The 104,533-nt window shown below is 54.5% G+C and overlaps 4 protein-coding genes across 10 annotated transcripts; 1 reads left to right on the top strand and 3 right to left on the bottom strand.

The window, feature by feature from the left end:
- The first annotated feature begins 17,501 nt into the window (after positions 1-17,501).
- Positions 17,502-51,583, top strand: LOC144943021 (retroviral integration site protein Fli-1 homolog). Of its 4 annotated transcripts, none has more exons than XM_078870154.1 (8): positions 17,502-17,753; positions 30,575-30,867; positions 42,867-43,027; positions 44,075-44,278; positions 46,299-46,370; positions 47,157-47,210; positions 48,191-48,238; positions 49,328-51,583. In XM_078870154.1, the coding sequence occupies exons 1-8, from the start codon at positions 17,736-17,738 to the stop codon at positions 49,888-49,890; spliced, it is 1,413 nt and encodes a 470-aa protein (XP_078726280.1). In that variant the 5' UTR covers positions 17,502-17,735; the 3' UTR covers positions 49,891-51,583. The 4 variants fall into 4 exon arrangements, with proteins under 4 accessions (XP_078726280.1, XP_078726281.1, XP_078726279.1 ...); XM_078870153.1 differs by having other exon boundaries at positions 17,507-17,753; positions 47,154-47,210; XM_078870155.1 differs by lacking the exon at positions 47,157-47,210 and having other exon boundaries at positions 17,506-17,753.
- Positions 51,584-51,943: 360 nt separating this feature from the next.
- On the bottom strand, positions 51,944-69,694 carry LOC144943019 (uncharacterized). Its single transcript, XM_078870149.1, has 2 exons — positions 67,382-69,694; positions 51,944-54,804 (listed from the first exon to the last, which is right to left on the bottom strand). The coding sequence occupies exons 1-2, from the start codon at positions 68,678-68,680 to the stop codon at positions 54,790-54,792; spliced, it is 1,314 nt and encodes a 437-aa protein (XP_078726275.1). The 5' UTR covers positions 68,681-69,694; the 3' UTR covers positions 51,944-54,789.
- A 512-nt stretch (positions 69,695-70,206) lies between these two features.
- On the bottom strand, positions 70,207-83,753 carry LOC144943020 (sialidase-1-like). 2 transcript variants are annotated; one of them, XM_078870152.1, is made up of 6 exons: positions 83,679-83,752; positions 80,600-80,738; positions 78,958-79,220; positions 75,871-76,053; positions 74,265-74,484; positions 70,207-72,980 (listed from the first exon to the last, which is right to left on the bottom strand). In XM_078870152.1, exons 1-6 carry the CDS (start codon positions 83,736-83,738, stop codon positions 72,763-72,765), a joined length of 1,083 nt encoding a protein of 360 aa, XP_078726278.1. In that variant the 5' UTR covers positions 83,739-83,752; the 3' UTR covers positions 70,207-72,762. The 2 variants fall into 2 exon arrangements, with proteins under 2 accessions (XP_078726278.1, XP_078726277.1); XM_078870151.1 differs by having other exon boundaries at positions 70,294-72,980; positions 80,549-80,738; positions 83,679-83,753.
- A 1,284-nt stretch (positions 83,754-85,037) lies between these two features.
- On the bottom strand, positions 85,038-102,525 carry NFRKB (nuclear factor related to kappaB binding protein). Of its 3 annotated transcripts, none has more exons than XM_078870139.1 (2): positions 102,417-102,525; positions 85,038-91,370 (listed from the first exon to the last, which is right to left on the bottom strand). In XM_078870139.1, the coding sequence occupies exon 2, from the start codon at positions 91,273-91,275 to the stop codon at positions 86,896-86,898; it is 4,380 nt and encodes a 1,459-aa protein (XP_078726265.1). In that variant the 5' UTR covers positions 91,276-91,370; positions 102,417-102,525; the 3' UTR covers positions 85,038-86,895. The 3 variants fall into 3 exon arrangements, with proteins under 3 accessions (XP_078726265.1, XP_078726266.1, XP_078726267.1); XM_078870140.1 differs by lacking the exon at positions 102,417-102,525 and adding an exon at positions 101,880-101,948; XM_078870141.1 differs by lacking the exon at positions 102,417-102,525 and adding an exon at positions 91,462-91,518.
- Positions 102,526-104,533: the final 2,008 nt, after the last annotated feature.

The following is a 104,533-nucleotide window of genomic DNA, read 5'->3' as shown; positions in this document are numbered from 1 at the left end:
ACGCTCATGGCGAGGCGCCGTCTCTATCCCCGGAAACCCGCTACTGTAACCGGTGTTTGTAGTTTTTTCATGCGGTTACCGGTAATATTTAAAAACGGTTTTAGCAGCAACCCGACTCCTCTAACGCCGGCTTCATCACGAGACACGCGGGCATCGTCTCACGCCACCCACTGGCCAGCCGTATTATGATTCATGAATGATGATCACGAATCGCGACTCGCTACTCCAGGCGCAGGCGACTCAAGGCGCTGTCCATCATCGCCTCGGAGGAGCCGCACGGGAGATGCGCGCAGAGCGGGGCGCCTCCACGCGCACACAGAGAGAGCGGGGGAGCGGTGGCGCAGTGGTTAGCGCGCTGCGCTCTACGCCCGAATGCCGAGCGAGCACTTCCCGACGGCATTTCTGGCCGACCCTTCCTGGCCGGCCAGACGTCTTGTAAGACGCTGGGGTTACTCGCACTTTACCCCACCGCACGCGACTTGCCGTGTGGTGGTGACGAACCCATTTGTACAGCTGCTGAGTGCACAGAGGCGAAGTAAAGGGGGGGGGGGGGGGGGCAGTGGATTTAAGAATCTTGCCCCATTCTTTCAGTTGCCGCGCCGGGAGATGGAGTCGAACCAGCGACCATCTCCACTGCGAGTCCAGTGGGGCGCTGACCGTCACACCGCCGCGGCCGCTCGCACGAGCCCCCTGCTGCTGCTGCCGCATGGGGTTTGTATTTTAATGTTATCAGCCCCAATTAATAATAACGACGACTTGTGTTTATTATTCACGCGGGGAGTAAACCGGAGCGCCCGGAGTAAAGCCCCGAGGGTTGGGGGGGGGGACAGAAACACTCCGTCTCCATACAGATGGAAACGGATGGCGATTAGTCAACTTGCTGTACTGCCTTCTCCTGCAGGCGAGCGTGCTGCCGCTGCTGCTGCACGAGGCGCGAGCGGTGGCGGTCTCCGTGACGCGCAGGGAGCCCGCACCTCGTCACCAACAGCTGGGTGCGCGCGTGCAGCCGGCGATTGTAAACACAACGGGGCGCGCGCGTGGGGTGCGCCGCGTGGGGGTGCGCGCGTGGGGTGCGCGCGTGGGGTGCGCGCGTGGGGTGCGCGCGTGGGGTGCGCGCGTGGGGTGCGCGCGTGGGTGTGCGCGCGTGGGGTGCGCGCGTGGGGTGCGCGCGTGGGGTGCGCGCGTGGGGTGCGCGCGTGGGGTGCGCGCGTGGGGTGCGCGCGTGGGTGTGCGCGCGTGGGGTGCGCGCGTGGGGTGCGCGCGTGGAGCGAGTTTGGCCACTCCGCGTCACCGCCGCTCGCTGTGATTTGGACCCCACGGGCCGCGCTCTCTGGGCTCCGCGGGCCGAGCAAAAGCCGTGGGGAGCGGTGGCGCAGCGGTTAGCGCACTGCGCTACAAACCCCGCGAAAGGAGTTCGATTCCCGCTCCCCGTAGGAAGTCACACTGATGTATTTAGGATTTCGTGAGCGAAAGTGTAACCACTTCGGTGAAGTCATACTCAACCTAAATAACCTCGTCTCTACTGGCCATCTGCAAAACCTACTGGGCATGTGTGAAAACGAGCTTCACAGCTCATGGGATTCCTCCAGCATGAATAAATATTCTGATTCCGGAAATGAGCATTGTCTCTTCCCCGTATAATTCGTCTATCCAACCCATCAGCCGCATGGCCTTCTGGGAACGCCTAATTTCAGCGGCATTGGCTCAAGACAAGCAAACTGTGGACCGGTTTCGACGTTGCAGTGTCTCATCATCATCAGCAGCAGCAGAGTCAGCCGCGCGTGGGCTCTTGCTGCTGGTGACCCCCGGGCAGTACAGGCAAGAACCCCAACCCCCACCCTCTCTCGAGGCTTTGGGGGGTCCCGGTTCGACGAAATTTCCTAAAGCTGAAGCACAACTCAACAAAGTTGTTAGCGTCGTCGTGGAGTTGAACTTCTTTCGCACCGTACGTAGCCAACCGTGCTAATCGGAGGTGCGGGGGGGAGGACAGCAAACTAAACACCAAAAGCAGCTCTCAAGAAATGAGTATTCAATCGAGATGCATGCATCGCCCGGTAGCTTCCTAATATCGGAAGGGAGAGCGTTCCAGACGGTCGCAGAAGCGCACCGCCTTTGTATAACGAGCTGAGGGGATGTACTCATCCATTGTGTTAACAACGGCCTGGATCGACAAGAGCGTGTGCCTTGTCACCAGCGCGTCTCAAGTCGTCGCGGGGGAGAAGGAGAAGGGGAAGGAGGGGGAGGGGTCAGCGAACGCGCTGAGCGTGGCCGGAGTGGCGCTGGTTTGAGTTAGGGGCGCGCGGAGTCCCCCCCAGCCCCTACCCACTCTCCCGTCCTCTCTCGCCCTTCTCTCCCTTCTCTCTTTTTTATTTTTTTACGATCAGTGGAAACAAGAAGATGCTCGGTGTAGTCGGCACTTTGCTTCGTTCATCATTTCGTAATTTTCTTTTTTTACTTTGCTTTATGTAAACCCCCATTTCTCGCTCACTGTCTCGCTCACTCTCTCGCTCTCTCTCTCGTTCTGCACGCAGCCCTTCTCGCAGTCCGACGGCCTCCGACGGGTAGCTCATAACAGTATGCAGAGCTCCCCGTCATCTCTCTGCTCTCCCTTCTCTCCCTTCTCTCTCTCGCTGCAGGCTCAGTGAAGAGGATCGTGCGCTCGCCCCAAGTTGCCGAGTTGTGGCCGCTGCTTGCGTCCCGTGGCCACGCCGCGCGTGGTTCCCCGTGGCTATCGAGGGACCTTGGCTGGGGGGGGGCAGCACCCCTCGCGGGTGGTGCTCGGCGTGCTGGGCTTGCCGGCGCCGTCTCGGTTCGATCTCCCAGCGCGGCAGCTGAAACAACGGGAGAAAGTTTCTCAAATCCCACCCCTCTACCCCCCCCCCCCGCCGCCCTCCACCCAGTACACGTGCAGGGTTCACAACGCGAAGTCGGCGCGTCGCGTGCGATGCAAGATCCGACCGTGTCCGTCCGGTGCTCACCGAGCTGCGTTGGCTTCCAATTTCAGAACGAACACATTGTGAGGTCGCCCTCATTACACACAAAGTGCTTGTCACCAGTGAACAACGATACCTCGCTGATCTCGTGGAGGAGCATACACCTTCATCACGCGACCTTCGGTCATCATCGGAGCGGCCGATTTTGGCTGGCCATCGAACAAAGACGGGGGGCACTGCATCACGCGCTTTCAGATGCGCGTCTGCGGCCGTCTGGAACGCTCTTCCTACCGATATTAGGAGGCCACTGGAGTTATGCACTTTTAAATCATTTAGATTGACAACATTACTTTTAGAACTGCGTTTTGTGTTTAGTTTGTTGTCCTTCCCCCGCACCTCCGATTCGCACGGTTGGCTGCGTACGGTGCGAAAGAATTTCCACATTCGTATATGATGGTGGGTAGAGTGTCGGTATTGCCACCACTTCCAAGACGTATGGCCGGCGTAGAAGAGTAGGCCAAGTAACGTTCCGAATGCAATCGCACCGGCAGTGGCGTGGGCAAGCAGTCCCTGGGCTACGCCGTGCAGGAGGGTGGCGGGCATTCTTTTAACCTGTACCATGGACCCCATCGAGTAGGCGGGGGGGGGGTATTCATCCTGGAGAGTGGAGGCTGTATTCCCATGGTGCTGTCATCACGATGCACGGTGGCTAGGAGATGTTAACTTTCTCGCCTGGTATTCAGTGGCCTAAAATCAAATGTTTTCGTTCCGGATGACCGCTGCAATGTATGATCTTGTGTTTTGATTTAGTGTGCTGATCTTTAAAGGTGCATTTGAAAATGTTTGATACTCCTACCGATGCTCCTTCTGTTGTGGAGTGAATCATGCAGCCAGCTATGGCTACAGGGTTTGGTGGTACATGTTGTTTATGTCGTTTATTGTGAAATTCCGGTCACAGTTCCTATGAGCACGGTTACATTGCTTATGGCTTTATTTTGGTGATTTCGAAAAGTGTTTTGGTTTGGCCATGTTTGTTTGTTGTAGTACGGAGTTAGAATGATGGGTTTAATCTAAGTTGTCTTGTGGTTGTTGTTGATGTTTGACTTGCATCCCACTGGGATTTTTTGCACAGTGTTGGTGTACGGTGCTTTTTTTCTGGAAGACTTTGCAGTTTTTTTCCTGGATTTTTCAGTTTGCACATAGTCACATAGTCACTTTAAGATGTTTTTTTGTTCATGTTGTTGTTTTTTTGTTTGTTGCGGTTGCACCCGATTCAAGAGCCGAATGGCTCACAGGGATATACCTAATACATGAAACTGAAAACTGAAACTGAAGGAGGTCGTGGGTTCGATCCCGACACTGACGCTTGTGGATTTCTCTCCGAGTTTTTCCTTCACATTTAGAATCAACACGCGCTTAGAGCATTTGGCTGCTATGATTTGTGGCCAAGTCGCATCTGAAAAAGAGCTATATAGTTCAATGCGCCTTACCTGGTAAAATAAAAAAAAAATGTTTAATGCAGAGTGATTTAGAGACGGAGGAACTGCTCTCAGATGTGCTATTGTTCGGCACGGTGCCTGACGTTTCGCTGCACATGCTGGGAGCTCTCCCAGGATCTGAATGTGCATGTAGCTCGCATTAGAGCTTCTGCGTATGTATGTCTAAGGCGGCCGGGCGCCACCACCTCGTGTGCTGTGCCGTGCCGGCCTTAATAGGTGCTCGTTAACAGCACTTGCCCCAACAGTCTGTAAAGGCTACACACAGATCACGTAAACAAGAGCAATAGCCGCCGTTTACCACTAAGCCATGCTAGCAGGTAACGGGACAAGTCCCAGGTGCAACGGGTTCACTAATTGAGGTGTAGGCATGTTGAACTTCTTTCGCACAGTACGTAGTGAATCAGAGGTGCGGGAGAAGGAATACGACCTAAGGACACGAAACTAAGGGAAAGACAAGAATGACATTGGCAAATGCAATCACCTCCACGTCCTCCTGTACCGCACCAGCTCCATCTCTTTTCTAGTCAGTGCAGCTTCCGTTCAGCCTCCTCTATCCGGCCAAACAGAAGCCGCTTGGGCAGCACGCGGCGGCCGGGTTTGTGGTGGCCGGGTTTGTGGTGGCCGGGTTTGTGGTGGCCGGGCACGCGGTGGCTGGGTTTGTGGTGGCCGGGTTTGTGGTGGCCGGGTTTGTGGTGGCCGGGTTTGTGGTGGCCGGGCACGCGGTGGCCGGGCGCGCGGCGGCTCCCCGCCTCTCCCCGCCTCTCCTCTGCGCCGGGGAGAGGCAGGGAGCCGCGCGGCATGGCGCTGGCTCTCACGTAGTCGGCTGTGGAGGCGCATTCCTGTAACCCGAGTCGAGCTCATGTCAACAAAGTCGCATGGCGAGTGAGGCGGTGGCCGAGGCGGTGGCCGAGGCGGTGGGGGTGCGGGGGGGGTAAAGGTAAAATAAGCGCCCGGCGACGCAGCTCGAGCGATTTGCACCGTCCCCGTGACGCTGCCAACCTGTGGTGGTGTTCAATCTCAAGTGGTGGTGGTGTTCAATCTCGAGTGGTGGAGGTGTTCAATCTCGAGTGGTGGTGGTGGTGTTCAATCTCGAGTGGTGGTGGTGTTCAATCTCGAGTGGTGGTGGTGTTCAATCTCGAGTGGTGGTGGTGGTGGTGGTGTTCAATCTCGAGTGGTGGTGGAGTTCAATCTAATCTCGAGTGGTGGTGGTGTTCAATCTAGAGTGGTGGTGGTGGTGTTCAATCTCGAGTGGTGGTGGTGGTGTTCAATCTCGAGTGGTGGTGGTGTTGTTGAGTCTCGGAGCGATTGGCCTATGGGGAACTGTCCGCGTTAAGTTAGGTCGGGAGCGGTCCAGAACTTCGTCCCGGGGGATGATTCTGGCACAGCGCCACATCCACCTGGGGCGCTGCGGCGGCAGCGAGGCCGCCACCGCCGCTGACGCGAGGGCCACGTTTGGCTCAAACGCGTGGTCAGCAAACGCGAGCAAACATCCACGCGGCGGCCTGACACCGCCAGCACCGTCGTCGACGTCCCGAGCGACGGAGCGAACCTGACGCGGCCGCCTTCGGGTGACGGCGCCGTAGCCGCGTTGGCGAGACGTTGACTACCTCGCCCGGTGGACAGGAGCGCGTGGGTTCGATCCCAACCCCTGGCGGCCCGCTGTATATTTGGAGTTTGCGTGTCTCTCTTGCCGTGGTCGCGTGGATTTTTGTTTGGGTCCTCCAGTTTTTATCTCCAAATTTGGAATCAACATCATGCGTTTGGAGTCTATTTGGCCTCTATAAATGTCCACGTGATTATGATGAGCTATGATGTGTGACCAGGTCGCTTCTGAAAAAGAGCTAAATAGCTCCGTGGACCTTACCTGGTAAAATAAAAATAAACTTTAGTTTTTAGTTTCGTAGCGCATGGAGCTCTGCGCCACTGGCGAGAGCCGGCGTCTCGGTGCCCCCCTTCCCCGTGCCCCCCCCCCTCCCCCCGCCCCCCCCCGTGCTCCCCCCTCCCCCGTGCCCCCCTCCCCGTGCACCCCTCCCCCTCCCCGTGCCCCCCTTCCCCCCTCCCCCGTGCCCCCCCCCTCCCCCCGTGCCCCCCTCCCCCCTCCCCGCCCCCCCCCCGTGCCCCCCCTCCCCCCGCCCCCCCCGTGCTCCCCTCCCCCCCCCTCCCCCCGTGCCCCCCCTCTCCCCTCCTCGTGCCCCCCCTCCCCGTTGCCCACCTCCCCCGTGCCCCCCTCCCCGGCCCCCCCGTTGCCCCCCTCCCCGTGCCCCCCCTCCCCCGCCCCCCCGTGCTCCCCTCCCCCCCTCCCCGTGCCCCCCCTCCCCGTGCACCCCTCCCCCCCTCCCCGTGCCCCCCTCCGGCACGGGAGAGCCACTGGGGCGCTCACAGCGCACGGGGCGCCCCGGGGCGCCAGTCACCCCGACACAAATCAGTTTTCCGGCTCGGGGGTCAAGGGAGCAGCGGCAAGGGGAGTGACGGCGGTGTGGGTCCATGGCCTGCGGGGGTCAGGGGGCAGCAGGGGGCAGCAGGGTCCCCCATGGTCTCCGTAGCTGCGCGTGGAGACACCGGACCCGAACTGCCCCTGTCCGCGGCCACGCAGCAGCAGCAGCGTTGTGAAGTCGCCTGAGATGTGCGTGGTGGGGACGAGAGGCGACCCCACCACGCGGGAGACGCGGGGGGCTCTCCACCCCGTGGGGGGGCTCTCCTCCCCATGGGGGGCACTCCTCCCCGTGGGGGTCTCTCCTCTTCGTGGGGGGTTCTCCTCCCTGTGGGGGGTTCTCTCCGTTGGGGGCTCTCCTCCCCGTTGGGGGCTCTCCTCTTCTTGGGGGGCACTCCTCTTCGTGGGGGGCTCTCCTCTTTGTGGGGGGCTCTCCACCCCGTGGGGGCTCTCCTCTTCCCGGGGCCGCCGCAGCCAGCGGCCCCGACACGAAGGCAACAAGCCAGGCGGGCACGGGGGCCTTGGGCCGCGTTCCTCTTCAACACCGCGCTTCACAACACAACTCGCGCGTGCTCGATTGTTGTTGTTGTTGTGAATAAAACGAATGCCTTTTAAAAAATGTTACCGTGTCTACATTTAACAAAACACGCGCGAGAAGCAGTTTCAGGGGTAACGGGGCAGCAGTGAGCCATCGGAGGAGTTTCTCGGCGTTGCGCATCGATTGGGGTGGACGTGGGAGGGGGGCGACTCGACGGCGCGCGGAGCCGCCCCGCACCGAGTCGCCGACTTGCCAGGGGCGGCGTCTCGGAGACGCACGGGGCGGGGGAGGGAGGGAGGGCGATGGGAGGGAGATGGAGGGGGAGGGAGGGAGGTAGATGGGAGGGGGGCGGTAGGGGGTGGGAGGGAGGGAGATGGGAGGGAGGGAGATGGGAGGGGGCGGGAGGGGTTGGAGGGAGATGGGAGGGAGGGAGATGGGAGGGGGCGGGAGGGGTTGGGAGGGAGATGGGAGGGCGATGGGAGGGGGCGGGAGGGGGTGGGAGGGAGGGAGATGGGAGGGGGCAAGAGGGGGTGGGAGGGAGGGAGATGGGAGGGGGCGGGAGGGGGTGGGAGTGGGCGGGAGGGGGTGGGAGGGAGGGAGATGGGAGGGGGCGGGAGGGGGTGGGAGGGAGGGAGATGGAGGGGGCGGGAGGCGGTAGGAGGGAGGGAGATGGAAGGGGCGGGAGGGGGTGGGAGGGAGGGAGATAGGAGGGAGATGGGAGGAGGCGGGAGGGGGGTGGGAGGGAGGGAGATGGGAGGGAGATGGGAGGGGGGCGGGAGGGGTTGGGAGGGAGATGGAGGGAGATGGGAGGGGGTGGGAGGGAGATGGGAGGGGGGTGGGAGGGGGTGGGAGGGAGATGGGAGGGAGATGGGAGGGGGGTGGGAGGGGGTGGAGGGAGATGGGAGGAGGTGGGAGGAGGTGGGGAGGGGGGGTGGGAGTGCGAAGGGAGGGAGAGAGATGGAAGGGGGATGGGAGGGAGATGGGAGGGAGGGCGATGGGAGGGGATGGGAGGGAGAACGATTGGAAGGAGAGTGATGAGAGGGAGGGTGATGGGAGGGAGGGAGATGGGAGGGGGATGGGAGGGAGGGCGATGGGAGGGGAGGGCGGTGGGAGGGAAGGGGTGGAAGGGCGATTGGAGGGGGCTCTCGGAACTTCCCACGGCGACGGCGGTCCCGAAATGTGAAGCTCACCCCCCCCACGACCACATAAACACGTAAATCACTGAATGTATTTTCTCTGCTGAATGTCACGTAACGTGGCAATGTTCGTGGTCTTAAGGGAGGTGGGGGGGCAATCGCCCCCCATCGCACGGAGCGTGAGGACAACACGGAGAGGCGGTGCCGCGTGGCCCGGCCTCCCACATCTGGTGGAGAGAGCGAGGGGGGAGGAGGAAGAGGGAAAAGGGGGGAGGAGGAGGTGGGGGAGGAGGAGGTGGGGGAGGAGGAGGATTTCATGACTGTGCAGAACGGGCCCGGGGGACTCGGGGCGCTTTATCCGCGCAGCCCCCGCGCCGCCGTCTCGCGAGTTCCACATCTGTGTGTCTGTGTGTGTCTGTGTGTCTGTGTATCTGTGTGTCTGTGTGTGTGCGTGGGGAGCGGTGGCGGAGTGGTTAGCGCGCTGCGCCTCGAACCCCGCCAGCCGAGTTCGATGCCAGCTCACGGCCACCACCAGTGAGGATTATTTGAACCGGTCCTGGGCCTCCCTTAGGTGGATTCAGCCTCAAATGAGTACCCGGTGCGGTGTGTAAACATCGCGTCTGGGGAGACAAAGGCGGCCGGGCGTATTGCTGGCCACCCACCCCCTCGTGTGCCGTGCTGGCCCAAATAGGTGCTCACTAACAGCACTTGCCCCAACAGTCTGTTAAGGCTACAAGGGGTATCTTTGTATTTGTGTGCGTGTGTGTGCGCGTGTGTGCGCGTGTGTGCGCGTGTGTGCGTGGCGTGACACACCGGAGGTCACGGGGCATGACCTTCTGCCCAGCAAGGCGCTGTCTCCCCCGGGTCACTCGTCGTCATCATCATCATCATCTGACACGGGCGGAGCGCTACTTCTCGGCTCCCGTTTCACCGCAGAGGCGCGCGGGCGGCCCGCGTCGCCAGTGACCCGGAGTGGCGCCTCCTTGCACTCTCTGTCTCAGGCTTCGTCAGAGGAGTCTCAAGTCTGCGGGCCTCATCTGGTTCGGTTCCTTGATCTCGTCCGCACTGGGCCATCGTCCAGTGAACAACGACAACAACAACAATGTCTATAACAAATGCGTCGCGTGTCGGAGAGGGAAAGTTATCACGGGTCAAGCTCGTTCTCAGCCGATGGTAGTTGGAAAACCCCCGCTTAATGTGACTGGGATCTCGTTTCCAAGCACTCGCTGGACTGACTCAGTCCCCTCCTGCCGAGCGAGTCGAGTGGACGAGCGAGAGTAGTCAGACACCGCGTCACACGCCCTGGGCGCGCCACGGTCGCTGGGTGGTCGGCCAATTCGTGAACTCGCAAAATCTGTCAATTGCCATATTCCCACCACCACCACCACTCTGACCACCACCACCCTCACCACTCCGACCACCACCACCACTCCGACCACCACCACCCTCACCACCACCACTCCGGCCACCGCTTACCGTATTAAGAATGTGAGGCGCAATACCGAGGGGGGAAGTGAGCTGCTAAATCAGTTCCTGAAGACGCTCTCAGCACATGGGAGCGAAATATCGGACATCGTGCCGAGCAACACGCGGCACAAAGCACTCTCCTCGTTCCGTGTTGCTCTTTCTCTCCCTCCCCCATCTCACTTCTCTCTCTATCGCATCTGCGCGGGATACACGTTGTTTCGCAACAATGTCGTCACTTGATTATTACCACGACCTGATTTGCGTCGCCTCAACCCACACTTACGTTGTTGACAGCATCATCATTATCCTCCGTCCTTTCTCGTATACCGTCGCCTCCACCGTACCCTGTTAATTGTTTTGATTTACGTCTTCTCGATATTCGTCGTCGTTCCTTTCAAGGAACGCATCCCCCGACGTAAACCGGGATCTTACTGCATTTACTGAATGATGACAAATCTACAGCTGGTCCCGGAGTGACACCTCGGCCAGTCCTAAGGCAAATCTCCGTCACCGACCCGCACTGACCAGCCAGGTGAGGTAGATGAAGTATGAATCTTGAAACTAATTCGAGAAAGCTTCGTGTTTTTATTTGTTTCATTTGCGCTGTGTTTAATTTTAGAAGTTGAAGCATTCCCTGCTGCTGCTGCTGCTCGTGAATGAATCTTTTCTTCGCCAATCCTCAAGGGGAGGAGAACGCCTCCCAAGCAAACCCTGGGGATCATCCAGCAGTAGATTGACCATGGCTGCTGCTGATGACGACGATGATGAGGCTTACACACCAGCTGTGAGCGCGTCGTGACTTGGCCGATGCGGCCGTGGCGATGCTCACGCGTGGCCGGTGTTGCGACGCGCATGGTCGTGGTGCCGAGGGTCGGGCCGGGTTCGCACGAAGCAGGGAAGACTATTCCCGTGGCATTGTGGAGGTTTGCTCTTCTCTGGGGGCAGCAGGGTCGACCATTGTGTGTCGGAAGCGGTTGCCAGGGCTGTGGCGAGATTTTATCTCCCTCGCCTGGTATGCAGGAGGTCGTGCGTTCCATCCCGACCCTGACGCCTGCTGTATATTTGGAGTTTACATGTCTTTCTCTCTCCACGTGGTCGTGTGGATTTTTTCTTTGGATCCTCCAGATTTCCCACTACACTACCACTCCCCACGAAGTGTCACACGCCTGCTGGCAGGAGGTCACGGGGCAGACCCAGTTGTCACGGGTCGACTGACTGAAATGACTGGCCGATGTACCACCTGTGCCCCGTACTGTGCCAACTTGCTGTGTTTTAGCCACCCAGCGCTCCGCTCGTTGTTGTGAGCCTCGCTTCTCCCCCCTTCGTTGTTGTTGGAGGGCGGCTGCCTCCAACTGCCCAGTAGCGTCCTTCACGAGCCTCCTCCACTGAGGCCGATCTTGACACTGCTGGTACCAGTCATCGGCAAGTCCACTCAGCTCCACGTCCGCCTGTACCACATCACTCCATCTCTTTTCTAACCCGTGCCGCGCCCGTTTAGCCCCCTCGATCCGGCCGAACAAAAGCTGTTTAGGCATGCGGTGGCTGGGTATGCGGGCTACATGAACCAGCCAACGCAGCCTTGCCTGCCAGAGGAGCTCACCGATGGGACTTTGTCCAGATCTTTCAAGGATTTGTGAGCTCCTCACACAAAATCCAGCCTGGTTAAACCCGGGATGGATCGTAGGCAGGCCAGCCGAAATGTTTATAATCGGCGAAGATGTTCCATTAGGGGGGGTCCACGTTTCGCAAGTGTAGAGAAGGGAGGGCATGACTGTGGCCGAGAAGACCTGAAGCTTCGTGTGGAGCAACAGACCAAGTAGCTTCCACACAGCGTTACGTAACTGAAGAAAAGATAATGCCGCTCGACTGATTCGGAGTGAGACCTCTGCTGTCAAACTGGAGCTGGTCATGAGCACACTGCCCAGGTATGGGAAACTCTCCACTCTCTTCACAACTGGCCGATCACTAATTGGGAGTTTTGGGGGTGGAGTGTCCGATGGTACAAAATACCCAGGCAGGTGATTCGTTTTGGAGGGCCTGATGGTAAGGCCCCACCTGTTAGTGACAAGCTCTGGGTTCAGCAACAGCGCCTCCAACTCCTCTGAGTGAGCAGCAAGCGCAAATTACAGATGACAAGTCGATGGCCAGTGGGCAGATCAGCACCACGGTAGGTCCTGGTGTCAAGGACATGGGCACGCATCCGCTGTTTAAAAACTACGTAGTCCAGCAGATGTTCTTGCTTGGACCCGGCATGCATCCATGATGTTGTGTGGATGCGCCAATGCCGGAACAGCGTGTGGGTAATTACAAGCCCATGGGCTGCACAAAAATCTAGCAGCCTCCTACCGTTGTTATTGAGCTGATCTTACCCATGCCTTCCAATCATTCCAGACCAGGTGGCAGCATCATGACCAACTCGGGAATTAAAGTCACCCAACAGGATGACTCTATCCCGAGGGGCCATTTTAGCTAGCACCTGTGACAGGAGGTCATAAAAGGCATCTGAATCATCGGCCTTGCCTTCATCCCTCCAAGGATGTTCGTCTTCGGTGGGGGCAAAAGTAACCACGACCACCACTCCTCGCCTCTGGTCGATGGAAAGGCGAGCCTAAAGTAGCCTGGGGCTTACAACTTCCCACACCTCACCGCCACGCTCCCACACCCCTTTCATTTTTTTGTTCAGAAGAGCCACTCTCTGTTGTTTGGCAGTCTTCTGCTCCGAGAAGAGGACTGTCCACCCCTCATGGTGGCACGAGCCAGAGCCGGTCCACCGGACCTCCTAAATACCACAGAGATCCAGACGGTACCCGTCCAGCTCCCAACAGTGGAGTGGCAGCCTCTCCTCCGCAGTGAGCATTTGAACATTCCACATGGCCACCTGCAGTAGCTTTTTGCTGTATCTGAAGGAACCCCAAGGGTAAGGATTCAGTCTCCTGACTCCGCCAAATGGGGTTTGGCGAGGAGACGTCATAGACGCCTGTCCCCCCGGGGCCTCTGGCATAAGCTTAGTTTGATATTTTTTTTCCGTGGTATTGTGGTAATTTATTTGAAGGTGAGGGGTTTACCAGCCCCTCGCACCCATCCAGAGCCCCCATTTGGCCGCTGTGGTGGCTACAAACGCCATAAGGGGAATGGCCAATCTAAATTGGCCCTCCCCACATGGCACTGCTTACCACAGCGTTTCCGTCCAGCACCAACGAGGACGTAGGGGCTTGTTTTGCCGGACATACACATACACACACACATACAACAGAGGGTACGTGCCGACCTCCATACACGTGCACGGGAGCACCGCATGGCGCCGCGGATCGACCTGACACTCGCTCGGCCCTGATGATACACTCGCTGCTCAAGTCCGAAGGCTGTGTGGGCAGGACCGTCCATAGGGGGGATGCGGCATTGGCGCAGTAACCACATTGTCAGCTCAGGAGGGTGCGGCAATCGGTCAGATGGAGCCCCAATATTTAAAACTAGAAACTATTTTTCGTAACCAGGTAAGGCCCACTGAGCTAAAGAGCTCTTTTTCAGAAGCGAAATTAATATCAGCCGAAAGTGTGGAGGACAAATCCTAAGGATCCGGAGAAAAAAACCACGTGACCACGGGGAGAGAGAGACACGTAAACTCCAAATATACAGCAGGCGTCAGGGTCGGGATCAAACCCACGTCCTCCTGTGTACCAGGCGAAGTAGTTAACATCTCCTAGCCATCGTGATTTGTCTCACAGGGTCGAACAGAGGCTATTATATATCGCACCTCCTCTTGCCTAATCACATCATCCCATAAGTGTTCTTGTTCTTTTACACTGTTGTTGAAAAAATAATTTCATGGTGGTTGTCAAGGAGGCCCCAACTGGTAGCTTTGTACACCACGGGGAGGGGTGGGGGGCAAGGCAGGACCCCCCGATGCCTCCAAACTAAACACGAAGTATGACATCTGACGCCGTGACGTAGAAGCACGCCCCGCCCACCCCCCCCATAGTGCGGGGCCCGGGTCGGTCACCCCCGAGTCGCCATACTCGAGGGACGGCTCTGGCTGTGGGAGTTGCTAAACGATTGCACGGACCGCACAATGCGATAGGCGTTGGCGTCGTTCTGTCGAGTGTTCGGTGACAAGATAACGCAGACCGCGCGCCTCCTTCGCGCGTCCGTAGACACCCCACGGACGCGGTTTGACGCATCCCGCTGCTTCGTCGCCTCTCTGCTGGGAGATCTGTTGACGTCACTGAAGTGATCGGCGCCGAGGAGGCGACGGCTCGGCCGTCGTGACAGCTCACTGGGACTTCGGTCACGACAACGGCCCCACCCGAGTTCCATTCCCATCAACGGCTGACATAAAAGTGGCGAGTGACATGTGAACCGGTCCTATAGGCAATCAGCTCACCAACCCGCACTGGCCGGCGTGGTGAAGTATGGTCAAAAATCGCCATGACCGACACAGGGACTGTAGCCATAACAATATTACAAGGGCTGTAAAGACAGAGGAGCACTTCTGAAATGTATTTGTACCGATCGACGAACTGCAATAAGTGGTATTATTATAATGGCGATGTAATGATGATTGTGATAATTGTATTGTTCATATGATTGTGATAATGGTATTGTTATTATGATTGTGATACTGGTATTGTTATTATGATTGTGATAATGGGATTGTCATTATGATTGTGATAATGGGATTGTTATTATGATTATGATAATGGGATTGTCATTATGATTGTGATAATGGGATTGTTATTATGATTATGATAATGGGATTGTTATTATGATTGTGATAATGGGATTCTTGTTATGATTGTGATAATGGGATTCTTATTATGATTATGATAATGGGATTGTTATTATGATTGTGATAATGGGATTGTTATTATTATGATAATGGGATTGTTATTATGATTATGATAATGGGATTGTTATTATGATTGTGATAATGGGATTCTTATTATGATTGTGATAATGGGATTCTTATTATGATTATGATAATGGAATTGTTATTATGATTGTGATAATGGGGTGGTTATTATGATTATGATAATGGGATTGTCATTATGATTGTGATAATGGGAGTGTTATTATTATGATAATGGGATTGTTATTATGATTATGATAATGGGATTGTTATTATGATTGTGATAATGGGATTCTTATTATGATTGTGATAATGGGATTCTTATTATGATTATGGTAATGGGATTATTATTATGATTGTGGGCCGCAAAGAAGCGGTGGAGACACCGCACGCCTGGGATGCTCGCACTGATCGACAGCGAGAGAGGAACACACGGGTGAGAGAGGACGCACGCGGAAGATTGCGGGCATCATCCTTGAGTGTCACGGAGAGAGAGAGCGGGAGTTGGGCAGGAGGCGTCACGGCTACACGGGGACGATTGGCCGATGAACGGAACGCGTCCGAGAGCACAACCCCCATCGAGGAGACGAAGCGATGAAATCAGTCCGTGGTGCGGCAGCTCGAATTCGCGCATCGCAGGATCGTGAGAGTTGGCGGCTTGAGGAGGCGGCCTTCATCCAGCAGTGTATAGAGCCGCGGGAGGCGGTGTGACATCTCGAACGAGTCTCCTCTCCCCGCGCCGCGGTGCCTCCGCACGTGGTTGCGTTGCGCAGCACTTGATGCGAATTATTGCCAGACAGCGCGCGGGGTCAGGGCTGGGATAGCAAAACACAGACGGCGGAATTCGTTCAGCTTCCAGTTGTGTTTCCCGTCTGTGCGGCACACACACGCACACATATACACACACACGCACACACACACATACACACATATACACATACACACACACGCACACATACACACACACGCACACACACGCACACATACACACACACGCGCGTATACCCACGCGTAGAAGCAGACATACACACAGACCCGGGGAAATACCGAGAGGCGAGTGGGTGGGCGGGCGGGCTGGCGAGCGAGCGCCCTAGGAATGATTAAACGCCCTCGCAACCGTCTGATCACGTTTGAGACGCGATCTCAGGAGTGGTCCCAGACTAATATGGCTGTAATAATAATAACAACGCAGTCCCGTGCAGCCGCTTGCCAAGGGCTGGCAGGCAGCAGCTGCTGCTGCGAGCTGAGCGGAGAGCCCCAGCCCCGGAGTCTGCGTGCGGGAGTCCCCGGGACAGAGGGCACCACCCCCCCTGCTCCCCCTGCTCTCTGCCACCTTGGCCCAGCGTGCGCGCTCAAATCTGATCTCGGGGCCGCCAGGCGCGCTCCACATCCCGACCAACTGCGATTGTTCGCGCCGCTAACCGGGTAAGGACTTCACGCACATCGGGGTGGTTTTATTATTTAAACCAACGACGACATCAACAACAACGGAGACTTTTTTGGTAATGACGTCTGGAAGATGCGGCTCGGCTACACGCAGACTGCAGTCTGCAGAGTCGCCTCAACCCGGCGCTCCTCACCCGCGCTCCTCACCCAGGCGCATTTCACACCCACGCCGTGCCGTGTGCAATAATCATCACAGCAGCAGCAGTAGTCAATCCACTGCTGGATGACGGCCTCCCCCAAGCCGTTGCCGTAGCCGCCACCTCTTGTGACCCTGCGGTGAAATCAATCCACCGGGCGGTTTCTGCGCGCACCAACAGATTTCCTCGCTCCGTCTCCACGTCGGTGGAACTCCAGGAACGCGTTCGCTTTTGTGGCTGCCGCTCCGTTGCGATTTGTTGACCGTCCTCGCCCAGTGTGGCCGTGACGCGCGCGCTGCCCCAGCTCCGCTCACTTCGCTTGACAGCCACCGCGATGGCGTTCGCGATTTACGCGCAGAGAAAAGAACCCGATCCGAGCACCGTGCGCCATTGTGGCGGAGAGCGACGCCGCTGCTGCTGCCGCCGCTGCTGCCGCCGCTGCCGCCGCTGCTGCCGCCGCTGCCGCCACTGCTGCGTTTTCCCCGGGGCGCGACGCTCACCGCGACCTCGCAACTCGCGCCTCGCGCTCTTTATTTGCGCACACGAGGTCACTCCTCTCTCTCCCTCCACAGCGCGCCCGGTCCCTCTGATAAGTGTGCTTGGCACTTGGTGAACTGATCTTGCTGTTGCTGATGATGATCCTGCTGCTGCTTGCGTTATCTCGCGACGTGTGTGATCGCGCTGCTGCGCGCTCTGCGTGGAGTTCGAGTCGGGGTTGGATGTGGAACTGGCGGAGGCTCGGGCTGATCGCTCACTGGGACCCCCAGCCGCCCCGTGAGCCCGGCGCGTGGTTGCCCGGCAGGGTGCCACTGGGCGAGTGGGCACTGGCGTGGAGGGATGCCTCGGGGTGCTGGGCTTTGGGTGCTGTGGCGCAGGGTGCTGAGTGCTGGGAGTTTGGTGATTGGGTCTGTGGGGTCGGGATGCTGTGAGGCTGGGGTGCCGCGGGGTGCTGTGAAGTTGCCTCTCTCGGTGGGGCCGGGTGCCATGTGCTGTGCACGCTGCTGCCGGGTGGTTGGGTGTGCGGGTGTCTCGCTGCTGCGAGGCTGGACTCTGCTGGGTGTTGCCGGGTGGTGCCAGAGCGCCGTGTCCCCAGGGCCGGGCGCGGCTGCGGGCTGGGTTCGCGCCGAGCCACGCGTCGGCAGCCAATAGGAAGAGATTCCTCCAAGACGCGTGACCTCACTTCCCAAAACGAGAGAAAATTCATCCGGTTACATTTGTCGTCGCCAACAATTGCGAGCTAATTAGGTAAGGGGCGAGCTCCTATGCGGCGCCCGTGAGGAGGAGGAGCGCGAGGAGGAGAGGATGGACACCCCGGTGAAGGTGAGATGCGTCTCGCGCGCGCGGGGCGCCGGAGGAGGCGACGCGCGGATGATTCCCATTTCCCACTCCTCCTCCTTCGCCGATAAATTTCCTTTTCCTCCGCAACTGTGTGTGGCTGCCGGGCTGCGGGGCCCCGGTCGAGGCGCCGGAATGCGGCGCAACGAGGGGAGAGCGAGAGAGGGGAGAGCGAGAGAGGGGAGAGCGCCGCACCCCGCGCCAAGGCGCGTGACGCCGAGCGCGCCGCGGTCGCGCGATCCCTCGTGGAAGTCGCTGGGCACGAGGCGAGGGTCGCGCTCAGAACCCCCGACGGGACTCGGGTCACGCCGAGTGTGGCGCCGGGGTGCGGGCGGGGGGGGGGGCGACGACGCCGCGCGGGACCCCAGGGGTGGGGGGCGCCACTAGCAGCCCCTCTCGGTCCCCGGGGGACGGCGTTCGTACGCGGAGTTAGTCCGCTCTCGCTGAAGGTGAAAGCGCGCGCAGGATGTGAGCTCGTGTGGGCTGTACGCGCGCGGCGTTCGACCACGGAGGATGTCAGCGCGCGGCGTCAGCGCGCAGTGGCTGTGAGCTCGCGCGGGCCGTTGGCGCGCGACTCCGTGCGGACTGTGCCTGCGGCGAGGCGCTCTCCTCCCCGTGCAGTTGAACAACGGAGCCGTGAGCGCCATTGCGAGTCTCGCGGCTATCGACTCGTGAAGAGCAGGGAGCAGGAAGCAGGCAGAGATGAGCGTGAGAGCCAGAGGGACCCCCAGTAGGGACACACGAGGAGCGCGGTCGCCGTCTCTGCGACTCCTCGAGTGAGCACCCGTGCCCAGCACCGCGTCCCGCGCACCGCGCACCGCGCGCTGCCTGAGTATCACACACACACAGAGAGCGCGTGACTGCTTGGATGTCACGCGCTGGCACGGTCCACCCGGGGCGTTGCCGCGACTTCTCATGCCCAAGGCTCATTCACCACTCGATATTTCCCCAATGCGACGCAGGCAAAGGCGCAGGTCTGCAAGTGCTCGCTCACTCCGCTGCTGGAGGGAAGGGGGCCTTGGATGGCATTTGCTCTTCCGCGCCGACCAGACGCGTTGGTGGTAGGGGGCTGGGAGGTGCCCACGCTTTACCCCACCTTGACACGTGACCTGCCAAGCGACTTGGTTGTGGTGATGAACCCATTTGTACTGCTCCTGGGTGGACAGAGGCGGTGGCGGGGGGGGGGACAGGGTGAGAGGGGGGGGGGTTATGAAACTTGCCCCATTGTTTTCAACTGCCGTGCCGGGAGATGGAATCGAACCGTTCCCCGCCGCCGTGGCAGTTCCCAGCCGGGTTCACCGTGCGGCTTCATGCGGGAATGACCAAAGCGCTCCGTGGACGTTAAAGGTCACTCCGAGCTCACGAGCAAGAGCGAGTCTCCGTGTGAGAGTCACTGCCACAGTGCGAGAGCGACGCGGAACAACAACAACCACCACCACGCGTGCCCCTTACACTGCCCAAGTGAATAACACGCACAGTACATGCTAAGCGACGTTTCGGGCAACGGGCCGTTCTTGCGAGCAGAGAGATGGATTCCTGTGCCAATGCAGAACGGCCAATTGCCCGCAGCGCCCGCATTATAAGATGCACTCCCCCCCTGCATCTTCCCCGCACCTTTGATTAGCACGGTTGGCTACGTACTGTGCGAAAGAAGTTAAATACACAAACAAAGCGTCTCGTGGTCCTGCAACCGCGTGTCTGTGTGAGCGACCAGATCTGTGGATAACTTTGCCAGCACCGTGCACAGGTTGGAGGTGCGTCTTGCTCTACGGGGGAGGCTCCTCATTGGGGGACGGGTTATTGGCGAATGTGTTGTGGGGGCTGTCGGTGCCGTGGAGTGCGCTAGCAGTAGCAGCAGCAGCAGCAGGACAACTCCTGCTGCTGCTGCCACACCTATGACTGCTGCTACCGGCCTCTCTGCTGCGTGAATCCCCCCCCCCCCACGTGACTGCCGATTCCCTGCTGCCCCCCCCCCTCCCGCCAGCCCCAGTCTCGCAAGAGCGAGAATCAGTTCCACTCGGGGTTGTTGGTTCACATCCTCTGCAGGGCTATGATGATGATGACGACAACAATAGTATGGTTCATTGAGTAACTCGTTTGGTATCCGCGCCGCTCCCCATAGCGCAGGGCGACCGTCACAGGCGGCCCTTCCGCGTGACAGGCGGACAGCCGCCCCCAGCAGGGCGAGGGTGGCGATGTTGCGGGGTTCGTCCCAATGGAGCGCTTTTCAGTGCAATCGGTCACATTTGGACCGTAACGCCGGGACGCAATGGGGCCCTCACCGTTTCGAACGTCGTCAGGGGGAATCGCTTAGCGACTCATCATCGTGAAGCAGACCGGCGAGTGTGTATCTATATTAGCGTTAACGCACCCGCGGTGATAACCAGGACGGCCTGCGGAATTCGAGCCGCAACCTCTTCGCTGTGCAACGCGCGCGGTGAACGCGCTGCCGTTGGGCCGCTCGTCCAGGAGGAGCCGTACCCTGGCTCGCCTGAGAAGGCGGCACGGCCACGCGTGGACTGGTACCGCGTGAAACAATCAGTGCGGGGATAGAGTGTCGCTGTCACTCCTCGAAACGCGGGGATCTTCTCATGGGTCCTCCGGTTTCCTCCTCCTTCTCCGTCTGTAAACACGCCTTGATTGTCTGAAAACATCTTAACATAAAGAGAGGACAGCAGAACTTGGGAAATTGTTAGTACCGCCGACTTCTCACTGCCTGGCTTGCTGCTGCTGCCTTCCCACTGCCACGTATCCACGGTTCCTCCTCGGCGATCGCGAAAGATCAGCACCATAATCTTTATTTATACCGGAGATGCAATCTCCACGGACCACGACACCGCCCACTCTAACCCTACACATCCTTGTCATCAGTATTATTATGATTTCATGTAACAAGCAATCTGTAAAATATTTAATAATAACACTCGGAAAGTCATCTACAGGTGAATCACAACGGCGCCTAAAGTGGCGCAGTGGTGAGCGTGCTGCGTGCGCTCCGAACCCGTCCGAGTTCGATTCGCGATCACAGCCAACGTCAGTGGCGAGTGATATCGGACCGCTCCCTGCACCTCACTGACCCGGATGTTTGTTAACACCGCTGCCCTAAAAAGTAAAACATATAGAATAGGCGACGGTTCGGGCAACGACCCTCTTTGCACTGTGGGATGAGGGCCACCCCACTCGGTGTTGGTCTTGGGGGGCTGGGGGAGAGATATTCATCCAGCAGTGGATGAGTATGCGTGCCAGAGTTGTGTATCGTTTAATTCGAGAGGCGCTTCAGCTCCTCACTCTCGCGCCTAGCCGGGACCCGTGGCGTCACACACACCGACTGTGGTCGAGGGTCATTGCGGAGTGGCTGCCGAGAGGAGGAGCACTGACGTGGAGATGGAGCGATGAAATCGGTTCACGTGCAGGTGCTGCATGGATTGGTACATGGCAGGATCGATGTATTTACTGTATGTTTAACATCTTTCGCACCGTACGTCGCCAACCGTGCTAATCGGAGGTGCGGCGGCTTGGGGAGGCCTTCGTCCAGCAGTGGAGTGACCATGGCCGATGACGACTGTGGTCGTCTGGCCATGCAGCGGCAGCTGCCGAGCTGGCCTCTGACTCCGCTGGTGAAGATTCGAAAAGTCGAAGCCGGTCTAAGAGTCGACCCGCGTCAACTGACGCTGCTGGGAAACTTTGTCTGCAGAGGACGGTGACAGTGAAATGCAGAGACGGGCGCTCAGAGAACGTGGTGATGATGATGATGATTATTACTATGACTATTTAGTTTGTTGTTGTCACGGTCATTGCCGGTCAAACGCTGACCCCTGCGGCTCTTCCTCATCTGCCGCACATGCCGAGGAATCGGTCCACAAGGCAGCTTCCTCTCTCATCCACACTGAGCTCAATCCCCACGCTGCCGCTCGCGACGATAAGACAAAGTTCCCCCGTATAGCCGTCGTAGGCTGTTGGGGTAAGTGCTGTTTGCAAGCACCCAACAAGGCCGGCACGGAACGCGACGCGAGGTCGGTGGGAACGCCATGTCCGGCCGCCTTGTGCTTCCCCAGTGCTGATGTTTATACACTGCACCAGCTTCTCATTTAAGGCTGAGTCAACGAAGAGGTGACCCAGGGCCGGCTCAGATATTCGCCACTGTTTTTGGGTACTGAGCGGGAATTGAACTCGATTCAATTCCCGTGCAGTGATCGATCCACAACCACGCAACACGAGATACACACACCTCCTCGCCCCCTCACCCACCCACTCACCCATCCACACACTCACCCACCTACTCACTCACCCACTTACTCACTAAACCTCTAACTCACTCACACACCCACTCACTCATTCACCCACTCACCCACCTACTCACTCACCCACTCACTCACTCCCTCACCCACCCACTCACTCACCCACCAACTCAAACACTCACCCACTATATCACTAACCCACTCACTCACTAACCCACCCACTCACTCATCCACACACCCATTCACTCATTCACCCACTCACCCACCTACTCACTCACTCACCCACCCACTCACTCACTCCCTCACCCACTCACTCACCCACCAACTCAAACACTCACCCACTATATCACTAACCCACTCACTCACTAACCCACTCACTCATCACACTGGAAGGGCACACAACACTCCATATCCGCGTCTTCCCTCTCACCGTTCCAATTTGGAATCCCCTCCTCCTCCTCCCACCATCGTCTTCTTCCGCGAGCTCTCACAACAACAACAACCTTAGCCAATTCAAGTGACTTGTCAGCTCGTGTCTAATACACCTTCAACAGTGCTATTTTCCGCCGACCGCCTGGTGTCGTGTGCTGTGGAGCTCGTCCTCGGCACCTGGGGGGTGAATGCGCGAGCAATCCCCGTGGCGAGGGTGGCTGGAGGGAGGATTTAGGATAGGCGCGGAGTGCCTCTACGCGGGGAGCTCTGGTGCGCTGCGGACTTTCCCTGGGCGCGCTGGCCACTGGGTTGTGTGTTGTGTCTGTTGAACGTCTTTCGCACCGTACGTAGCCAACCGTGCTAATTGGAGGTGCTGGGGAAGGACAACAAACTAAACACAAAAAGTAATTCTAGAGAAATGAGTTTGTCAATCTTGATAATTTAAAAGTGCATCCGGTGGCTTCCGAATATCGAAAGAGCGCCTCTGAAAGCGCACGGTGTAGTGCCCGTCTTTGTTCGATGGCGAGTTGCTGCTGCTTATACTGTGGGAATGATCCGAGTTGGCGTGACGATGGTTGATGCTCCTTGACGAGAACGGAGAGGTAACACTGACATCAGCCGCGCGCCGTCCCCTATGAACGCCTCCGTGAATGTCGCTGCGCAAAGACTCGGAGCCAGACGACTCGGAGCCAGACGACTCGGAGCCAGACGACTCGGAGCCAGACGACTCGGAGCCAGACGACTCGGAGCCAGACGACTCGGAGCCAGACGACTCCCCCGCTCCGTGTGGGGGCGCAACGCGGATGCTACCGCCACCGCGCGCGACAGCGCAGTGCGAGAGACATTTCTCATGCGCGCTGTAACAGGAGAGAATGACCCCGCGACAGAATGGATGATACATGATGTTCATGCGCAGGGAAGCCAATCGGCGTCAATGGGCGGCATAGTATTGACTTCTCGATCCACAAATCATCATTTACCGTTCATTCTGTCGCGAGTTCACGACACCGTGGACCTGAAGCGCCACGTTTCGGCAACAAAACCACGCGGGCACAGATCTTGACACGAATGCTTTACTTGCACTGCGGTGACGGGAGGAGTGGACATGCGATCTTTCTTGTTGTGACCTTGGTAACTTCGTGGCCGGGGTGGAGGGGGGGGCGAGGAGGTTGGGGTGTGGAGGCGGGTTGGCCTAGGAGATGTTAACTACCTCGCCTGGTGTACAGGAGGTCGTGGGTTAGATCCCGACCCTGACACCTGTTGTATATTTGGAGTTTGCGGTGTCTTTTTCCCCGTGGCTGCGTCCTGCGGTTTTTCCCTCCACATTTGGAAACATGTGTTCAGAGTATTTGGCTGCTATAAATTTCCACGGGATAAGTCACTTTGTTGAGCTATCGTTTGTGGCCAGGTCGCTTCTGAAAGAGATCTATACAGATCAGTGAGCCTTAGCTGGTATCGGTGGTCTTCGTTGGTGGTGGAGGGGACTCACAGCCTCCAAAAAGTTGACAACCCCTGGATTAACTCGCCCGTGCTGTGTAATGGTCAGCGCCCTGGGCTTGCACACCAGGGGACGAGTGAATGCGCTCCACAGGCCGCGTGCGGTGGGGTAACGCGTGGGCACTTGAGTCTGGTGGCCAGCGTGCGGAGTGGATCAGCGCTGCCGCTCGACTCCGGGAATTTGGCCAAACTGAGGCAGCTTCCCCAGGAGGTGATGTCCTCTCTCGGCTCCAGCACGCCGAGGGTAGTGGGGGTGGCGGTTAGGAATGTCGTGTTCGGGCTATAATGATACCGACACTAAAACCTGCACCACCACCACCACCGCCACCACCACCACCACCGCCGCCGCCGCTAAACCCTCTCAAGTTCGGACACCACCAGGCAGCCTCTCTCTGATCTTCGGGGACTGCGAGCGGCGCTCAGTCCCACGCGGACCTGCGGCTCCGTGGCGGGGCACCTCGGGGCGCAGTGCGGCTTCGCCGCCCGCTGAGTGCAGCGCGGGGCTTACGGGCGGGCAGCCTCCTGGCTCGCTCGCCGGGAGCGCAGCGCGACTGGGCCCCGCGGTCTCTTCAGGGGCCTTGCAGAGAGAGAGGGAGTGCAGCGGAGAGGGGGGTGGGGGCATGGCTGCGGTTTGCTTGCAGTCGGACCCCAGGTGACAGGCGAGGAAAGGTCTTGAGGCTGCGCTTGAACAGTGGCAGGCAGGGAGTCGTCAGCACGGACGGCAGGGGGAAGGGGGTTTCGCATTGCGGTGCAGCAGAGGAGAGTGAGCGACCTCTCACTGGCCGAAGGTTAAGTCGGGGCTTCCATAGAGAGCCCTTGGTTACTGGAGCGGCGGAGAGTGCGTGTAGGGGATTAGAGCGAGATGAAATGGGAGAGGCAGGCAGGGGAGAGTCCGTGGCGGATATTAAAGAGGGTGAGTGCGATCTTGGCTTTGCTGGGAGTGGTGCCGGGTCGGGGCGACTCGATCTCAGCTGCGGTTGCGAGCGACCCCGAGTGAAGGCGACTTGGAGAAGAAGAAGGTGAAGGAGCGGGACGCGTCTCGCAGAGCGCCACGGGGCGAGGTCGAACATCGCGCAACGAACGGAGCATGGGTCGCGTTGTTTTGGTGGCAGTATCGGGGGTGGGTGGCGGGTGGGTGGCGGGTGAGGGGTAGCGAGGGGGGGGGTGCGATTGACGTTGCTTGGCCGCGACACCGCAGTCGCTATCGGGGCTCGCAGATTTCCGGCCGCGGTGCAAACTTCCCGTCTAGGGCGCACCCTGCCCCTCACCCTGCTCCCCCCCACGCTTCACCTCCCCATTCTCCACACAATATTAGGGGCCCCCAATCTGCACTACTCCGTGATTTGCTCTCTGCTCATTGTTTCGTGAAACTGCGTTTGGCAGTGACCAATAATAGGAGCTAGAGGCGCAGCCCTGCAATTGACGCCTCTGCTGGCGAAAGGTCATCCACGTTGCTGCACTTCCACGCCGATCCAGACGTCTCGGGACATCCCATCCGAGTACGGACACCGTCTAGGGCGCCGCGGTGGCGAGATGTTGACCACCTCGCCTGATATACAGGTCGTGGGTTCGATTACGACCCTGTTGTATGTTTAGAATTTGCGTGTCTCTCTCTCGGTTGCTTCGGTAAAGTCACGTAGAAGGGAAATAATAAAATAATTAAAATAAAAACATTCTCACGACGTTTCGGCCACAACGCAAGCAGCCGTCCTCAGGTGAAGAATATTAGGACGCGGTCTTTCCGACAGCCATGTTCTTCACCTGAGGACGGCTGCTTGCGTTGTGGCCGAAACGTCGTGAAATTTTTTATTATTATTTTATTATTTCCCTTCTACGTGACTTTACCGAAAGAACCAAGAATATGAATCCCTGCAGTCACGAAAGCTTTAAATTTAATTTCGTCTCTCTCTCTTCCCGTGGTGGCGTGGCTTTTTCTGCGGGTCCTCCGGGTTTTCCATACACATTTAGAATCAACATCACCACGCGTTTAAAGTATTTGGCTGCTGCTACAAATGTCCACGTGATAATCCACTTCGTGTAGCTATCGTTTGTGGTCAGGTCGCTTCTGAAAAAGAGCCATGTAGGTCAGTGCGCGTTACGGTGGCGAATTGTCTTGTAAAGTAAAGAAAGCTGATGAGACACTGCGTGTCGAGACCTGTGCACCGCGTCGCTTGCTATGAAACCAACGTTGCATGGGAGAGGAGGGAGTACACACGCTGGCCCCCATCACGTGTGAGCTTCCGGTCGCCAGTAGCCCAACATCATGGGTCCCGCTGCCCGTTGTTTATCATGTCACTTTGCCGGGCCGGAAGATCAAATTTAAGCTACCCTCTCTCGCTGCCTCTCTCTCTCGCTGCCCTCTCTGGGAACCTCTCTCTCGCTGCCCTCTCTCGCTGCCCGCCGGGGCGCCACCGCTGCGGTCTGGCCACGGTGTGCAGTCTAAACTATAAACTAGTTTTGGTATTTTACCCAGGTGAGGCCCACTGAGCTATGTAGCTCTTTTGCATAAGCGACCTGGCCATCACAAGCGAAGTGGCTCATCACGTGGAGATACATTGCAGCCCAATAGTGTAAACGCGTGATGTTGATTCTAAATGTGGAGGTGCCAGGCGAGGTAGTTCACATCTCGCCACCGTGGCACCCTGTCGACACAATCCATCCCGCACGATCGCAACCACCTCGGCAAACATCGCTCTCGACGTGAACTTGCTCCTCCTCCATCTCCCACGTAGCGCACAGAGGGACGCGGTGGTAGCCACTCGCGAAAAGAGGGGCAGCAGACGCCGACTCCTCAAGCCTACGAGTTCAACTGACCGACTCCAGGCCCTAGGGCAGGAGTCGGCAACCACAATAACGAGGAGAGGTTTTTTTTCGAATTCGTAAAAAAACCCTCATTATTTCAAGAGCCGCAATGCACTGTGGGTGAATACGAGACGGTGGGTCCTTAATAAATGACGTCACGAAGTAGTCCTGAAAGAGCCGCCGCATGCGGCTCCAGAGCCGCAGGTTGTCGACCCCTGGACTCGGGGTTCAACTGCAGCCTGCAGTGTTTAGTTTCACGAGGTGAGAGAGAGCTCAAGAGATGAGGATGAGTGTCACCTGCAAGCGTGACCTGGGTCTCCCAATATGACGATTGGCAATGATCGTGGGTATCCAGACACCCCCCCCCCCCCCCAATATGTGCGTTGCTTTTATCAAAAGCAGGAGATGAAATATTCTACAATTTCACATTCAGGTGGTCAAGCCAGCAGACAACCGCGCCAGGAACACGAGCGGAGTGGTGTAGCATCACCGCTGTGATGTCGCCGTCGTATTTGCGGATCAGACATTGCGTGGTTACACGTTGTACGGTCTGTTCTGGATGACCACAGTCGCACACTGGAGATTAAATGAAGCCAGGAGACACGTGCAGTAGCATCACCCCCAATGCACGCGCGACCTGGGTGACACATCGGGAGCTATTTAACAACGGCAACGTTTGTGGATGGGAATTACAGAGCGAGGCGAGTCGCCGGTCTCTCCCGTCACAGATGTGTCACCCCCCGCCCCGCCCCCGTAGTTGACACGCTCGGTTGTTACGATATTTGCCCAAGTCGGGTGGTGGAGGGTATTCATTACATGGCCTAACCCAAAATCAACGATGAATCAAGGAGCAATCCAACCGATGTGGGTGGAATTTGAGCATTACTCACGAGAGCGCCGTTGTTTTTATTTGGAAACTACTTTTCTGACTCATGCCGAATTACTCGGGACGGCAGACATCCAAACATTCCGGAGCAGGGCCCCGCTAAGACCATCCCAAGCCGCTCCGTTGCCACCGCGGGTTCATTGCACCGCAAGCCTCCTCGGGGTCCCTAACGCCACGTCCAGTGAAACCTCTCTCAGCGCTCGACCTCAGACAGAGCAGCCCAATCGGGAACGCTGCTCCGGCAATGGTCTCGGATTCTCGGCACACGCCACAGCCACCTCTTCGCCTGACCGTGTCCTCGCGACACCTCGCGGGGTAGTAGCCCACGTCGACTCCACGCACCCAGTGTTCCCAACGTTTGGTTTCGAGCAAACTCCTGTCCCTGCTGATGAGACACCGAACGTCAAAACCGGCCCAAGGTGTGCTCGCGTGTGAACCACTGCTGCTGGGATGATGCACTCAGCCCCACAAGGCCGTGCGGTTGATGGGATGCGTAAACATATTGTTTGATATTATGTGCAGGGACTGACTTTCAAGGAAGGCAAGGGTTGTGCGGAATGTTTGTAATTACGTGCGTAGCATCGTTATGGGCAGGCGTGCCGTGCACTAAAGTTGTAGTGCCTTACGCCGACAATCCCGACTCCAGGACAGCCTCTCAGCACTCCGGAAGATATGGAGTGAGAGATGAAGCCCCCCGGTCCCTCTTCACTTCTCAAGGGAAGCGCGCAGTCGAAACACCTCAACTACACGTGCCAACCGCCAATACGGACATGGGCATCACACATTCCTGTAACGTTATAGAGACCCACTGACTCACATAGAGACCCATAGACTCACACAAAGACCCATATACTCACACAGAGACCCACTGACTCACACAAAGACTCGCTGACTCACACAAAGACCCGTTGGCTCACAAAGAGAAATATAGACTCACATAAAAACCCATAGACTCACACAGAGATCCACAGGTGCATACATAAACGCATAGACTCACACAGGCACCCATACTCAGAGACCTGTAGACTTAGACAGAAACCCGTGCACTCATGGAGATCCACGGACTCACACAGAGTCGCCACGCCTGGTGGATCGCGAGCTGCTCGGAACTGGGTGGGGGGGGCGCAGGTGCTGACCACACCGCTGCTCAGTGCGATCGGGCGGGTGAGGAGGTGAGACTCTTCCCCACGTGCTAAGTGGAGAGGTGCAAGCACAGCAAAACCCCGGTTTACGTCAGGGATGCTCTCCTGAATGATGCGACGACGAATATCGAAACGACGTAATTCACAGCGATTCACAGCGGGGGGTGGAGTAGGTGGTGGTGGTGGCGGGAGGCTGAGAGGCGACGTAAACGTGGGTTGGTAAGATACACGAAGAATGTAGTTGTGTTTGTATATTTTAAGTGATTTGTTTACCTTTCCTATACTTTCCACTCCTGTCGTGTTTTGCGTTGTTTGTTGTTGTTTGTTGTTGTTTGTTGTTGTAAGCATCAGACCCGCCCCTACTGGATATCTGTGAAAAAGAGCTTCATCGCTCATCGGATTCCTCCAGTATATAAATACACATTCTGATTCGGAGATCAGCTCGTGGTATTAACCAAGGGACGAAGTATTTGCGAACGACGGTAAGGGTGGGAGACGTATAAATGGGGGTATTACTGTACTTGTATTGTTTTTATCATTGTCACCACATCGCAAGGCCGCGAGTGCGGCATCGTACGGCCACGCTGGGCGAGAGGAGGAGAGGTGGCGGGTCACGGGAAGCCGTTGCGGAGGCGGAAATTTCCGTCGTGACCGCCGCCGGAGTGAGCCGGGCACTGATGGTGCGGGATGCCGTGGCGGGGCCAGGGCCAGGGCCGTCTGTGGGCGGAGTTTTTGTGACCCCGGGATTACCACCCTCCAACCCGCTCCCCTTCTCCATGCCACAGGGTCAATGCCCAGCTGCTCAGAGGTCAACAGTGGTTGCCCTTATGGATAGCCTGCTCCCTGCCACAGAAATGTGAAATTTCCACCACTTTAATGTTATTAAAAAAATGTTGCTGATTCTGTCAGAATGTTGCCTTCAGACCACTGACTCACAATTGCCGTGCTGGTTTCGCGATGTTACAGATGTGGCTATTTCTGGAAGTATAACTCACCAACATCTGACGACTGCAGCAACTGTTTGAACTTCCCAACAGTTGACCCAAGTGTGCGTGAATTATGTGAAACTGTCATCAATAGTTCTACAAATCAGGATGCCATGAACATGTTCGCTCTTGTTATACTCCTTCCCTTCACTCTTCTTTATTCCAACTCCGAGAGTGCTGTTTGCTGCTGACCGCTCAACGTTGTGTGCCTTTGGGCTAAAGTTATTATTTATTTTTAAAACCAGAGCCCACATTCGGTGCCCGTATAACTGTCGCAACGCCCTCAATGGTTCGGCTGACGACGAACACGCACTCAATACACACACAGGGTGCTTGCCAGTAATGAGTCACACTACCTCGGTGATTTCGTCAAGGAGCATAAACCATCGACACGGGTCATCTTCGCAGTTAATCATCGAACAAAACCGGTCACCGAATCGCGCGTTTTCGGATGCGCTTCTGCGGCCGTCTGGAACGCTCCTCCTTCCGATATTAGGAAGCCACCGCAGCTCTGCACTTTGAAATCACCTAGATTGAAAACTAATTTATTTAGAACTGATTTTTGTGTTTAGTTTGTTGTCCTTCCCCCGCACCTCGGATTCGCACGGTTGGCTACGTACGGTGCGAAAGAAATTCTACATACATACCTGAGCTACATCACTGGCTCTGGGCACCGCTCCCACAGTGGCGGGGGTCGGTGGGGGGCGCCCCCCCCCCATCCCTGCCCCCCTGCCCCTTCACCCCTAACCGTGCGCACAATCACAACCTCGAGCATCACAGCCGGGGCCACCATTGTCCTCGCCCTTTCCTGTTGTTTCCACAGGAAGCGTTATCTGCCGTCAGCGACGAGAGCCCATTGTTCGACCCTTCCTTTGGGAGCGCGCGTGCACAAACGCCAGAAATGACCGCGTCCTCCTCCTCCTCCGGGGCCGACTACGACCCGGCCGCCAAAACAACCCATCAGCAGCACCACCAGCACCAGCAACCCCATCACCAGCACCAGCAGCAGCTCCAGCCCCAGCAGCAGCAGCTCCAGCAGCACGAATGGCTGCTCGCCCAGGCGGGCCGCGTCACGGTCAAGCGCGAGTACGAGCACGCGAACGGCGTCGAGTCCAGGTAACGGGCGGCCTGCCGCATCGCGAGATGCGGCAACAAAAATACGAGCCCACCGGCGAGCGCGCGCACGTCCCTTCCTCCTTCACCCTTCCGCTCCTTCCTCCTCCTTTCTCCGCCTCTCGGGTGTGCGCAGGGCCCCACAGTGCAGGCCCCCTGCCTGCGAAAGGCCCCGCAGTGCATGGCCCCACAGTGCAGGCCCCCTGGCTGCCAAGGGCCCCGCAGTGCAGGCCCCCTGGCTGCCAAGGGCTCGCACGGAGGCCCGAGCGAGTGCTTGGGCCCAGCTGCACGTGGCCGTGGCGGGTTTTTAAATCCCCGCGAGTGACGAGCAATTTGCACGGCGGCTGTGTGGAATGATGGCATTGATTGACTCGTTGCAAGTCGATGATTTGAGTGACACGCGACGCAATCATTGAGCCTACTTGCGGATAATGTAAATTACGTTCGTGAGGTATCATACAAAAGATATAATAGGTTTTACCCTTTCTGGAAATAAAACAGGTGTTAAGATGTTCAGACCCCAAATAGACACCGATTGCAAGGCATCAAGTCTGCATGAACCACACATACGTGTGGCAGAACATGCAAACAAACATGAAACGAATTGGCCTACACCAGAGACAGCCTTTATTATGGCCTTGTCTCACCAGTGTCAGACCAGAGAACGTCAAAAGGCGATGCACGTGTACTGACATTGAATGAGTCACTGTAGTGCGTGCCGCGGGGAGATTGGTAGACAATGGGATTAGGGGTAGCAGCCCGTTCTACCAGTTGGATCTGTGGGCAAGGCACGGAGCCTTCTGGGGGATCCAGAGTGGTGTGGGGCCGAGGGTGGAGCCTGGCCACGCTGGGGAGGATAAAAGTCGAGCTCCGACTCACAGTCGGGGCTGCTGCGATCTGGAATGGAACTCGTCGTGCCGTCGTCGTCGTGATCTTCGCCCTCTTAAAGCTGTGGGTCTGGCAGCATGTTGGCTGTCCCGACCCGGTATAAAAGAGAGAGTACCTCTTACTAGTGTCTGTGAATTAGTACACGACACACGTGTCAGAGTATTAATACCTCGGGTTGAGCAGTTATATCTATGGGACCATTGTTGATACTGGCTAAAAAGTCCCCATAGAGATAACGTTCATAGGCAGACGTTCCACATCTCTTCCCACATTTGTCTCCCTGCAAAAAGGTGGACACTTCATCACACGCACACACATCATCATTATCAGCCCCACAGTCAGCTGGGAGCACGTCCCTTTTATCAGCGGTGGTTTCATGCACTGAATTCAGTGGCATTGTGTAACTTAATTATACCAATGATTATGATAATTATGATGATAATAATTAACATGTTTATCCAGGGGAGACGCGCTGAGTCGTGAGACTCTTTCTCTGGAGGGTCCTGCATTGGGTATTTATTTTAAGGCATTTTCAACCAACCAATGACGGGTTGTATACACGTGGGGATGACACCAGAGCAGCCGCAGAAACCCAACGCCTTGCATGAGGGGGCAACACTATATCCTCGCGCAGATGCAAACAAATAGTCCACTTTCTGGACTGTCGGCTTCTGGCATGCCATGGCATGACACCTTCTCGACGTCCACGGGGAAGGGAGTTTCACAACGTCTGTGTGTGCGGTGATCCACCAACCCTCGCTGGATGCCTCCACACACCGCTGGGTCATAGCTGCCACGTGGGATAATGTGGTGCAACCACGCGTGTTCTATTCATGAACGTAAGCCCCTTTGAGCCATTCGTGGTGCTACATTCGTTGTTTGGTGTTTTTTTGATGCCTGGTGTGACAATCCCATAGGGCTGTATACTGACATGGCCGTACGAGCTAACCCCCACCTCCCCACACCCCGCCAATCATGGTCACGATTCGCTGTCTGCCTCATTGCGAGACATTGTTCTCAGTCTGCCTCGTTGCTATTGTTTCCTGAGTTGACTCCATTGCTTATATTATCTGTCTCGCTAGTACTGTCTGTCTCACTCCATCTCGTTGTACTGTCTGTCTTGCTCCATCGTGTTTGCACTGCTTTTCTCACCCTGTCTCGATTGTGTAGTGCAGTAGAACCACGTGTATACGAGGAATTCTATAAGGGCTGTTGCCGTTTAATAAAATACTGTCACACTCAACATCCTACGTTCACACCAGTGTAGGTGCACTCTATCTCGGTCCTTTACCCCGGAAACAGAATACTATTTGGGTCCTACCCTCGGCTACCCTTTGGGTTCTCTCACTTGTCTGCCCGGAGCGGGGGTTCAGCCAACACCGCTCCGCGACAAGGAGGGAGAGACCCTCTGCAGCCGATCCTTATCCTGGCTCCTTACGACGACCACGCCCCCGTCACGGGGCCCCCCTTAAGAACCCTTTGGGAGGCTCCTCCCCCCCAGCTCAGTTCCACCCATGTTCCCAAAGGTGCTCTCCAAAGCCCATTCCGTATCCCGTGATGTTACGTGATTCTTGATTGACAACCCGCTCGCACCTCCCTCTGATCGCCCCTTCATTGGTTAGATCAGCCGTCCTGGCTGCTAACATCAGTTAAAAATTGCGGTGGGGGGGGTGATAGCAATCAGCAGAGGAATAATAACACAATTATAACAGTAACAACAATAACAACAGCGCCGGAAGTGAGGAGGCAAGGCCGTCTGCGGGAGAATAACAAGGGTATTAAGGCAGAACGGCAAGTGCGAAGGAAGGCCTTCATCCCTCAGTCTGTGGTGCCGACCATCATCGGCGACGACGGATGTCTGTTGATAACGGGCCCAGAAGGCTGTGCTAAGCTGAACAGAGTGCCTCTGAACCATGTACGTGACGCTGGACCGCTCTCGCGAGCAGCATTCTGCCTGTGCGAGGGCGGTGCGTCCTCGGATGTCAGCTTTTCTCCTGACGACAGTGCAGGCAACTCATCGGGGGCGATTCAGAGGAGTCCTGTGGACGGAGAGACAGAAAGCTTTTGCTGCACCGCTTCCTGGTGGCTCGGCTCGTCGGACACATCATTCACTGGCCGCTCCGGAACTGGGGATAATTTGTCGGAACAGGGCAAAACATATATTTTTTACCTGGACGGGTGAACAATCCAGCAACGCCGACCGAACCGGATGCGAACACACTGTGGGTGGCGGACCTCAATGACCTCAACGGGACCTTGCCACAGGCGATGTCACTTGGGGGATGTCCCTAGGGGTACCTGGGGGCAATGCAACCCCGCTTTCTCCCCCTTCCTTCATGGAAGCCCGGATCCCCGATGTTCCTCTAACTGCTCGTTAGCCGCTTGTCGGTTGGCCAAATTACTTGTGGCGACCTCGCGTGCTTCCCGCAACCTATTCAACGTGACCTTCATTGAGGTGGGCACGGTGGATCCCTTTTTAGATGGGCCCATGCCCAATTGTATGTGCATCGGGGGTTCGGGCTCCCTCCCATACATTAAATAGAAAGGGGAAAATCCTGTTGAGGCGTGAGGGGCCAATCTGTATGCGGCAAGGATGCCCGGAATATAAGAGTCCCAATCCGACTGGGTCGCGTTGTCTTGGTGGCGCAATATGGACGTGAGGGTGCAATGTAAGCGCTCAACCATACCATCGGTTTGAGGGTGGTAGGGTGAAGTTCTAACTGTCTTTGTGCCCATGAGTTCACACACTTCTTTCAACAATTCCAATGATACATTTTTACCCTAGTCCATCAGGAGTTGCTCAGGGGCCCCCTTGTCCAACACATAACTGTGTAAGAAGGCATTGGCTATGGATGCAGCCGACTGATCAGGCAGGGGCCATGCCATGGGCCAGTGGGTGAGGTATTCTACCCCGACCAAGAGATACTTGTAGTCCCTTTGAGAAGTAGGGAATGGGCCTAGAATGTCGAGGGCCACAAGCTCGTTAACGCGCGACACCTTGATCGATCGTAGCGGGGGCCGATCGTGCAACCTTGGAGGTTTCCCGGCCAATAATAGTCCTGCTTGATTGTTAACAGGGTTTTCCGGACATCCAAGTTCATCAATTTCTCGTGCATTACGTGAGTCAATTTCCCTAGGAGGACTGTGGGCACCACAACACAGTACTTCAAAAACTCAGTGTCCCAATGCATGAGGAGGCCGTCATGAAGGACAACAACAGGGGACCCCGCCGGAGAGGCGTTAGGGTTGAACACCTTAATACGGCGTCTTAGTTTCAACAGAGAGGTATCATTCATCTGTAGGCAGGACCACTCACTGTGCGTGAGGCCCAGTCCGCAATCTGTGGCTATTGGCACTTCCTGAGGAGGAGCTGCGCCGGCAGTCGATAGCAACTGTGGCGCACTCCCCACTGCAGGCCTACAGCGACTGGTGCCCGTGGTACATTGACAAACCCCATCCAGTGCCAACTGAGACAAAGCTGACTGAAAGGTTGATCTATGCACAGGGAATATTGTAAGGTGGCATGATCCGTACGGACAATAAACCACCTACCATAAAAGTAGGGCCTGTACAACTGTACGAAGTACACAATGGCTAGCAGCTCTCTACGCATTACACAATACCGCTGCTCCACGGAGGACAACACGCGGCTGCTGGAGCCCATGACCCATTCGGCGCCGTCGACCACCCTGGAAAGTACGGCACCTATGCCCGTGTCGCTGGCATCGGTATCCAGGACAAAGGGCAGCGAGAAGTCGGGGTTACCCAGGGGAGGCGTGTCAGCGAGGGAATTTCTAAGCGCGACAAACGCTGCCTCCTCTGCCTTGCCCCAATGAAATTTCTAGCCCTTAGCACACAGCGTGTGGAGTGGCTTGGCAATAGTCGCGAAATCCCGGACAAAACGGCGGAAGTACGAGGCAAACCCCACGAAAGGGGGGGGGGGGGGGGGTTGGGTAAGCACGAACACATGCAGTTTTGTCAGGGTCGGTGGCAACCCCCGATGCGCTCACCACATGACCAAAATACCTCATAGACAACTGCAACAAGTGGCACTTTTTGGGTTAAAATTTGAGGTTGGCAGCGCGTTCCTTGATGAAAACCGACTCCAGATGCTGCAAATGTTCATCAAATGTGCGGCTGAAAACGATAATGTCGTCCAAATATATGACACGAGTCCCACTGTAGGCCCACTAAGACTAACTCCATGAGGCACTGGAAAGTGGCCGGGGCCGAGTAGAAGCCCATCGGGAGCTAATTAAAATAAAACAAACCCTGGGGTGTGCGGAACGCGGTTTACGGCTTCGATTCATTGTCCAACGGTAACTGCCAAAATCCCGATAACAAATCCAGGGTCGAAAAGTACCGCGCACCCATGCGGGGAAGCGGGTAGGCATCTGCCACAGAAAATGTATTAAGTTTGTGAAAGTAAAAGCAAAACCGGAGACCCCCATCCTGCTTTTTAACCAAAACAATGGGGGCCCCCCACGGGCTATTAGAGGGAGAGATGATGTCCGCCGCCAACATCTCATCAACAGCCACATGGACATGATCTTTCTCTCCAGGACTTAGCCGGTGAGAGTTTAACCAAATGGGGGGCGAATTTCCCATGTCGATGTGATGAGATAAGAGGGAAGTGCGGCCTATATCAAATTTTCCCTGACTAAAAACGCCGCCGTATTTATTCAAAAGCACCCGAAGGCGATCGCACTCTTCAAGTGATAGGTGCGGATTCTCCGAGCAAAGCCTATCGATCCACTCCCTGTCCGAATCGTTAGCTCCAACCACACTGCCAACAAGACCATCAATGGGCGTGGTGTCTTCCGCTGACTGGGCCGGGGTCGCATGCACTAGGACGGTGCCCGCCTGGATGACCACCTGCGACGGACCCGCGTTAACAACTTGCACAAAGGGTTCCTGGTTTAATGCCATGACCGTCAGGGCCCCCACTAGGGAAGAACTTCGCGATAAAAAATTTGAGGGAGTTATAAGTGTCTCGGCCTCGCTGTGTGCTGCGTTGCACCGCTAGCTGAATAGTTAACTTCGCGTTCAATAAACCCTCAGAGCCAGGATGAACGTCCGACTCCAAACGTCATTTATTGAGTTTAACGAGGTAAAACTGGTGAGAAAACACAGATACAGCATCTGTTATAACCCGGAAACACCAACACAATGAACACCACAGCACCAGAACATTGTCCCAGATAACATGTTTCCCAGCAATAGACCCTGGATGGACCAGGCCCCCACACTACCACTGAACAACTACACAATAGCACAAGCCGCTGCGTTGCATAAAGGCACATCATGTATTCATCACACTCCACCTAAATGTACCGCATTACACGTAACACTAAACTGTGGATGAGATACTTCGTCATCTTCGCTCTCAGGATCGCAACATAGCCACCTGGACACAAGTCTGACTCGACCTACGAAATTACAAGTAACATCCACAATAAGGAAAGTTGCAGGCTTCGTTGCTAACTAGGCCTCGTATTTACCACAACAACTTAACAGCACCATAAGGCATTTACATCACTATAACGGTCATTCCAACATTACAACAGCATTGCCAATATTATAAGAACATAAACAAACTTACAGACAATGTTTCTCAAAGTCCCACGATGGACAACTGCGGCTGGCTTCACTGGGACGTGATGTGTGCCGCCATCTTGAATTATGTGCGTAATGGCCGACGCCCGCGTGGTTAAGCGGGAATCTTAATTCGCAACTTCCTGGTCACGTGACCAAAACCAGCATCAAAAACAGGAAATCCCTGTGTACATACGCCCCCCCCCCCCCCCATCTGCCGTGAGGCAAAACTCCTGCCGTGAGGCAGAACAATAAGGATTCCTGTGTCAGTGACTGGCGATTGTAGGTGTTTCCGCAACCTCAAGGGCACAAGCATTTGAGTACCTGGCGGAATCCTCACTGATTCCATAGCCAGGGCCTGGACACTGGCGGCAACTGAAGTCAAGCGAGTGGGGGAGTGTAAAAATCTCAATCGGCGGCCTGATTACATCTCCATACATCCCTGATCGATTAAGATCTTGAGGGGCATTTTGGCCTGAAAGTCTGTACCCAAAACACATGGCATCGCCAATGTCTTGGAAACCAACATGGGACCCACCAATTCGATATCCCCGATTCGTATGGAGGCGGTAATCTGTCCCAAAATACCCCAAACTCCCCCCGTTTGCGGCTACACAAGCTCTGGCGACCAGGTTCAACCATCCAACGTCATGCGACAAAATACTGAAAATTGTGTCTGATATAATGGTGGCAGACGCACCTGTATCCACTAAAATGCGTACCTCCACCCCTTGAATATGACCCATAACTGCGGAGGAACTTGACGCTGCTGCCACCACCCGATGTGCGAGCGCGTCCTATTGCCACACGCCCTTTGGCCACTCGGCGAGCGACTGTGAACTCTATTCACGAGATTCAACCACGTTTGGTGTGACACAGCAATCTGATACCCGACCCCCGCTAGATGAATGAGGTGTGGGGAGCGGCCAAGTGAATAATGTGTCCCGACTTGCCTTTGGCCTAGAGGAAGAGGCTAGAGAAGGCTCCGAAGTCGTTTCGGCAACCCTTGGTGATGTGGCCCGACTGGCCACACTAGAAGCAAGTGGTGGGCCGAGGCCCTCAGCGAGGGAGGAGCCCTCGCCCGCCATTGCCCTCCCGGTCGACGTCCAATGGCACCCCTCCCGCGCTGGTCGCGTGCAATGAAGGCGCACGCCTGCTCATCCTCCTGTGGTGTGACAACTTCCAGTGGCTTAACATCCCCTGCACACGCTGCCACCCCTGGCCACTGGCGCAGGCCGATGTGGGCCTGAATGCCCTGGGCCACTTCAAGAGAGGATACGTCGGCCTCCTTCGCGACAGACAAAACGATGCCCAGCTCCCGTGCCAGCAAAAGCAGATGTTCTAGCGTCAGGGAGTCGAACGCCGCCGAGTCGATCTTAGGGTAAGCCGCTTGCCCGAGCGCCAGCATCGCGCTGCGAAAAGCGGGAGGCGTATCGGCTTCCCCCTGCCTCCGCAGAAAAAACCTTCGGTGCGCGTTCGATGGCGAGTCGAAGATGACGGCCATCTGCGCGCACACTTGCAGGAGTGTCACTCGATCTATGGCCGGGATGGAATTAAACGCGGCCAAGGAGTCATTGTCCAAGGCCGTTGGCAGCGAATGCAGAGCCTCTTCACTCGACCACGCGACAGAGACATACGCCGCTTCAAAATGACACTGAAAAGCTTTCCAATCACCTCCCGACACGACGAATGTGCGAACCGGAGGCAGGCGGCAATGTTTAACCCCCATAGCGGGGCGGAATCCGGCGCGAGTGCACCAAGTTGGGTGATCGGCGGTGTGTGTGCGGCCGGAACAATGGCGCCCGATACTTGCATCGCAGGTGAAAACAAAATGGTGCCCGGTTGCTGTGTCGCAGGTGAAGACAAAATGGCGTCCGGTTGCTGCGTTGCAGGTGAAGACAAAATGGCGCCCGGTTGCTGCGTACACAGGTAAAGACAAAATGGCGCCCGGTTGCTGTGTCGCAGGTGAAGACAAAATGGCACAAAACACCTGCGTGGCGCTCAAAAAAATGGCGGGAAATTGCAGTTCCGACTCGCCAATGGCCACGTGCGGCTGAACTACCGCCGTGGACATCTGCGGGACCAGGCGCGCGGCGGTCTCCAACAGCTGACCGAGATGGCTTGCGGCGATCCACCAGTTCTCCGACGTTGGTGGCCGGGCGGGATCAGTATCCTCCTCCTGCACCGGCTGCATGAGACGCATCTCCGGGGGCATCGTAGGGACCACATCCAGGCCGTCCTCGTCATCCGACTGCACAACGGGTGGGTTCTTTCGCTTAGTGGCTAACTTGGCTACTGCTGGCACGAAATGTAGTGGAGTAGAACCACGCGTAGATGAGGAAGGGCTGTTGCCATTTAATAAAACACTGTTACACTCAACATCCTATGCTCACACCAGTGTAGGTGCACTCTATATCAGTCCTTTACCCCGGAAACAGAATACTATTTGGGTCCTACCCTCGGCTACCCTTTGGGCTCTCTCCCTCGTCTGCCTGGAGCAGGGGTTCAGCCAACACCGCTCCGCGACGAGGAGGGAGAGACCCTCTGCAGCCGATCCTTACCCTGGCTCCCTACGACGACCACGCCTCCGTCAAGGGGCCCCCCTTAAGAACCCTTTAGGCGGCTCCTCCCCCCCAGCTCGACTCCACCCATGTTCCCGAGGGTGCTCTCCAAAGCCCGTTTCATAACCCGTGACGTTACGTCATTCTTGATTGGCAACCCGCTCACACCTCCCTCTGCTCGCCCCTTCATTGGTTACTCACAATACTCCTCTACAATTGTACTGCTTGTGTTGCTCCATCTCGTTTGTACTGCCTGCCTTGCTCTATCTCGTTTGTACTTTCTGTCTCGCTCTGTCTCGTTTGTACTGTTGTACCCGTGCCATTTGTCCAAAAGTCGCATTTGTATTCACATGCACACTCGACATAATGAGTGATGACTCTTTCGGTAAAGTCACGTATAAAGATAAAATAATAAATTAAATAATAGTATACTACGACGTTTCGATTGCAACACAAGCAATCATCATCAGGTATAAAAGAAATAGCAACAAAAATCTAACCAGAAAACTATAGACAGACATATAAGCAGACAGATATCACAAAGATACACAGAGAGAGAACACGTATCGGCACAAAGAGAGAGACGTCTCTGTGACGAGGCCTTAAATAGAGAGAGGGTGGGCGGGGGCGGAGAGAGGGAGGGGGCAAAGAAAAAAGTAGCATGTCAATGAGTACGACGACGTGTGGTACGGTACGCAAGCTTGAAAATTAGGAAGACGACGCGTGGTACGGTACGCAAGCTTGAAAATTAGGTGAACGGGAGAGAGACACACTAAAATTAAATAACCTAGAAAATTATCGAAATGTAATGTAATGCAACACAGAGAGTCGGTCAACACACAATTAACGCATAGCCTGGTTGATTACGTATTTCAAAGATTGCTAAGTTAGAATTTAAGTGTGAAAATTCCAAAGAGAGGACACAGGCAGAGAGAGAAAACAAAAAACCCAGAGAGAGAGAGAAGATAAGCTTAAAACTTCCCCGTAGAAGTGGTTCAATCTTAATTTGGAGCTTTCGTGACTGCAGGGATTACTCTTTGGTTCTTTCGGTGAAGTCACGTATGAAGATAAAATAATAAATTAAATAATAGTATACTACGACGTTTCGATTGCAACACAAGCAATCATCATCAGGTATAAAAGACTCTCTGTGTTGCATTACATTACATTTCGATAATTTTCTAGGTTATTTAATTTTAGTGTGTCTCTCTCCCGTTCACCTAATTTTCAAGCTTGCGTACTGTACCACACGTCGTCGTACTCATTGACATGCTCATTTTTTCTTTGCCCCCTCCCTCTCTCCGCCCCCGCCCACCCTCTCTCTATTTAAGGCCTCGTCACAGAGACGATCTCTCTCTTTGTGCCGATACGTGTTCTCTCTCTGTGTATCTTTGTGATATCTGTCTGCTTATATGTCTGTCTATAGTTTTCTGGTTAGATTTTTGTTGCTATTTCTTTTATACCTGATGATGATTGCTTGTGTTGCAATCGAAACGTCGTAGTATACTATTATTTAATTTATTATTTTATCTTTATGCGTGACTTTACCGAAAGAACCAAAGAGTAATCCCTGCAGTCACGAAAGCTCCAAATTAAGATATAATGAGTCATGCTGTGCTCACTCAGATGGCATGCTTTGTGTTGCTATATTTAACTCTTTAGACAATACAGCATATGTTGTATTTGTGCTAACACTTAATTAGTATGTCCTCATTATATTATCGAATCACGCACCGCGGATCTCCCGGGAAAATAGCCGGGCAACTGGCTCAACAGTATCATCCGTCATGTAAACATCAATTAAACTCAAACTCATGAAAAGTGTTTCATGAGTTTGAGTTTAGGAGGTGTTGGAAAGCTTAAATTTAGCATAAAATCCACTTTAAAATATTAAAAGTCTAACTAAAACAGCAGATGTTCAGAATATTATATTGAAATTATCTTATAATTATAAAATATTAAAAGTAATTATAACTACAAACAAAAATACTTGAAACTTTGTAGTAAAACTAAAAAAATGGAGAGTACAATTACAACAATCATATATGCATTCCACAGAATGAAAATCCCTGGTAGAATCATTAGAATCAAAATGTTTAATAACAATCATAATTTTTTTTTAATGTATGCTTCTCCATTCTCCCATGGAGAAGCAAATGCTCCTTCATGGAGCAAATAAAAGGTGACCTTAGTAAATTTAAATAATCAAATAGTTAATCATGAAAATTAAACAAAATTAGTATTGTTATAACAATTCTACATTTATTTCAAGTTGCGCATTTTGATGTGACGTCACATTTCTCAAACCCCCCCTCCTCGTCACACATCGTCACAAATGTCTGACCCCTCCCCCCCCAGGTGTGTGACGTCATTTATGGACGGCCCCTTATAATCATGTGGACAATTATAGCAGCCATATACTCTAAACACGTGACGTTGATTATAAATCTGGAGGGGGAAACCGGAGGACCCGGAGGAAAAATCCACGCGACCACGGGGAGAGAGAGACACGCAACTCCAAATATACAGCAGCAGGCGTCAGAGTCGGGATCTAATTCACAGCCTCCTGTATACCAGGCGAGGGAGTTAACATCTCGCCACCACGGGGCTCAGGTGTCAACGTTGTCGATGTTCCGCTGCTCATGGCCGTTGAGTCGACACTCCGTGACACGTGCTCCCGTGTGGCGGGCACAGGCCACGTGCAGCGAAATATCGGCGCGCGCGCGCTCTTCCCGGCTTCTGATTGGTTCGTTATCCCGTGTTCGACTTTCGCCAATGTATCTCATGCACGTATTCAATATTATTTCTACAATCATCCTTTATCATGTTAAAAAGACGTTACTTCAAACGTTGCCGATCATTTAGGATATCGGACGATGAAAATAAAATGTGTTTTAATCTGTATGTAGTTAAAACGCGGGCGAATCGCTGATCTCAGCGCCGGTTTGTCTCGCACAGAGAGGCGCCGGTGGACTGCAGCAGCGTGACGAAGAGGGCCAAGACGGCAGCGAGCGGCGGTGTGGACGCGTCGCAGCAGCTGGGCTACGGCTACGTGGAGAAGGGCTCCCCGCCTCCTCCCAACATGACCACCAACGAGAAGCGCGTCATCGTGCCCGCGGGTACAAACCGCGCGCTCGCACGCGCCGTATTAATCAGTGTAACCAGTGATGGCATCACACTACACAACAACACTCATTCCAACTATACACTCACACCCACTCATCGGCCCTGGGGAGACAAAGACGGCCGGGCATGGTCTCCGTGACATCACATCACATTTGCCCCAGCGCGCTGCGTGTGCGCTAGGTGGTGGTGGTGGGGGAGCGGTGGTGTAGTGGTTAGCGCTGCGTGTGCGCTAGGTGGTGGTGGGAGGAGCGGTGGTGTAGTGGTTAGCGCTGCGTGTGCGCTGGGTGGTGGTGGTGGGGGAGCGGTGGTGTAGTGGTTAGCGCTGCGTGTGCGCTAGGTGGTGGTGGTGGGGGAGCGGTGGTGTAGTGGTTAGCGCTGCGTGTGCGCTAGGTGGTGGTGGGAGGAGCGGTGGTGTAGTGGTTAGCGCTGCGTGTGCGCTGGGTGGTGGTGGTGGGAGGAGCGGTGGTGTAGTGGTTAGCGCTGCGTGTGCACTGGGTGGTGGTGGTGAGAGGAGCGGTGGTGTAGTGGTTAGCGCTGCGCTGCGAACCTGGCGACCGGAGTTCAAATCCCACTCGCGGCCAACAACAGTGACGAATATGTGAACCGATGCTGGGCCTCCCGTAGGTCCACCCAGCCTCAAATGAGTACCTGGTGCTTTGTGTACAAATATTGTCACTGCGGCGGCCGGACGTGGTGCTGGCCACCCACCCCCTCGTGTGCCATAGTACCGGCCTTCACAGGTGCTGCTACTCGCTTACAGCACTTGCCCCAACAGTCTGTTAAGGCTACACGGGGGATCTTTGGTGATGTGTGCGGAGGTGTGAGGAGGTGTGAGTGGTGGTGTGGGTGGTGGTGTGAGTGGTGGTGTGGGTGGTGGTGTGTGTGGTTGTGGCCGAGGCTGTGGTTGCGGCCGTGGTTATGTGGCTGGCCTTTGAAGATGCCGCTACTCGCTAACATCACTTGCCCCAACAGTCTGCTAAGGCTACACGGGGGATCTTTGTCTTTGGTGGCGTGGTGTTGATGTCCGTCTGCGCGTGCAGACCCCATGCTGTGGAGCGCGGCGCACGTGCGCCAGTGGCTGGACTGGGCGGTGAAGGAGTACGCGCTCGTGAGCGTGGAGGCGCCGCTCTTCCACGCGCTGGACGGCCAGGATCTGTGCAAGATGAGCAAGGAGGACATGGCGCAGCTCACCTCGGCCTACAACGCCGACATGCTGCTCTCCCACCTCAACTACCTCCGCGAGAGTGAGCCACCTCGCGCTGCGCGTCTCCCAGCTTGAGACGGGCTCGCTCTCGCCGAGTCACAGACATCTCCTTCAGGAGCCTCCTGCCAAGTGTTCGCAGCCGGGGAGGGAGGGGGTGATGCTGCTGCTGCTCCTGCTGCTGCTCCTGCTGCTGCTCCTGCTGCTGCTCCTGCTGCTGCTCCTGCTGCTGCTCCTGCTGCTCCTGCTGCTGCTGCTCCTGCTGCTCCTGCTGCTGCTCCTGCTGCTCCTGCTGCTCCTGCTCCTGCTGCTGCTCCTGCTGCTGCTCCTGCTGCTCCTGCTGCTCCTGCTGCTGCTCCTGCTGCTGCTCCTGCTGCTCCTGCTGCTGCTGCTCCTGCTGCTCCTGCTCCTGCTGCTCCTGCTCCTGCTGCTCCTGCTGCTGCTCCTGCTGCTCCTGCTGCTCCTGCTCCTGCTGCTGCTCCTGCTGCTGCTCCTGCTGCTGCTGTTGCTCCTGCTGCTGCTGCTACTGCTGCTCCTGCTGCTGCTGCTCCTGCTGCTGCTGTTGCTCCTGCTGCTGCTGCTCCTGCTGCTGCTCCTGCTGCTGCTGCTCCTGCTGCTGCTGCTGCTCCTGCTGCTGCTCCTGCTGCTCCTGCTGCTCCTGCTGCTGCTGCTCCTGCTGCTGCTCCTGCTCCTGCTGCTCCTGCTGCTGCTGTTGCTCCTGCTGCTGCTGCTCCTGCTGCTGCTCCTGCTGCTGCTCCTGCTGCTGCTACTGCTCCTGCTGCTGCTACTGCTGTGTGATCGTAATTAAGTAGCTGGCAGGTGATCTTTCAGTCCTGGGATGACCAATTTCAGTTACATTGTGCCTATGTGGGAGGAACCCCTTACCTGTGGTTTAGCCATGGGAGGAAGCCCAAACCTGTGGATTCAGCTATAGGAGGAAGCCCAAACCTGTGGGTTCAGCATTGGGAGGAAGACCATACCTGTGGGTTCAGCTATAGGAGGAAGAACATACCTGTGGTTTTATCTGTGGGAGGAAGCCCATGCGGAAAAGGGAGATAACATAGCAACTCAAATCAGAAAAGCCCCGAGTCGGGAATCGAACACAAGCGCTTGTTGCTAGGAGGCAGGCACGAGTTTCACCACTGCGTCACCACGGACTGAGTTGTGATCAAACTGGGCTCTCAAGTGCAGCGAGTTGGTCACCAATGACTGCACACAAAACAAATCCACCATCACATTAGATTTGGTTCTACACTTAATTTGGCTCCATCTCTGAGAATTAGACATCAGCTTTACTGTCGCGCAACAAACCTCACTCTCATGCAAAGTGGGTGGGAAAGTGCTGCCGCCCCTCCCCACAACTGTGTGTGGGACCAAAGGGATCTTAGAGGGAGCTCTGTGATGTCCGCTTCTGCGGGCCGTTCTCCAGCTCGTAGCGCCGCGCTACCCTGCTCGAGATCCGCTTGGATTCTTTGTCTTGTGACGACGATCGCGCGATCGAGGTCGCACTGGGAAATTGTTTTCACTAAAATCGAAGTGTTTTTTTGCACATTCCATCAGCCACGCGGCCTTCTGGGAGTGCATCTTATCAGCAGTATTGGTTCAACACAAAAAAGACTCTGGACCGGTTTCAACATTCAGACATGCATGGTCTCATCAGCAGAGCCAGGTGTTCTGAACTATTAACTAATTGTCATGTATTTACGTGACAAACCTTGCTAATTAGCTATGTCGGGTGGTAGTGGGTTTAACGACACATCCATATTTACACAATCTAACCCAAAACGTGTTAAACAGAGCCAGGCCTTGTTGACCCAACCGCTGGTGAACTGCCTGATGCGTGCAGACAGCACCCTGGCTACTGCTGATTATGCTGCTGCTGATGATGCTGCTGATGAGAGTGAGTGGCATCTCTTCCTGCGTGCGAACTCCTCTCTCACGACCCTGGTTGCCCCCCCCCCCCCGTGTTTAATGCAGTAACTGGGGGTGCATCGTCTTATGATTCGCGTCGACTCCGCTGGTAACGACGATGGTGATCGTGTTGCCTGTTTTTCCTGTTCCAGGCAGCTCATCCCTGACGTACCCCAGCGTACCGCCATACCCAGAGCAGGCAGCACAACCCCCGCCTAAAGCCGGTACAATCACACAATCACACAGCTACAACCACACAGCTACAACCACACAGCCACAACCACACGGCCACACAACCACACAGCTACAACCACACAACCACAGCTACAATCACACAGCTACAACCACACGGCCACACACCTGCAGCCACACAGCTACAACCACACACTTCCAGCCATACGGCCACACAGCTACAGCCACACAGCTACACGGCTACAGCCACACGGCCACACAGCTGCACAACCACACGACTACGACCACAGAGGCACACAGCCACGACCTAAGGGAAGCCCAAGACGGGTTAAGATAATCGTCGCTGGTGTTGGCCACTAGCGGGAATCGAACTCGGGTTTGCCAGAGCGATGCCACTTGTGGTGGGAAGGAGGAGTGGCGTCTTGACCGTGGCATCACGGACATCTGACTTTGCGTTATCGGGGTCGACCTGAAGCGAGGACAGGGATGTCGGATCGTAAGAACCCCCTCGCACACGTCACGGTCACGTGGAACGCGGGAGCCAAAATTAAACATTTGTATCTATTACCAAGTAAGGTCAATTGAGCTATTTAGCTCTTTTTTAGAAGCGAGCTGGCCATATTTGGTGCATTGGGATCCTCGGATGAAATGCGCCTTACAAATGTAAATTGTTATTAACAGACGTCAGGGTCAGGGATCGAACCCACGCGCTCCCGTAGACCAGGCGAGGTAGTTAACGTCTCCGAGCCACCGCATAGCCCCAAACCTTCGGCGTGCGCCGCCACAGCTGCAAACGAGCGCCACTTTGTCCACAGAAGCCGGAGCCGCGGTCCCGGCCGTCAACAAATCCGGAGAGCAGAGGACCCAGCCCGGTACGTCTCGCGAAGTCTGCGTCGCTTCACTCGTCGCGTCCCATTCCGACGGAATGAGCCCCCCCCCCCCCCCCAGTGGCTCCGGCTTCTGTGGACAAAGTGGCGCTCGTTGGCAGCTGTGGCGGCACACGCCGAGGCTTTGGGGCGCCGTGGTGGCTATGAGACGTCAACTACCTCGCCTGGTGTGCAGGAGGTCGTGGGTTCGATCCCAACCCTGCTGCTGTATATTTGGAGTTTGCGTGTCTCTCTCATCATCATCACGGTGGCTATGAGACGTGAACTACCTCGCCTGGTGTGCAGGAGGTCGTGGGTTCGATCCCAACCCTGCTGCTGTATATTTGGAGTTTGTGTGTCTCTCTCATCATCATCACGGTGGCTATGAGACGTGAACTACCTCGCCTGGTGTGCAGGAGGTCGTGGGTTCGACCCCGACCCTGATGCTGTATATTTGGAGTGTGCGTGTCTCTCTCCCCATGGTCACGTGGACTTTTCTCCGCGTCTTCCGGTTTCTCCCCCTCTGCATTTAGAATCAACATCACGCCTTTTGAGAATTCGGCTGCGATGAATTTCCGCACGAGAAGCCACTTCGTTGATCTCACATTTGTGGTCAGGTCGCTTCTGAACAAGAACTGTATAGCTCAGTGGAACTGACCTTGTAAAATAAAAATAGTTTACAGTTTAGTTGTATTGTCATCTAATAAATCTAAGTTAATCTTGCCATGGTGTGGGGAGGCCATCATCCAGCAGTCGATTGACAAAGTGCTGTAAAATATTGCAGAGAATGTCTTGAAATTAACGCAGAAGTTTTTAGTCGCTAAAAATTCATGATTGAGTTTTGGGTTCGACAGCGGCATGATTTGGTCAAATTCCTGTCGTTTAGTGCGAGTTCACAATGCACCGAGCTCAGCATGATGTGGATGTCTCTGTGTTCGCGTTGTTCCTTCTCTCCCTCTCTCGTGGATGTCGACTCCGAAATCCAGATCCGTACCAAATCCTGGGTCCCACGAGCAGCCGACTCGCCAACCCAGGTACCGAGGCGTGCTCCTCCTCTCTCTCGTTCGCTCGCAAGCGCCACGCTTGGCTTCGCGCACACGTGGAGCGCGGGGACGCGGCCGTGTCACATAAAGACAAAGGTCCCCCCAATAGCCTGAGCAGACTGTTGGGGCAAGTTCTGTGAGCGAGTAGCACCTGTGAAGGCCGGCACGGCACACGAGGGGGTGGGTGGCCAGCACCACGCCCGCCCGCCCGCTTTTGTCTCCTCAGCGGCGATGTTTACTACACACCGCGTGGTGAAGTATGGTCAGACAGCCCCCCATAGCCGATATGGTAACGGGAGACCTTCGAAAATGTCTGTAACTACACGAGGATGTTCTATACAACGGATAGAAGCTGCAGAGAATTCTCTGCACGAGCGCATCGCCGACGCAGTCCGGCGACCTCTACGATCCAGTGGTCGCCGGTTCGATTCCATCTCCAGGCGCGGCGGTTGAAACACCGAGGGCGAGGTTCTTACATCCACCCCCCTCCCCCTAACACACCAATATTCCACCGCCTCTGTCCGCAAATATTGGTGACAACAACACAGTTGAACGGTGGTAGGTCACGTGTGGTGGGGTCAAGTGTGGACACTCCCATCTATTCAATGACGTCGGCCCAGCGTGTAAGAGTGGGTCAGATACCCTCGAGGGCAGTGCTCTTCACTCATCTTCAAAGGGGGGGGGGGGCACTTTCGCCGATAAGACATCATCAGTAGCGCGAGGGCCGTGACACATTTGAAACCAGTGCTGGGTTTGACAGCAGCACGATGATGATGGGGGTGTTTTCACTTTTGTGTATTGTCGGGGGCAGCACTAAAGGCCATCGGGGGCCGCCAGTGGCCCGCGGGCCTTGCAATGAAGAACACTGGCCTAGAATCTCTCTCGATAGAGCTCCCTCTCATCGAAGGGCCCTTGCGCCAGCGGTGACGCGAGCGAACCGTCGCTTTCCGGGTGATGGTGGTGCTGATGGTGCCCCTCGTGTCCTGGTGCTTGGGGGTGATGGTGGTGATGGGGGTGATGGTGGTGATGGTGGTGCTGATGGTGCACGTCGTGCCCCCCCCCGGCTGTCGCCTGTGCCAGGGAGCGGCCAGATCCAGCTGTGGCAGTTCCTGCTCGAGCTGCTGTCGGACTGCGCCAACGCGGGCTGCATCACGTGGGAGGGCACCAACGGCGAGTTCAAGATGACCGACCCGGACGAGGTGGCGCGCCGCTGGGGCGAGCGCAAGTCCAAGCCCAACATGAACTACGACAAGCTGAGCCGCGCGCTGCGCTACTACTACGACAAGAACATCATGACCAAGGTGCACGGCAAGCGCTACGCCTACAAGTTCGACTTCCATGGCATCACGCAGGCGCTGCAGCCGCACCCGCCGCCCGAGCCCGGCGCCTACCGCTACCCGGGCGAGCTCTCCTACGCGCAGGCCTCCTACCACCAGCACAAGGCGAACTTCGCCGGCGCCGTCCCACCGCCGCCCCACGGCCCCGTCTCGTCGCCCGCCGCGTTCGGCGCCGGCAACCCGTACTGGAGCGCGGCGGCCGCGGCCGCGGCGGCGGCGGCGGCCGGGGGATTGTACGCGACGCAGGCTGCCATTCCTCGGCACCCGGGCGCGCACGTCGCCTCGCACCTCAGCTCCTACTACTAAGCCGGGGGGCGCCTTCGCGAGGCCCCCCGGGGGCCGAGGCGAGCCGATGGCGGCCTTGCCCGTGGGTCACGAGGGGGGCCGCCGCAGCGACGTGCGAAGGGACGAGGTCCCCTTTTCCGCTGGGGCACATCCGGGGCGAGCCAGCACCGTACGGGCGGTTTTTCCACTCTTGTTACTTGCCGTGCCGGGCCCGAACCGAACCGTGCGAGACGTTCCGGCTCAGGGGTCAAGCAGGGCCAGGGGCGGGGCCAGGGGCGGGGCCAACGACGCGTTCGCTGGGCATGACGTCGCACGCTGTAGGGACGTGGCGTCGCGCGGCTTCTGCGGTGGAAGCAATAACTGGGCCGGCTCGACTGTGCAGCGGAAAAGCGGTGCCGAGACTGGTGATGTCTGTGCGAGCAATAGATGCGGACGTCACAGAGAACAGCAGTTGAAATGTAATCCATGTTTTTTTTTAATGAATACGATGCCATGATAGTTGGGGGCTAGGGAGAGCGAGTGTTATGTGTAAACAAATCACAAATGAGAGATGCAATGTAACACACCATGTATACAGAACAGGTAACATAGGTGATAAAAGTTGTATTTTTGTCCGAACCATCTAGTATTCCAGCAAATTGGATCAAAATAATAAGAATATTTTTCTATCGCAGATTAAATCGCTGCTGTAGAGTTTGTAGCGCCACGCACCGACTTCGTCGATGAGCGTCGTTTAGACGCGAGTCTTGTGGAACACCGTCACGTGTCGTTAAGATGGCAATTTCTTGCACCAATAACGCTATTCTTGTTTTGATCACCCAACTCGTGAAACCAAAGCGATAACCGAGAGTGCTTTACACGGAACACAAGCGTGGACAATCAGGGATCGGGATGCGCATCTCAGCTCAGTGATCGACGCCAGGGATGCTCACCCACCATGGGGGGCACTATCCAGGGCCCCCCTCCCTCTATAGGACCCCCCTCACTCCGCAGGGACCCTCCCACTCCGCAGGGGCCCCCTCATTCCATAGCCCCCCCCCCCCCTACGGGGCCCCTCTCTATATGCCCCCCCCCCCCCCCACTCCACAGGGGACCCCTCGCTCCGCATGTATCGCCGACTTTAGCCATGGCCGGGAATTGAACTCAGGTCATTGGGCTCATACTGGGCGCGGTCTACGCCAACCGCTGGTGTAACACCGCTCCACCACTTCAAATCAATATGCATCTCAAAACGTAGCTTAGCAGTGCAGAGTCTAAAGCGCAAATGTAAGATGTGCTCGTGCGTGGCGTGTGGTGTACTTGGTGCAACTGCGTGGACCAAAACTAACTCGCCGAGAGGAGAGAGAACGCTGTGCGTTTTGACGGGAACTCCGCGTTCACCTGCCGTGCCTGATGAAGAAAACAATTAAGTTATATACAATTTACGTTAATTAAGGGACTCTCTCTTTCTCTCGTTTTTATAAAGTTCATGAATTCGAGTTGAACTCGGTAAAGTTTTGCTGTTTCACTGAAAGAAGAAATATCGCTTTGGAGTTTTTTTGTGGAAGAAAAAAATTTCGTCAAATTCTGAACCGTTTCGCCTAGCGCGTGTTCAGCTGCACATATAGCAGTGTATATACAAGCACTTAATCGCATCATCCGGATCAGCTTAAGCCGTATACATATTAGTGTATTTATATTAATGATGCAGAATAAATGTGAGATGATAAGCGTGTGGCGTTGCCCGGGCCCCTCTGTGTGTGTGCAAGGTGTGTCGGTGTAAGAAGGTGATCGCACGCACAGCAACATACACCACGCACATATCTTGTCCTGTGTCTGCCACACATGGACACGTGTGTTGGTAAGGAGGAGACCACACAACAACATACACCACGCACATATATTGTCCTGTGTCTGCCACACATGGACACGTGTGTTGGTAAGGAGACCACACAGCAACATGCACCACGCACATCTCTTGCCCTGTGTCTGCCACACATGGACACGTGTGTTGGTAAGGAGGGGACCACACAGACAACTTGACACCAGGCTTCAAGATTTACCACAAGTTATGGGAAGTTTTTACATTGCGGGCTTTAAATGCGCACAGCACCTTCGAAGTGCATCTTGGTAGGACAGGAGACAGCACAGGAGACAGGGGACAGGGGACGGGGACGGGGGGCGGGGGGCGGGAGACAGGACACCGTTGCTTTGTACAAGAAACGGATTTTCGTGACATATAGAGTCGAGTCCCTCGATTACAAAAAAACAATGCTTAGTATTAAAGGGTTAAATCTGTGCTATTGTTGGTCAAAGCTTTCTGACGGATCATGTACCTCTGATTAGCACGACTGGCTTCGTACGGTGTGAAATAAGTTACACATATATACGATGCATCACTGTTCTAACCTATGTCGCTTGTCACCAAAAACTGACCAATTTTTCACAGCTTTATTTTTGTTTAGGCTTAGCATGTTATGGATAACCTTAAAAATGGGACATTTTTGCAATTACGTTTTTTCCACGTGAGAAATTTCGACATACTAACCCAGCGGTGGCCAATACGTGGGATCTGGACCCACGGATGGATGGTAAAATGTTTATTGTGGATCTCAAGACAAATTGGAATACTACCACGAGCATAATATATAATAGCAGTGGCGTGGGGAGCTCTGGGTCTCTCCACGCCAGATGGGTGCGTCCGTCTGTTCTCCCATAACGCGGTCGTTGTTGCGTTCCTGAAGAACAACGTGTTATGGAAAAATCGCGTGATGATAAACAACAACTAATATAGGATAGATCACAGTGAGAAGCGTACGCAGGCCGAACAGAGAATGGGAGGCGCATGGATAGCATCTAGAAGTGTCCAGGAGCATCCCGCCTTGCGTGATGCTACGCGGAGGCAGGCATACGACCGCTTATTTCTACTCGCGCGACGAAGTTCTGTTTACTCGATCGCGTTATGTCTAATTCGCATCCGCGTTAGAATTTTTTCCCCGCATACATTCATTATCGCGTTGTGAAAACAACGCGCGTTATAGAATAGACTGTACTTTAAACCCAACCTGAAGTAGCTGCACGTAACACCACGTGATGAGAGCACGTGGCAATATCACGGACCGCATCCTGAGTGCCATGGAATCATTTACGAAAGCAGCTGAAGCCTCTGGACCACGTGGGATAAATAATTAAAGGAGCCAATATTTAAAAGCACATGGGATCCATTCCTGAATAATCCATTTAAACCAGGGGGTCGGCAACCAAAATCACAAGAGCCGCAATGCACTGTGGGTGAATACAAGACGGTGGTCCTAAGTAAATAACGTCACGAAGCAGTCCTTTAAGAGCCGCAGGTTGCCACCGCGATTGAAACCCGACCTCATGTCCGAGACCCTCGGGCCCTGCGTCACCAGGACCCGCTAAACCACCACGCGAGATGGCACAGCCAACACGAGCAGCTTGCGGTCATCCCGGACGTGAGCCACCCCAGACCCCACCACAAACCTTCCACTCGCGTGTTTTAAAAAGTTCAGCCAACCCTGTAAAATCCCAACACTGAGCTCCGTAATTAAATACGCGCCACGAGCTGTAACGCCAGACCGCATGTGAATTTTTGTTGACATGTGCCATACATCTGAAGTATTCGGAATGACGGCGGGAAACCACTTGACGGGTAGCACACTTTATTTTCACTTGTCTTCCACAATAACACGTGTGGTCACTATTTCTCACACTACACACTCCACCTGACACTGGTGGTTACTACAGCTCACGCTACACGTCCCACTTGACACGCGTGGTTACTACAGCTCACGCTACACGTCCCCCTTGACACGCGTGGTTACTACAGCTCACGGTACACGCTCCCGGGCACTCCAGCCCCGTAGCGTCCGTGGCGCTACAGACCCACCCCAGCTTGGGCGTGGGTCTCGACCTCTGGGTCCCGTGGGCCGGCCCTCACACGGACGTTCGGCCCCGGGTCCCAAGGTCCCGCCTCTGAGCCACACAGGGCCCCGGTCCTCACAAGGACAGCGGGACTAGGTGCCTCAGGGCCCTATCTCTTCCTCCTCCGTCTTCTGTCTTCACTGGTCACCAACTCCCCGTGCGCCTGCACGCACCGCCTTATATAGCCTCCCCTCCCGGGAGACGGAGCGTATGCGGACCGCGACGTGAGCATCCCCTTAGTTGACCAATCCCCACGCGCTTCCACACGATCCCTTCACTGTCAGCGCGCGTCACCGATACCCAGCCAATCACTGCCTCACAACCCATGACCCCGCGCTGACCCATGATCCTTCACCGTCAGCGCGCGTCACCAACACACACAGCCAATCACTACGCGCTGGCACACGATCCTTACCCCAGCGCGTATCACCACTACATCACCCCCTCCCACATAGCTCGCAGCCGGCCCGGCTGCTAAACAACACAACAACAACAACAATAGTAACAACAACAAAATCCCCACCCCCCAATGTGCCCCGTAACACAACAACAACAACAACACAACGACACAACACCAGACAACAACCTATGTACAAACCGACGAACAACACAATAAAAAGTCAACAACAACATACAACACCAGACAACAAGCTATGTACAAACCGACGAACAACACAATAAAAGTAATTCCAAGAAAAAAAACGTGTCCAGTGTCTCTGTAACTATCGATCCCCCCCTCCGCTCGCTCCTCAACCGGGGTGATAGAGCGGTCGAGCGGATGGGAAACGCAGTGACGAGACGCTCCGGCCGCATCGGCCCTTCATTCAGTTGGTCAGGAAAAGTTGCGCGACTTAGCGCGAGTCCGCCTGGCCGGTCCATCGTACGGGACGGGACGCTGACGACCGTCTGGTGGCTCCGGCAGCCCCGGAAGGCACGGATTGGGCCTGGAAGGACCGGCCGTGTCGCGGGGATCCGGCCGCCGGTGGTCGGCAGCTGTCAGTTCCGAGCCACCTGGGAGCGGATCAGGCGGAGACATGTGAGAATCAGGCAGAGACATTTCCCCCCTCGGGTCGTCGGTCACGTCACATGCTCGGTCCTCACGACACAAAGGTAGGCCATACGGAGGTGAGAACGGTTTCAGCCGGGAGGGGTGGATGTACCAACGGAGCTTTCCCCATTTTATCTGAACACACTGGGGGCGTGCAATCCGCACGACCTCCACGGGTCCCCGCCATGGCCTCAACAATTTAGGCGACGTAGCCAAAGGTGCCTGAGGGCAGTGCAGCCAGGCCCTATCGCCCGGTTTCCAGTCGTGCACGGACACATTCCGTGCACGCAAGCGCTCGTTCGTTAGCGATTTGGCGAGACCTCGAATTAAGCCGTGCGGCCTCCCGCGCCTCGGTCAGCTTAGCAATGTTAAATTTAATATGTTCGGCCAATTTTGAATTGGCGCGGAAAGACCCAGCTGAGTTTCCATGGGCGGGTCGGCCTCCCAACCATACATCAGATAAAATGGGGAAAATCCCGTTGCTGCATGGGGGGCCATTCTATACGCGGCGAGGACCCCCGGGACCTGCAGGTCCCAGTCAACATGTGCCTCGCACACCTGCTGGCACAGCATAGAAGTCAAAGTCCTGTGGAGTCGCTCCACCATCCCGTCCGTCTGTGGGTGGTACGGGGAGGTACGCACCTTCTTAGTACCCAAAAGGTCGCACACCTCCTGCAGCAATTTACTCGAAAAAAATTTTCCCTGGTCGGTCAGCAATCGTTCGGGAGCCCCCTTATCCAGAACGTAGCCCTGGACAAAGGCGTCCGTCACAGCCGCCGCCGACTGGTTGGCGAGTGGCCACGCCATAGGCCACCGGGTAAAGTATTCCACACCAACCAACAGGTACTTGTTACCCCTAGGCGTGACTGGAAAAGGCCCCAAAATATCGAGCGCAACGAGCTCGTTAGTGCGCGAGACCTGAATAGATTGCAGCGGTGGATTTGACGCCACGGACGGTGGTTTCCGTCTGGCGCAGTCTACACACCCCTTTAGTATATTTACCACATCGCTCCCCATCCCCGGCCAAAAATAGTCACGCTAAAGCAGAGCAAGCGTTTTGTTTACCCCCAAATGCAAGAGGCGTTCGTGTGCGGCCAGGACAACTTTTCCCCGCATAGCGGAAGGCACCACGAGTGCGTGCCGCCGGGACAAATTGTCCCATCTCATTAGCAGGCCCTGCTTGAGCAGCCAGGAGCCAGTTCACTTCCGTCCCTCCTCGGGACCCCCCACGCTGCGACGCAACGCTAGCAGGGAGCTGTCAGCCATTTGGAGACGGCCCCACTCAATCAAAGACAGTGAGAGCAGCGAGTCCCCTCCCTCAGGGGTAGCAGGAACGTCACCAATCGGCGCATCCACGGTCGCGGCCAACGCACCCACGCTTACCGCAGCGGGCGGTTTACAGCGCGCCGACCCCATTAAGCACGCACATTTAGGACAAGGCGACAATCGCGACAGGGCATCCGCGTTAGTGTGGCGCAACCCCTTACGGTAAGTGGTCGTAAACTGATAGTCCTGGCGGACTTCCAACCACCGTGACAATTGGCCCGAGGATTGGGCGACCCTCAATGAATACTGAAGCGCCGCGTGGTCCGTCCGGACCGTAAAATGATGGCCATAGAGATACGGTCTAAATTGCTGTACAAAAAAAACAATAGCCAGCAACTCGCGACGGGTGACGCAGTAGCGCTGTTCCGCCGGCGACAAAACCCTGCTACCATAGGCGACCACCCGTTCGACTCCCCCAACGACCTGTGAGAGCACCTGTGGTGCCACAGCGACGGGGCCGCTCGGCCGAGCCAGGGAGCCGCCCGGCTTCCACCGCCGCACTGCCCCCCATCACCCCCCCCACATAAACACGCACCCGCACCCACGTAGGGCCTCGTGGTCGGGTCACCTACCCTGAGTTTTCACCCGAGGGCCCCCTAGGGGGGTTACCCCACGGTTTCTCAGGGCCAGGGAATTGGACAGGACCCTTCCCAGGCCAAGTAACACTGCGGCGCCGTGGGCGGATTTGAGATCGCACGACCACGGCGAGCTCAGAGAGCCCCGCAGTTAGAAACGCATACAAACACAAACACGGGTCAGCAAGGCAGATAGCTGGGGTCAGGACCCGGGACGACTGATTGGTCGAAAGTTCAAAGGCAGGCGGGATCGCAAAAGAGCGGGAAATCCTAGGCTCAGGATTGGTCGAGAGACCAAGGCGGTCGGGACGGGGGCGCCTAGCCTTTGATGTGAATAGTTTAAAAGAAAACGCAGGGGCAGTAGGGAAGTCTCTTCTTCTGGAGTTTGGACACGGGGTCAGCGACGAAGGAGTCATGGGGCGAGCCGCTAGATTGTCTGCAGGACGATCTGAGCGCCGCAAGGTCACCAAGGACTACAGACGGTATCGTGTTGCGCGCCTTACAACACCTCAGAGCGGAGAGTAGGATCCGTAGGAGAGGGTTAGTTCGGGGTAAGGACGAGTAGGAAAGCGGTTTAGCAGAGAGCGCAGCATAGAATAGGGCTACACGGCACCAGAGTGTGGGTTAGAAGCGCCTTGCGGGCCCGCACACACACACGGGTGGCTCGGTTGGTTAGCAAGGGCTAATAAAATCTCGAGCGTAGTAACAAAACCGTGTTGTTGGGTGTTTTTGGAACGTGGTATTAGCGTGCACTGCATTCGCGAGTGTGTGGTCGTTGTATGCATAAAGGCCGTGGTCTCTGTACGATTGTGCGGGTACGGAGGTGTGTGCGTTAACGCCCGGGGAGAGCACTTTTGTGTGTTGGCGTGACTACGCAGCCGTGTGAGAGGAGAATCGTCCTTGTACGATATTTGGGTTGACGTGCACGCGCGAGTGGGGGAGGGGACGAGTCGTCGTGTCGGCGTGTGCCCCGCTTGCGTGTGCTCGTTACTTGCGTAAAGTGCGGCGCGGTGGTGGACCCCTGACCCCCGACCCCGCGGCTCGAGCGCGTAATCGGCTGCGCATTGTTGTACGGTTTGTCTCGCGCGCACGGCGGCGGCGGCTTGAGTCGTGTCGGCGTGTGCCCCGCTTGCGTGTGCTCGTTACTTGCGTAAGCTCTCGGCGTGCGTAATCGGCGTACCCCAGGTGCGCGATCGTAACGTGAGCGGCCAGCGCGGCGCAGAGCGGCGCAAGAGTGGGTGTCGCGTGGGGAGCTGCGTGTGTGTGCGTGCGACCACCCCGTGTGCGATACAGGTGCGCGATCATAACGCGAGTTGAGTTGGAGTGCGCGGAGCGGCGTGTGTGTGTGTGGGCGTGCGTACGTTCGCTCCGTGTGGGTTGCAGGCGCGCGATTAGGACAGGGAGGTATCGTAGTAGGGAGGGGCAGAATACTACTCGATAATTAGCCATGCCGGCTACGCGGACCCGCGGGGGAGGGGAATCCTTGGGCGATGGTTCCCACGCCACGGGTGAGGAACCTAGCAGCGGGGGGGCGATTGATGATGCTAGCCCGGCCGTTAGCATTATCGAGGGTGGGATCTCGGGGGCTAGCGACCCCCACAAATTGGTGTCAGAAGTGGGATGGACCCCCGCGTTACCTCACGCTAAAATAAGACTAATATTTACCGGCCGGGGGGCCCCTTCGTGGAAGGCATTCGCCCGCAATCTCTTAGGGGCCAAGGAAATTAATGAATGGACGGACGCGCAGGCAGTACGTCAACTTAATATGAATCTTGATGGGCGGGCAGCCGATTTTGTAGAAGCGTTACCCGCGAGCGCACAGACACAGCTAGAGGAGCTGATGCGCCGACTCGATCAGCGTTTTGGCACACGTGACGAGGAGGAAGCAAAATCGGCCTTAGAGGCGCGCCGTCGCCAACCTGGCGAAGATCTCCGTGATTACGCCGAGGATGTGCGCGAGTTAACAAAGATCGCACGCCCGGGGTACGCAACTGAGGTTATTGAGGAACTGGCTGCCGAGAAAATCCAGCGGTACCTGTCTCGCACGGCGTGGTGGCAGCCAGACATGAGCTGCCCACGTCTTCCCTTTAACACCCTTGTCGAGCGCGCACGTAAGTGTGAAAGAATTCACAGCGAACGCGCGCAGCTCCGGGGGCTGGGACGAGAGCGCGCCATTGCATGCCTGCTCTCGGAAGACGAGGAGGAGGAACAGGAGCTCGCGAGGACGGTAAGGGGCCGGGAAAGAGAGCCTCCAGTGTCCCGCGAGACAACCCCGGGATGGGTTGCCGGTATACAAACGGGTATAAAGGATGTCTCCGGCCAGGTAACCCAGATAGACAACAAGGTAAACCAAGTAGGTGAGAGGGTAACCCAGGTACGCGAGGAAACGAATAAAAATATGACCAAACTGCAAACCTCCGTTGAGACCATCCGATCCGAAATGGGGGACCTACGCGCCACGGTGGGAGGGTTATCTGGGAGGGTAGCCCGACTAGAGGCGGAGGGTGGACAGCGACGTAATGGGGGGGGAGGGAGTGGGCAGGGGGCCCACTACGGAGCCGCCCCCCCTCCCCGGGCATGTTATATGTGCGATCGCCGAGGGCATCTAGTGAGAGACTGTCCTGAAATCACCCGAGCTAGGCAGACGCGGGGGTTAAACTCCAACGCCTCCTAGTGAGCGGACCAACTAGGGGTGCAATCGACGCGGTCCCGATACAAATAGACGGTAATGAGAATAATGGCGAGCGAGTGATCCATAAACAGGTTACAACAACAACACCCAAGGGCGCGGGGACCTCGGGCGATTGGCTGCGGGAGCTGGTGGCAGGGATAACGGGAGCCACGTCGCTGGTGGAAGGCCAGGTGAACGGGCAGCGCACCCGGATCCTGCTGGACACGGGCGCCGTGGCCTCTCTCATGAGCGCCGCGCACTGCAGCATGCTCGGGGTGGACGTGGGCTGCCTGCAGGCCCCGGATCGCGCGCTGCACACGGCAAGCGGAGCCGGGATGGGGTTGCTGGGGAAGGTCTCCCTCGAGGTCCGTCTAGGAAACCAGGTGTGCACACAGGAATTATACGTGTCGAGTGTGTTGTGCCACGAGTGCATTGCAGGAACGGACCTCCTGGAAAAGTTGGGACTTAACGTACAGCCCCGGCAACGATGCGCTACGGTGGAGGGCAGCGGGGAGCGGATTCCGTTCCTAGGACAGGAGCCGAATCGCCCACGCTTCACACCCGTGGCCGCTACGCTGGTGTCGGCCGTCACCATCGGACCTCTCGCCGAGATGCTGGTGCCAGTGGCAACCCTCTCCACCGACCCAACCCACTGACCATCGGGCGAGGTAATGCTGACTCCGCACCCAGAGTTGGCATCGCGATACGGGGTTGTAGGGTCAGCCACACTGGTAAACGCAGATGGGGGCCGGCTGTTTATACGTGTGTTTAACCCACACAGTACCCCGGCAATGATACGACGACGCACCCCGATAGCCACCGTACACCCCCTGCACGCACGCCACTCTAACGACTCGGTGTTCGCACTCTGGGCTGAGGACCCCGGGCGTCCTGAGGGTGACCAGGACCTGGCCTGGCGAGTCGGCCCGACTCCCCGAGCCGAGGTCGTTCCCCTGCTCGACGCGTTACATGTACCATGGGCGGATTTACCTAAGGGAGAGGCCGATCGGCTGCGCGAGTTACTGCGGGAGTATGCCGACGTATTCAGTGAACACGACTCGGACGTGGGTCGGACCGATCTTGTTAAGCACCAAATTGACACCGGTGCAGCCCGACCCATCAAACTCCCTGCGTACCGAGTGGGCGCACCCGAACGCGCCCAAATCAAAGAGGCAGTTGGGGACATGCTTCGCGATAACATAATTCAGCCCTCGGCGAGCCCCTGGTCAGCCCCAGTGGTACTAGTAACGAAAAAGGATGGGTCAACCCGGTTCTGCGTCGATTACCGTAAACTAAATGCAGTCACGCTCGGAGACGCTTTTCCCATCCCACGCATCGACGACACCTTCGACAGTCTCGCAGGAGCGCGGTATTTTTCCACCCTCGATCTGGCGTCCGGTTACTGGCAGGTGGAGATGACGGAGGAGGATCGGCCAAAAACAGCATTCACCACCCCGATGGGCCTGTTTGAGTTTCGAGTGTTGCCGTTCGGACTCACTAACGCGCCCGCGACGTTCCAGCGGTTGATGGAGTTGGTGATGCGGGGCTTGCAGTGGGAACAGTGCCTGATTTACCTGGACGACGTAATAGTGTTCAGTAGGTCGCTGTCCGAACACTGGTCCAGGCTGCGGGAAGTATTCCAGCGACTGCGAGCAGCCCATCTCAAGCTCAAGCCACGTAAGTGTTACATTGCGCAACGCGAGGTGGGGTACCTCGGACACCGAGTCAGCGAGGCAGGGGTGAGCACCGATCCCGAGAAGGTGCGTGCCGTAGTGGATTGGCCGCAGCCGAGGAACCTGACGGAGATCAGGTCATTCTTGGGACTCGCCACTTATTACCGTCGATTTGTAAAGGGATTCAGTGAGATTGCACGCCCCCTCACCCAACTCACCTCCCCTAAGAACCCCTATCAGTGGTCGGAGGCCTGCCAGACGGCTTTCACCATACTCAAAGACCACCTCACCCACACCCCCACCTTGGCTTTCCCAGATTTCACCACCGATTTTATTTTGGACACTGACGCCTGCAGCAGTGGGCTGGGCGCGGTGCTGTCGCAAGTGCAGGGTGGGACGGAGCGGGTCATCGCGTACGCCAGTCAGACCCTGAGCGGGGCCGAGCTGAACTATTGTGTAACCCGTCAGGAACTGTATGCTGTAATTTTCGCGTGTAAACAGTTCCGACCGTACTTGTACGGCAGGAAATGTCGTGTGCGCACCGATCATTATGCACTGCAGTTCCTCCTTACATTCAAGGAACCGCGGGGGCAGATGGCTCGATGGCTGGCGCAGCTGCAGGAGTACAACCTGCAGATCGAGTACCGAGCGGGGCGGACACACGCGAACGCGGACGCCTTGTCAAGACGGCCCGCGGTGCGCGCTGAGACGAGGGAGGGAGACGCCTGCCCGTGCTTCAAGGGGGGACGCTGCCGCCAGGCAGCAGAACCCAAGGAGCGGCGGAAACTAAACTCCCCCCCCCCCGAGAGAGAGTGCAGTGTGCGCCGCAGGAACCCCTGCAGAAGGAGCCCGGGAACAGACGGATCATCCCACCCCAACCGGGCAGATCCAAGAGGATGTCGGCTGCGCCTTCCCGGGCTTGGACGACGAGCAGCTGCGACAAACCCAGCAGCGGGATCCGGATCTGGCGGCGGTGGAGGCGGCACTGCGAGAGAGGAAGGATGCACTACCAGGGCCCTGGAGTGGTTTGTATGCCCGGTTGTGTGTAGAAAACGGGGTGGTGAGGGAACTGGCCGACGCTGGGCAGCCGGGGTGCATCTGCGTTCCCGCCCATGTGCGACCCCAACTACTACGACTGGTACACGACCACCCGCTCGGGGGCCATGATGGGGAACGGCGCACCCGGGAGACTCTGCGTCGCCAGTATCTCTGGCCTAAATTGGCGCAAGATGTGGCCGCCTGGGTGCAGGGCTGCCGTGCCTGTCAGCAGTGTGGGCAAAAGCCGGCGAGGTACCAGGTACCCCTGAGGCCGTTCCGAGTCAGTCGGACGAATCAGTTGGTCGGAATCGACCTGCAGGGGCCCTTTCCACGATCCCACCGGGGCAACCGATATATTCTCGTAGCGGTGGAGTACTTCACCCGCTACCCCGTGGCGGTGGCTATCCCGGATAAAACAGCCCTCGTAGTGGCCCGGGCCTTCATGGAAAACTACGTACTTAAGTGCGGGATCCCCGAACGAGTCATTACCGACCAGGGTAGTGAATTCGAGGCCGAACTATTCCAGGCGCTGTGCCGAGAGTTCGGGATCCAGAAGGACCGAACCACAGCGTATCACCCCCAGGCGAACGGGATGGTAGAGAGGATGAACCAGACTCTGGCCGGGAAGCTTAAACGCATGGCGGCCGCGAATCAACAGGACTGGGACGAACACCTCCCCTATGCCTTGTTCGCCTACACCACCGCCGTTCACACATCCACAGGACAGACCCCGTTCCTAATGATGTTTGGTCGCGAGTCTCGCCTGCCCGCAGATCTGCTGTTCGGTGTCCCTCCGCCGCAACGGGAGGAAGGGAGCCACCCCGTGGAGCACTTGCTGGAGACCCTGCGAGGGGCCAGGGGCCGAGCCTACCCGCGCGGAGAGGCCGCGCACCAGCGGCAAGAGCAGGGCGCCCGACCCCGTATGGAGCCCTCCTTCTACACTGCGGGCTCCGAGGTGTGGCTGTACACTCCCCGCATCGGTGCCGGACAGGTGGGGAAGCTGACCACCTACTGGCGAGGACCCTGGATTGTGAGACGGCAGATCTCACCATGGACGGTGCTGATTCAGGGAGGAGAGAGGGGCCGGGAGATGGTGGTCAACATCCGCCGACTGAAGCCGTGGCGAGCAGCCCCCGAGGGGGGGAGCCCCGCCGTCCAAGTACCCCGAAACCCCGGGGTTCCCCCACCCCCCGTGCCCGGGGGCCTCGCGCAGTATATGGGCCCCACGGAGCCCCGGGCTCCGAGGGGCCCCGGGCGGGGCCGGGGGCGACGAGGACGGCGACCCTTAGACCCCACCGCCTCTGAGTTTGTTCCCCAGCCCGCAGGTGCCAGAGACCGAGGGGAGCCGTTGGAATGGAGGAGGAGACCACCGCCGGAGCCCCAAGAGACGGAGCCGCCACCCCCGAGGCCAGCCACAAGGGCCGGGCGAATCCCGCGGACCCCGCGGCGATACCTCGTGGGGGCAACCCAGGCGAGGTGCTCCAGTCAACCCGGGACGGGGACTGGCACCCCGGGGGGCTATGTGGTGCCACAGCGACGGGGCCGCTCGGCCGAGCCAGGGAGCCGCCCGGCTTCCACCGCCGCACTGCCCCCCATCACCCCCCCCACATAAACACGCACCCGCACCCACGTAGGGCCTCGTGGTCGGGTCACCTACCCTGAGTTTTCACCCGAGGGCCCCCTAGGGGGGTTACCCCACGGTTTCTCAGGGCCAGGGAATTGGACAGGACCCTTCCCAGGCCAAGTAACACTGCGGCGCCGTGGGCGGATTTGAGATCGCACGACCACGGCGAGCTCAGAGAGCCCCGCAGTTAGAAACGCATACAAACACAAACACGGGTCAGCAAGGCAGATAGCTGGGGTCAGGACCCGGGACGACTGATTGGTCGAAAGTTCAAAGGCCGGCAGGATCGCAAAAGAGCGGGAAATCCTAGGCTCAGGATTGGTCGAGAGACCAAGGCGGTCGGGACGGGGGCGCCTAGCCTTTGATGTGAATAGTTTAAAAGAAAACGCAGGGGCAGTAGGGAAGTCCCTTCTTCTGGAGTTTGGACACGGGGTCAGCGACGAAGGAGTCATCGGGCGAGCCGCTAGATTGTCTGCAGGACGATCTGAGCGCCGCAAGGTCACCAAGGACTACAGACGGTATCGTGTTGCGCGCCTTACAACACCTCAGAGCGGAGAGTAGGATCCGTAGGAGAGGGTTAGTTCGGGGTAAGGACGAGTAGGAAAGCGGTTTAGCAGAGAGCGCAGCATAGAATAGGGCTACACGGCACCAGAGTGTGGGTTAGAAGCGCCTTGCGGGCCCGCACACACACACGGGTGGCTCGGTTGGTTAGCAAGGGCTAATAAAATCTCGAGCGTAGTAACAAAACCGTGTTGTTGGGTGTTTTTGGAACGTGGTATTAGCGTGCACTGCATTCGCGAGTGTGTGGTCGTTGTATGCATAAAGGCCGTGGTCTCTGTACGATTGTGCGGGTACGGAGGTGTGTGCGTTAACGCCCGGGGAGAGCACTTTTGTGTGTTGGCGTGACTACGCAGCCGTGTGAGAGGAGAATCGTCCTTGTACGATATTTGGGTTGACGTGCACGCGCGAGTGGGGGAGGGGACGAGTCGTCGTGTCGGCGTGTGCCCCGCTTGCGTGTGCTCGTTACTTGCGTAAAGTGCGGCGCGGTGGTGGACCCCTGACCCCCGACCCCGCGGCTCGAGCGCGTAATCGGCTGCGCATTGTTGTACGGTTTGTCTCGCGCGCACGGCGGCGGCGGCTTGAGTCGTTGTGTCGGCGTGTGCCCCGCTTGCGTGTGCTCGTTACTTGCGTAAGCTCTCGGCGTGCGTAATCGGCGTACCCCAGGTGCGCGATCGTAACGTGAGCGGCCAGCGCGGCGCAGAGCGGCGCAAGAGTGGGTGTCGCGTGGGGAGCTGCGTGTGTGTGCGTGCGACCACCCCGTGTGCGATACAGGTGCGCGATCATAACGCGAGTTGAGTTGGAGTGCGCGGAGCGGCGTGTGTGTGTGTGGGCGTGCGTACATTCGCTCCGTGTGGGTTGCAGGCGCGCGATTAGGACAGGGAGGTATCGTAGTAGGGAGGGGCAGAATACTACTCGATAATTAGCCATGCCGGCTACGCGGACCCGCGGGGGAGGGGAATCCTCGGGCGATGGTTCCCACGCCACGGGTGAGGAACCTAGCAGCGGGGGGGCGATTGATGATGCTAGCCCGGCCGTTAGCATTATCGAGGGAGGGATCTCGGGGGCTAGCGACCCCCACACACCCCCCCAATGCCCGTGTTGCTAGCATCCGTATCTAGCAAGAAGGGACTTGTAAAGTCAGGATAACATAAGGGCGGGGCACCCACCAAGGCGTCCCGGAGGGAGCAGAACGCGGCCTCCTCCTCCGGTCCCCATCGGAACTTGACTCCTTTTTCCGTTAGAGCGTGCAAGGGTTTTGCAATGGTGGCGAAATGCTCAACGAATCGGCGGTAGTAGGAAGCAAAACCAATGAAACTGCGTATGTCAGAAACCGACGTGGGCGTTGGCCATGAACCGACACAGTTCGTCTTCGCGGGATCGGTAGAGATCCCCGAAGAATCGACAATCTAGCCCAAGTATCTCACGGACTTTCGAAGAAGGTGGCATTTGGCCGGTTTAAACTTTAATTTAGCCGATCGCATCCGCAAGAACACCCCTCTCAACCGCTGGAGGTGTTCCTCAAACGTTTTACTGAAAACAATGACATCGTCTAGGTAAATCAAGCAAGTATCCCATTGCAGACCCGACAAAACCAACTCCATAAGGCGCTGAAACGTCGCGGGAGCGGAGTGAAGTCCCATGGGTAACCGGTTAAACTGGAACAGGCCCCCTGGAGTCCGAAATGCTGTCTTAGGTTTAGACTCGTCGTCGAGTGGCAGCTGCCAGAATCCCGATAATAAATCAAGAGTAGAAAAATATCGCGCACCAGACAATGCATCGAGGGACTCGTCCATTCTGGGGAGCGGATACGCGTCAGCCACGGAGATTTTATTCAGGCGACGGAAATCTACACAAAATCGCAAGGACCCGTCTTGCTTTTTAACCAGCACGATAGGTGCTCCCCAAGGACTGGAAGAAGGCGAAATGTCGGCCGCCAGCATATCGTTGACGGCTGACTGAACGTGTTCCTTCTCAGCAGGACTCAGCCGGAAGGGATTCTGCCTGACCGGTGCCGCATCGCCTGTTTCAATATGGTGGCGCAACAGGTCCGTGCACCCAATGTCATATTTGTGCTTACTGAACACATCAGAGAATTCTATCAGCAAAGCACGCAGTGCACCCAACTGTACCCTTCACAAATCCTTTGAGTCCGCACACAGCGAATCGACCCATTCAAGGTCCTCCCCCGATCGAATTTTCTGCGCCGGGACTGGATCAACATGCGCAACAAGGCGCTCTTCCGCAGGGACCCGTGCCGCGTGAGCAAGCACAGTGCCCTGCTGAATAACGGCCGGCCGCGAACCAGCGTTTAGAACCATAACGAACGGGTCCTTGTCAGCCCGAACCAACGTGTGAGCCACCGACAAATCCAGACCTCCGACAGCCCTATTTGATGGACCAAAAAGCACGCCCTGTTCCGAGGTCTCCCCATCCAATGGCTTCCTCAACCGGAGGGGAATCAACATCTGCGAACCCGGGGGGTGTCGCCAGCGCTTGTATCGTAGCGCACGCCGTCCGAATTTCCGTAGGATTCGACAAAAAGGAAATATGGCGACCCGATGGTAGCTCAATGCAACGTTGATCGATGAGAATTTTAATGGTCATTTTAGCCAAAAAATCTGTGCCCAACAGACAAGGAACCGCTAAGGAAGAGGAGACGAAAACAGGTCCCAACAATTTAATATCCCCAATGCAAATGGACGCCCGAATCTGCCCGACAATGCCCAACGAGCCCCCATTTGCCGCGTAAAATGGCACGTCCACCGGAAGCAGAGGTCGACATTGGACAGGGAGAATGTTGTAAATGAGGTCTGAAATAATAGTCGCCGACGCCCCCGTGTCCACTAACACCCTGACCTCGACCCCGTCTATGAATCCCGTAATTACCGATGAACCCGCCGACGCAGCCACTATTCTGTGACCCAACTCAGACCATTTAATGTCCCCTCGGTCCCGCACGAACCCCCCTCTCCGAACCGAATCGCCGACCCCCAATCGGCCCTCCTCCGCCGCAAAGCGACGGCCCATGTGTGTCGTGCATGTAGGCCAAGCATGTGAAGTGCCGCGACTTGCCGGGGGTAGTAGGGACGACTTGGGGCCTTGGTCGTCGTCCAGCCGAGGTCCCATGGCGCGCTGACGTGGAGCACGGCAACCGGACGCCACGTGGCCCCGGAGGCCGCAGTTGTAACACGTGATGAGGGACGTCGGAGGTCTCGGTTGCTCCAGCTTGCGGGCCGATCGCAGAGGCGAACGACCCCCGGACCTCCAGTCCCCCGGTCGTCCAGCGGTGAACGCCTCCTCCCGTGGGCAGACGACTTGGGGCTCAGTGACCACCGGGCCCGGAGCTGAGCCCACGGCAGCAGTGCAGACGACCCCCTGTTTACGCTTGAGGACCTTGTGCGCCTGTATACTTGTTGCGACCCGCAAAGAAGATATGTCGACTTCGTCGGCCGTGTTGATGGGGACCCCCAGGTCCTGCGCCAACTTGAGCAGTTGCTCCAAGACCATCGCATCCTGGCCCTCCTCATCCATACGAGGGAACGTGGCGTCGGTGAGAGCCAACAACGCCGTGCGGTAGGCGAGCGCGGTCTCCGTGTCCGCCTTCCGTCGCTCGTAAAACTGATGGCGACAAGCCGAAGGAGGTCCATAGACCTTGGCCATGAGGCCCAACGCAGCCTTAAGCGTGGAGCGGTCAGACCTCTGTGTGGACCTGAAGGCCGCGAGCGCGTCGTCGTCCAACATGGCAGGCAGTGCCCGCAGCGCCGTAGCGTCGGACCAGGCCGACATTTCTTGATGCGCCAGAAACCTGCGTTGGAATGCGCCCCAGTCCCCGCCTTCCACCTTGAAGGCTGTCAACGTGGGAAGGCGCTGCTGGAAGATGAAGTCGTCCTCTGCCACGTGGTTCCTCTCCGCCCCACCGTCGGTCTGCAAGATGGCGGCCCCTATGGCGGGTGGCTGATGGCGGTCCGTAGCGCGCGCTGATGACGTAAGCGGGCGCGCTTGGAGAACTCCCGCCATGTGTTGCTCGCCGTTCCCGCCAAAAGATGTCCGCGTGGTTGAAATGGCGGGAACTGCCAAGTCATTTTGGCGGGAATCAGCGAGGCGAGTCTGTTGAATGTCCGCCGACGTCCCCGCTCCTCCCGACGTGGTGATCTCCGCCAGGATGGACGCCGCGGCGAGTAGCAGCTCTGCCAGACGGGAGTGCGCCTCGCGGAGTCCGGCATCAGCCCCCAGCCGCTCGTCGGGCGCCCCCGGTGGGTCCTGCGGCGTCGGCATCTCCTCGTCCTCTCCCCCTGATGCCAGCTGGCCCGAGTCGTCGAGGTTATCCTCGCGGTCAATCCCGTGAGTCCGAAGAGTCTTCCTTGTATCCATGCCTGGAAGACTGTTTCACTTCTGACGCCAGTTGAAGTATTCGGAATGACGGCGGGAAACCACTTGACGGGTAGCACACTTTATTTTCACTTGTCTTCCACAATAACACGTGTGGTCACTATTTCTCACACTACACACTCCACCTGACACTGGAGGTTACTACAGCTCACGCTACACGTCCCACTTGACACGCGTGGTTACTACAGCTCACGCTACACGTCCCCCTTGACACGCGTGGTTACTACAGCTCACGGTACACGCTCCCGGGCACTCCAGCCCCATAGTGTCCGTGGCGCTACAGACCCACCCCAGCTTGGGCGTGGGTCTCGACCTCTGGGTCCCGTGGGCCGGCCCTCACACGGACGTTCGGCCCCGGGTCTCAAGGTCCCGCCTCTGAGCCACACAGGGCCCCGGTCCTCACAAGGACAGCGGGACTAGGTGCCTCAGGGCCCTATCTCTTCCTCCTCCGTCTTCTGTCTTCACTGGTCACCAACTCCCCGTGCGCCTGCGCGCACCGCCTTATATAGCCTCCCCTCCCGGGAGACGGAGCGTATGCGGACCGCGACGTGAGCACCCCCTTAGTTGACCAATCCCCACGCGCTTCCACACGATCCCTTCGATGTCAGCGCGCGTCACCGATACCCAGCCAATCACTGCCTCACAACCCATGACCCCGCGCTGACCCATGATCCTTCACCGTCAGCGCGCATCACCAACACACACAGCCAATCACTACGCGCTGGCACACGATCCTTACCCCAGCGCGTATCACCACTACACATCGACAACGTGAACACGAGAATAAAACGCCAGAATGCGCCGCGGTGTTTGCCGGTAAGCCGCAGCAGTGCCGCACTTGAGCCGCAGCAGTCGGCAACATTGCTCTTGGGAATGGTATGGCACGCGACACAATATCACATTGTCGTCATGGGAAAACCCTGCTCATGATTATAGGAAAATAGTTGGCTGCACAGGGTATAGTGGCAAAGCCCAGGAGAGGGTGGGGGGGAAGATTGTAAATACCCTGCCCCCTCTTGGATCTGCCACTTGAATCTGACCGATATTTACCAGAGAAAATACATTTAACTTTTTACATTTTATTTTAAAATTGAAATTTCCACGAGTTGCTAATCCAGTGTGTTCAATTAAGAAGGTCCAAACGTTACAACCGCTGCAAGGTCAGTGATAGTAAGACTGAGGAATACACAGACACAGAGCCCCATTTATATGCAGTTTGTGTACAGTTGAAACAATGGAGGCAAGTTTCTTAAATCCTCCACTGCCTCTGCCCACCCAGCAGCTGTATGAATTGGGTTCACCACCAGATCGTGTGTGGTGGCTAAAGTATGGGAAGGGTATTCCTGTCTCTTCCAAGACGTCTTGCCAGCGTGGAAGAGGCCGACATTATCTCCGGAGCCCCTTCCAGTGGAGGCCCTTCCGCCAGCAGTGGAGCGAGCAAAAAAATCGTAGGGCTGCAGTTTTACCTTCAACATTTTATATGCAGTTGTGTGCACGTGACAGTATTCGATAAGAGGTGTGGTGAGCAATGACACAGTACAGGAGTCCACGGCCTCTATTGCAGCAAACTCCCTCGCACGTCCACTGCCGACTCATAGTTTTGAGCTGACAACAGAAACGCATTCACAGCAAATAAATGCAACAGTAAACATGTATGGGCAGTCGATGGAAGAGGCCAAGTGGCTGTAAATGTGCGTGTTATATGGCTGATATATTAATTTAAACCTCGGGAACATTTATATCATCCAGTCTTTAGTATCTTATTTTTGTCATTGGTCAACATGACAACCATTATTTTATTATACCAGGTAAAGCCCAGTGAGCTATTAGCTCTTTTTCAGAAGCGATCTGGCCACAAATTATAGCTCAACAAAGTGACTTATCACGTGGAAATTTATAGCGGCCGAATACTCAAAACGCACGATGGTTATAAACGTGGAGGGAAAAACCAGAGGACCAGGAGAAAAATCCACACGACCACGGGGAGAACATGCACACTCCAATTATACAGGCATCAGGGTCGGGATCGAATCCACGACCTCCCGCATACCAGACGAGGGAGATAACATCTCGCCAGCGCGGCACTCTTGATGGTGACTACCGAGATATCTTCGAGTTGCAAGCTCATCGACACGAGGAATGTTCACTCCAATCCACAGGTTTCTATATCGAGTTGACGGCAGCTCCATGGAAGTGTGCAATGGGGGCAGCGAGAGCATCCTGGCTGCACGGCGGTGGTCGCTAAACTCGGCGAGGTCCCACAGTTGGAGGGAGCTGCTGGCGCCACATCGGTGGAGTGAAATCGGCAAAGCTGCAGTGGCCCGTGCCAGGTACACTCAGGAGGGAAGTCCTGCGCACACGCGCATGCTCAATGGGAATGACCCGGAGCACAACCTCCCCCGAGCTAATGCGGGCAATTCAACTACGGAATCATAAATTAAATTGTCACTTGCACAAGTGTTTCACGTGCCAATGATAATTGTTTCAGCTCACCGATAATTTGAACAATTGTCAGGAGCCAAATATAGCTATTATAAATTTGACGTTTCCCTTGAAACTGTTACCCAGTCAGAATAAAATCCAGGGAGTCCGAATCAGCTTTTGAAGTTGCCCATAGCAGCACGTGGCCAAAGCTCGAGAGAGAGGAAAAACCCGGAATGCGGCCCGAACCAGAAACATCACGCGGGGATTACATGCGGCTGCGAAAAACGTGCGTCAAATCTCTCGAAACTCGTCGTTCCATGATGATTCCTCGGGTGGAAACACTATATTTACATTTCCTCAAAGTAGTTTTGTCTGGAGTGTTGGCATTCAGCCATAGAAAGTGATGTGGGAAAACTCTTGAAAGGAAAGATTTTGAAAGTCTGTGGTTCAATTCTGTTTTGCAGGACATTCAAACCTACAGTCATTACAAGTACAATTCAAATGTATATAACATTATAAATCACTCAACACGTGATTCAATGTATCGTTAAAAAGTGCATAGTGACTATTTTATATAGGAATTCTTATTGGTGCAAATGAGAAACTTAGCTACATAATTTAATAAAAACTGACTTTTCCCATATATTATATGTCAAAAGTGCTCTTGCTGTCCTGAGATGAATCCATTCGGAACTGGCAGAACAGTGCTTCGTCCCGGACGAGAGAACGGTCCGTGCAAAGAGATAACCGAGAACTACGTTCAAAAGAAAGAGTCCCCGTTACGTGACCTCCGCTTCACAGGAAGGGGTAGCACTTTGCCATCTGCCGCCCTGCTGCAGAGTGAAATGTTAGTTGCACGAGTCAAACTGATATTTTTAGTTATCGGCTAGAACGTAAGACAAATTTGACGGAATTTTTGTACACATATAAGTCGACTTTCACGACCAATTGTTACAATGCATAATGGATTTTTGGGTTAGGTCATGTAAAAGATGTGTCGTAAACCCTCCTACACCCGAAACGCTCCAACTTATGGATGTGCTCAAGCAGTAATACATTTGACAAGTTCACAAGATTGGCCGTGCCGGGTTGAACGATACATTTTTACACGCCCTTACCTCGACAACCCAATTATGAGTCAAATTTTAGTCCAAACAGAAATTGAACGTGATGGTCTATTGTGCAGTCATTGGTGACCAGGCTGAGAAAATGAAAATCGCTACATTTGAGAAATTGGTTCAACCATGAGTGCCTGGAACTCAGGCTTGAAATCAGGACTCTGGCTCTCTGAACCACCCAGATGTCTCTAGTTTCAAAGTATACATTTCACCGCTATCATCAGCCACGATCCATTCAGTGCTGGACGAAGGCCTCGTCAACACCGTCCTTCATGGTCTCGCGATGCCACGAGCTGGATCAGCAATATTAATTACGTAAAGAGTTTTTTGTAAAAAAATATAAAATTTACATCACCGCTTAGCACCTCACAAAATTATTTTACAGACCTAGTCGTCTCAAAAAATTAAGCAGGTTTTTGGGAATAATTTCATAATATGCTTGCACCAGAATATTTATACAATTTGAGAAGGAAAAAAATCACCGGCGGGAGAAGACAACCGTGAGAACAAGTCGGCAAATGCTCAGAAGTTGTCGTTGTAAAGCTGCACTTTGGCGAAGGAGATGGACTCGGTGATGTCGAGGCGTCCTTTCTCGTACACCACGAAGATGTAGCGGCCATCTTCGATGTCGCGCTCCAGCTTGGTCATCACCGAGTAGCCGCTGGGGCCCGGCCAGATGAGCAGAGAGTCCGGCCACGTGGTGCCGTTGTCATAGCTCCAGCGCAGGGTCAGGTTGACCCCTGCAAACGCCAGGATATCGCGCATTCATCACAAAAATATCCTCCGTTAACCCGCTAATTCGCACTTCAAGTATGTACGTACGTTGAACTACTTTCGCACCGTATGTAGCCAGCCGTGCCAATCGGAGGCATGGGGGAAGGAAAACAAACTAAACACAAAAAGCAGTTATAAATAAATTAGTTTTAAATATAGATTTAAAGTGCATAGCTCCAGTAGCTTCCTAACATTGAAAGGAAGAGCGTTCCAGATGGCCGCAGAAGCACATCCAAAAGCGCACAATGCAGTGACCGTCCTTGTTCAATGGCTGACCGGAGTTCGTGTGATGGTTTAAGATCTAAACTCAAACAAGTTAGTAGGCATGCTGTCACGGTGTAATGGTTTGCATCCTGAATTTGTTTTATTTAATCTCCCATGCATGGCAGTTAAAGAAACATGTTTCTTAAATCCCACTACCCCTTCTCTGCTTTCCATTGCTTAATCACAGCGCGCAAAGCAGAATGGCCTCCACTCGTGGTATTTGGCCTACTCTTCCACTCTGGGCAGATGTCTTGGAAGAGGTGGGAGTATCCATGCTTTACCCCACCCATTTAGAACTGCTGGCGGAGCTTTAGGAAACTTGTCCCATCGTTTCAACTGTCGCGCCAGGAGATGGAATCGAACTGGCGACAAGTGGATTGTGAGTTCAGCGTGCCGAGCATCGATATACGAATATTCAATACACCAAAAATAAAGTAAAATTATAAATAAATACATAAAAAACAAATGTGGATATCTCTGGTAATATGTATCGTCACTGTTTCTTTATGTCAGATTTAAATACTGTACAGTAGAAACTATAATATTATTTTCAATAGAAATTATCTTTGTTTACAATATTATTGGTAAGTTATGAAGCATCTACAGTCTGAAAAAGTAAGTTACGAAGGCTGGGAACGCATCCTCAGTATCCAATGTTTCAATATCCGAACACAGCTGCAGCAACGCATCTACTTTGTAGTATCGCTGTACACATGCGACGAGTGTACGTGCACATGTGTACGTGTACACTGAGGTGTGATGGTCACAAACCATAGCAGCAGATGCAAATCATCCAGAACATATCGTACAACGTATAACGGCACAGTACCTGATCCACAAATACGAAGGTGACATCACAGCGATTATATACTCCGCTGCTCCCGACGCAGTTGTCTGGCTTGACCACCTGAATGTGAGATTGTAAGTTGTAGCTCTGCATCTATATCAGCTGCCGTATGAAAAAGAAGAAGCAGCAGAAGGCTTACGCTTGTTCTCGCTGGCAGGATTGCTGAAGAAGACGACCTCGTTCTTGATGATGGCTCCGGCGGCCACAGCGGGGTCGATGAGTGACTCGTCGAAGTACAGGTGCTCCACGGGAAACGTCTCGCACGCGTCGTAGCTCCGGATGACAATGCGGCAGCGGCAGTGGTAGTAGTTCTGGTTGCGTGCGTTCACCACCACCGAGCCGTCCGGCAGCTCGTACGGCTAGAGGGCACACAGTCACGGCCGTCTCCTGCTCACAGCGTCGTGCCAACTCCGGTCATCCTCGCAGCAGCAGCAGCTTTTGGCTGGCCATCGAACAAAGATCGTCACTGAATCGGCATGCTTTCAGATGCGGTTCTACGGCCGTCTGAAATGGTCTTACTTCCGATATTAGGAAGCCACTGGAGGTACGCACTTTTAAATCATATATATTGTCCTTCCTCGCACCCTGATTAGCACGATTGGCTATGTAAGTTTCGTTACGTATGGTGCGAAAGAAGTTCAACATACATACAGACGTACAAATGAGCATCCAGTCAGCCGTGCTCATCTCCCACTTACAACCCTGCTAAGCCAGTGGTGGAGATTCTGTAATCCTATGGCAGGCTCAAGTCTGTTCATATGACAACAGCTGTTGACTTCCCACAAAGTACAAGTAATTTTATCGACCCCAGAGGGACAAAGGGCTGAGTCATATCAACCAGGATCTAAACTCTCAACCGCCCAATTGCAAGCTGTTCCCTCTACCGCTGAGCTGCCTGGGCGGGTGGAGCAAGAGGAATTGGACAATGGATCATTAGAAATTAAATAAACTTGGGATATTTAGCAGCACAGTGCATGATACATCAACTCGCTGGGGCCAGGAATAGGCAGATGTCTATAGACAATGGCTACACTATGCAAACAACTTACCGGTGGGCCAAAAGCTTGAAATCGTGTTTGTGCACTAAGCCTGACCCCACGCACTAGCCTGGATACATTTAGACTAGGCCACCACAAGGGGCTCCCACAGGCCACAGCTTGACCACCACTGCTCTAGACAATATTTGGTCTCCTCTTCCACGCTGCCCAGGCGACTTGGAAGAGGTAAGTGCCCACACTTTACCCTACCTACATAGCTCTTTTTCAGAAGTGACCTGACCACAAATTATAGCTCAATGAAGTGGCTTATGACATGGGAATTTATAGCAGCCAAATACTCTAGATGCATGTTCATTCTAAATTCAGAGGGAAAAACCAGAGGACCCGGAGAAAAATCCACGCGACTACGGGGAGAACGTGAAAACTCCAGATATACAGTTTAACACACGTTGGCTTTCGCACCCAATATCATCCATAATATAGGTTTTTTTGGGTTAGATCGCGTAAATATAAATGTGTCGTTAAACCAAATATACGACCTCCTGTATACCAGATGAGGTAGTTAACATCTCGCCACCGCCGCGCCACTTTAAGAAACTTGCCCCGTTGTTTAGACTTCCGCGATGGGTGGCCGAACTGGCGACCTCTGGATCGCGAGTGCACTGCGCCCGCCACTGCACCACAGAAAGCTCGCGTGGAAGCGAGAAATATAAACGTGGAAATCCCAGAGGCTGGGCCAAGCAGTACCTGGCATTCGTCAGGATTGAAGTCCCCGGCCACCTTGTCCTGGTTGTAGGGAATGCTCTTCATGTCACCTCCGTAATGCCACGATTTTCCGTGGTTGTCGCTTAGCAGGCAGAAGACACCGTCCCCTGCCAGCGTGCCGTGCCCACACACCACCAGGCGGCCCTTCTTAGGCTCAAACCTTTTCTACACAACCCAGGAAATAACAGAATCGATGCACTTGCGTAAGTAATGGTGCTCACTCCATTGGCAAACCTAGGGGTGATCCACCCACCATTTGAGACTCTGAAATGTAATATTTGCTTGATATTTATCAGAGAAAAATCATTTCATGATGTCATGTCAGATGTTGTTTAAAAGTCTTGACATTATGGGGCTGCCCACACCCCACTAAGGAAGTTCTAGTTCCGCCTCCGATTCATTCACAGTCCGAGTTGTGCAACGTCAATCTCAACTGTTTTGCAATGCAGGAAATGAGCACATAAAGTACTCGATGAAAAATCCAAATCACGCCAAGGACTGTTTTCCCCCGTAATCTGTAGTTTTGTGAAATCAAAAATATTGTTGATTAAAAGTGTGCAATGTGAAGAAAATATTATTTCAACGGTATCCATAATAAAGGTTTTTGGGTTAGATCGCATAAATGTCAATGCGTCGTTAACCCGCCACCATCCGACACAGCCAATTAGTAATGTTTGACACGTAAACAAAACATCCCAATTCGTTACTTGTTGAGCACACCGGTGTGTTGGAGAGTAAACCCACAAGATTTACAATTCGAGTACTGTGACGTTTCGCCGATAACTACAACATCATCAAAAGTGTTGCATAGCTACGGCTGCATACACTCAACACACCAAGGAGACGGGCACTGCCAAATCTGTCCTCTATCCCCCCCAGTGACACCAGCTCCATCATCAACATTGGCCAGAATCGCAATACAGATGACTTCCATCTTTCACACGAACTCGGGCAGCTTGGCACAGTGCCCACTCTCTGGGGCTTCCCTGGTGCCGCCGCTTCACACATCTCGCACTACCACCCAACCGTTCCATCCACAGCAACGACAAAAACAACATCCTCTTCAATCTTGATTTGAAGCTTTCGTGACTGCAGGAATCCATACTCTTTGGTTCACGTAGCTAGAAAAATAATAGATCACGACGTTTCGATCGCAACACAAGCAATTGTCATCAGGTGGGACAACCACAGCAAAAAAACACTGCTGAAGTAGGCGAGAGATCTGCCGTGGCACGAGGTTATATAGGCCTCGGCAGAAGGGGGGGAGAGAGAAGGAGGGGGGGGGAGGAGGCGGGGCAGAAAGTGGACCCCGCAAAAGCACCCGGGTCACTGGAGTAAAGTGGGCCACCGCAGCAGCACTGGAGAGGTCGGCTGCAGGGGGGGAGAGAGAAGGGAGGGGGGGGAAGCAGGGCAGCACACAGAGAAAGACACATAGAGAGTCAGAAATAACAGCTGACATGGGCAGGTAAGATGGAGACATCACAGTCAGTTAAGACTTTACCTGGTTAATAACGTCCTTCCAATGATTGCTCAGTTAGTACCCATCTTCTCGGTTGAAGTTTTGTCTGTGTTTATATATCTGGATGGCTTCATGAACAAATCTCTGATAATAGCCGGGGTCCACTCTCTGCCCTGCCCACCCCCCTGCAGCTGACCTATCCAGTGCCGACGCGGTGAACCACTTTACTCCAGTGGCCCGGGTGCTGCTGCGGGGTCCACTTTCTGCCCCGCCCCCTTCCCTCTCCTCCCCTACTGCCGAGGCCTACTATGCACTACACTATACACTACTATATAACCTCGTGCCACGGCAGATCTCTCGCCTACTTCAGCAGTGTTTTCTTGCTGTGGTTGTCCCACCTGATGACGATTGCTTGTGTTGCGATCGAAACGTCGTGATCTAATATTTGCTACCGACGTGACTTTACCGAAAGAACGAAAGAGTAAACATCCTCGTCGTTGGCAAAATGTCAGCCCTTGGTACAGATACAAGAACAACACATAATGTCAAAGTTAATGGCTGACTGAGGATTAAATGTTCAAGCCCATCTTAACCACAACTGCACACGTGACCTGAACTCTTTGACCGACCTCCCAACCCTCCTTGTGTTCTGCTTCAGTGACATTTACACGACCACGTGCCCCCTCGCCTCCCCCCCCACTCTCTCCAACCCGACCCTTCACGATGTCAGTAACCTATTATGACACGAGACTTCTCAGCTTGTGACTGGCACCAATATTTCTTAAGCCTCTCTATCCATACAAGGGGCACAGTTTGCAAGCATTGTTTGTATTAAATTTGGCTGACAATTATTTTTTGAAATCAAATTACCGTTCAGCTGAAACAATAAAAATTGTCGAGTTAAATGCTTGCACACGTGACAATTTAATTTGTTTGGCTGTGTCGGGTGGTAAAGGGTCATACGACAGGAATTTGACCAAATCATGCCACTGTCTAACCCAAAACTCGATCATGAATTTTTAGCGACTAAAAACTTCCGCGTTAATTTCAAGACGTACTCTGCAATTATTTACAGCACTTTATAAATCTACTGCTGGATGTTGGCCTCCCCACACCATGTCAAGATTAACTTAGATTTATAAGATGACGATAAAACTATAATGTAAACTATTTTTTATTTTACCAGGTAAGCCCCACTGATCTGTATAGCTCTTTTTCAGAAGCGACCTGCCCACAAATGATAGCTCAACGAAGTGGCTTATGTGGAAATTTAGAGCAGACAAATACTCTAAATGCATGTAGATTATAAATTTTTAGGGAAAACCCGCAGGACCTGGAAAAAAATACACGCGACCACAGGGAGAACATGCAAACTCTGGTGTATATTTGGAGTAAAAACAACCACATGCAATGAAACTGGTATTGGCTAAACATCCAAATGCCAAAAAAAGACCTACAAATTGGGATTGCACGAAATAAAATCGTCTCCTACGAAGATAACTTGGCAGGACCCTCTGAAAATGAGTCTTGAGATTCATTGAAGCCTTCCTGAGTAAACAAGCAAAATAATAAATAATAATAAAATATTGGCATTTTGCAATTTTGCTTACCTGTATCCCATAGCCTGGACCTGGGGCAAACATCTTGGTGCCGATCTGGCTGGAGATGTTGATGGGTTTGCTCCAGGTGATGCCGTCGTCGGCACTGCTGATGAGCATGGTGCTGGAGACTCCGCAATTGTAGTAGTGAGCGCACAGCACGTACATGATAAAGAGCAGCCCTTCCTCGTGGTCCGCCACCACGGCACCCAGGTTGAGGCCGTCGGCTGCCGAGCCATCGTCCGCTACGAACTGCGAGGGGCTCCAGGTAAAACCTGGCACGGCAATCAAATAATAATAAATGTACAGTATGTTGAACCTCTTTCATACCGTACGTAGCCAACCGTGCTAATCGGAGGTGTAGGGGGAAGGACAACAAACTAAACACAAAAAAGCAGTTCTAGAGAAATGAGTTATCAATCTAGATTTAAAGTTGAAAGCTCCCATTGGCTTCCTAATATCAGAAGAAAAAGCGTTCCAGACGGCCGCAGAAGCGCATCTGAAAGTGCGCATCTGAAAGCGCGCGATTCAGTAACCGTCCATAAGGTTTATGGGTTAGATCGCGAAAATATATAAATGTGTCGTCAAAACCCGAGAAAGCCTACGTGTTAAACTGACTCAGTAACCGTCTGCATTGATTACCGAAGTTTAGCAAGATAATTGTGAATCATTCGTACATTTGGTATTTGCGCCATTCTTATAGCATGAGGCTATCGTCACGAAGAAAGGCGCTGCTGCATTTCAGTCTGCGGTAGTTTCACAAGAGGGGGGCGATGTTGCTGCTGTGTGATCCCAATTGGGTAATTTGCTGTGGAATTCAGACCATAACGCCAGCACACAATGGCCTATTCGTTTGTACGACATCAGAGAATCTTTAAAGTCCACACTTAAATATTTAGTTCATAGGCACCACGGTACTAACCAGGGCAGCCTACCGGATTGAAACAGAGAAACTCCGCAACGAGCAGTGAACACGCTGCTGCTGAGCCTTGTCATCACCCCAATGCAAGTCGATGGTTTCTCCACCTCATGTGTCAACAACTGGAATGCCTCTCCAGCTCCCTGTTGTCTCTCTGCCTTTCCTTCCAAAAAATGTCAGTGAAATTTTTGCTTAAAATGGGCATTGAGGATGTGCTCCATCTCCTGTTTATAGTCAGTAGTGGAAATTTCACATTCATATTGTTGACTTCTCCACAAAGTGTTACTCATCTTATTAGCCGCCAAAGGGTTAGGGGAGGGGGGCTGAGTCAACCCGCAAACCTTGGCGAAAAATCACAACTCTTACTATTTTTATTTTATTTTACCAGGTAAGGCCCACTGAGCTTTTTCGCTCTTTATTAGAAGCGACCTGGTCACAAATGATAGCTCAACGAAGTGGCTTATCACGTGGACATTTATAGCAGCCAAATATTTCAAATGCACGTTGATTCTAAATGTGGAGGGACAAACCGGAGGACCCGGAGAAAAATCTACGCAACCTTCTGATTGCGAGCCGTTCACTCTCCCGGCGAGCCATCTGGCCGGTTTCCTTTCATAATACTCCCAAGAGTGGGCGAACTGTCAATACAAATGAGCTCTGACATGCAAACGCGGGTATACATACCCTTGTCAATGGAGCGACGAATTGCGATAAACTTGGCTCCCACGTCCGCACCTGAGGCTTTGCGCGCCTCCACCGCGGCGATGAGGTTTCCCCTGGGTGTGTCGGTGATGATGGGAATTCGAAACGTGTTCACCTCCCCCGTGTCTTTACTCTGCCACAGCAGCTGCTCCTCAACGATCACAGGGTTCACCTGAAATGTTCCATGATGATACGCATTCGCACAAACTCCGACTGTTGACACTGTTACGACCATGAGCACTATAGCATCATTACAACCGGAATACACATCGCTGTGTTACACGTAGGTTTGCTTCGAAGGCACTTAAATGAGATGATGAGTGACCATAGCAAGATATACTTGAGAATGGCATGAAATAGAAATTGGATGCCCTCTGGAAGCTGACGAGATTTGTATAAACCCACCCACCCTCCTTCTGCTGTTGGGATTGTGAAGGGCTTGAAGTGATGTCAGTGGAGGGTCCACGCTGTGATTTATCTGGGATCTCCAGAATTACACGACCTGGCAGCATAATCGGGAGCTGTTATTGATGGGAGCCACCCTCCTGCATGCCGGGGTGTCTCGCCGCACTTGAAACGCGACAAGTGACTTGCATCTCATCTAAACACATTTTTGAAGGAACAAACCCAAGTGGCAGCTGTCCCTGTGCAGCACAAGAGGACTCAGCGCCTGGCCTGCAATCAGCATTAGTGTATCAGTCGGGAGAGATGATGGCTGTGTAATGCCAATCGGTACATTTCCTTGACACAGCAATGAGTAACCCTGTGCATCGTGACAGCTCTCGTACAAGTGCCATGTTATACATTCATGTGACTTCAGTCACTGAGCTTTCACTTCTCGTACAGGTTGTCAGCCACACAGACAGACCCTCAGGCTGGCTTGGTGACACAAACGGGTATTAATTAGCTAACCGATTGGCACGGTTGGCTACGTACGTTGCGAAAGACGTTCAACATATATACATTAATGGCAGGGCCTCTAGACAGACATGAGGCATGTCTCATGTGCAAGTTGTACTTCTGATCTCCAACTGGTCAGCACCTCCCAGATCGAGGTTGCGCTCTTTTGGTGATCGGGCTTTCGTTAGCATGGCACCCAAGCTATGGAACGCCTTGCCATTTGAAATGAGGCATAGAGTCAGTAGAAATTTAAGTCTGTTTTGAAAACCCATCTCGTTAAAGTGGCCTTCTCTCTTTAGTTTGGTCGGTTGCCCTGGTTCTGTTTTTGTGTTCTGATTTTCATGCATTGCGATCCTAGGATGGAATGCGCATCATACATTCTAATTCTATTACTTCCTGTGCGTTTTGGAATCGTGAGTCTGTGGGTCTGTGGGGTCTGTGGCATCAATGGCAGACCCACTGGTCACAATCCCGCACCCAGCTCACTGCGTTATTTTATTGCGGAGGATCTCAGGAGTCATACCCGGTGTGAGCAGTAGGGGGCGAGGGTGCTGCCGCGTGTGATCCCAATTGAGTACAGACGTGGAGTAGTTTGACTCAAACAAAGTTCACGTCACGCTGGTACTTACTGGTGATGATGGCAGCGGAATTTGGTGATGGTAGTGGTGGTGTTGGTACCGATGGTTGTGGTGATGGTACCGGTGGTAATGTTGGTACTGATGGTGGTGGTGAAGGTAGTGATGATAGTGGTGTTGGTACTGTTGGTAATATTGGTAGTGATGGTAATGATGGTGTTGGTACTGATGGTAATGATGTAACTGTTGGTAGTGATGTTGGTACTGATGGTAGTGGTGTTGGTACTGATGGTAGTGATGTTGGTACTGATGGTAGTGGTGTTGGTACTGATGGTAGTGGTGTTGGTACTGATGGTAATGTTGGTATTGATGGTAGTGGTGTTGGTACTGATGGTAGCGATGTTGGTATTGATGGTAGTGATCTTGGTACTGATGGTAGTGGTGTTGGTACTGATGGTAGTGGTGTTGGTACTCATGGTAGTGATGTTGGTAATGTTGGTACTGATGGTAGTGATGTTGGTATTGATGGTACTGATGGTAGTGGTGTTGGTACTGATGGTAGTGGTGTTGGTACTGATGGTAGTGATGTTGGTGCTGATGGTAGTGATGTTGGTATTGATGGTACTGATGGTAGTGGTGTTGGTACTGATGGTAGTGATGTTGGTGCTGATGGTACTGATGGTAGTGATGTTGGTAATGTTGGTACTGATGGTAGTGATGTTGGTACTGATGGTAGTGGTGTTGGTACTGATGGTAGTGGTGTTGGTACTGATGGTAGTGATGTTGGTACTGATGGTAGTGATGTTGGTACTGATGGTAGTGGTGTTGGTACTGATGGTAGTGGTGTTGGTACTGATGGTAGTGATGTTGGTATTGATGGTACTGATGGTAGTGGTGTTGGTACTGATGGTAGTGGTGTTGGTACTGATGGTAGTGATGTTGGTGCTGATGGTACTGATGGTAGTGATGTTGGTAGTGATGGTAGTGATGGTAATGATGTTGGTACTGATGGTACTGATGGTAGTGGTGTTGGTACTGATGATACTGATGGTAGTGGTGTTGGTACTGATGGTACTGATGGGAGTGATGTTGGTACTGATGGTACTGATGGTAGTGATGTTGGTACTGATGGTAGTGATGTTGGTACTGATGGTAGTGATGTTGGTAATGATGGTACTGATGGTAGTGGTGTAACTGATGGTAGTGGTGTTGGTAGTGATGGTAGTGGTGTTGGTACTGATGGTAGTGGTGTAACTGATGGCAGTGGTGTTGGTACTGATGGTAGTGATGTTGGTAGTGATGGTAGTGGTGTTGGTACTGATGGTAGTGATGTTGGTAGTGATGTTGGTACTGATGGTACATTAGTGGTGTTGATGTCAATGTTGGTACTGGCGACGATGGAAGCGGTGTTAATAGTGATGGTCGTAAATGTTTGTGACTGCTGACAGCACCGCCGGTCGAGTTGACGAGTGACGTTGGTGCTCGTGGTAGAGTCCTGGTGGTGATTTCGAGGCCGGCGATTGTTGATGCTCGTGATGGTGATGTTGTCGATACTGGTGACGTTGATGGGAATGTTGATGCTGGTGATGATGGGAATGTTGATGTGTTGATGTTAGTGATGTTAGTGATGTTCGCACCTTCATGCTCGCGTCCCCGGGCGCCGCCCGCCCCAGCAGCAGCAACAACAGCGCCCACATCTCGGAGGCCGCCATAGCGCGTAGTGACGTCACGTGCGAGACACCCAATCACAGGAACACGGCGCTGAGGCGACCACGTGACTAAGGGGGGCGAACTCCACCAGGAGGGGGCGCGGAAGGGCGGACCCACGTGACTGACGTGGGTGGGGGGGGCAACGCTGAGCTACCAGGGGGGGGGGGGGCACCACGTGACCCATGAGTGGAGCGGGCAGCACCACGTGACCCATCAGTGTGGGGGGTCAGCACAGTGAACGCGAGCACACGTTGGCATCGCGTCTAACGAGGTTTATGACCCTCACACTGCGTCGTTATGAGACAACGTCCGGCTCTGTGTCCACCCACTGCTAGATGAAGACCTCCCCATGCTACGCCATCCACAAGGCTTGTTTGACCATACTTCACCGTGCTGGTCAGTCTGGGTTTGTGAATCCCGTGGGGGAGCGTTAGTGTAGTGGTTCGCAGGCTGCAATACGAACCCGGCCACCCGAGTTCGGTTCCTGTTCACGACCTACACCTGAGGCTGAGTCGATTTAGGTCCTTCCCTAAATCGGCCCAGCCTCAAATAAGTACCTGGCGCGGTGTGTAAACGTCGCCACTCAGAAGACAAAGGGGGCCAGGTGTAGTGCTGGCAACCAACCCCATCGTGTGCCGATCTGGCCTTTATTAGGTGCTCACTTACACAACTTGCCTCAACAGTCTGTTCAGGCAAAACGGGGGTCATTTGTCTTTGAATGGCCTCCAACAGAGGGAGCTCTAGAGCCCATATTGAAAATATTTTGGCCTTCCACACCGATTTAAAGCAATTAAAGGACTACAATTTCAATAAAATAGTGACCATGAATAATTTAACTGACAACCGGATTATTGTAACAACCCAAGTGCACCTGGTTACACACACGGCATGTGGCTTGCGGAGACACAAACTCGAGGCGGCCTTGATCCCACCCATTTGTTTGGGAAATGCACCACACAATCCCACAGCACCTTGTTCATGATGAAGTTTTTCCCTTGTGCCGCCTCTCCAGTTCACGCGAGGAAAACCACTGCGTGGGTTTCCACGGTCACGACGTACAGCCCATCGATGTGTTTTCTGGTTGTGCCGAGTGTTGTTTGGCAATCGTCCGGCGTTTCGCTCCACGTGCTGGGTGCTTATTCAGTTCTGAAGCTTTTCCAGTTGCTGCAGAAGCTCCAATCACGTGGAGCGAAACGTCGGACATCAAGCTGAACAACACGAGGTGCAACCTGAAAGAGCACCGGAGAGCTACCCAAGGAATAGACAACTCACGAGATGAATGTGCTGGAGCAAGTGTTTGATAAACAGCTGGTCGCCATGTCCACAAATGCAACATTTACTGAGCAATCCGCGCAGAAACAGAAACAGCAGCACCCTTAAGGCAACAGCAATTGGAGGAATTTACAGCAAAAGCAACGGTTGTAATTCTAAAGCGGACATGCTAAATAAACGACACGTTAGGATATGCATCATGAGGCTACACAGGGCAGATGGTAATTTCTCGTGTGGAATATGACGCAGCCCTTTGTCAATCCACCGCTGGATGAAGGGCTCGCGATGCCTCTTGGCTGTGGCTTTGTTTGACCGTGCCTAAACGTAATGGTGCGGTTCGTGCGCCGCACTACGAACCCTGTAACCCGATGTGGATTCCCGGCCACGGCTGTCATCAGTCGCGAGAGTGATATCTGAATCGGCCCCGACCTTCCCACATTCACTAACATGCACTGGCCAGTAGGGTAAAGTACGGTCAAAAAACCTCCGTAACTACCGTGACATGGGGAGGCCTTCATCTAACAGTGCATTGACACAGGGTTGTAAATAAAAACCAATATCAACCAGCCTCCAAACCACAGCGGAGTCCAATATGCACTGACATTTTACGATGGACATGTCAAGTTGGCCAAACACAGCAAACAGTTGGAACACGAGGAATGTTAAAGTCAAGTGATTGCATCCAAACTTAAAATTACTGCACATTTTTTATTCAAAATGTATTGTATTTTAGTCATTTAGTGCACAACTAGAATTTACTTGAAAGGGTTTCCGAGATGATTTTGAAACGATTGTTCTGCACAACGGACGCGAGTTATGTTTGAAGAAATCTGACAGTTTTACGGGTTCAACTCTGTTGCGAGGATCGGGTCACTTGCAACCTCGACACGTGCCGTGTGAAGTATTCCGCAACCAATGTTTAGGTCCACACATTCTCTGCTGACCGAGACGTGCAACACGACATCAGTTCGGAATGTTACTCTGCAGGTAAAATTGAAAGCGATCTTTATTTTGCATAGATGCCCTGGCATAGGCAATGCAGAACTACACAACGGATGACACAGATGTGCAGAAAAAACAAACAACTACCAGCCAGCCTTGGCCGATCTGACAGTTGAGCACCCATATCGCTTAACATCCACATCAACGTATCCGCTCTTCCCTTAGCAAAGGTAACTTTGAAAGAACACCATCTATGCAAGTGCTGTACCGGTTAATCCAGACTGGCTTTGATGCCCAAATATGTGTAACATGATTTGGCAATGTTCATTTCAAAGAGAAAGAGTTCAGAGAGGAATACAAACAAAAATAAATAAATATAACAAACAATATAATTGTTATTTTGGACAAAGAATTTTCTACATTTTTCCAGCCATTAAGTTGGTGTCTGCACTCACACTGCCAAGCGCTGCCCTCATTTTACATCCTGCGTCACTCGCTCTTCCACTCCACAACTGCTGTTGCTGTAAAAGCTGAAAGTGCAGCCCCGCAATTGCTTGCTCATGTCCACTGTTGGTAGAAGGGCCTCCACTAGAGGGAGCTCCAGACAGCCCCGAATCTTCCATGATGGCCATCCATTTTGGAAGAGCTGGCAGTACCCACACTTCACACCAACACGTGACTTTCTGATCGACTGCTCAGGGACTGTTGCATTGACAAAGGCGGCAGCGGCGGTGGGACAGGGGGGATTTTAATAAACCTTTCCCATTGTTTCAACTGCCGTGTCGGGAGATCAAAGCGGCGACTTCTGGATTTCAAGCCCAGTGTGCAAGCCTGGATTTCAAGCCCAGTGTGCAAGCCATTACACTCCGGCAGCATTCCAGTTGCTACACATAACTTGATCTGTGCAGGGCATTACACGCGCCACCGAAGCTACGACTTCTCCTTGCTGTGCTGCGCTGGATGAGCTGGCGTTGGCCGTGCTGCTTGTGCCTGCGTGACTATGGTGATGTGCTGCTGCTGCTGCTGTGGCGCTGTCGCACTGTGCAGCTGTGCCGGCGGCTGTTTGTCGGCGGAGGACTCGGTGGTCATGACGACGGTTGGCATGGAGACGGCGGGGCACACCACGGTGCCCTGTGGCAGCTGCTGAATGCGCACTTGCTGCTGCTGCAGCTGCTGCTGCTGCAGCTGCTGCTGCTGCAGCTGCTGCAGCTGTTGCTGCTGCTGCTGCAGCTGCTGCAGCTGCTGCTGCGTGATGTAGCTCACCGGCTTGTGTCCCGGCAGCAGCTTGGCGCCGGCCGGCATCGTCGTGAGGATGATGTTGCGGCCCAGGCCCCCGAGGCCGGAGGTGGGCAGGCTGCCCTTAAGAATCGCCGATGCGGTGATGAGCCCCCCCTTGGCATGGCCGTGCTGCCCAAGCACCTGCAGGTTCGAGATGGGCAGCGTGATGGTGCCCGTCACCTTGGCCGACGGCGCGTGGGACACCACCGTGGCGGTGACGTGGGCGGGCCTGAGGCCGATGGACGCCAAGCTGGCGACGGCCGCGCCGGCCGCGCCCAGGGGGCCGCGCGCGGACGTGACGGCGGGAGCCCGCTTGGCGTTGTCGCCCGCCCGCGCCTCGCCGGCGCCGACGATGATGCCCAGTTCGGGCATCGCCCGCATGCCGGCCGTCCCCGCCCCCGGCTTGGCGACGCCTCCCGATATCCCCGTGGCCGGCCCGGCGCCGCCCAGACTGGGCTGCGTGGCGAGCACCGAGGAGGTGACGGTGGACCTGGCGTGCGGCGGGGTGCTGTACGTTATGCCGCCCGAAGACACGAAGCTGGACTTGACGACGCCCGCCGGTGCCGACGCCGTGGAGATGGCCGCGCGCAGAAACGTCTGCGCGTGGCCGAGGCCCGCCAGGGAAGAGACGGTCACGGACTTCAACAACGTGGCGGCGCTCGAGGCGCCGCTCGCGGGGAAAAGTCCTACGCCGGGTTTTGGATCGGCAAGCCCCGGGCGAGGAAGCATCTTCACGGCGGCCCCGGGCGAGGAATCCAGGTCGGGCATTTCCGGCGTCGTCTTGATGACCGTGGCCGACGACAGGATGCCCTGCGGGGAGAGCACGGCTGTGCCGGACATGCCCCGACTAACCCCCAGCGAGGACAGCAGCTCGGGGGTGACCTTCAGAGTGGTCAGCTGCCCCTTGGAGAGAGCGGCGGCCATTTCGTGGGGCAGGCGCAGCACAGTCTGGGTGCGGGGCAGCGCGGCCAGCGCGGTGGTGAGGGTGACCTGCTGCCCCCGGGGCAGCGACACGGTGCTCAGGGGCAGCGGCGTCACGTCCTTCCCCTGAATGCGCAGATTCGACGCGGTCACCCCTTTGCCCGCGCCCAGGGACACCTTCCTCACCACCGTCTGCGTCTTGAGCTGCGCGGACGGCCCCGTGCCCGTCACGGAGACGATGACGGGCGTGGACGGCGTCGCCTTGGAGACGGCGGCCGACGCGGCGGACGTGGCCGGGGTGGCGGAGTGCACGGATGCGCCCGCCAGCCCCTTGGAGACGACCGTGAGCGGCGCAGAGATGGCCGCGCCAAACGTGGGCGCGGGCAGGGCCACGGAGGCGGCCAGGCTGGCAATGGACACCGTTGCCACGGACGGGGACGTCACCGCGGAGACGGTGACGGTCGCCGTGGAAACGCGTGCGGCCGGGGCTGGCGTGGAGGGGGCTGCCGAGGTGACGATGATCACCGTGCGGGAGGGGTGCGGAGTCGGCGTGTCCGGCGCCGGAGCCCTCGCGTTGACTTCTGGGTGATGCGACGCTACCGGCTGCTGTGCCGTCGGCGTCGGGGGGATCAGCTTCTTGACCGGAAGCGGTTCCGATGATGGCGTCTGTGGCGACTTGATGAGGCCGCTTATCTGTGGCATTACCGGGAGGCTCGGGCAAAGAGGACTCGGTCCCTGCAAGCTCGGTTCAGCGTTGCTCTCCGGTTGAGCCTTCTCGTTCTCCTCCACCTTGGGGGTGATGATCTTTGAGATGGCTGCGTGTGCCGACACCGCGGCGAACGACGTGGTGCTCAAGGTCGGCGTGGGGGGCGTGGACGGTTCCAGGGAGCTCGCGTTTCCCTCGGGAGGCACGAGCATCGGTATCTCCTTAAAGCCGGATTTCCCTTTGCCGGGCGGCTTCGGTTTCTGCTGCAACGCCTTCTTGGCTTTCGCCGCTGCAGCCTGCGCCTGGTGAATTCTTTCAAACTCCTCCTGACTGCGGTTCCTGTGCAGATAGATCCACAGCTTGCGGCCGATATCGTACTTGACGCAGGGGTCCTTCTCGTAGTGCAGCCGGTCCAAGGCGCCACTTACGACGGTGTTGATCTGCGCATTGGTGACGTCGGAAGCCAAAAACTGCGAGTCCTTGAGAAGCTCGCAAATCTCGGCGCGTGTCCCCTCGCCGTTGGGCAGTCGCGCCGCCGCGTCTCGAACCAGGGACAGGATGGTGACGTAGGCGGGACGATCTGAGCGCAGCAGGGAGTGCTCCCGGGCCTTGTTCAGCGCCGTCTCCTTGTCAAACACGCCCTTCACGGGCCCCACCACCGACTCGAAGCCATGCATGCAGAAGGTGAACGCCTTGTGCGGCTGGCTGTAGCGCTGCCGCTCCCGCTCCTGGAAGACTCTCTTCTCCTCCTCGGTGCTCGGACGCACAACGTAGTCGGTCCTCACCCGCGGCGTGGGCGGCAAGATTTCGCCCTCCTCGCGCTCTTTTGACCGGCTCTGATCTTTCGTTTCCAACCACAGCTGGCACAGCACCTCCATTTCACCGTTCGAGTCGCGGCCGCCACCGATCCACTTCCACTGCTGCAGTCTGTCTTTGTAGTCGACATAGGGAGCAAAATTTGGGGGCAACGAAGGCAGCGTCATGCTGGCGTCTCCGGCCAGGAACTGCAGTGAAGACGGCACGAGCTCTTGCCAGTTCTGCCCCGCGAGAACCCAGCCGGTGCTTTGAGCAGCTGGAGAGGTTAAGAACGCAGATACGCCCTCTTCCAGTGCCGCCGAGTTGGCTTTTCCGTCCGGCAGGAAAAGATTGCGGAGGAGGCCGAAGAAACACGAAGGAGAGTTCCCATCCCTCTCCGAGGTCCACAGGTCTTCCGGCACTTCCGCCTTGGGCGTCACAGAGGGCAGCTGCTCTGCCTCCTGCACCGGGCAGCTCCCGTCTGGAGAGACGGACGGCTGCTCCACAGCGACGTCGCCCTCCTGCTTGATTTTTCCCCGACGGCGCTTCTCCTCCTTCATCCGGCGCCGCGGCACCACGAGCCCCGCCAACTCCGAAATGGTTCCGCCCCCCTTCTTGTTGGGCACGTTCATGCGCGTGAGGATGTCGCCGAGGGTCAGCTCGCTCGTGTCCAGGGCCGGATCGTCCGGGTGAATCTTCCGTCTGGCCAGGTGACTCTTCATCAATGACTTTATCCCCTCGTCCCCCATCTCCTCCCTGTCCAGCGTCTTCATGTCCTGTGTGCACAGAGTAGGGAGGACTCGCGGTGCTGCGGCGGTGGTGGAGACCGGGCTCCTGGTTCCTCTTCGCAGCTGCGGGTCTTCTTCATCCTCATCCGAAGATGGATTGGGGTCGCCGCACTCCTCCCGCACTTCGTTGAGGATGTTGCGAAACCGCTTCCTCACCCGCTCCTCCCTGGCCTCGGCACCCTCTCTGCCTGCCTGCCTCTCCAGCCGGCGCTTGCGCTTGAGCGAGTCCGCGGGCTGGTGCCGCGCGGCGGCTTGCAGCAGCTCTTGGCGAGATAGCAGGATCTCGCGCAGTAGGCCACGCGTGCGCTGCTGCTGCAGCCGCAGGTAGCGCTTGTACTGCGCCTTGCGGCACAGGGCCCTGTAGTGCACTACCTCGGGGCTGAAGAAGCCCGTTTGGAACATGCGCTGAGCGCTTTCTAGCGGATTTCCGAACCGGAAGTTTTCACCGGAGAAGAGGGCGCGCAGGGTGGCGTGGCGGTTCTCCGCCTCCTCCGCAGGGAAGGAGGGCAGCAGCGCCCAGAGTCGCGCGCGCTCCGCGTCCGACAGGGCCTCGCGCCACGTGTCGGCCGACAGCACCTCGGCCCACAGCTCCGGGCTCTCCAGCAACGTCTCCGGCAGGCTCACCAGCTCCCCGGCCAGCAGACACTCCTCCATGGCCGGCCCACACGACTCCTGCTCATTGTCGTCGTCCTCCTCCTCGTCCGTCTCGTCGTCCTCCTCACAAAGGCCATCTTCTTGGCCGTTTCCTTCCTCTTCCTCCTCCTCTTCCTCCTCGTCATCCTCCATAGGCTCCCCGGCCAACATCATGTCCAAGGCCTCCATAGCTTCTGCGAGTGTGTCCGGCCGTCGGAGGAAAGACGCCAAATCAGCAGAATGGCAGTTTGCCGCTACGCTAGCATCACAGTCCCTTCCGATATCTGTCCAAAGATACAAAAAACACCAAGGTGAATTTCAAAAGGGATAGTTTTCTTAATTCTTCCATAAAATAATATACATTGTTATATTTACTTGTTAAATGTTATTTTTGTGCTCCACTGTTCGAAACTAATTGAGAATGGATATGCAACGCACATACACCACAATGAAAGGGCACCGCAACCTACACGGCAAATAACAAATTAAAAGCAAGCAACGTAATTCTGGGTCTCTGCCTACGAGTCTGTGAGTGTATCTTAAACTGGAGAAATCTGATGAGCTATAAAGCTCTTTTTAACAAATGTCCAATAGACTCGGTTTCCCAATAAGTGCCTGTGTTTATATGAGCCTCTGCGGGTCTCTACGAGTCTCACTGGGCCCCACAAAGATACACTGGCCCCAGTCATGCAAGCCCCCTCTCGCACAGCAGCAGAGACGGCCGCGTGGGTATAAACGCATCAGTCAAACAAAGCATTAATAATAACGGGTTTTTTTCGGTTAGATTGCGTGAATATAAATGTGTCCTTAAACCCGCCACCACCCGACACAACCAACTAGGAAGGATGTCACAAACAATGCCAATTCGCTACTAGTACAGCACACCGGTGTGTTAGAGAGAAAATCCACAACATTTATGTTTCGCCAGAAATTACAACCGGCACCATCAGGCGGAAGCCAGATTTATGGAGAAATCCTCCTGTTTCGTTCCTTAAATATGTATGTTAAACTTCTTTTGCACCATACGTAGCCAACCGTACTAACACGGTACACATTATGAGAGACACAATACAGTACACGCTAAGACACAACACAGTACACGCTGAGACACAACACAGTACACGCTGAGACACAATACAGTACACGCTGAGACACAACACAGTACACACTAAGACACAATACAGTACACACTGAGACACAACACAGTACACACTGAGACACAACACAGTACACTGAGACAATACAGTACACGCTGAGACAATACAGTACACGCTGAGACACAATACAGTACACGCTGAGACGCAATACAGTACACGCTGAGACACAACAGTCAACGCTGAGACACAACAGTCAACGCTGAGACACAATACAGTGCACGCTTAGACACAATACAGTACACTCTGAGACACAATACAGTACATGCTGAGACACAATACAGTACACGCTGAGACACAATACAGTACACGCTGAGACACAACACAGTACACGCTGAGACACAACACAGTACACGCTGAGACACAATACAGTACACGCTGAGACACAATACAGCACACGCTGAGACACAATACAGTACACTCTGAGACACAATACAGTACAAGCTGAGACACAATACAGTACACGCTGAGACACAGTACACACTGAGACACACAATACAGTATACGCTGAGACACTACAGTACACGCTGAGACACAACACAATACACGCTGAGACACACAATACAGTACATACTGAGACACACTACAGTACACACTGAGACACAATAAAGTACTCGTTGAGACACAATACAGTACACGCTGAGACACAATACAGTATACGCTGAGACAATACAGTACACAGACACAACACAGTACACACTCAGACAAAATACAGTACACACTAAGACAACACAGTACACTGAGACACAACACAGTACACGCTGAGACACAACACAGTACACGCTGAGACACAATACAGTACACGCTGAGACACACAGTACACGCTGAGACACAACACAGTACACGCTGAGACACAACACAGTACACGCTGAGACACAACACAGTACACGCTGAGACACAATACAGTACACACTGAGACACAATACAGTACACACTGAGACAACACAGTACACAGACACAATACAGTACGCACTGAGACACAACACAGTACACGCTGATACACAACACAGTACACGCTGAGACACAACACAGTACACGCTGAGACAATACAGTACACGCTGAGACACAACACAGTACACGCTGAGACACAACACAGTACACGCTGAGACACAACACAGTACACACTGAGACACAACACAGTACACGCTGAGGCGCAACACAGTACACGCTGAGGCGCAACACAGTACACGCTGAGACACAATACAGTACACGCTGAGGCGCAACACAGTACACGCTGAGACACAACACAGTACACGCTGAGACGCAACACAGTACACGCTGAGACGCAACACAGTACGCAATGAGGCGCAACACAGTACGCAATGAGGCGCAACACAGTACGCACTGAGACACAACACAGTACACACTGAGACAACACAGTACACACTGAGACACAACACAGTACACACTGAGACACAACACAGTACACACGAGACACAATACAGTACACACTGAGACACAATACAGTACACACTGAGACACAATACAGTACACACTGAGACACAATACAGTACACACTGAGACACAACACAGTACACACCGAGACACAACACAGTACACACCGAGACACAACACAGTACACACTGAGACACAATACAGTACACACTGAGACACAATACAGTACACGCTGAGACACAACACAGTACATGCTGAGACACAATACAGTACACGCTGAGACACAATACAGTACACGCTGAGACACAATACAGTACACGCTGATACACAATACAGTACACACTGACAACACAGTACACGCTGAGACACAATACAGTACACGCTGAGACGCAATACAGTACACACTGAGACGCAACACAGTACATGCTGAGACACAATACAGTACACGCTGAGACGCAACACAGTACACGCTGAGGCGCAATACAGTACACGCTGAGACGCAATACAGTACACGCTGAGACGCAACACAGTATACACTGAGACACAATACAGTACACGCTGAGACGCAACACAGTACACACTGAGACGCAACACAGTACACACTGAGACACAATACAGTACACACTGAGACACAACACAGTACACACTGAGACGCAACACAGTACACACTGAGACACAATACAGTACACGCTGAGACGCAACACAGTACACGCTGAGACGCAACACAGTACACACTGAGACGCAACACAGTACACACTGAGACACAATACAGTACACACTGAGACACAACACAGTACACACTGAGACACAATACAGTACACGCTGAGACACAATACAGTACACGCTGAGACACAATGCAGTACACGCTGAGACACAATACAGTACACGCTGAGACACAACACAGTACACGCTGAGACACAATACAGTACACGCTGAGACAATACAGTACACACTGAGACACAATACAGTACCCACTGAGACGCAATACAGTACACACTGAGACACAATACAGTACACACTGAGACACAATACAGTACACACTGAGACAACACAGTACAGAGACACATTACAGTACACGCTGAGACACAATACAATACACGCTGAGACACAACACAGTACACACTGAGGCACAATACAGTACACAGACAACACAGTACACACTGAGACACAACACAGTACACACTGAGACACAATACAGTACACGCTGAGACACAGTACACACTGAGACACACAATACAGTACACACTGAGACAAAACAGTACACGCTGAGACACAACACAGTACACGCTGAGACACACAATCCAGTACACGCTGAGACACAATAAAGTACACGCTGAGACAATACAGTACACAGACACAACACAGTACACACTGAGACCCAATACAGTACACGCTGAGACCCAATACAGTACACGCTGAGACACAACACAGTACACGCTGAGACACAACACAGTACACGCTGAGACACAACACAGTACACACTGAGACAACACAGTACACACTGAGACACAACACAGTACACACTGAGACACAACACAGTACACACTGAGACACACAGTACACACTGATACACAACACAGTACACACTGAGACACAACACAGTACACACTGAGACACACAGTACACACTGAGACACAGCACAGTACACACTGAGACACAACACAGTACACACTGAGACACAACACAGTACACACTGAGACACAATACAGTACACGCTGAGACACAATACAGTACACGCTGAGACACACCACAGTACACGCTGAGACACAACACAGTACACGCTGAGACAACACAGTACACGCTGAGACACAACACAGTACACACTGAGACAACACAGTACACACTGAGACACAACACAGTACACACTGAGACACAACACAGTACACACTGAGACACAACACAGTACACACTGATACACAACACAGTACACAGAGACACAACACAGTACACACTGAGACACAACACAGTACACACTGAGACACAGCACAGTACACACTGAGACACAACACAGTACACACTGAGACACAACACAGTACACACTGAGACACAACACAGTACACGCTGAGACACAATACAGTACACGCTGAGACACACCACAGTACACGCTGAGACACAACACAGTACACGCTATACACAATACAGTACACACTGAGACAACACAGTACACGCTGAGACACAATACAGTACACGCTGAGACGCAATACAGTACACGCTGAGACGCAACACAGTACAGGCTGAGACACAACACAGTACACGCTGAGACGCAATACAGTACACGCTGAGACGCAACACAGTACACGCTGAGGCGCAACACAGTACACGCTGAGACGCAATACAGTACACACTGAGACGCAACACAGTACACACTGAGACGCAACACAGTACAGGCTGAGACACAACACAGTACACGCTGAGACGCAATACAGTACACGCTGAGACGCAACACAGTACAGGCTGAGACACAACACAGTACACGCTGAGACGCAATACAGTACACGCTGAGACGCAACACAGTACACGCTGAGGCGCAATACAGTACACGCTGAGACGCAACACAGTACAGGCTGAGACACAACACAGTACACGCTGAGACGCAATACAGTACACGCTGAGACGCAACACAGTACACGCTGAGGCGCAACACAGTACACGCTGAGACGCAATACAGTACACACTGAGACGCAACACAGTACACACTGAGACGCAACACAGTACACACTGAGACGCAACACAGTACACACTGAGGCGCAATACAGTACACACTGAGACGCAACACAGTACACGCTGAGACACAATACAGTACACGCTGAGGCGCAACACAGTACACGCTGAGACGCAATACAGTACACACTGAGACGCAACACAGTACACACTGAGAAGCAACACAGTACACGCTGAGACGCAACACAGTACACACTGAGACGCAACACAGTATACACTGAGACACAACACAGTACACACTGAGACACAACACAGTACACACTGAGACACAATACAGTACACAGAGACACAACACAGTACACACTGAGGCGCAATACAGTACACACTGAGACACAACACAGTACACACTGAGGCACAATACAGTACACGCTGAGACGCAACACAGTACACACCGAGACACAATACAGTACACACTGAGACACAACACAGTACACACTGACACAATACAGTACACACTGAGACACAACACAGTACACACTGAGGCACAATACAGTACACACAACACAGTACACACTGAGACACAATACAGTACACACTGAGACAACACAGTACACACTGAGACACAATACAGTACACTGAGACAATACAGTACACGCTGAGGCAATACAGTACACGCTGAGACACAATACAGTACACGCTGAGACACAACAGTCAACGCTGAGACACAATACAGTGCACGCTTAGACACAATACAGTACACTCTGAGACACAATACAGTACACGCTGAGACACAATACAGTACACGCTGAGACACAACACAGTACACGCTGAGACACAACACAGTACACGCTGAGACACAATACAGTACACGCTGAGACACAATACAGCACACGCTGAGACACAATACAGTACACTCTGAGACACAATACAGTACAAGCTGAGACACAATACAGTACACGCTGAGACACAGTACACACTGAGACACACAATACCAATACAGTATACGCTGAGACACTACAGTACACGCTGAGACACAACACAATACACGCTGAGACACACAATACAGTACATACTGAGACACTACAGTACACACTGAGACACAATAAAGTACTCGTTGAGACACAATACAGTACACGCTGAGACACAATACAGTATACGCTGAGACAATACAGTACACAGACACAACACAGTACACACTGAGACCCAATACAGTACACACTGAGACCCAATACAGTACACGCTGAGACACAATACAGTACACACTGGGACACAATACAGTACACACTGAGACACAATACAGTATACAGACACAACACAGTACACACTCAGACAAAATACAGTACACACTAAGACAACACAGTACACTGAGACACAACACAGTACACGCTGAGACACAACACAGTACACGCTGAGACACAATACAGTACACGCTGAGACACACAGTACACGCTGAGACACAACACAGTACACGCTGAGACACAACACAGTACACGCTGAGACACAACACAGTACACGCTGAGACACAATACAGTACACGCTGAGACACAATACAGTACACACTGAGACACAATACAGTACACACTGAGACAACACAGTACACAGACACAATACAGTACGCACTGAGACACAACACAGTACACGCTGATACACAACACAGTACACGCTGAGACACAACACAGTACACGCTGAGACACAACACAGTACACGCTGAGACACAACACAGTACACGCTGAGACAATACAGTACACGCTGAGACACAACACAGTACACGCTGAGACACAACACAGTAGACGCTGAGACAACACAGTACACGCTGAGACGCAACACAGTACACGCTGAGACACAACACAGTACACGCTGAGACACAACACAGTACACGCTGAGACGCAACACAGTACAATGAGGCGCAACACAGTACGCACTGAGACACAACACAGTACACACTGAGACACAACACAGTACACACTGAGACACAACACAGTACACACGAGACACAATACAGTACACACTGAGACACAATACAGTACACACTGAGACACAATACAGTACACACTGAGACACAATACAGTACACACTGAGACACAACACAGTACACACCGAGACACAACACAGTACACACCGAGACACAACACAGTACACACTGAGACACAATACAGTACACACTGAGACACAATACAGTACACGCTGAGACACAACACAGTACATGCTGAGACACAATACAGTACACGCTGAGACACAATACAGTACACGCTGAGACACAATACAGTACACGCTGATACACAATACAGTACACACTGAGACGCAACACAGTACACACTGAGACGCAACACAGTACACACTGAGACACAACACAGTACACGCTGAGACACAATACAGTACACGCTGAGACGCAATACAGTACACGCTGAGACGCAACACAGTACACACTGAGACACAATACAGTACACACTGAGACACAATACAGTACACACTGAGACGCAACACAGTACACACTGAGACACAACACAGTACACACTGAGACACAATACAGTACACACTGAGACACAATACAGTACACACTGAGACACAATACAGTACACACTGAGACACAACACAGTACACACTGAGACACAATACAGTACACGCTGAGACACAATACAGTACACGCTGAGACACAATGCAGTACACGCTGAGACACAATACAGTACACGCTGAGACACAACACAGTACACGCTGAGACACAATACAGTACACGCTGAGACAACACAGTACACGCTGAGACACAACACAGTACACGCTGAGACACAACACAGTACACGCTGAGACACAACACAGTACACGCTGAGACACAATACAGTACACACTGAGACAACACAGTACAGAGACACATTACAGTACACGCTGAGACACAATACAATACACGCTGAGACACAACACAGTACACACTGAGGCACAATACAGTACACAGACAACACAGTACACACTGAGACACAACACAGTACACACTGAGACACAATACAGTACACGCTGAGACACAGTACACACTGAGACACACAATACAGTACACACTGAGACAAAACAGTACACGCTGAGACACAACACAGTACACGCTGAGACACACAATCCAGTACACGCTGAGACACAATAAAGTACTCGCTGAGACACAATACAGTACACGCTGAGACACAATACAGTACACGCTGAGACACACAATCCAGTACACGCTGAGACAATACAGTACACAGACACAACACAGTACACACTGAGACCCAATACAGTACACGCTGAGACCCAATACAGTACACGCTGAGACACAACACAGTACACGCTGAGACACCACAGTACACACTGAGACACAACACAGTACACACTGATACACAACACAGTACACAGAGACACAACACAGTACACACTGAGACACAACACAGTACACACTGAGACACAGCACAGTACACACTGAGACACAACACAGTACACACTGAGACACAACACAGTACACACTGAGACACAATACAGTACACGCTGAGACACAATACAGTACACGCTGAGACACACCACAGTACACGCTGAGACACAACACAGTACACGCTGAGACACAACACAGTACACGCTATACACAATACAGTACACACTGAGACAACACAGTACACGCTGACACACAATACAGTACACGCTGAGACGCAATACAGTACACGCTGAGACGCAACACAGTACAGGCTGAGACGCAACACAGTACACGCTGAGACGCAATACAGTACACGCTGAGACGCAACACAGTACACGCTGAGGCGCAACACAGTACACGCTGAGACGCAACACAGTACACACTGAGACGCAACACAGTACACACTGAGACGCAACACAGTACACTGAGACGCAACACAGTACACACTGAGGCGCAATACAGTACACACTGAGACGCAACACAGTACACACTGAGACGCAACACAGTACACACTGAGACACAACACAGTACACACTGAGACACAACACAGTACACACTGAGACGCAACACAGTACACACTGAGGCGCAACACAGTACACACTGAGACACAACACAGTACACACTGAGACGCAACACAGTACACACTGAGACGCAACACAGTACACACTGAGGCGCAATACAGTACACACTGAGACGCAACACAGTACACACTGAGACGCAACACAGTACACACTGAGACGCAACACAGTATACACTGAGACACAACACAGTACACACTGAGGCGCAATACAGTACACACTGAGACGCAACACAGTACACACTGAGACGCAACACAGTATACACTGAGACACAACACAGTACACGCTGAGACACAACACAGTACACACTGAGGCACAATACAGTACACGCTGAGACGCAACACAGTACACACTTAGACACAATACAGTACACACTGAGACACAGCACAGTACACACTGAGACACAATACAGTACACACTGAGACACAACACAGTACACACTGAGGCACAATGCAGTACACACAACACAGTACACACTGAGACACAATACAGTACACACTGAGACAACACAGTACACACTGAGACACAATACAGTACACACTGAGACACAATACAGTACACACTGAGACAACACAGTACACACTGAGGCGCAACACAGTACACGCTGAGACGCAACACAGTACACACTGAGACGCAACACAGTACACACTGAGACGCAACACAGTACACTGAGACGCAACACAGTACACACTGAGGCGCAATACAGTACACACTGAGACGCAACACAGTACACACTGAGACGCAACACAGTACACACTGAGACACAACACAGTACACACTGAGACACAACACAGTACACACTGAGACGCAACACAGTACACACTGAGGCGCAACACAGTACACACTGAGACACAACACAGTACACACTGAGACGCAACACAGTACACACTGAGACGCAACACAGTACACACTGAGGCGCAATACAGTACACACTGAGACGCAACACAGTACACACTGAGACGCAACACAGTACACACTGAGACGCAACACAGTATACACTGAGACACAACACAGTACACACTGAGGCGCAATACAGTACACACTGAGACGCAACACAGTACACACTGAGACGCAACACAGTATACACTGAGACACAACACAGTACACGCTGAGACACAACACAGTACACACTGAGGCACAATACAGTACACGCTGAGACGCAACACAGTACACACTGAGACACAATACAGTACACACTGAGACACAGCACAGTACACACTGAGACACAATACAGTACACACTGAGACACAACACAGTACACACTGAGGCACAATACAGTACACACAACACAGTACACACTGAGACACAATACAGTACACACTGAGACAACACAGTACACACTGAGACACAATACAGTACACACTGAGACACAATACAGTACACACTGAGACAACACAGTACACACTGAGACACAACACAGTACACACTGAGGCACAATACAGTACACACTGAGACACAATACAGTACACACTGAGACACAACACAGTACACACTGAGACACAATACAGTACACACTGAGGCACAATACAGTACACACTGAGACACAACACAGTACACACTGAGGCACAATACAGTACACACTGAGGCACCGTGCTCGTGACACGCGGAAGCCCGCGGCGCCGTCGTCGAGTCGCCGACGGCGCTGCTGCTGCGGCGAGGGCTGTGACGGTACAGTGCGGGGGGGGCGGTACAGTGCGGGGGGGGGCGGTACAGTGCGGGGGGCGGTACAGTGCGGGGGGCGGTACAGTGCGGGGGGCGGTACAGTGCGGGGGCGGTACAGTGCGGGGGGAGCGATACAGTGCGGGGGGGGCGGTACAGTGCGGGGGGCGGTACAGTGCGGGGGGCGGTACAGTGCGGGGGCGGTACAGTGCGGGGGAGCGGTACAGTGCGGGGGGGCGGTACAGTGCGGGGGGGCGGCACAGTGTGGGGGGGGGGCTGCGGCGCCCGGAGTCGACTCGCAGGCCGCGGCGAATGTGCGGGCCGCGAAACGCGGCGCTGCGCCGCGCTCCACATCGCGCGCACGGCGCACAACGGCAGATTCTAACTTGTTACTTCATTACGAGCGTGTTTATTCACTCGTTGTTTAGTCGTAATCATGGTGATAAACGTTGTACTCACCTTGAAAGACGCTCTGCTGCGACGTGTTGCGGGATGATACAGGAGCCTCTGGTTTGTGTTGGCAGTCTGCCGGCTCGAGTTTGGTGGTCACGGCGCGCGGCGGGCGCGAATCTGCGGGCGCGAATCGCGTCGAGAGCGCGGCGCGTGTGGGCGGCACGGGCCAAGCGTCACACAGACAAAGGGCCCCGTGTAGCCTCGCCCGCACCGCGGGGCAAGTGCTGGAACGGCCACGCGGGTTGAGAGAGGGGGGTGGCCAACACGGTAACCACGCCGTCGCCTGTCTGCCCCCAGGGCTGATGTTACACTCCCATTTATGGTCGAGTCGACCTAGGGGAGGGCCCATGACCGGTTCAATTATTCGACACTGTGATAGGGGGCCGTCCATAAATGACGTCACGCGATTTTGGACGATTTTTGACCGCCCCCCCTCAAATATGACGTCCCAAAGCTCTGCCCCCCCCCCTCAAACATGAGGTCACAAAGCTCTGCCCCCCCCCCCCCCCAAAAAAAAACACATGCTTCAAATCGCTTTAAACTATTGTCATTGTAGTGCGTATTTAATTTGCCGCTGCACTCTGATGTTGTAGGAAAAACAATTCTTAAAAAGTATATTTAATTACGTAGAACGTGTTGTCGATATTTAAAGTTGCGCATTTTGATGTGACGTCACATTTCTCAAACCCCCCCCCCCCTCTTCACAAATGTCTGACCCCCCCCTTCGCCTAGGTGCGTGACGTCATTTATGGACGGTCCCGAGGTCGTGAGAGGGAATCCAACTCAGGCCACCGGGTTCATAGTGCATTGCGCTAACCACTGCATATGGCTCCCCGGACACTAAAATTAAATACTAATATTGTATTTACCAGGTAAGGCCCACCAAGCTACATGGCTCTTTGTCAGAATCGTCCTGGGCACAAATGATAGCTCAACAATGTAGAAATCTAGAGCCACCAAATCTAAACGCACGTCTCTAAATGTGGAGGGGAGGAAAATCAGAAGACCTGGAGAAAATTGCACAGGGAAAACATGCAAACTCCATATATACAGACGTCAGGGTCGAACCCACGCGTCCTGTATACCGGGTGACGTTACCGCAGCGCTTGTGCCAAGCTAGGTACACGTGGAGGAAAAATTAAGTGTGGAAAGCTCTGGCTGCTGCCAAGGCACGGGACGGAGACATCGCAGCGATACACTCCGCGACTCCTGACGCGGTTGTCTGGCTGGACCATGTGAATGTGAAATTGTAGTGAATGTGCAATTAATTGAAGTTGGTTGCTCTGCATCTACATAAGCCAGACGAAAGAAGACTTCACGGGACAGACCCATACGTTACGGTTTGACCGAGGTGCCTCGCTGTGTTTTAGCCACCCGGTACTCCGCGAGTTGAGCGGCGCTCCTCCACCTACCGATGTTGAAGGGCGACTGTCTCCAACTGCCCAGGAGCGTCTCTTCCATAGAGGCCGATCTTGACACCGCTGTCACCATCATCGGAAAGTCCACTCGGCCACCTATATCTGGCCAAATAAGCTGCCTGGGTATGCGGGCTACATGACGAAGCCAACGCTCGCCTGCCGGAGGAGCTCACTGATGATGGGACTGTCCAGATCTTCCAAGGATCTGAGCCCCTCACACGATCCAGCCTGGTTAAACTCAGGATGGATCGTAGGCAGACCACCAGCCTGAATGTTTCAAACCGGTGCAGATGTTCCATTCCAGAGCCCCACGTTTCACAAGCACAGGGAGGGCCATCACTCCTAGAAGACCTGTAGCTTCAGAAACAAGCGATAGGCCAGGTAACTTCCACGTAGCGTTACACAGGTGATGGAAAGATTCCTCTCGATTAAGCCATGCAAATATGCTGTTGTTCAGACATGTATTTCTGTGTCTCTCCATTTGTCTTTTGGACACAAAGAGAGATAGACACGGAGATACAAATGAGTTAAATAAAGCGATATAGACAAGGAGACGCTCATTCATGGAGAGACAGACGAAGATACTTTTTGGGTAAGTGGGTTTGGGCAGCACACATGAAGGGATGGTCAAAAAGAATAACGGAGTGGCAACATGTACAGAAATGGAACACGTACAAGAATACATCAACTGATGAGATGGAGCGA

This window comes from Lampetra fluviatilis, chromosome 29 (assembly GCF_964198595.1).
Source record: "Lampetra fluviatilis chromosome 29, kcLamFluv1.1, whole genome shotgun sequence".
In the NCBI taxonomy this organism is placed as follows: Eukaryota; Metazoa; Chordata; class Hyperoartia; order Petromyzontiformes; family Petromyzontidae; genus Lampetra; species Lampetra fluviatilis.
The sequence above is the reverse complement of the archived record's forward strand: the minus strand, read 5'-3'. Positions and strand labels throughout refer to the sequence as shown.

Coding starts and splice junctions, on each gene's coding strand:
- LOC144943021 (XM_078870153.1), top strand. Junction 30,868..42,866: donor GCGAACGGCGTCGAGTCCAG/GTAACGGGCGGC, acceptor TGTCTCGCACAG/AGAGGCGCCGGTGGACTGCA. Junction 48,239..49,327: donor CAGCCGACTCGCCAACCCAG/GTACCGAGGCGT, acceptor CGCCTGTGCCAG/GGAGCGGCCAGATCCAGCTG.
- LOC144943019 (XM_078870149.1), bottom strand. CDS start 68,680: ATGGATACAAGGAAGACTCTTCGGACTCACGGGATTGACCGCGAGGAT.
- LOC144943020 (XM_078870151.1), bottom strand. CDS start 83,753: ATGGCGGCCTCCGAGATGTGGGCGCTGTTGTTGCTGCTGCTGGGGCGG. Junction 80,739..83,678: donor CCGGGGACGCGAGCATGAAG/GTGCGAACATCA, acceptor GGAACATTTCAG/GTGAACCCTGTGATCGTTGA. Junction 72,981..74,264: donor TCCTGCCAGCGAGAACAAGC/GTAAGCCTTCTG, acceptor TGGCGTTTGCAG/GGGTCAACCTGACCCTGCGC.
- NFRKB (XM_078870139.1), bottom strand. CDS start 91,275: ATGGAGGCCTTGGACATGATGTTGGCCGGGGAGCCTATGGAGGATGAC.